The sequence below is a fragment of the Crotalus tigris genome, unplaced genomic scaffold, assembly GCF_016545835.1.
Source record: "Crotalus tigris isolate CLP2741 ecotype Arizona unplaced genomic scaffold, ASM1654583v1 scf7180000019415.609845, whole genome shotgun sequence".
NCBI classification, from domain to species: Eukaryota; Metazoa; Chordata; class Lepidosauria; order Squamata; family Viperidae; genus Crotalus; species Crotalus tigris.
In genome coordinates this window covers 149,344-284,546 of record NW_024097526.1, presented here as the reverse complement: position 1 = coordinate 284,546, position 135,203 = coordinate 149,344, and the positions used below count along the sequence as shown (strand labels likewise).

Below are 135,203 nucleotides of genomic sequence, written 5' to 3'. Positions count from 1 at the left end.
CCTCCTTTACATGGATGATCTGAAGCTGTATGGAAAAACATTATCTGAAATAGAATCGCTGCTCAACACTGTCCGTATATATAGCCAAGATATTGTAATGGAGTTTGGCTTGGACAAATGTGCCACACTTACTATCAAACAAGGAAAAATAGTGAAAACTGAAGGAATCAAGATGCCCCACGAAAATAACATTAAGAGTCTGGATGAGGAAGATTACTACAAATACTTGGGTATCCTTCAAGCTGACAACATCAAGCACACTGAAGTCAAGAAAAAGATTAGAGGTGAATACATCAAGAGAGTGAAGAAGATCTTAAAGTCCAAACTCAATGGAGGAAATACCATAAAGGCAATCAACACCTGGGCAATCCCAGTCATTAGGTACACAGCTGGAATAGTGGACTGGACTCAAGCAGAACTAAAAGCAATGGATAGGCAGACCAGAAAAATAATGACAATGAATCATGCCCTTCATCCACGCAGTGACATTGATAGACTTTATCTACCAAGGCAAATAGGTGGGCGTGGAATGCTACAAGTACATCAGATGGTTGAAGAAGAAAAAATGGCTTTGGAAGAATATCTGAAGAACAATGATGAAGATGCACTGAAATTAGTATATCAGGAAGGCTTACTGACTACTGGAGAGACCAAACTGGCCTACAAGAAAGACCAAATGAAGAACAGAATAGAGGCATGGGAAGACAAAGCACTACATGGCCAATACATTAAAAAAATAGCTGGGAAAGCAGATAATAACAAGACCTGGCAATGGTAAGAGCAGGAAAATTGAAGAAAGAGACCGAGGGACTAATTCTGGCTGCACAAGACCAAGCCTTAAGGACAAATGCATACAAAGTCAAAATTGAGAAGACAGCAACAGACAGTAAGTGCCGCCTATGCAAAGAAGCTGAAGAAACAGTGGACCACTTGGTAAGCTGTTGCAAGAAGATTGCACAGACTGATTACAAGCAGCGGCATGACAAAGTAGCAACAATGGTGCATTGGAAGATCTGCAAAAAATATCATTTGCCTGTAAGCAAAAACTGGTGGGATCATAAAATAGAGAAAGTCATAGAAAATGATAAAATTAAACTGCTCTGGGACTTCAGAATTCAAACAGACAAGCACCTGCAACATAACACCCCAGACTTAACAATTGTCGATAAGAAAGACAAAAAAGTCTGGATAGTGGACGTGGCAGTGCCTGGAGATAGCAGAATAGAAGAGAAAGAACTGGAGAAGATAACAAAATACAAAGACCTACAAATAGAAATAGAAAGACTGTGGCAAAAGCAAGCAAGGGTAGTACCAATAGTCATAGGCGCTTTGGGTGCAATCCCAAAACAACTGGAGCACCACTTGAACACCATTGGCACTGACAAATTTGCCATTAGTCAATTGCAAAAGGCGGCCTTACTAGGAACTGCTTCCATCCTGCGACGATACCTGTAATACCATCAAACATCCACATCTGCCTATCCCAGGTCCTGGGTAAGGACTCGATAGGTAGACAAAATGCCAAATCCAGTCTGAACATCTAGCTGACTGTGCGATGATCCATAATAATAATAATAATAAACAAGATTTGTTCTTTATTTAATGTAATTTGCAGTTTGCCTTTTCATGCTGCCCATGTCAACTTTTTTTGCGGGAGCAGGAAAATTCAAGTTTATTCACTGATGAATGGCTCTATTAATTGATGAATGGCTTCTGAATAGTTTGCTAGAAATCTTATACAGAAGCAGCGAACTTCAGTTATATTTTGGCATACAGATAGTCCTCAACTTATGACCACAATTGAATTCAAACTTTCTGTTGCTAAGTGAAACATTTGTTAAGTGAGTTTGCCCCATCTTAAGTGAATCATTGTAGTTATTAAATTAGTGGCACGGTTGTTAAGTGAACTTAGCTTCCCCATTGACTTTGCTTGTCAGAAGGTTGCAAAAGATGATCATAGGACCCTGGGATACTGCAACCATCATAGATACATGTCAGTTGCCAACTGTCTGAATTTTCATCATATGACCATGGGGATGCTGCAAGGTTGTAAGTATGAAAAACGGTCATAAGTCAGGTTTTTTCAGTAATATTGTAACTTCAAACAGTCACTAAATGAACTGTTGTAAGTCAAGGACTACCTGTATTTAAGTATGCCTTTATTACACTCACACTATAGATTTTTAAATGAATATAGATGTTATAATACCTATAATCTTCTAACAACATTTTTTCAAATTACACTCAGGTAGATGTTGTTCTTAATGCTATTAAGAAAATAGAAAAAAATTATACACCGATCTCACATTTTGATGTGGTGGTATATTTTGAGAAATTACTTCGTAACTTCATGAACATGTATGGATTTCAACTCTTAAAATCCCCAGCAACACTGGCCATTGTTAAAAATTCTCTGTAAAGTTCACCTACTATGATGGTACCAATAAGATAAGCCGGAGTTAAGAGAATCTATAGTTCATTGTACCTGCACCTTTTGGTCTAAATGGGAGTATTGAGTAATGGCTCAGAATAGATAAACAATATGTTCCAGCTTCCCTAGTAGCAATTTCTAAGAAATAGGAGGCACCATTTATAAAATCAATGCTCACATTGTCCCAAGCATTTAGCATAGTGACATTAAGACTGAAATCCTGTTTATACAAAAGTAAGCTCCGAGGGTACAATGGATGTTACTGCAGAGTAAATATTCTTAGGATTTTATTATACTGTTGATTTTCTTCTCCAAATTTATCAGGTTCTTTCTTTGCTTAGCAATAATATATGTGGGCAAATTTTTTTCAGCTTCATTCTATGTGCAGTTAAGTCTTATTCTGCTTGGATGAGTTTTTCAAATTGTAGAACAGAATGCAAAATTAGAAAAATTAATGAAAGTACACATAGAGTGCCAGCTGTCATCCTAACTAGCATTTTGGAATCCTAACATATGTTTGACAGATGCAATCATCTTACTTTCCTTTATTCATTGGCAGCTGTTGAACAGCAATGTTGTTCCCTATTCAATATTTGAGCTTAACTTACTGTTTTACAAAGTAAATACATTTCTAGATCTTCTTTCAGTCCCCTAGACAAAATGGGATGACGGGGTTTCAGACCACAAGGAACACACAGAAGTAAGTTACTGGGAAACATAACTAGACTTTGAAGCTTGCTTTGAGTCTTCATCCATTACTGTGCTCATCTTATACTGAAACCTTAAAATAGTAATCTGCCTAATGACACATTGGAAGAAAGATGTTGGAAAGCATAAGGTTAGGAAAAAATCAAAAAGAAGGACTAGGGGTGACATATTAGCAGGGTTCCAATATCTAAAGGGCTATCACAAAAAAGAGGGGGTCAATCTATTCTCCAAAACACCAGAAAGCAAGACAAGAAGCAATGGATGGAAACTAATCAAGGAGAGAAGCAATCTAGAACTGGGATCCCCAAACCCCAGTCCATGGACCAATACCTGGCCACGGCATGCCAGCAACCGGGCCGCACAAACAAGCAAAGCCCCTTCCGCGGGATACAGGCAGCACACAAAACTACACCACCTCCGGTCTACAGAAAAACATCTCTCCACGAAACCTGGCGCTCAAAAGGTTGGGAATCACTGGCCTAGAACAAAACAGAAATTTCCTGACAATTAGAATAATTAATCAGTGGAACAATTTGGCTCCAGAAGTTGTAGGTCCTCCAAGGTCCCTTCCAATTATATTAGTCTGTAAATTCAACATAACAGTGATTATGACATTATATGCTAGGATGAGCCCCCTTGCTCTGGCCAGGAAAAGAAACTTTGTTAACAGAACCTAGAGCTACCAAATCTGGGTTACAAAACACAAACTGTAGTTCAGAACCTTTATAGTCACAGGGTTTACATACTTTCTTAGTCACTTCGAAAAATGGCTTGTTAAAAGCTTTTTGGATATTAAGAATCTCCTTCAATCCTTAGCAAAAGATGTTTTATGCAAGTTTAAGGACTTAAAAAAAATATTTTGTAATAAACAGGAAAGGGTGATTGGGAAGTTGGTTTGGGGAAGTTACAAATGGACTAAGAGGCCAGATTGGTTTTAAAGAAGTTTTTGAAATTGAGTATAAGAAAATCTCCTATGGGTTTTTAAATATTCTATTAAAAATATATGAGGATATTGAAATTAAGTATAAGAAATCTTCCCATGGGAAAAGGTTTTCAGTTAGAGACAAATATGATAAGAATGGAGGTTGGACACTAGAGGGAACCCAAAAGAATTAAAGATTACAACTAAAAGAGAAAATGTCCACTAATGCAGGCTGGAGCAGCATATTTTAACTCTGGAAGAACTCAAGATTATTGGGGAACCATGCACACAAAAGTTTCTCTTAAGTTTATCGGTTATTATAAAAATGGATTTAAAAGAGATAATAGAAGCAGATAAGACTGAGATGAAATGTTTTGAATGTGAATTTAAAAATGACAAGTTAGAAGAATGATATAAAAAGATATTACACTAGATTCACAAATGAGACTGGCTGATAACTTAATAATTAAAAGGAATACACAAATATGAAGAATGGTTTGGATATTTTTCTTATCTTGGACTTAGAAAAGAGACATGTTAAACTTACGAAGGAGCTCCTGAGAAAAGACAAAAAGAAAATAAAAAGAAATCAAATTTTGGACATTATTTTAAGGGATTAAAGATCAAGATTTTAAAAAGCAGATGGAAAACATTTAAAGAGCTTATTTTATTGCAAGGTCCCAATCCCTTACTTGAACTTGAGATATCATATCAATCTAATCAGATAACCCAAGCGGAGACTTCTTGATCAAGCAGCACTTTATTTGATCAAATCAAGCAGCTGGGTAGCCAACAATCTGGAACGCTGGCAGAGTTATGTCCAGAACTGCCGCACCTTAGAAAGTTGGTAGCATTGCTTTATAAACTTTGTTAGTCAATGAAAATCAGACAACAGAGCCATTACATCATAAAGAAGACATCAATCATTCCTGTACACTCCCTTATTCTCTCCTTCAGTACATCGCATCCATGTACATGATTCTCATGCCTGCATGAGATTTCCCTGGTGTAAAAGCCGATTACAAAAAGCAAGAAAGCAACAGTTAGACTAAACAATTTTCCTTTGTTCCAGAACCCTTCATTCCCCCCTTTAATTTTGTAACAGAATGCTTTCTTTTACTTGGTGACCAATGATGTATATTCCTTTGTTTTTGCAGTGATAATCAGGACCTTGGCTGGCTTACGGGGTTTATCACTACTTACAGAGGATGCTATGACCTTCATCCCCAGAAGAAGTAACTGTTCTTTGGCTACCAGGAATCAAAGATGGCAAAACCAAAAGACCTCCAAAAGCTAACACAACCCAGAAAAATTTCCCTTTGCCAATCACCAAAGATCTCTCCAAACCAGCTTGTGTCCATGGCAGCTATCCAGATTTCCGAAGAAGCTGGGTGTATTTCCTTCACACGCAGGCAGCAATATATAAAAGGAAATTCATACCCCCCCTTGTTTTTACAAAACTTTCTTTTGTGGTATTATTTTAACCAATTAATTTTCTTTATCTTTCTGTACCTGTACTTCTCACCTCGGGCTAATGGAGGTTCCTGCGCAAGCATAGTATAGAGAAGCAAAATAGCATTATGTTATTCTAAATGCCATTCATTTGTGATTATTTCTAATACAACTTGCAACCTAATAATTCTATTAAGAATATAAAGAAGAGTCCTATAACTTATACATTCCATCTTCTTGCCACATAGTAGGCCCATCTGGGACAGTCCAGTTGAGGGTGGCATCTGTTAGATTGGTCCATGTTTGCCATGGGAGTTTGGGGTTAGGCCGAATCGGTGGTAATCCACCAAAAGGATACTGAGGTGCTCACCTACAAGAGATGTTCACACCTAAGTTTCCCCAAGGTTTTTACCAGAACCTTCTGTTTTTAAAACAGAGGCTTCCCATTATGGAAGTGGTCAGACTCCACATATTAGGTCTATTGGTGGCTTTTCAAGTGAGATTTTGACTAGTCAGGGCAATAAAATTTATTTCATGTGATTCCCAAGGCCGTTGTTCACCCATGTTAGTACCCACACACATATAACAATTAGTCACATTTAGAGATGAAGCAATTCTTTTGGACCAGATCAATAAAAAGATTCTTTGATACTGAGGGAATTTCAATTGCGGTTTCCAGTTCATTGTAAAAAGAATGAAAAACTTGAAAATATTTCTGTGATGTAGTATAAATTCTGCATATTTCTTTTTTTCCACTGCCTTCTAGCAATGAATGAATGAATGAATTTATGAATGATAGATCTTAGTCTAAGTCTTCTCTGTTGAAGGCAGCTATTTGCTTCCATTCTCTGCATTCCAAACAATGCTCTCCTACTCAGTCACAGTTCCCCTGGCATTAAATAATTAGCTGGGAGTTGAAGTCCACAGGTCATAAAAGGGCCATAGTTCTCCACCCTTGCTCCAATACTTAATCAGTTATTCTTTGACTGAGAAATATTCATATATCTAGGGCAGTGTTTCCCAAACTTGACAATTTTAAGGCATGAGGACTTCAACTCCCAGAATTCCACAGCCAGCGTTGCTGGCTGTGGAATTCTGGGAGTTGAAGTCCACATGCCTTAAAATTGTCAAGTTTGGGAAACACTGATCTAGGGAATCATGGTGTCAGTGTTAATAATACTCCAGACAGAACATTTATTTGTTTTACTTGAATGTTCTTATAATCATGCAAGAAGATAATAGAATATAATACCTATTTTTGTTTTTTGTGTGCAAATATTAGCTAAAATATCACTAATTTAATGTTTAACTCAAAGAAATACTTTATGACTATTCAGATCCTTCTATAATGCTATTGCTGATATTTTCTCCCAAGGTTATTATTTATTTATACTATTTATATAAATGTGGATTGTTTTTCTAACAAACTCAAATTCCAAACTAGATTGATGCTTCAAGGATATGTAAGTATTATTATAGCATATTTTAATTAATTGGTTAAAGTGCTTATATGCCACTTCAGCCACTATGAATACTTTACAGCAAAACTTGAAGAATGACAACAGTACAAAATGTAAATTTATGCTAAATAAAAATATAAATTAACATGTAAAAATAAATCTCCAATGTAAATTCCACTTCTTTATTATACTGTATTATTCTGTATAACCATATGTCACTCACTTCAGATACAGTCACTCCTCTCTCTATAGTCCCAAATTCTTTGGAAAATCCATTTTTTTATATTTTCCTAAATATTATGCTGTCCTACAAGAGGGGATTCCACAGAATGCCCCTTTCTGAATTCTCTTCACATATCTCATGGCATGGAAATTCTCAACAAACATTATTTACAGCGATCTCTTCTCCACCCAGGAGATGTGCCCCTCCTCTCTTAACTTTCCAAAAAGGAGTCAAAACTTGCTTTGTGGCTTCACATGGGGAGCCCAGAGGAGCACTCAGCTATGGGTCTGGCTAATGCCTTGACAGCCCCCCCCCCCCCATTGCCTTTTAATCAATTTTAACAGTGTTTAATCATCCTTGCCTCCTTCAAAATGTGTAACTTTTATGTACTGTTTTTATCTTTTAATATTTTATTGTACACTGCCCAGAGTCCCTCCCTGAGGAAGATGGAAAATTCAAAATTGTGATAGATAGATAGATAGATAGATAGATAGATAGATAGATAGATAGATAGATTCCATTTAGATTAAGCAGTTCCTCAAATAACCATATTCTATGTCATGAAGGGCTTTAAAGGTGACAACTACCATGTTTCCCTGAAAATAAGACCTACCCAAAAATAAGCCCTAGCTTGATGTTTGGGGGTGGGCCTAATATAAGCTCTACCCCCAAAATAAGCCCTAGTTTGGGGGCAAGGCATACACCTAAAAATCAAGCTAGGGTAGGGTGGAGGGGTGGAGCTGCCCCACATGCCCCGCACCTACTTACCTTGCAACCAGGCCTCTTCTAGCCAGCCCACTTCTTCTGCTAATTCCCCAGGCCTGCATTTCACAATCAGGCCATTCTGGAAGACCACTGAAGCTGATAACCAAGCTATGGATTCAATCCATAGTTTGGTTCTGCAAAGCCAAATCCATTGCTCAGTTATCAGCTACAGAGGCCTTCCAGAAAGGCCTGATTGCAAAATACAGGCCCAAGCTGCATTCTGAGCTGCAGAATGAAGCTGCTCCTTCGGCCGCAGAAGAAGTCAGCCAGCTGGGCGGGGTTGTCGGTGCCAGACATGAGTGGGAAAGACCCTCTGCCCTGAAAATAAGAGCTGATGCTTCTTTTGGAGGCAAAAAAAAGAAACAAAAACTGGGTCTTATCTTCGGGAAAACACGGTAGCATCTTCAAATACCTGTATACCCAGAAACAGACTGGCAGTCAATACAATTTACATTGTATTTGTATTATGTAGCTAAGTGGCAGTCCCATTAGAGTACATTAATGTAGATCAGCTCTGAGATGGCAAGGACATATGAATGTTTTTAGCTAACTTCTATTTTATTGAGGTGAATATTTTAATTATGCGGAACACATGGATGGACCAGACCAAGTCCATTATCCAGATAAGAACTGCTGGCAACTACATAGCATAATTATAGTATGGATGGAATAATTAACAGGAAAAAGATCCCATAAGAGACATCAAATCAAATCAAATCAAATCAACCTTTATTGTCAAAGTACAACATGTGTACAATGAGATTGGCTAAGCCTTCCTTCGTGCACCCCCCCCTGACACAATACACAGTGACAACAACACACAATCTTGTTATACCACATGAACTTATTGCTCAATGTGCCAGTCCTGCAAGTTAATCATACATGGAGTTATTTCTCATTCAGGAGTCTGACAGCCCATAAAGATAAAGACAGAGATAGACATAGAGATAGAGATAGAGAAATAGATGGAGATGGAAATGGAAATGGAGATGGAGACAGAAATGATAGAGACAGAGACAGTGAGAAGGCTGGTTTAACTGCAGTAATATGACTAGTTAAACTCCAGTAGTATAATTAATAATACTGGCTCCATGCCATTGCTGATGCTGGCCCAAAGAGGTGGGTTGCCTCTTGAGTCTAGTCTTCAAGCAACAATTGAATAGCCATTAGTGAATTGAGGAAATAGCTAGACTAGATTGATTTTAAATCATGGTCTGAAAATGCAAACTTAAAGGGAGCAACAAAATGCAAGTTTTGGTTTTGCTAATTGCAAGAGTTTTGAAAATTGGTAATACAGCTATCCCTGTGTACCAGTACTGTTTGTTCCTGTAAGTCTGCAATACAATCATTTCCAGTTATGCTAATAGTGTAGTGGTTGTATGCTTTCATATAAAGAAAGGTTAGGATAAGCAAACATTAGATAAAATAAAGGGTAATCTGAGTTCCACCCAAAAGCACAACTTGTTCGTGTGAGATCCTGTTGACATTCTACTAAAGTTGGATCAGCTTTGAAACGAAGCCTAAATCAATTTACTGAGACACCTTGTTTCTATGATAAAAGCATATTTAGACAAAATTAAATTCATTAGTTATATTATATTTCATAGCTAAGGATTGTAAATGCACAATCATAAAAATATCTTAGTGGGCTGAGCAGTTACAATAGCATGAACTGAGATTTCAAAATGCAATTCATATGTTACATGTATAGCACATTTACATGTAGAAAAGAGAGGGTTGCATTAATGATTCCACCCCAGACATTCTTCTTCTCCCAACTACTCAGATGTTGAGGTCAGATGTCAAAAGAAGCATAATAGGGAAGCTATCCTGAAAAGGATTAGGACTGAGATTCCATGTTATTAGGATCTCCCTCAATTGTCCATGCTCAACATGCAATTTTTGGATGCAAAAGCCTAACCTAACCATACTATATGGAAAGTAGATGTCAGCAGTAGTGGCTCCATTTTTGAATGAAAGTTTAGCACATGAATGAATTATAGGATCCAATCTGCGTCAGTCACTGGGACCAGAGGTTTGCCTTCATTTGTGAATGAACTATAGAATGGGAATCCAGTGAATTTTAGAATTTTAGAATAATCCAGTTTGGCAATCTGAAAATTGAGATATTAAAATGAAAATTTCTATGGATCAGATGCTGGGAGCAAAGCACAGGGAATGATCATATCTTTTGAATACTAACTGGTAGGCTTTGAATGATTCTCTTTTTGGCCACAATGCCATAAAAAGATTGTAAGACTCAACCAAATCTAACTCTGTAATTCCTTTCCATTCACTGGTGCTGAAAAGTTATACACATAATGTTCTACTAAACTTCTCTGCCCAATTTTCAATGCCAACCTTTATAATAGCTTTATAAAATTGTACTGTAAATGAAGGGTCCTTAGTGCTCTCTGATTTGATGATGTTACCTAGTTTGGGCAATGAAACATCTCAAGAAAACAACCAAGCTCAGAGAGGACAAAGGACTCCTCATTTCAACCCCGAGCTTCAAATATTTTCCTTTACTGTACTGTAAATGTACTTATGTAAGCACAAGTATCTTTCACAAAACTTGAATTTTTAGTATCAACTTGAGAACATATTTCATTTTTCAGAAATTAACCATATCCTAATTTTGCAGTATTTTAAACTGTGAGAAAATTATGTTTTCCCTAAGTATCTATTTTAAATTGCACAATGCAATGCATTAGGATATTTCTCCCCCAAATTACCTGTAAATTGGGGGTTGTCTTACATTTGCAGATAAAAATAGAAGAAATTGTTGAAAACAAAAGAATGAAAAGAGATGCATATAGCTTCAAACATATAGAAATGCAAATAGTTGTAATGGAATTTTCTGAGCCTTGGAATAAAAATGGAAGTCTGCAAAACAAGAACAGATGGAAATTACTTTTATATCTCATAAATGGACAACCAACTCCTCCTTCAATCAAAGAAGAGATAGAAAGGCATCAAGGAGGACCTGTCTCAACATATACACACAGACACAGACACAGACACACACACACACGTGTAAAATGTGTATGTATGCATGCAAGCATGTAAATATTTCCAGTTTCCAAGATTCTGTAATTCAATCCTTTTTTTCCCTTGTAATGCATCTAACTAATGAGACTTACTGAGAATCTAGTTTTCTTGATTTCTGTCAAGGCACGGTAAGAGTTGCCGAAAAGTATGTTGTCTTTGGTAGTTAGCCTTAAAGTCCAATTCAGCTCCTCTCTCCTCTAATTTCACCTCCCCTCCCTTTTGTTCTTTCCATCTCTTTGATATTTCTATTGGAAAAAAGAGAAGGAAATGTTTGTATTAGTATGAAAGAGAACAAGAGAATGATTGGTGTAAGCAGATGGGATTAAAGTTTAAAAGGGGTATCTTGCTTTATTTATTGCCTAGTTATCAATAACTATGTAGGTCAAAGCTAAGGAGGCTGCTCACATTTCCTTTTCTTGGTTGCTATCAGAAATTCTTGAGCTCACTCTATAGAAAAAAAACTATTTCCATAACAGAATTATATATACCTTTTAGCTTTTCCCCCACCATTGTAATCTGTTGTGAATCAGCTATAACATCATTTACTACATAAAATTTCTATAGTCTGATAAGAGTTTGGCTTCAAGCAAAATCTATGAAACTAAAATTAACGTAATTTAGGCCACTATAGAAATTTCCAATAAAAAAACATATAACTAAGAGAAACATCTTTGGAAAAGACTTCAAATAACATCTTACTGAAAAATAGCTGGACAGAAATGTTACAAATTGCAAAAACACAGGTGAAAGGGATGCAGTATTTCAGTATTTATTTTATTTACTTATTCAATAAATTTGCATGCTGCCCATCTCATTAATGCAGTGAGTCCGGGCATCTTACAAAATGATAAATAGTAAAAAAAAATACTTCAAGACAATTAAAATTAGAAGAATTAAATGGAAAAGCTAAAAACTAAGATAATGGGAAGTCTTCTCTACCTGGTCAGCCACTCCCAATGCAGTAGACCCCGGTCAGTCAGGGCCTCAGGCCAAGCAGCCGAGCCAAGTTTTCAGAAGGCCAGGAGCATGGAAACAGACCTCACCTTCAACAGGAGAATATTCCAGAGGTTGGGGCCACAGCAAAAAAGGCTCTTCTGGAGCCCGCCAGCAGAAATTCTTTGGCAGACAGGATCCTAAGTAGACCCTTTCCACTAGAACAAGTGGGGCAGGCTGGTCCCATCAGAGTGATATGACTCTTTAATGTTCATGTAGTATCCCCTGGTTTGGACAATGGACCACAAATGCACAGTGGGAGAAAAATAGAAGCTTTGTCATTTACTTTTGCCTATAGGGAACCACTACTGTTATTAAAGAGATAGCTATTTTGCATATTTGTTTTCTCTGATCAGATTTATTAAGGGGGCCCATTTAATTCGTGCTGCCTTACTTGAGCCATGTGATGCAATTCGCTGCAATTATTAAGGGATTATTTTTCAGGTTCTGACATACGCTTGTCTGGATTGTCTGAACTGATCATAGCAGTGCATGATCTAAATTAGATGGCTATGCAAATGCATGTTCCTAGTTCAGAAATCTACAGGTGGATATGTAACTGAGTAAACTTTTCTCTCCTAATTATATTTATTTATTCTACAAATTTCATTACTGCACATTTACTGCCTCAACTGTTAGTGCAGTCCATGTGAATGTAACAACATTTGCAAAAAAACCCTCAGGAAGCATAACTAATTTATGAAAATAAATGCATGGAAAACCCTTGCTTTCTATTTTTTCCACTTCTGTTTATTGGTCTTCATCCAAATAACAAGCCATTATTTTCATAGCTGATTGTGACAACAAAAACAAATATTATTATTTCTCATCAGTCTACTAATGACAAGAAGCTTCAGATCCCTAAAAGATTTTCTCTCCAAAAGAATCATATAAGATTCTACTTTGGATATGTATCTGAAACTATATCAATGATTGTAAGAATCAACATGAATTAAATCCTTTATAAGAGGTTTTGGGGCCATCACTGAACATTTCTTCTTCTTCTTCTTCTTCTTCTTCTTCTTCTTCTTCTTCTTCTTCTTCTTCTTCTTCTTCTTCTTCTTCTTCTTCTTCTTCTTCTTCTTCTTCTTCTGCCATATCCGTTATCAGATGTTGGCGATTACGCTGGCGATCCTGTTTTTATCAGCAGCCGCACGAAAAAGTGCTGCTGAACTTTGTCCAAACTGAATATATATATATATATATATATATATATATATATATATATATATATATATATGTGTGTGTGTGTGTGTGTGTGTGTGTGTGTGTGTGTGTGTGTGTGTGTTCTGAGGTTTTCGCGGGTGTTTGTATGTAGGTCTTTGGTTATTCGGGTTTTCTCCTGCGTAAAATTGGAAGTGTCTTGGCGACGTTTCGACGAAGTCCCATTCATCATCTTCAGGCTGGTGTTTTCAGCTTCGTGCTATATATCAGTTCCCCAACTCCTGAAAACCTTGAATATTGTTGTTGTTGTTGTTAATTGCGAAGTTGTGTCCGACCCATCACGACCCCATGGACAACGTTCCTCCAGGTCTTCCTGTCCTCTACCATCTTCTGGAGTCCATTTAAGTTCACACCTACTGCTTCAGTGACTCCATCCAGCCATCTCATTCTCTGTCGTCCCCTTCTTCTATTGCCCTCAATCTTTCCCAGCATTAGACCCTTTTCCAGTGAGTCCTTCCTTCTCATTAGGTGGCCAAAGTATTTGAGTTTCAACTTCAGGATCTGGCCTTCTAAAGAGCAGTCAGGGTTGATCTCTTCTAGGACTGACCGGTTTGAACGCCTTGCAGTCCAAGGGACTCGCAGGAGTCTTCTCCAGCACCATAGTTCAAAGGCCTCAATTCTTTTGCACTCAGCCTTTCTTATGGTCCAACTTTCACAGCCATACATTGCAACTAGGAAAACCATGGCCTGGACTATATGCACTTTTGTTGGCAGGGTGATGTCTCTGCTTTTTAGTATGCTGTCTAGATTTGCCATAGCTTTCCTCCCCAGGAGCAAGCGTCTTTTAATTTCTTGGCTGCAGTCCCCATCTGAGGTGATCTTGGAGCCCAGAAAAATAAAATCTGTCACTACCTCCATTTCTTCCCCATCTATTTCCCAGGAATTGAGAGGGCCGGATGCCATGATTTTGGTTTTCTTAATGTTGAGTTTCAAGCCAGCTTTTGCACTCTCCTTCTTCACCCGCATCAAGAGGCTCTTTAGTTCCTCTTCACTTTCTGCCATTAGAGTGGTATCATCTGCATATCTTAGGTTGTTGATATTTCTCCCGGCAATCTTAATTCCAACTTTTGATTCATCTAGCCCTGCCTTTCTCATGATGTGCTCTGCATGTAAGTTAAATAGGCAGGGCGACAGTATACAGCCTTGCCGGACTCCTTTTCCAATTTTGAACCAATCAGTGGTTCCGTGTCCAGTTCTCACTGTTGCTTCTTGACCTGCATATAAGTTTCTCAAGAGACAAATGAGATGGTCTGGTACTCCCATCTCTTTAAAAACTTGCCACAATTTGTTGTGATCCACACAATCAAAGGCTTTAGCATAGTCAATGAAGCAGAAGTAGATGTTTTTCTGGAACTCCCTAGCTTTCTCCATGATCCAGCGTATGTTGGCAATTTGATCTCTAGTTCCTCTGCCTCTTCGAAATCCTGCCTGTACTTCTGGTAGTTCTCGATCCACATACTGCTGGAGTCTAGCTTGTAGGATTTTAAGCATAACTTTACTAGCATGTGAAATGAGTGCAATGGTGCGATAGTTTGAACATTCTTTGGCATTGCCTTTCTTTGGAATTGGAATGTAAACTGACCTTTTCCAATCCTGTGGCCACTGTTGAGTTTTCCAAATTTGCTGGCAAATTGAGTGTAGCACTTTTACTGCATCGTCTTTTAAGATTTTGAATAGCTCAGCTGGAATACTGTCACCTCCACTAGCTTTGTTGTTGCTCAGATTTTCTAAGGCCCATTTCACTTCACATTCTAGGATGTCTGGTTCGAGGTCAGTGACCATCTCATTGTGGTTATCTGGGATGTTAAGCTCATTCTTGTATAGTTCTTCTGTGTAGTTTTGCCATCTCTTCTTAATCTCTTCTGCCTCTGTTAGGTCCCTGCCATTTTGGTCCTTTATCATGCCCATCTTTGCATGAAACGTTCCCTTCATATCTCCAATTTTCTTGAAGAGATCTCTGGTCCTCCCTATTCTGTTGTTTTCTTCTATTTCTTTGCACTGTTCATTTAAGAAGGCATTCTTATCTCTTCTAGCTACTCTCTGGAATTCTGCATTCAATTGGGTGTATCTTTCTCCTCTTGCCTTTCGCTTCCCTTCTTTCCTCAGCTATTTGCAAAGCTTCCTCAGACAGCCATTTTGCTTTCTTGCATTTCTTTTTCTTTGGGATGGTTTTAGTTGCTACCTCTTGTACAATGTTGCAAACTTCCTAATTCAAAGTTTTCAGGAGTTGGGGAACTGATGCACTGGATGCCTTTTCATGTGCACCGATATTTGTATGTATGTGTATATATGTATGTCCCCAACGAAAGCTTGGTTCATTATTTTTTTTGCTATTTATTCTCTTGGTGATCAGTATTTATTGAATCTTACCATGGACATACCCAAGAGTCAAATTTTTAATTATATAGCTTACTATATATATAGTTTAATTTTGGTATTGTTACATTAAAAAAAGCCTATAGTCAAGAAATCCAGTTCTTTTACTTTTCCTCATTCTATTGTTCATTTTTTCTGAACCATGAAGATATTGTCTTAGGATTTGTAAATAGTTAACCATTCATTCAAAGGTACCTAATAAACATCCTGCACTGCTTGGCAAGGGTCATATAACACTGTATAATAAGAATGAAAATGTGTTGACCAACTGATTAAGTCTTTAACCATCCTAAGTCCAGCAAGCTTCTAAAAGGAACACAAGTCAACAATGTCAATAGAAGAAGGCAGGAACAGGGTTACCTTAGGTCAGAGAAGATACATTGGTCCCAAATCATATTACCTTTCTAGTCCCCACTGGGCCTTCACTAGGTAAATCTATAAAGTGTGTGTATGGGGTACATTTTAAGGAACATGGCTTATCAATTAAATTATTAGCAATGATGAGTTTTCAGGCTATATGTTTTGTTCCAACTGTTATGCTGTGACTGTCATTTTCAGAGTCAGCTTCTTTGTAGGGTACCTCTTAGCTGCAACTCTTTTGATGCCAGCTGTGACAGCCTACACCACCATATTAATATTATTATTATTGATAATAATAAAAATGCTAATTTAAAAGAAAAACAAAAGCAAGACAAACAACAGAAGGTAACTACTGTACAAAAGCAAGAAAATAACTTATGCAAGTTAATTTTCTAGAAGTGCCTTAATTCCACAAATGTCCCTTAGAAAAAGCACTAGCCTGGCATATTTAATCGGGGAGCTCTATGTTTTAATTTTGTTCTATCTCTTACTCCGTACATCCTGCCTCTTTCAAGGTTGAAGCAGAAAGAAGGGCCTTAACCAGACTTTAGGAAAGGGGCATCATTACAACTAATATTAGCTATAGATCAACTTAAGTATAATTTAGACCACAAGGTATTTAACATTACTATGAATTTCTTAAGCAGTTTACTGTTTTTGAGGTCTTTGAGGGGGAAGGAAGTCACATTTGACTAAAAATGTATACAACAATTTAGCAAAAACAATAGGTCAAATGGATAGAAAAATTAATCGACAAGAGGATCAATGCCTAGTTTAGAGGGAGTTAAGGGTTAAGTATGAATTTGTTTATTGTATAATTTTTTGTTTTAAAAGTTATAGATTGTGTTTGTTTTGTTTACAATAACCCTGTATTCTGCTCCGGGAAGTGGGGGGGATAGGGGGTGGGGATGGGTGGGATTAAGTGGGTTAGATAAACAGAAATATTAATGTATAAAATAGGTAGAGTAATTTAGAGAGAGGTGCCGCTCGGGTATTTCCCCTGAACTGTATCCGAAGAGGGATGAGAGGGGAGGAGGAAGGGATGGAAGGAAGTTAGATGGGAGGAAGGGATGAGGGGAGAGAGGTGAAGAGAGGAGAGAGGGAGGAGGGAAGTAAGAAAGGAAGGTAGAGAGGGTGGATGTAGTTCGGGGGGAGATGGACGAGCGACACCTAAGGTTATATGTATGAATTTATTTCAAAGGTATTTTTTTATAATGTATTGAAAGTATTAAATGAAAAATAAAAATTATTTTAAAAAAAAGAGGATCAATGCCTGTCTGTGTAAATGAAATAAAAAGTCTAGATACACAGAAGAGTCAAACAGGGCATGCTTCTCAACTGAACTTGAAAGACTGAGATTTACAGTGGATTAAGTGATCAGCTGAGATTTCGTTCAAAGCTATGCACCTTGGCCAAATAGATACACCTTTGGCAAATGGAGAAGATATTTTGATGTGGCTGATTGTAAAGCAATAAGGAAATTTGGTATGGAGCTTTTCATTGGGAGCCATCAATTACAAGGTTACCAGTGCTCTTGTAAAAAAAAAAAAAAAAAGAGAGAGAGAGAGAGAGAGAGAGAGAGAGAGAGAGAGAGAGAGAGAGAGAATGGTATTTAATGGTGTGTAAAATGGAGACAAGATTCAATGTAATAGCTTAAGGCTTTATGCAACAGAAAACATTATGATCCGGGGGAAAAAAGGTCTCAATTTACTGTCTCAGGCTGGAGGAGAAATCGGGGAACAAAGGAATTTAATTGAAATCTAGTGATGAAACCTGACTGCTGTTGCAAGTCCTGTTTATTGACGGAGTATTAAGGCAATTTACATATTCAGCAGATTCAAATGGAAGTATTTTTTTTCCCTTTCAAATTGTCCCTTTGGAGATAATGGGGGAGAGTGTGATTAAACACTTCTTAAAAGAAAACAACCAATTCTCATAATAGAGGAAAAAAGTGATGACTCCTTTCTGAAACATTAAATTAGCCTCTTTTTTTTTGTTTTAATCCTGATACCCTCATAGGTGTTCCTGTGGAAGAAATATGTGACCTCTAATCCCATAGGTTTCTCTTACATTGCAATGTGTACAATTTTGATAAATATACACAAAAGTTCTAAGAACTTATTCTGCATCCCGATTTTCTTGTTACATATATTTCTGTGATGTAAGGTTTTCAAATCTAAACTTCCCAACTTTAAGATCTTTTTTGAAAAGTAACTACTTTTCTTTTTTAAAATGAAATGGATGGTGAATTCTGAACAGAGTTGCTAAAAATGAGTGGACCTTGTGAATCTGTTTCCAGAGACATTAATGCAGATTTTTTTTTTTGAAACTACAGTTCTGGAAACATTTCTTTTTATGTAATGTCACGTAATTGATTTGCCTTTCAAGACACTAACATAGGATTCTGGATAAATCTAGAAGAAAGTATTGACTGAAATCCTGAAGCAATACAATAGCCAACATCTTTATAATAACCTAGAACTATCTTTCTTATCCTTGCCAACTTTAAAATGTGCGGACTTCAACTTCCAGAATCTCCTGTTGAAGTCACCATATATTAAAAGTTGCCAAGGCTGAAAAACATTACTTTACCAGAGTCTCCTGGCTACTGCTGTCACTGCTTTTCCAAGAAGACCCCTAACCTACACATCTGTTAGGTCTCCTGCATGTGCAGGGGTTGGATTAGAACAGGGGTCCCCAACTCTCAGTCTGTAGACCACTACTGGGCCGCGGCATGCCAGCAACTGGTCCGCACAAACAAGCAAAGCCCCATCTGCAGGATGCAGGCAGCACACAAAACCACGCACCCTCTGGTCTGTGGAAAAACCTGTCTCCACCGAACAGGTCCCTGGTGCCCAAAAGGTTGGGGAACTCTGGACTATAAGATTCCAAGGTCCCTTCCAACACTGTTATTCTGTCATAACTTGAGGTAGATTTCCTCAGACAATTTCTGTTTCTTGTATGAAATGAATATTTAGGTTTTAAGTCACAAATAATCTAGGAGGTATCTTTTCCTAATAAACTTGATTTAATATTATGCTTTTTAATGAAAGTTCAATGGCTTCCTGTATCAACTGAAACAAACAATATAACCTCCAAACACTTTTAGTACTATATAGTTAAAATTTTCTATACCACTTGGGAGAGCTTCTTTGAATGCTTCCCTTACTCTTTGCCTTCTGTAGCTTATTGTCTAATGAAATGTTGTGGGGAAATCTTTTTTTTTTTAATACTCTCTTTTGTAGCATTTTAGATGGTGTTAATTTATTATCCAGTGAGGGAGTGAGGGTTTCGATAGACCATCATGACTATCATGTGTTTTATATGTTCAGAAGGTTGCATATCCAAAATGCAATAAAAAGTTTTATTTAATAAAATAGTTTCCTACAATTATCCTAATCAACATTAGGTTTTGTAACCAAGGGGTCTCAAATTATTTAAGGAACTAATGGGATAGATTTCAGCTTTGCTATAAAAGAATTGTCATTGTCCTTCTGTGTCTCCATACAGTCCTTCTTAAAGATCTACAATTACAATTATTTATTCTAAGTAAAGTATACACTGTTGATAAAAGCTTTGTGCTCAGTAGGAGAAAAACAGGTGTTCAAGCAACTTTTATTTATTTCCCTACGAGATTGTCCTACAAAATCATTTTTAATCATAGGATTAGGAAAGTATGAAGGGGAATTTTGCCATTCACCAGTTCCTTGCAAATAATTAGCATTTCCTCCTTCTTTCTGTCGGCAACATTCTTTTGGATATTTATTGTTTAAATATCCATGTTGACAGAACAAAAAATATTCAACAACAAAGGATAAAAACACTGTGGCAGCTGATTATTGTGTTCATTTAATCCTTTTGACAAATATGTGGAGCAGTATGGCTATAATTGACCTTCTCCAATTTCATTATTAATAGGATCTAGAACACACAGGACTTTTTACTGGGATCTGTTAAGATCTCTTGTTGATTTTACAGTGTTTCCTTCCTTCCACTGTTTGCTTTTATTTTATTTTTATTTTTCTATCTTCCTTTTTCTTAGCCAGAAATGTTACCCAACCCAAAATTGGACTTGTAAACATCATAAATTAACTTTAAACAATATCCTAACTAACAACACTGAAATCATGGACAATATGATAAATGACCCAATACAATTGCATTTGAATGGTTGTTGGGAACTTTTACTCCCCTTAAAAAGATTTGTAAAAGATATTATTTCAAAAAATAAAAACATCAGATTAAGAGGTCCCCATGAAATGATGATAAGAATAATCTATCTAGGAAATGTGACAAAAAAAACTATCTCAATTCATTTTTTAAATAAAAGGCATATAATTTTTGTTGCACATGTGTTTAGTAAATGTTTTCATCATTATTACAATTTATTGAATATCAACAGCAAAAATACACATATAACCAAAATTACATAAGCTGTACCCTGAAGAAAGTGTCCAAAATACATTTTAAGGCATCTCAATCTGATTGATTGTCATACTTCAGGTTTTGCCAATCCTGAGTCTTTCATATATATATATTGAACCAAGACTCCTATTGTGTAGCCATTATGCTAGATCCTAATTGGGATTATTGGAATCCATACTTCTTCCATCCTCTGTAAAGAAGTCTAGATTGAAAAAGACATCATATAAGCAATGTTATATGTTTTACTGGATTTCATAGCCAATATCTTTGGGTTATGTTGAGCTTCTGGTTTAGTGGCTGTGGTTTATACAACAGATTTCTTGACATTTCTTGAAGGTGCCATCCACAATCACTGGTGAAAGATCGAGAAATCTGATATATAGATCACAGTCACTAGATCCTGAAGCTCAACACTGCCCAATGTACATGTTGTTTCCAAAAGCAACATGTTAAGAAAAAAAATAAGTATTTAAAAGATGGGAAGAGAAGTGTAGGGTAGGGAAGGGAAAACCATTCTAGAAATGAATTTCCAGATAAGGACATAATTTTACAGACAGTTGAAAATAAATCATTTCAAAACAAGTCAATAAATAATACCAGAAAAACAACTCTGCAGACGTTTTAGACAGTAACTGTGTGCTTGTCTATTTAATCAAATACATTTATCCTTAAACAACTTTATTCTCAGATTATGGGTATTCTTCCTGCTTGTTAGCTTTGCTTTGGTATTAGCATGTAGAATATGTAGCAGAAGTTCTCACATTTACCATATCTCATTATAGTGAATCTCATAGTGAATCTCTCTTTTTTTTTCTTTCAGTTAAAAAAAACCAAATAACTAAAACTATAAATCAAGGCAATATGGAAAGCTGTTTTTATTTGCTACTATAGTGCAACAATAAATGTTTGTTAATCAGAAACATGTATACAAAGCTAGTAAGTATAATCACTCTCTTCTTGGTTTCTATGGCATTTCTCTCTGCCAGGCATTGCACAGTTTATCTCCACTGTCATTTGGATTAATTTGTTTTAAGTACTTAGAATATAAATGAACATTCATGACAACACAGCAGCTTAGGTAGCAACTATGGTGCCAACAAATAGAAGCAAATCAACCTCTTGAAGAGGGAAGTATCAAAACAGCAGGGAGTTTAGCTTTTCTATCAGTCATGCTGAAAAACTGTGTGCTCTACATCATTAATCCACCAATGGATTTATTTTAGACACTGTCTTCTAGTCCAGAGCTTCACATCAAGCCTCAAATTATATTTTTCATTTCAAGACTGAGCATAACCATTTGTCATCTTTATTTGCTATTTGTTTAGTCAATTTGTACAGCTGTTCATCTCATTTAGTGACTCTGGGTGACTTACAACAGCTAAAACAATAATCCAGTAAAAAAAAAGTTAAAAACCAATATACATACATATAATCTGATACATACATATAAAACATTGATAATCTCAAATAACCATGGTCAGTAGCCAAAGTCCACTCTGAAAAGTCCACTTTTACAAAGCCATTATAAAAACTCCCAACCATTGTCAGACTCTCAAGCATGGTGGCAGAGCTATGTCTGTTTCCTCTCATTTTTCATGACTTGCAGTAGAAATGTATTTCACCATTAATTTAGAGCAGTCTACTATGGTGTGCACAGAGCAAGTTATGAAGCAGGCCTGTTACCCATCAACTCTCTGATCCTTACTTGTTAGGTTCCCACTATCCAATCAAATATTTTTTTTCATTATCCAATCAAACTTTTTTTTCAGATAGTGATACCAGTCTGAATCTGATGAGCAGAAAAGCTACTGAACATGAAGTTTCTGTCGTGACCCTTACTCAGTGCCTCTATCTCTGACGTATTAGGAGAAATCGTAAGAGTTGGATCATTCAAATCTCAAGTCTCATTAGTCCTGAGTACTGTACAAGCAAGCATCCCCAGTGCTGAGATATTGGCTCAAGATAATAGAAATCTTACTTCTTTTCTATATTCCCATGTAATCAATGCTTAACAACAATACTTAGCAATATCCAGAACTTTAAATAATAGTTTGTCTGTTATCCACAAAATCATGTTCTGACTCAAAGGATCCTTGAGCTTATTTTTTTTCCAGGATCTTCAATTTTTATTTTGCCAAATAAGAATTCTTATTTGTTGGTTATTCATTTCTGGTTTCCCTTACTAGATGGAACTTTGACAAAAAACAATACACCTCACCAAAAGCAAACATTCTTAGCTAACCATCAAGGAAACGGAAGAGCATCCTCTATTTACCTCTGACAGCTCCACCTTGTTAGTCGGATGGAAAAATAGCCCAAATGTCCCACTATATAAGAGTTTAAGAGTTCAGATGATGTTGTCCTACTGGTCAGAGGCTGGCTGCACATATTGATACCAAGCTCCATTCAAGATGGGGTTTGGTAGAGGACCCAGGATACCATTATGGGTTGTAATTCTAGTGATCTGCTGTATCCAACAGAAAGGTAAAAACTCTATTTTTTTAATGGTACATTTGTAAAAAAAAAAAAAACCAGCAATTAAATATATAATAAATTGATTTTGAAAATAACAATTCATTTGATTTGAAAATTAAATGGATTTTTCAATTTCAACAAGTTCCTTTCCCCAACAGTTAGTACTGTTTAAACTAAATATTTAATGTATCTTCATTGAAGAAAACCTTTTAATTTGATGTAGCCTGAAATAAAAAAAATGCTTAACAACATATCTATGAAGAAGGCTTTGAAGATTAAATCTAATCTTATAAAATATAACTCTCTCCAAAAGTTATTTCATCCTGAACACAAGTTTCTTATCAAAATAATGAGCTTGTATTGATGAGGTTTACTCTATGTGTTTAGAATCCTTTCAGAAGAAAGACTTTTTAAGTTATTCCAACGCCTTCTTTAATTTGTAAAGCCTATATAGAACTTGGAAATTTAATATTCAGAGAAAAATAACAATATCCTTTTTGAACTATACTACTTATTTGAAGAGATTGAAATGAGTGAGGCATTTTTGGCCTAAGAAGAATATTTTGAACTATTTCATTTTTAAATAAAATATTAAATCTTTCAGTCTATAACTAACCTTCAAAAGAACAATAACAGTTAAGAGCTTTCCTTTATAGACAATAAGCTTGTGCAGTTTAGTAGACATGAGTGTATATTCTGTATATGTTGGTTGCTGTTTTTAAGTAGATTAAGTCTCCTACCAAAACTTGAATATTGTTGAGACAGAAAAGGTTATTCATTCTTCTTAACTATATAAATGAAGAGATGGAATGAGACTCAGTTGTTCAGACATCCATGTCTTTGCATCTGACTTCATTTTTTTTCTGGATTACAAAATCTGGATAGCCACCAGATAGGAAGAGTCAGTTTTCTGTATTTTTTTGCACTCATATGAATGCAAATGAATGGGAATCCAATTTTTTATTTGAATTTAGACTAAATGTTTTCCATTTGGCTGTTTTTCAAAGACCAATATGGTTTCATCTCATTGAAGAACCATTAAGGATATCTGTTCTACTGCATCCTGTAATGCATCTGATAGTTACTGCCCCTCTCCTGAATTGAAACACATATCCTGTTATATCATACTATCAATTTATAAGCCCTTTGACTATGTAGGATAGAAATGAAGAAATTATTCATTTCAATCAACTCCACTGATTGTAATTAATCTCTAACTTTAATCCCTGATTCTACCAGTTGCGGTGCTCAAAAATATCATTTTTTCCCATTCAGACAAACAAGATTATTACGGATATAACTCTTGTTACATTATGTCCATATAAAATATTTCTTCATTTTAATTAGATGTTATACTGTATCAATTGTTGGTGGATCTCAAGAATCTCTGCAATCTTTTCAAATGTCCTATTTTTCTACATTTTATGTGGAACTTTCTCCCGCAGATAGTTTCCACATAACTATATGGGGAGTCACTAAAATTGGGTCTAGAAAGTCAATATGTCTTGAGGGTACATGATGAAGGAATGGGGCAAAGACGAGCAAATTGGAGGTGGGTCTTGACATCCCTTTGTGTGAATATCTAACCACCTGTATCAAAACTAATGAAATTTATCATTAAATCCTCAATAAAAGAGATGCATACAATTTTATCAGGAAAACAAAAGAGGCACAGACTGAATTTATTTATGGAACTAAAAAAGGGGAGAAAATAATGAAAAATTCAAGCTCTGCTCATTTGTATCACATAATTTTATCATTGTTTCACCCATTGAGGCCCTTGTTTGACTGCTTCTGCTGTGTATATGTGCACAAATAAGCAAATGTTCTTCTTTTCTCTCCAGTTTCAAGTGCAGAAGATGTACCTGAAAGAGTCACCATCCTCCCACCATTGCAAACAGTGCCTGTTATATCATGTAAGCGACTAAAATGAAATCTTCTTGTATTTATGAGATTTAGTCATGAAGCCAACAATATTAATAAAACATCTGATACAGATAGTCCTTGTCTTATGGCCACAACTGAACCTAAAATTCATGTTGCTAAGTGAGAAATTTGTTAAGTCAGTTTTGCCCAATTTTACAACCTTTCTTGTCACGCTTGTTAAGTGAATCACTGTGGTTGTTAAATTAATAACACGATTGTTAAATGAATCTGGTTTTCCCATTGACTTTGCTTATCAAAAGATTGAAAATGGAGATCACATGACCCTTGGATACTGCAACCGTCATAAACGTGAGTCAGTTGCCAAGCATCCGAATTTTGATCATGTGGCCATGGGGTCCTAAGTGTGAAAAATGGTCATAAGTCACTTTCTTTCAGTGCCATTGTAACTGTTCAAACAGTCTCTAAATGAACTGTTGTAAGTCAAGGACTACCTGTACACAGATTGGTGGATAATTCAGCAGATATGTAACATCAAATATCTCAACAGATTTGGAAAGAATTCCATAAATCATCATGTCTGGTAGCTATTCTTAGAAATTTTAGTAAGAGTTTAAATTATTTTATTTGTTCAAGGATTTTATTTTTGTTGTATTGCTGTTGATTTTACATTCTGAATTTTACCATATCCATATTATTCCATTTGCTGCTAGGCTTTTTTATTCTGCTTTTTATCTAACTGGATTTGGGCTTGGGGATTATTTTGGTATACTTTCGTGTACTTTAAGGCAATAGGCTAAAAACCAGAAGACTTCTTCTAGTTCTGCCTTAGACATGAAGCCAGTTGGATGACCTTAGGCCTGTCACTCTCTCTCAGCCCTAGGAATAAGGCAAGGGTAAACTGCTTTTCAGATCTTGCAAGAAAACTGCAGGAACTTGTCAAAAATGTCATCCCAAAATGAGGGTACAACCCGTGTTTTTCTTCAAACAATTTTTTAAAGAAAAAGATAAACTGTGGTAAATGGATAATGCTATAAGAAAAGAGGACATAGACCATTAGTCAATACTGAATACATAAACTAGTGATTAAAAACTATAAAGCAATCCTGAGTACAGTGAATGTACTCGGAAAATCTTTCAAGAAATATATCACCACTATGTAGACAATTCCCAGCATGGCCAGTATGTTTTTTTTTCTCTACTGTAAGTTTCTTTCACTGGGTACTGGGAAACTAGCTTTAATGCCCTTATCTCTTATCTATCTATCACGACTGGATCTGAAACAAACCATCTGGCTCCCTCCTGTTTGCTGTATACTGTTTTCAAGGATCCTATTTCCCCTATTTCCCATAGAATCAAAATCACATGAAGTATCAGTACCACTTTATAAATCCTTAGTAAGACCACATCTGGAATACAGCATCCAGTTTTGGTCACCACATTATAGACATTTTGGGAAAGGTGCAAAGAAGAGCAACTAAGATGATTAAAGGCCTGGAGGCAAAAACATATGAAGAATGGTTGCAGCATTTGGGAATGGCTAGTCTGGAGAAGAGAAAGACTAGGGGTGATATGATAGCAGGATTTCAGTATTTGAGGGGCTGCCACAAAGAATAGGGGCTCAACTTATTTACCAAAGCTCCAGAAGGAAAGACAAGAAACAATGGATGGAAACTAATCAAGGAGAGAAGCAACCTAGAATTAAGGAGAAACTTAACAATTAACCAGTGGAACAGCTGGCTTTCAGAAGTTGTAGGTGCTTCATCACTGGAGGTTTTTTTTAATAATATTGTATTAATATTCCAATTTTACATTTAAATATTTAAAAAGCAATGTGGTGACTGGTTTAAGCAATAGTTCAATAACAAAATCTTAGTGCAAATCTCAGGTTACAACATCAAATATTTCTTCTCTTTTTCCCTTAACATTTACTGTCTCATATTCAGGTTAGTACATTTCTAATTATATCAACTCAATAAAAACATCATTATTATATTTATCAATAAATTTTTAGCTTATATATATCTTAATTACATTCAATCTTCATAAACAACCCATATCCTGTTATTGATTTTTACTCAATTTTTAATTTCTTATCAATATTCCAATTTAACCTTTGATATTTATAATTTTCAGACTTTGGGTAACCAAAATTTCCCTTATCTCACTTCATAACAAACTATAATATCCAAAGTATATATTTTATCTATTTGAATATAATATTGTTCTATTTCCTAAAAGTTATCTGGAGGTTTTTAAGAAAAGACTGGACAGCCACCTGTCTGAAAGGGTATAGAGTCTCCTGCTTGAGCAGCGGGTTGGATGAGAAGACCTCCAAGGTCCCTTCCAGCTCTATTCTGCTCTTATTTCCACAACAATAGTAATCTGCTGAGCTGTATTTACAGACCTTTGCAACCAGTTTTAAATCTGTCATGATGCAGAGAAATCTGTCCCCTCTTGTAGTCTGCTAAAGGCACAAGACTTCTTTTACTAATGCTGAGCTTATTTCTTTGCACTGCTGTTGTTGTTGTGAGTTGTGAAGTCATGTCCGACCCATCGCGACCCCATGGACAACGTTTCTCCAGGCCTTCCTGTCCTCTACCATCTTCTGGAGTCCATTTAAGCCAGTGGTTCTCAACCTGTGGGTCGGGACCCCATTTGGGGTCGAACGACCATTTCACGGGGGTCGCCAAACAACGCAGTCCGCCATTTTTTCCCCCTTTTCCTTAGCTGTGCTACTCCCTTTTATTCTATTGGCTTTTGAAAGCCAATAGAATAGACTCTCTTGAATAGAGTCTAATTCTATTGGCTTTCAAAAGCCAATAGGAATTGTCCAGCCTGTCTCTGCCCTGCTGAGCCCGCCAAAAGTCCCATTCTGCAAACGGGGCTGCACCAGTTGAGTAGTCCTCGACTTACGACCGGTTGAGTAGCCCTCGACTACTTGCAATGTAGTTGGGGGTCGTGGCATTAAAAAGGTTGAGAACCACTGATTTAAGCTCATGCCTACTGCTTCAGTGACTCCATCCAACTACCTTATTCTCTGTCATCCCTTTCTTCTATTGCCCTCAATCTTTCTCAGCATTAGGCTCTTCTCCAGTGAGTCCTTACTTCTCATTAGGTGGCCAAAGTATTTGAGTTTCAACTTCAGGATCTGGCCTTCTAAAGAGCAGTCGGGGTTGGTCTCTTCTAGGACTGACCAGTTTGAACATCTTGCAGTCCAAAGGACTCGCAGGAGTCTTCTCCAGCACCATAGTTCAAAGGCCTCAATTCTTTGGCGCTCAGCCTTTCTTGTGGTCCAACTTTCACAGTCATACATTGCAACTGGGAAAACCATGGCCTTGACTATACGCACTTTTGTTGGCAGGGTGATGTCTCTGCTTTTTAGTATGCTAGATTTGCCATAGCTTTCCTCCCTAGGAGTAAGCGTCTTTTAATTTCTTGGCTGCAGTCCCCATCTGCAGTGATCTAGGAGCCAAGGAAGATAAAATCTGTCACTACCTCCATTTCTTCCTCATCTATTTGCCAGGAATTGAGAGGGCCGGATGCCATGATTTTGTAACTCATGTTACTAAGTGTCTGATTATGGTTTACTACAGTTGATACACAGGAATGAGGCAGTAATTCTAATCTTGTGGATTTGATTCGTGATTGTCCCACAATTACTCAGCTTTCTCCTCTAGCTTTTTCCTCTAGAAGAGCTTTCTCCACCATGATAACAAATATGTTGGTCTTCATCACACTTGGGAGGACATTAGAGTAGGGGACCGTGGCCTAGGGAAAATCCAGAACTGTTATTATTCCATTTCTAAGTCAAGAACATTAAAAAAAGGAATCAGCTGAGAAAAAGTGGAGAAGGATCCAAATGTTGCAAAGTTCTTCCCTGTCTAAATGTTTGTGTTCTGTGCCTCCCTAGCTATCTATTGATCCACCCCAAACAAAATGTAATAGTGGTGGAAGGTATATGTATTAATTCTTTACATCCTCTTGGGATTTTACAGCCTTCCACTCAGCTCATAATGGACGGGTCTGCAGCACATGGGGTACTTTTCACTACAAGACATTTGATGGTGACATCTATAATTTTCCTGGGGTCTGCAAATACGTATTTGCTTCCCATTGCAATGCACCATTTGAGGACTTCAACATACAACTTAGACACCAAAGAGTTGGGAACACCTCTACTATTAGCTATGTCACCGTGAAGCTGGATGGAACAGATTTTAAAATAGAAAAGGATCAAATTTTGGTAAATGGCAAACGGTAAGTCCTTAGTTCTGCCTGCTGAATAATTTTATTTTGTAGACCTTCTCATCTAGAATTCACAACATACTCTGAATTTTGTATTTCTCAAAATTTTCATGTAGAAGTATAGACTACAGACATAGGCATCCACAAGAAACGGATAAGAGAGGGGAAATCATGCATTGTGACATAAACTCAGCCTTTACATATTTGCATATAACACTAGACCATAAATACAAAAGGGCAGAGAATGGATTGTGATAACACATACACACATTCTGTCACCATTAGGTTAGTATTGAGTACTGTGACCAAACGTGCCTGAAGATGCAGATGTTTGTAATGTCAAAACACTTGCAAATGAGTGTAAGGTTTGAGAACTTCCTAGAAGGCATTATCTCAAACATGTATGATGAAGATAAGTTAGATTTTTTTGGATCAGGTTCTATTACTTCTAACTTTTGGAACATGAGGAAAGAAACAAGCAGAATACCATGATAAGAAGTTATGTACAGTACTTATGTACATAACTTATGTACCAAATACTTATGCCATCTCATTAGATTACCTTTTTGTCTGTTGTAGGTTTAAATATAGGAAGGGTTGCACTGAGGCAATCCTTAAGTGAGTTGATAGCTATGTCACCAAAAAATATGAAGAAGCTATATAATGGTTAGAATAAATTATCCATCTGAAACTGCTCTTTTAGCCAATAGGAGAGGGCAAGAACAAATTACTGTACTTTTGGATTTGGAAAGGAATAGGAAGTTTCATTTAGGTTTTATATATTTGTTATCTCTTTAAATTCACCTTCACCAATATAGATCCCTGCTCATTGGTCATGCTGATTGAAAATGATGGTTGGAACATTCAAAGAACCCTATACTGAGAGTAGCTTGCCTATAGGCATATCTGCATTTACAATTTAAGATGCTTGTGTCCAGTAAGATGTGTCCAGTGTCTAATGGTCATACAGACTTGGCTTTAAGCCAGTTTATCCAGACTGAGACACCTGGGCAATAGATTGCAAGATATTCATGCTAGATTGCAAACTCTATGACCTTCCACTGGACAGTTCCCCACCACTACCTTTCTTTTCTGAGAAAACAATTGTCAATCACCTTCTTTCATGTGGATAGCCTTACAAGAGGTATATACAGTAAGTGTAGTGGTGGGATTCAAATATGTGAACAACCGGCTCTCTGTGTGGATGCTGCTTCTGGAAGTCCATTCTGGGCCTCTGCAACAAAAAATTAGCTACCAGTTCTGCCGACGTGATGTGAACTGGCTGAATCCCACCACTATGTGTGTGTGTGTGTGTGTGTGTGTGTGTGTGTGTGTGTGTGTAGACAAAGTTGAATTTAAATATACAAAGATGAAGTATGAAAATATGCAGGCATAAGAAGCAATTCTTTTACAGAATAATCCTTTCTTACTGCCTTATGGATTTTAGAGCTATCTGTATAATGAATATTGTGATAGTGTAATTGTTAATGTACAAATAGACCTCAACTTAGGACCACAGTTGATCCAAAAATTTCTATTGCTAAGCAAGGTAGTTGTTAAGTGAGGTTTTGCCCCTTTTTATGACCTTTCTTGCCACAGTTGTTAAGGGAATCACTGCAGTTGTTAAGTGACTCATGCAGTCATTAAAGCAAATCTGGCTTCCCCATTGACTTTGCTTGTCAGAAGGTCGCAAAAGGGATCACATGACCTTGGGACACAACGACGGTCATAAATATGAACCAGGTGCCAAGCATCTGAATTTTGATTCAAATGGCCATGGGGGTGCTGCAATGATTGTAAGTGTGAAAAATGGCTACTTGCTGTAACTTTGAATGGTCAATAAATGAATGGCTGTTTAAGTCCAGGATTAGCTGTACTCGCTTTATAAAGAGAGAGAGCTGTGGTTTGAATGAGGCCAGAAAGTTTTTTAATTAATATTTTTTCTTCCTTGAATTTGTTAGATTTCTCCACGAATTTATTATTATTACTATTAAGTCTGTCCGTGCATTGTTTTATTTTTTTTCTAATCATTCATAATTGAGTATTATCAATTAGCACTCACATTAACCATAGTTCTAAAGATATTATAAGTCAAAATAAGTAGTGACTCAGTTGAAGGGGCATTTCTGCCTCTGCCAAAATAGCTGGTGATCTTTTGCATTTAGCCTTCAACTCGAGTAGACTGTTGGAAATAGTCAGGAGCACTCAATGTAATATGGAAAAATATACTTAGAAAGTGGAGAAGAAATTGCCCCCATTTAGGACTAGTGCAGGGGTAGGCAACCTTGGGTCTTTTATGACTCGTGGGATTCAACTCCCAGAATTCCTGAGCCAGCCATGCCCACGAGTCATAAAAGAGCCAAGGTTGCCTACCCCTGGCCTAGTGGATAAGTCTAAAGACAATGGTGGCTCTTTAAGCTACTATTTGCCTATGTTCTGCCCATATCTTTTATATTAACAATAATACAAAACATCACCAAGAATTGAGTACCTCTCTTCAAAAAAATGAAACAGACTTAAGTGAATACTGCCTCCCTAAATTTCCATAAAAATGAGGCAAGTAGAAATATTGTGACATAAATGACACTCTGTATTTCTAATGCATTCTTATCAGGATTCACTTACCTTACAATGGACCTGGATTTGAAATAGAGCATTTTTTCAACTATATTAAAGTGGATAGTAAGATGGGCTTAACCCTAATGTGGAATAAAGATGACAGTGTAATGGTAAGTATATGATGACATAAAGAACTGATAAATGTGAGCTGTAACAAAATACGGATGGATGGAATGGTCTTGTTTCAGATGCCAGCTTCTTTCAAGATACTCTGTTCCATTCTCAGTTTTTTGTTTTTGTCTCCAGCACACTTCCTGAATTCTGTGATTTCTGATCATTCTCACTTTTAGAGCTCACTTCCAACATAAAGAGACAACTGAAGTTAAGCTATCTTTGTGCTTGATTCAGAGGTCCTGATAACAGCACTAGTTGCTTATTGGGGCAAGGCTTTGCTTATATATATATAAAGCCACACATGACTTGCAACTATATACATCCCAGATCATCCCTCTCAATACAGATATAATCATTAAAATTCAAAAGTCAGGTTTACTTGCAAGGGGACCATCTCAGAAGTGGCAGATACATACTGAAATGTTCTCCCTCAGTGCTTGAGGGAGCCTCATTTTATCATCCAAAACGGGTAATAATGAAAAGAGATGGCTAAGCTGGAATCATAACTCTACATCTAAGTTCAAGTTTAATATATCAAGCAAAGAGATGGCTCAAATTAAGCATTAATCAATTGGCAAACCAGGGTAATATAACAATTAAATTGGGGACTTTACTGTAATTGGGGAGTCCTAGGTTTAATCTCCACTGAAACATGGCTGAGGTAATAATTCTGTCTCTGGTCAATCTATCTTAAAAAATGTTGTTATGCGATAAGTCTAAGGAATGATCCTCTGTATAACAGCTTGAGTTCTCAGAGAAAAAATAGGATATAATAAATGAAATAAAATAAGACATTGAGTAGAAATGCAAATACCAAAGTAATATTTGTTCCTCCTTTAAACTTCTCAGACTAGCTATAAAAACAAGGAATGTTCTTTTTAACATTAACGTCCTTAAATATCTTATTTAAAAAACCTTTGTCACAGAAGTAAGCTACCAAGTATGTTTCCATACTTGACATTTGATTATTGTTTTTAAAGATGAAAGCACATTTGGATTATATACAGTTAGTTGCCAAGCATCCAAATTTTGATTATGTGACTATGGGGATACTACAATGGTCATAATCACTTTTTTCACTGCCATTGTAATTTTGAAGGGTCACTAAATGCACTGTTGTAAGTCAATGACTACCTGTACATGTTATCAACTTTCTCATATGTAATTTCAGCTGGAACTTGATATAAAATATGCCAATCACACCTGTGGACTTTGTGGAGATTTTAACGGCATTCCCAAGTACAAAGAATTTTATTTCGACAGTAAGTATTAAAAAAGGGGCTTAATGAATTTAATTATTACAGTTTATGGCTCTTTATTCAATGGGTGCTACAGAAACATACTGTAATTTTTCATAATCCTGACTTTTCAATATGTTGGAATAGCAGAAAACACTGTTTTTTTTCTGAATATTTTGATCTTTGTATTAACTACCTGGTAATTTTGCATCATATCTGTCATTCTTCAGTTTTAACATCTTTAGACGTTGGATGAATATTAGGTTCTATATTCATCAAAACTATGTTCTCAAACTTTAAGTGTTCTCAGATTTAATACTTTAGTCTCTTTGTTCTCTGACTTAAGAATATCGAATCATTTGTGATTTTAAAATGAATATGTAGATATTTTATTATATTAAGTTTGTAAGAAGAGAATGTATGACATTTGAAACCAAAACAAAATGTTTTTTTCCTCTTTAACACAATATCAGGGTCATAAATTGTACTGAAAAGTTAAACAACAATAATAAAAATCTTTCCTGCAGAATCCAGTGGCAAAGTACTTTCAGAGTGTCATCAAGAATAGGGGTCCCCAACTTATGGGCCATGGCCGGTCCCGGGCCTCGGGCTCTTGGTCAGCCGGCTGCAGAAATGGTTGGCCAGTGCATGCACACATGGGTGCACATTCCCCACACTTGTGCTAGCATCAGCGGCCCCGTTTGCGCATGCATGCAGGCATGTGTGAATGGGGCTGCTAATGCTGCGCCACTGCACGCGGGCCCATTTGCGTTTGCATGCGAGCACCAATTTGAAAACTGCTCTTCTTCCCTCCGGACTGTGAGCCTTGCAAGGTTGGAGATCTCTAGTCAAGAACAACTGCATGGCATCTATATAATTGCCAGGAATTAACCTTAACTCAAGAGTGTCTTTTCATTTTTCCCATCTCCTTATTAAATCACCTCATATTTTATGCAGAGATAGATTCTGAGATGTCTACATCAATATAATTTCATATGAAAAACATATATTCTCTCTCATGTATGAAAGTTGAGGTGCTACAAACAGGAAAGAGCTCTTTAATGTATTGGGGATTGGATTTAGATTAATTGGGCTACTCTGCTTTTCTTGAAACCACACAGACTTTTAGATCTCTAACAGCTTTCATAGCTAATTTGACATGGCTTTCCTGAAAGGGAATCTTAGCCAGAGGTACCATTAGCATGCAAATCTCTATTATGACTTTATTTTTTGAAGATACCCCCATAACAGACTTCCAGTTTGGGAATCAATGGAAGAAGAATGATCCAACAGAAGATTGTGAGGATCCCATACCTCCTTCTCAGAAGAACTGCATTGATGAATATGTGAGAATTTTCTTTCTTGTCTGATTTGCATAAGGATTCTATAATCTTGAGTTTAAAATGTATTAGTTGCCATTTCGCTGAAAATAATTGATTCTCCCTCAATCCTCTCCACAGCTATATTATAATATTTTGTGTGATGGAGGGTAGTGAGGAAGTGAAATTTCAGGAAGGAGGGGAATGCATTCCAGAAGAATAAGAAGGAAACTCAGTCCAGATGTTATGTATGAGAAGAGAGTAAAGACAGCCCCACCTTAATATTCACAGACTATATTGTAGATGCAGATAGCAGAGTGCTCAGTCTGGCAAGATTTTTTCCTATGTGTGAAACAATAAAGAACTCAGCTTGGAAGAATTACCACGTATCAATCTTGGTTTGGGGTCTGACATCTTAGGTTCGAATCTAACTTTGGAGAAAGGGCTTATGTTACTGTGTAAAATATAGTGATCTAATCTATGATATAAGCATGAAAAATGAGGGGCTTTTTTTTAAGGGAAGGGCCCCATTTTAGAAGGAAATCGTTTCATAAAATCTTTTGCCTTTTGTTTTTCCACTTAGGATATTTGTCGGAAAACACTAACTGGTTCTGCATTTTCTGAATGTAATGATATTGTGGGGGTGAAAAGCTACATTGATGCTTGTGTACATGACCTGTGTCTCTGTGATGAAGTTGAAAAATCCTCCTGTCTCTGTGACACTTTCTCTGAATATTCTCGACAATGTGCTCACGCCGGTGGCCGACCTCAACAATGGAGAAGCGCAGAACTATGCCGTAAGTGTAAATTTCTGTCAAACAGTGACAAAAGTGATTTGAGTGTAATTTCTCCCCCTAGACTTCATCAGGATTTTTTATTCAGATTCACTTTTTAGTTGAAAATATGGAAATTAAAATGTGCTGCCAAAACAAGAAACTATAAAATTGGAAGGTTGAAAATATATGAGTGCAACAGAAAACAATAAATAAACATTACATTATAAATAAAACATTACATTTCACAGATCTCTGTACTGGTTATAGATTTATGAACAGCTTGAAGGATCAGAGAAGATGCAAGTCTTACCTTCTCAGACAATAGACAGCTCAGACTACGAACTTAATCATTCTTCAAAACTACTAAAACAAATTAGCACTATTCTTTCAGCAATTACATGAAGAAAGCAACTGGATGAACAACTGGATATGTGCTTGTGTGTGGCAAGCTCTGTTTTTCTGCTCACCTATTCAGCTAAGATGAGAAACAGCTGAACTGGGTTATAAATCACTGAGGAATCATGTTCTTGCTTATATTGTTTCTGCTTTCAAGAAGTCTTGAGCAATCAAGGAACAAAGGAAAAGGAGAGAAAAATCTCAGAACAGATAGCTTAAAATGTAGTGGCCCACTTGTTACCTGGCACATGTCCCCAAGAAGCATTATACCTATGCTGTGACCCCTGCTTTGGCTTCAAGTAGGCTTCCAAGTGCAAATTAAAATGCTAATTTTGCTGTATTAAGACTTATATTCTTGGCATCTAGATATTCTTAGTACTGAATTCTTCAACCTGGATTGATTGTACCAAGAGAAACTATACTGGTTCTTCCTATAAAGTAAGGAGAACTGAAGCACTGAGGTGCTACTTCTCCATGATAGCATGCAATCTCAAACAGTCTTCTGGCAGAGATCAGGCCAAATCCCTGTTTTCAAATGATGCTGAAAACCAAGCTCTTCCACAGAGCTTTCTTAGTATGAGCGACCGCTATATGGATTTTTGTTGTTTGTTGGTTTTAATTTTGATTTTCATTGGGATATTATGATGATGTTGATTATTAAGATGCAATTGTCCTGCTATCTTTGTTAATTGCTGAGAATTCTTTAAATTTATGGCATGTTGCAAGTCTAATGAATGACGTGATACATATTAGCTATGATGATTCTCTGTCAAGCTTTTTTATGCACAATATGCTGTATAGAGAACTGACCTGGTCTTACTGTTCTTATTTCAGCAATAACATGCCAGTTGGATATGCAGTATCAAGAATGTGGATCACCTTGTGCAAATACTTGTACTAATTCTGAAAGATCTCATGTCTGTGAAGATCACTGCATAGATGGCTGCTTTTGTCCACCTGGTAAGATGCCATCTTCAGCTTAAATCATTCTGTTATGAGAGGATATAGTGCTATGTATACTGTACTAGTGTGCCATAAACACAATAATAAAATAGTATTGTCTAGTATATATACTCTCTTCAATACTTTCTGAACAAAATTTGATATAGAAGAATTTCAACAAAATGAAACTGTTCTGGCACATATTGAAGATCCATTATAATTTATTTTCTCCCCTAGGAACTGTTTTTGATGACATCAACGGCAAAAGCTGCATCCCCTTTGATCAATGTTCCTGCATTTACAATGGAGAATCCTATGCTCCGGGGATGACATATTTAGCTCCGTGCCGTTCTTGGTAATTAATATCTTTTGCTAAATTCAATTAATGTTTTGTGCAGGAATCTAGCTTTCATCTGTGATGTCAATATTTTTGATTTGTACTCCCTGATTTTAGGCTCTGATCTAAAGTCCATACTTCCATTTATCCTCTCAGATTGCATATATTACATCTGGCTATTAATCTATCCTTTAGATTCATTCAAAAGCAAGATTCTGATGGATTTTTAAAACTAGCTGGGTAACTAAAGAACAGCAATTAACTAAAGAACATACTGTTAATCTAAGACTCTTTAAGAGAAAGAAGAAAATAGAATGCTATCTTTTGCAGGTCATCTAATCCAGTACTGTTCACTATGACTGACAAAAGCTTTACAAGATAAGAGACAAAGGTTTTTGCATAGTTGCAGCGATTACCTCTTCCAAACGTACAGTGGAAGACAACACATCTTTTTTATTGGCTGATAAACATTCAGAAATCTCAAAAAGTATTGCAAAATATTGCTCAATCATGGTTGCAATAAGGATACATTGGGCATAATTAAGCACTGTCATATCTTTCATGCTGGAAGATAATAAGCTATATATTTTTCTCTTTAATATTTTAGTGCACAGTTTCATATTGATGTTTGATACTACATTTGGTCTAGCAGCATAAATAAATAAATCTACATGGAAACACTTCTATTAGTTTCCAGGAAATAAGGCTATGATCATGTAGTAGATCATGCCTGCCCTAGATGATGATGATGGAGGCAGGTTGTTTCACTGATTAATTGTTCTGTCAGGAAATTTCTCTTTAGTTCTTTTGAATTACAAGATAACATTGATTGACTCAATCAAACAAAGTGTCTATATTTATGTATTCAAAGTGGAGGTTTAATTGATATTATAGCAAAATAATACAAGTTAAATAAAGTACTTTTTCTTCAAAGTTACATTCCTAACTTTAGATTCTCTTTCCTCCAGTGTCTGCAGTGGTGGCGAGTGGAATTGCACAGAGCTTCCTTGTCCTGGTATTTGCTCAATAGAAGGAGGATCACATATCTCCACCTATGATGAAGTGTGGTATAATTTCCATGGAAAGTGTAATTATATTTTTACCAAGGCAAGTCATCTTTCATATTAGCAAAAATGTCTTTGTCCCATACATAGGTACATACTTAAACTTGAGCTTCTATTTCTGGAATTATAAAATTCCAGATGTTCCTGATGTTAATCCATTGCTATAAATATTATATCACATGATTTATCCAGTTTCTATTTCTAGATTTTATTTATATCTTGCATCTTTCCCTATAAAATGGTATAGGTTTTTTTTTTACATTTGTATGTTAAAAAGAGGAACTTTGGTGATGGAGAAGAACTTCACCAAGCCAGGAAATGTAAATGATAACCATTTTAATCTGATTAAATCAATTATTATATTAGTGTGGTCTAAAAAGCAGTTAGAACTCTGTATGCTGCCCAATAAAGTGGTTTGATAATGAAAACAAAATTAAGGTGGCTAGGAAGAGACTGAACAATTCGAAAAATGCCCTAAATTAATCTGGCTCTTCACTTCTGGTTCGATGTTTAATATTATGAAAAAGAAAATAAATGAGAATTTCCTGTTTTTCCAACCAAACTGGACTCATATTATTCCCTTTCTTTGCAAAGTCAATCAAATTACTTTACATGACTAACATTATTTCTATAGAAGTTATCCCAAAATATTTTTGAAGTAGCATCCTTGAAATCTGTCTGTTGTGTCAATATCTTCTTCCTGGTCTCTCTCCTCCAGATTTGTGATGAAGAAACCTTTACTGTTCTTGGAGATCTTGGGCCATGTGGCCTCACAGAATTTGAGAGCTGCTTAAAAATGGTGGCTCTTACCATCAATGGAGGAGAAACTGTAAGAACCGCAATGAGTCCAAATGGCCCAGGTGCCATTCAGTTCATAATCTACTTGTAATCATTGGGCTTGCCTAGCAGCCTAAAAACTACCTTTTGCTGACAAAATAATGTCATGTCTAATAAGCAGAATTGACTTCTTTTTCTATATTTAAGCAAGAATTTTATTGCTAGAAGTAAAATGGGGGAGCTGTAGAGCTTTGGTATACAGCGGTTTAATTTCATTTTCCTCTTAAGTAACAGTTCTGTTAAATTCCTATCGACAACTAATGTACTCGTGAGGAAAAACAAAATAAAACACTGTGAGAAATTAGACAAGGGGGGACATGATAGCAGTATTCCAATATCTCAGGGGCTGCCATAAAGAAGAGGGAATTAAGCTATTTTCCAAAGCACCTGAAGGCAGGACAAGAAGCAACGGGTGGAAACTAATCAAGGAGAGAAGCAACCTAGAACTAAGGAGAAACTTCCTGACAGTGAGAACAATTAATCAGTGGAACAGCTTGCCTCCAGAAGCAGTAAATGCTCCAACACTGGAAGTTTTTAAGAAGAGACTGGACAGCCATTTGTCCGAAATGGTGTAGGGTTTCCTGCCCGAGCAGGGGGTTGGACTAGATGACCTCCAAGGTCCCTTCCAACTTTACTACTATTATTATTACTATTATTATTATTATTAAAGGGGACAATCGACTTTCAATCATTTCTGCAGCTCTCTGAAAACCTACCTAGAGAGTTGAAAGATACTTCAGAAGAGCATAGAAAATATCACAGTAGATGACCAAAAGTATTGTTCATGTGAGGATAAATTTGCATCTGATAGGATGGATGATAGCTGTTTTATAAATCCTGCCCTATATGCTTTTCCAAAAGCCATAGGCTGTATCTTCTCTCTATTGTAATGAAAGGATAAGAGAGAGTTAGATATTCAAAGATAGTGCTTTGAATCAAACACACACACACACACACACACACACACACAGAGAGAGAGAGAGAGAGAGAGAGAGAGAGAGAGAGAAACAAACCCACACACATGGTTAATATAGCTCAGAGAGGCTTGTTTCTTTAGATGTTCATCTCCAGATTAGTTTGTTGTTACAGAGTTTTGACATCTTTTATCCTTTCTGTGTATGAGTGCCTATCCACACAAAGGGTGAGTTTTTCATGATAGATAGATAGATAGATAGATAGATAGATAGATAGATAGATAGATAGATAGACAGACAGATTTCATATTTCTATTTATCAGTTTCTAAAATCATGAAATCCATTGATTATTTTTTCTTTATTTTTACTCACCAGTTTGCTGCAATCAACCGCAAAGGCAAAGTAATTGTTAATGGGATGTCTGCTCAGCTGCCTATCTCAGTAGGTATGTAGTTCATTAGAAATGTCTGGTTGTGCAGAAGGAAAAGTTGTAAATCTTAAATGTACTCCGCATATAAAATTTGGTTTGATATCTGATTGACAACTGAGTTGACAATCTGGAAAAGGAATTCCTTTTGGAAAGTAAAGCTCACTATCCCTGCTTCAATCTTAGTTTCTGAAAATATACAGCTTTTAAAAGACTTTAGAAACCTCAGCTGTACAGATTAGTACAATCAATTGATTAAGAGACCTGCCTCAATAAGCATTTTTTTTACTTTATTTCATCGGATTCCAAGTTTGTTTCCAATTAAAGTTCAAATTCTTGATAATATTTTGCCAAGATTTTGATGAAATGTTATTTGTCAGATTGATGAATATCTGCTGAAGAATTCACATTATTTTTCTGTTAGTATCACTACAAATTCCTCAAAAATTGGTTAAGCAACAGTATAGGCAATCTGACCTACATCTTTAACAATTTCAGTCCACCAATAAACTAGTGAAAAAATTGATTTTTTTAAACCACCCTACCAGATAAATACAGTGGTAATTCCTGTGCAGCCTTTATCCTTTTGAGTGGTTTGGGAACTGGGGTGAAATCCTTCTACTTTAAGTAGACCTCATGTTACACTGGTGAATAAAGTCACTGTGGGCGGCCATATAAATTTGCTTATTAAATAAATAAAATAGATAATAAATAAAACTGATTAAAATCATAAAGTGGGTAAGAAAAAGTTAATAATTTTTAAAAAGTTGTTGCTGACCAGCTTTTACCTGATGACTTGTAGAATGTGAGTCAAAAGTAACAGCTACTATTCTACTATAGCTTTATTATAGCAGTAACTGCAGCAGAAAACCAAACTTTAGAAAGCTGAGGAAATGAAGTTTTGTTTTAGACTGGCTGCTGTGCCTGTATATATATGTGAATTTTGATGCTTTAACTTTGTAAATTGCATTAAGGTTTTCAAAAGGTCTATATGCCCTATATGTCCTGCCCATGGGGAGATGGGGTGAAGGAAAGAAACGGGCTAGTTAGACAGTAAAATGCTTTATTAACTGTGGGTCCAAATAGAATAGCTAATTGTTACCATAGCCAAAGTTGAAAAAAAGAACTGATAACCAGAAAATGGATTTTTAATACTGCTTCATTTCTGGCCAGTTTATAATGGGAGACAAAGAGCTGAAAGCAACCATGTAAAACAACATGCTACACTCTTAACTAATTCAGTGAAATACACTGTGCACACCATATCATTGGAATGACAATTGAACACATGGTAAAAGTAATTGTACTGGCTTTTTTTTAATCAAGCCCTGTACCATATTCCCAATTCACTAATATGTTGGCAGCAACTGACTACCCAAACTTTAGCTCCTCTTCTCCTGAAGAACTGCAAATGCTGGTTTATTCAGAATGACATTTATTCTTTCCCCGTAGCTAATGTAACGATCTTACAGCCTTCAAATTCCTTCATCGTTCTGGAAACAAATTTCGGGCTTCAGATAGTGATCCAGATTATTCCCTTGCTACAGATAAACATTTATCTGGATCCATCTTTCCAAGGGAGAATGTGTGGTAAGGAATATTTCAAAATTATATGCCTTTCCTAGGTTCAAAAAGTTATTTTGCCATCTTTCAAATTATAAATTTCTTTTAAAGGTCTCTGTGGCAACTTTAACCATAACCAGAGAGATGACTTCAAAACCCTAAATGGATTGATAGAAGGAACAGCAACTGCATTTGCTAATACCTGGAAAACTCAAGCTGCCTGTGACAACATTAAACAGGATTTTAATGACCCTTGCACCCAGAGCATTGAAAATGGTGGGCAGAATTACTCCAAAATAGCTGTTCTTTAAAACAGTCCATCTCAATTTCTTCTACATAGTTATTAAGGGAAAACTCAATAGAAATCTTACAAGGGAGGGGGGAGGACTAAAAGCAATGCATTAACAGTGAGAGTGAAAAATCAGAAAATGTGCAGATTAAGATCTAGTAAGCAGAGTTTGAGAAAGAATTAGTTGTATGAGATAAATGGACTCAAGCTTATATTACTCTTTTTCAGATGTAAGTATAGTCGTCTGTATTGTCAGGCTATTAATGTGAACATTGAAACTAGACATATAATCTGTGATGAAACTTGCCATGTATCTCTGTAGAAGTGGTCCAAATATGGATGTATTGCTTCTCTTTTTAGAAAAATATGCCCGTCATTGGTGTGGACTCCTGACTGATCCTGAAGGACCTTTTGCTAAATGCCACCTCATAGTGAATCCAAAGGCTTATCATACGGTACTATGATCACCCATTTTAATTAAGAACGTTGACAAGGAAAGACATTAACAATGGTGGGAAGTAAGGGTTAGATGCAATCATCCTTTAGGGGAGGAGTGGACAGGGGTTATTTGTGGCCAGATTTCAATAGGCTGATTTTGCAGAAAGTTCTGTAAACATTTTTCCCTCCAGTGGATCTTTCTAAAGAAAAACAGACTGAATTTCACCCACAGAGCTGGATTTTCAATATCATGTGTTACATTGCCAAAATGATGTGAAAGCACATTCAGTCATTCTACTAACAAAGCCTGACATATCCAGATCAATGGGTAGAATATACCTCAGGAGTTTGACAGACTAAAAGGATTGCTGCTGAAATCTGATTGGATATAAAATTTCAATTTGGTGGCAGGATAGCAATAGCACTTAGACTTATATACCACTCCATAGTGCTTTACAGCACTTTCTGAGAGGTTTACAGAGTCAACATGTTGTCCCCCAGTAATCTGGATCCTCATTTTACTGACTTTGGAAGTATGGACGGCTGAGTCAACCTCGTAACAAGAAATGACTTCGATTAATTTGATTAAAAATTAATTGATTATTTGATTAAAAATATGCTTCCCTTTTCTAGAACTGTATGTTTGATGCCTGCGCTTGTGAGAAAAGTGAGAATTGCATGTGTGCTGCCCTCTCTTCCTATGTCAGAGCATGCAGAACCAAAGGAATTGAACTTGCAGGATGGAGAACCAGTGCTTGCTGTAAGTAATCTGATAAAACAATTCAGCAAGGAATTATAGACTATGATTTTAAAAAATTTAGTGTGGTGCTGCAAAGGAATGGACTTTTGAATGTAATTTTAATGCTAATCTCCAGCTCTTTTGCTGGCATTTTAGGAAATGATGAATTTCTGATGGACCTGTATATCTTCCTTACATCCATCCCAGATGTTTGGGATGTGATCCATACAAAGATGATTTTTAAAAGCATCTAGAAATTACTATTAATTTGCAGCAGCCAAACTACAAGGCTACATCCTTGGAAAACATACATAAGATGGTTTTCTATTTTCACTGGTTGTCTGTTTGTTGCTGAGCTTTAAGGTCCTCTCCCTCTGAATTAATTTATCTGGAACCTGGATATATGAAGAATTATGTATGTATTTGGAGTAGTAGACAAAACTGTGCTTGATAGACTTTTTAAAAAGGGATTTTTTTTATATTGTGGCACTAAACTATGAAAGGTTTTCTGATAATTGGTGCTCTGAGATCTATTTGCCATTAAGTATACAATCGGCTCTTTAACAATACATGCAATACACATGCCAGCTCCATTTGGAACATACACAAGTGTAATTCTCATAAGGGAGGTTTATATACCTGTTTCCACCTTAATGGATAACACATTGATTGAGGACAAGAACAAAAACCTTCTCTATGGTGTAGATTAAAAAAAATTATAGGGATAGTTAAGAGCAGGGGGTTGTGTTGTAATCAAAGAGGGAAATTCTGGCTTTATCAGTTTCAGTGCCTTGGTCCTCAGTCAGATCTTCTGCTTAAATTCAGCCTAGCTATTTTCAAAGCTAAAATTGTGTATTGCTAGAAGAGAAAGACCACACCAGGACAAATCATCATTAATTTTCTTCTTAGAGAAGAGTTTGGCATTGTATGGTAAGAGGATTCAAGTTACAAACTCAGAATATACAGAGTATGTCAGTCTCGTGAATGCTTTCATTTGGTCCCAATTTTTTTCAACCCTCCCAACAAGGTAAGGTTGCTGCTTTCCCTTTACATTACTAATTTCGAGATATTTTCAAGAAGGCTGCAGTGTTGTTGCACTTAGTTGTTTTTGTGTAGATGTTTTATTATTCAACTAGATAACATGATCAGGGCTAGAAGGGAGTTAAGTTTGCAAATAGCTATGGCTTAAAGATCTTTTTGGTGCATTTCATACAGTATACATTGTTTCAGGCTTTTCTCATAACTTTTCATTATTATCTATTTAAATCTGCAGTATGTAATATATATATATATATATATATATATATATATATATATATATATATATATATATATAATGCCTAGTCTTGGAACTGTAAATAAATAAATTCTAAACACTCGATGTTGTTCTAAATGGGGTGTGCTTAGTTCCTTTCTTCTGCTTTCAGCACAGATGTGGCGGTGTGTATGTTATTATTCACCTTCTCTGTGTTGTATTCTTGTTTTCTTCTTTTAGCTTTATCAGCTTTATTAGCAAATTTGGGAAACTTGGGATCAACAGAGAGTCAATATACCATAAAAATAACAATTATTTCTTTTTCTTCCTTCAAGCCAAATACACTACTTCATGTGCCAGATCCCTGAATTATAGCTATGAAATTAGCTCTTGTGAACCTACTTGCCGATCACTGAGTGAACCTGATATTACATGCCACATCAAATTTGTCCCAGTTGATGGCTGTACATGTGAAAATGGAACTTACATGGATGATTCTGGAATATGTGTGCCCGCTAACAAATGCCCCTGTTATTACAAAGGCATAGCCATGCTCCCTGGTGAAGTTTACCATGAGTTTGGCGTTGCATGGTAAGGAGATACAAGTTACAAACTAAGTTGGGCTATCAGAATAATATAAAATAGTGTCAGTCTAGAATGTTTTCATTTGGTCCCAAGTATTTTTACTATAAAGGTACAATGGCACTGCTTAAAAGCATAAAGTGCAGAGTGTGGAAGAACTAAGATTTATTACATGTACAAGTCTATTTGTGAATGCTAAATACTTAATGTTATACCCAGATTATGTTAGATACTCTGCCTTTGAAGTGTTTTTTAGAGTAAAATAATAATTTGCAGCTTCTCAACTCAAAAAAGAAGTTTTTTGAATTCCCAGATAATCTGGACACAATAATCATTCCCGTTTCTTTTACTCAGTACTTGTAATCAAGGAAAATTAAACTGCTACGGTGACGGAGACTCCAAGCAAGGTAAGGAATACACATTATCCTCATGGACATTTCTTGGTACATCTCTCCAGTTAAATTAAACCAGCTTAGTTAAAATAGCAGTATGTAATAAAAATAATCCAGAAACAAACCAGCAATTTAATATTGTCTATGGTCCTGAGCATGATAACTGGAAGTAAGTTCCATTGCACAAAATGAACCTTACACCTAGGTAAATAGACACAGGTTAAACTGCAAATTAATATGTTAGTGAGAACCATTTATCTTGTAGATGGATTGACAAAGAATGTAATTATTACCTGGACCTAATTTGTGTCTAATGCCTAAACTATATTAGCGATTTCCACATATTTAAAAATTATTTAAATAGTAAGAAAATAGAAAAAAATCTTTTTTTCATCAAAAAAGTTGGGTATGGAAAAAATATAATGTTTGAGAGATGAGAAGATGTATAATTCAAAGGCTGATAGTATCCTTTTTAGAAATATTTCTTGGCTGTAAATTGCATACAAAACTAAATGCTGGTTTTCTTGCACATTTTTGGAAACAGAGGCAGAATAGATTCATTTTGGGATATATTTTGATAATGACCTGAACTGGACTCTTTTCTTTCTTTCTTTCTTTCTTTCTTTCTTTCTTTCTTTCTTTCTTTCTTTCTTTCTTTCTTTCTTTCTTTCTTTCTACCTCCCTCCCTCCCTTCCTTCCTTCCTTCCTTCCTTCCTCAATAACTTAATTAAAGGCTCAATAACAACTGAAAGTTGGTAAGACTTTATTCATGCAAATGAATAAAGTTAGTTCCAAAGACTTTGCACATCTTTTGCCCAATTCTTTTGACCCATGATATCTATACCAACTTTTTCTCTCTTCTGGATAGATTGTACCGCTCCAATGGTTTACTTTGACTGCAGAAATGCCACCACTGACAGCAAAGGGGCTGGATGTCAGAAGAGCTGTCAGACTCTTGATACACATTGTGTAAGTATTCAGGTCCTATCTGAGAGACTGTATTACAAATCAGAAAACAATTCCATATACCTTGAAGGCATGAACTAATCTTAGACAAGTCACCCTTCCCCAGTCTCACCTTGCCCAGTTCCTTCTGGATCCTATTATTCCATCTTCTTCAGTGTCTTGGAACCAGTGGTGAGATTCAAATATCTGAACAACCGGTTCTCTGTGTGGATGCCCCTTCCAGAAGTCCATTCTGGGCCTGGACAACAAAAAATTAGCTACCGGTTCTGCTGGTACTGGTATGAACTGGTGCAAACTGGCTGAATCCCACCAGTGCTTGGAACACAGAGCTCATTCATTCAGAAACCTACTATCATCCCCTCAAATACACATATACAGATAGAAGAACTTCTGGGTATGGACTGGAGTTATTAATTCAGGTGGTCATTCCCTATTGACAATTCTAGCTGAATTGACACCACTATTGTATTTAAATTGAGCCACCCTTATTTAACCCTGACTGGAAAAGCAAATTATATGACTGCTTATTTGCTCTTTCCTGAGTCATATTTTCTTCTTGATGCTTACAGTACAGTCCACAGTGTGTTTCTGGTTGCATATGTCCACACGGACTAGTATCAGATGGGAAAGGCAGCTGTATTCCTGTAGAAGAATGCCCATGTATTCACAATGATGCTACATATCAGCCTGGAGAAAAGATCAAAGTTGATTGTAACACTTGGTAAGCATTTGCTAGTGAACACAGTGCTTCTTGTTAGATATATATTCCTAAAGTAAAATGCCCATATTGTCCTTGGGGGGAACACCCCATCAACAACATGCCAGACTGAAAGCAAAGTGGCAAGAGCTGTGGTACATACTTCACCTAAGTACCTAATACTAAAATATAAATGTGCCATGAGCCAATTTATGTATGTATTTATCAGTTCCAAATGTATTTTCTATTTTCAAATCATTTTCTTTCTTGATTATTTTGCATAACAATCACATCAGATAAGTACAAATTCAGTGACAAAGAAAGAACCACATCTCCCACAAAAGATAAATCTGCATCTGCCATATGGTTAGATTGGCCTATCCTGCTTGCTTTCCAAAGACATGGCTGGGTCAATATGCCAGGGATCCAGCTATGACTTGGAGCCCACTAGCTGTCTATACTGATTCATCCATGACTTGCAGAATAATAGTATTGGAAGGGACTTTGGAGGTCTTCTAGTCCAACCTCCTATACTGTTTTTTTTCCTGTTTTCTATTTTAGTTTTAGTTTTGTTTTAGTTTTGATTTTTAATGGGATTTTTAATTTGATTTTAAAGGGGATTACTGAAACCAGGTTTTAAACTTATTTTAAATCCCTGTATTTGTTATTGGTTACGTTTTTTTGTTGTTTGTAATCTAGTTGTAAGGGCCAGGAAAAATGGAGCTACGATTAATCATAGCTGGAGTTGCCAAAATAATTATGATGTTAAACTCAGTTAGTGGATACCTAGATACAAATCCACCTTCAGCCATGGAAGCTCACAGGGTCGCTTTGCTGCAGGCATTCCATTGCAATCTAGCTTGTTTCACAAGGTTATTATGCTCTGTATACTGCTTTGAAAAGGCAGGCTATGGAAGGAAGGAAGGAAGGAAGGAAGGAAGGAAGGAAGGAAGGAAGGGAGGGAGGGAGGGAGGGAGGGAGGGAGGGAGGGAGGGAGGGAGGAATTCAATACTTCCCATTTGCACCAGCCCTCATTGAAAAGTACATGGAAATATGCCTTTGGATGTGAAAATATTTTTAATGGATATATATCTTATCTTCTTTATAAGCATATGTGCAAAGCAGTTTTCCTTGGAAAAATACCATTTTTGGTATGCCACTTCTTGGCAGGTCTCCAGGCTTCCCAACTATTGAGACGAGAGTTGAAATAGATTTCAGGAGGATACTGAGTTAGAGAAGAATGAGTGTAACTTCATAATCAGTCACTCTGTCACCTTTATTATGGAACACGGACCTTTCTAACGGAATGGGACAATTCCCTGTGGCCACCTCGCCATGGCTATCTCACCATGGGACAATTCACTGCAGGAAAATTTAACAAATACAAAAGTTAAATTAATTTCAACAGAACCGTGGCTGATAATAATAAAATAAAGTCAATCCGGAAATATACAGTAAGAGTTACCATAATTTCAACAAAAACGTGGTCAGCAATAATAAAAGTGACTGAATGAAATTAGTAATGCAACCCTGAATTGTCCCAAGGTGAGTTGTCCTGCAACAAGTTGGCCATGATGAGTTGTCCTAGACCCCCTTCATAAATAACAAGGAAAACCTATTCAAAACAAATCTGAAAATGTACTTCCATTCTTTTTCTATGGTACAGAATAGCACCTTTCAATTATAATTCAATTTTCTTCAAAAAATACTTGACATTAAAATGCAATACCTTGCATTTTACTTTTATAGTTTCTTAATTTCTTTCATGAAATTATGCCATTTATAGTACTGTTTCAATTTCTTTTCTTTCCTACCCCATATCCTTGCCTCTTCCCACTTAGTCTATGATTAGTTCGTGAGATAATTATTTAGCTGAACTCTACACAACTAAAACATATTGTAATACATGAACACTATACATAAAATTGCTTTTATGGATGCAAATAGGAGAATTATTCTTGAAATACTTTTTCCCTTTTCTTATTTTAGTATATGTCAGAACAGGATGTGGAAATGTACCATGGAGACATGCCTATCAACCTGTGCTATTTATGGAGATGGACATTATATCACCTTTGATGACAAGCGTTATATTTTCAATGGGCAATGTGAATATACACTCTTGCAGGTATCAAGTATTGCTTTCTTGTTTTCGCTGGAGAAACTGTCTGGATATAACACAGAAGGCAATTTTTTTTTCTAATTCTATCCCCTTCCTTCTTAGGATTATTGTGGCCAGAACAGTTCCACCCAGGGGTCATTCCGAATCATCAGTGAAAATATTCCTTGTGGCACCACTGGCACCACTTGTTCTAAATCTATTAAAGTGTTCTTCAAAGTGAGTAACATTGCTGCAGCATTGATGGTTCTACCATTAACTGCCTGGTCTCCCCCAAAAAATCTTCCAAAATAACTTTTTTAAAAAAATTAAAGAGGGAGGCATAGATTATTCCTTCATGCAACTACTTTGGTTGAGCACATGGAGTACTACATTTCGGATATTGATATGGTCATTCCCTCTGTTTCATGCCAAATTGTATTGGAAATTTAGGCAAATAAAGAGAGAAGTGTAAACTGCTTTAATTTTTGTGCAAAATTAAAAACAATATGTTAAATATCCTACTGAATATGTACAATACCTAGAGTTTTCTAAAAATCCCCTTTGCTTTCCAACAGTTTTAAAGACACTGAAGATATAGTTAGAAAATTAGATAGAGCAAATAGGAATTCATTTAAGGCACTAGATCAGACATGTCAAACACAAGGCCTGGGGGCCGAGTGCGGACCATGAAGTGGTTTCATGTGGCCCACGAAGCCATCCTGGAAACAGTGAGGGAATGGCCCCCGCTGCTTGGCCCTGGCCCAGGCTGACCGGGAGCCAATGTACAATTTTGTAGTGGCCATCTATGCTGAAATGCATTCAGTCTTAGCTCCACAAGGCTGTCTGGAAACAGTGAGGAACCAGCCCCTGCCCCGTCGGCCCTGCCCCCTGGGTGCATGGTGGGGAGATGTCACCCTTTGTGAGGAATGAAGAAATGCACCATCACCTGGAAGTGGCCAGCAAATGGCCCTCACCTACTTCACATATCCGGCTTGATAGGCTCTGCCCTGGTCCCACACCTTTCTGCCAGAGACCCTCAGATCTGTCCCACTCCTGCCCAGGCCCCCATAGGCACCCTTAATGAGAATGATGTAGAGCTGGCCATGCCTACCCAGTAAGCCACACCCACCCTGGCCACACCCACCAGCCCCCCCCCAAAGGCAACCACAATGCTGATGTGGCCCTCAATAAAATTGAGTTTGACACCCCTGCACTAGATTCATAGATAGAAGGAATCACCTTCAGGAACCAAAGGAAGAGCTGCTATAAGACAATGCTCAGATAAAAGAAACCTTTGTCCTGGATAGGACCATAACTTGAGAAAGTGACTCATACAAGACCCTCCTTGTTTTCATGAACTTGAAGGGTGGGGAAAAGTGGATTCAGACTTACACTATTTTGTTTCTGCAACCTTATAATAAAAATAGGTTTAACCTGCATGAGTTGGCTTTCCTAGTCTGGTCTAGCTCAAACAACTGACGCTACTATGCAGTATACACTATTGCTGTACCTATCCCCACAGAAACAATTTCTGAAAATCCCATGCTGTTCATCCCTATTCTATATATTGCTTGTATTAACTGGACAATGAGTCATGCAGATGATATTTATTTAAGGAAATATTCAGCTTTTGTCTACCATGTTGGCTAATAAAATTACTGTTGTACATATTTTTAATAAATAAATCAAACAGTGGTTTTGGAAAACTGTCATTGTTCCCTATTATTTGCTCAACTCTTCCAGAACTATGAACTGATACTTACCGAAGAGCAGTATAAAGTAGTAAAAAGAGAGAGTGGAGGTCACATACCATATAGAATTCACCAAATGGGCATCTACCTGATGATTGAGATTCAGAAAGGACTAATTGTCTTATGGGACAAGAGAACAACCGTATTTATCAAGCTCAGTGCAGAATTCAAGGTGAGGTCCTATTAGAAATGAACTTTAGAGTTGGTGGTATGTGAATTAAACAGAAAAATCAAGCATTAAGTCAGCTGCACATTCTCTAGAATTCAAGTAATTTGTATGCGTCTCTCTTCAGGGTGAGGTCTGTGGATTGTGTGGGAACTATGATGGAAATGGAGTTAATGACTTTACAACTCGGAGTCGATCTGTAGTAGGTGATGTATTGGAGTTTGGAAACAGTTGGAAGGTATCACCCACATGTCCCGATGCCAAATGTGTCAAGGATCCTTGCTCCAAGAATCCTTATAGGAAAGGTTGGTCACAGAAGAAGTGCAGCATCATCAACAGCGAAGTCTTTGCCGCCTGCCATTCTCAGGTACACCAAACCCTCAGGGCAGATTTTTTACAGGAAAAATCATTATTTCAGGTGACAATCATGCCTGCCTGCCTGTCTATCTGCCTGCCTGCCTACCTACCTACCTACCTACCTACCTACTTACTGGTTAGCCCGAATTACAATTTTTCATTTAATGATAATTCGAAGTTATGATGGCCTCAGAAAAAATTACTTACTTGTTCTGAAAGCTACAACTTGTTGCACCACCCCAGATGTCAAGTTATCACAATTTGGGCATTTGGCAAGTAGTTCACTTTTATGATGGTTGCAGCATTTTGCGGTCATCTTTCCAGCCAGCTTCCACGACGCAAAGTCAATTGGAGAAGCCAGATTCACTTAATGACCACATGATTCATTAATAGCCACATCATTTGCTTAAAACAACTGGAAAAATGATAATAAAATTGGGTTGGATCACATGATGACTCAGTTAATGACCACATCACTTAGCAAGCAAATTTTAGTCACATTTAGTCAATGTTTTCCACAAACGTTTGAAAGAATTGTCACTAGGAGATCAAAAGATGTAGCATCTGTTTTATTTCTTCCTAGGTGGAACCAACTAAATACTATGAAGCCTGTGTGACCGATGCCTGTGCTTGTGATACTGGGGGAGACTGTGAATGTTTCTGTACAGCTGTTGCTGCATATGCTAAAATATGTAGTGATCATGGAGTATGTGTATCATGGAGGACGCCATCAATTTGTCGTGAGTATCATATATGATTGCATGGACAATGACAATCCAAAGCTGGAAAGTGAAGTATCAACTTGAAGACTATATCATCCCTTGAGTGTATGACGATGTTCTCATACCATCTCATACCATCATACATCTAGATATTTGTGCTCTTATTAATATTTATTAAATCAACAACTGGCAAGCCTGATGCTGGCTCAGGAATTCTGGGAGTTGAAGTCCACAAATCGTAAAGGGGCCATCATTCCCCACCTCTGTGCTAGATAGACAATTATTTCAAGGGTTTGAATCAAGTTAGTGCACCATCTCATCTCATGCCTGAGTGCTTATCTTCCAATCATTAAAATGCAAACATTAAAATCTGATTATTTTTATAATGACATAATTAGTAGCATTTATTCAGGATTGATATATTTGATTCTTAATGGTTGTCATTTTGTTCCCTTAGCTATGTTTTGTGATTACTACAACAATGAAGGTGAATGTGAATGGCACTACAAACCTTGTGGAGCCCCATGCATGAAGACCTGTAGGAATCCAAGTGGGAGGTGTGCTTATCATTTACCTGGCTTGGAAGGTGAGAAGGTCTTTCTTATCATATGTATGCCAGCTAGTGCTATATAATATGCTATTTAATAGCTGGCTAATATCTTATATGAGCATAATGATTATTTATAGCATAGTAGGTCAAAGTTATCACTTTATGAAGAATGTCACCTTGTTTAATGTCTATTACATTTCTGTCTTTGGCTTCAAATAATTTGTAGTTTATCTTTCTGAGACCCTCCCAAGGCATGGAGCTAAAAATCAACCATCAGATTTAATGATTCATCTATTTTAATATCTGTGAGTTTGAACTGAATGGGTGTACAGAGCTGAATAGAGCGTTTGCCTTTTCTTTCTGCATCTTTTATTTCAATATCAATTTTCTTCTACCCCAAGTTGCAGATTGAGAGGATTGATAAAAAGGCAAGACACTGCTATTTCATCTATCTTTTTAATTCTCAATCCTGATCAGGAACATTGGGGAATATTGAAGAGGAGAATTTTGGAAGAGGAATTGGCAAAAAAAAAAAAAAAAAGCAAAAGGGGGCCTCCATATATCATTTGGAAGAATTTGATCATTAAACTAATCAAAGCTATAAAATACATATACCAGAGGAATCAATGAGGGAGAGGACAAATTCTAAATTGGAACTGTTGTGGAGAGCCAAACCAATAGGGCTATGAAGGTGCGTGCACACGCACACACGAACACGTAAATTGGAAAAAAAACAATAGCAATAGTCTTCAAAGTAAAAGCAATGCAGTTATATTGCATGCATGGCATACACTTATTTACATTTGATTTCTAATTTCCAATTGACCTCATGCAGGCCAGACGGAGACAGCTAAAAGGCCAGATGTGGACCAGGGACTATAAAATGCCCAGGTCTATATTAAGTAATATTATTCAGTTTACCTTTTACAACAGTCTGGAATATTAAAAGGCTAGTTTGTGGAATCTTGGTTTTAGAATTGATCCAAAGCAGCTTAAATGCTGCTGATTATAAATCATTAGGTTTGTCTGAATTCAATATCATCCAAGTAATTGTGGGGTGTTTTTTTTCCCCTTATCCTTTTCCTCCTCTTAGGCTGCTATCCACATTGCCCAGCAGATAAGCCTTATTTCAGCGAGGATGAGATGCAATGTGTTAGCATTTGTGGCTGTTATGATAATAAGGGTAACTATCATCAGTTAGGAAAAACCTTTACTACTGGAGAGATGTGTCAGTCATGGTGAGTAATAATACAATCCTTGGTACAATAGATATATTCAGAATACATGTTGCAGTGACTCCAAAATGACCCTGTTCATTTTCATACACTTACAATAATGTATTAATTCCTTGTATGATTGATTGACTATGTGCTATCAAAGCATTGTTGATCCTTAGTGACCACACAGATTTTTTTCAATGATAATCCATCCCTAACCTGGGCTTTCAAGTTTTCCAGTGCTGTACCCATTGCTATTGTAACTGAATCCATCCAACTTGCTGGTGGTTATTCTCTTTTTAGAGGAATCTAATTGGTAGAAACAAAAGTTTCGGTTTAATTTTAGACACACAATAAAGCAAGATATGTGTGTGTGTGTTATTATATATAATAATGTTATATATGTTATTATATATATATAAGAATTAGTGTTCTAATTCAACATTAGAGGGGCAAATAAGATCCCACTTATTTTATTCTACCATGTATAAGTTAGAATAAAGAAGCTCAGAAACAAGGAGCTTGAAACTTTCAACCTAAATCTAAATTACTAAAAGAATTATCCATGGAGTATCATCAAAATAGTCAAGATGGCAACCACAATGGAGCAGGTGAAGCTCTGCCCATTTTGTATATGCAACATACCTAAAACATACCTTAAAAAGACAAGATGGCAGCCACGGTAGTGTGTTGAAAGTTTCATCACATTACCATCCTACCACCTTGACCTTTTTGACCATGTCATGTAGACGCACGTGGCTAGTATAGTTGCAATGCACAGGTGTCACCTGCTTGTCCTGCTGAGAAACAAACATCCCTGAGTCCATGATGAAACATATTGAGGGGAAATGACACCTAGATGTTGCAGTTTGGGTCTATTGGATGGTGTGAGTCTTACCATTTGCAGTGGATGGTTTTCTTTATCTTAATGGTGTCTTTAGTAACTATAATAAAACTGTTTTCTCAAGGCCTGTGGCTTTGAATCTCTACCATCTTTTTGTTCCTTCCAGTAGTCTGGTCAAAGTCTGACACAGCATATTCTTTACTGACAAGAAAGGTTCATGAATTCTTTATAACCATATGTACAATTTTATTAGCCAAGATGATAGACAAAAGCTTGTTATTTCCTTAAATAAATATCAAGATATCATCTGCATGACTGATCATCCAGTTAATAAAAACAATATATAGAATAGGAATGAACAGCATGGGAGTTTACATAAATTGTATCTATGGGGATAGGTATAGCAATGGGAGTGTATAGTAGTGTCAGCTCTTCGACATAGACCACACTAGGAAATCAATTCACATAGATTAAATCTACATTTATTAGAAGGATACAAGAAACAAAATACTGTAAGTCTGAATCTGCTTTTTTCCTCCCTCCCTTCCTCTCTTCATATTCATGAAAACAAGGAGGGTCTTACATGAGTCACTTTCTCAAGTTACAGTCGTATCCAGAACTCAAGTTTCTTTTATCTGAGCATTATCTTTTAGCAGCTCTTCCTCCTGTTTCTTAAAGTAATTTCTTCTATATATTAATCTAGTGTGTACACACACACACACACATACACACACACAAACGTGTACACATACACATACCCATAGAGAGAGGGAGGGAGAGGAAGGAAGAAATCATACACACTCTATATATTAATATCTATTCTATACCATATGTATGCTTAATAATATTTCCTAAAGTAATTTACATACATTTCAATTCTTCCAAAAAGAAACTGTAGTGATTGATGCTTGTTCTTTAAGCTAATAGCTGCATAAAAGGTAAAGGTTTCCCTGATCATTCATGTCTGACTTTAGGGCATAGTGCTCATCTCTGTTTCTTGGCCAAGGGAGCCAGCATTGTCCATAGATATTTTCTGTGGTCATGTGGCCAGCATGGCTACGCCAAAGAATCACAGAAAGCTGTTACTTTCCCATTGAAGTGGTACCTATTAATCTACTTGCATTTGCATACTTTCAAACTGCTAAGGTGGGCAGGAGCTGGGAGAAGTAATGGGAACTCACCCCTTTGCATAGCACTCGGGTCTCAAACCTGGGCACTTTTTAGAGAACCCAAATGTTAAAGTTATTATTATACCCTTTCTTTTAATTGCTAGAAAACTATATTTCAGAATAACACTTTTTATGATATTCATTGTAAATCAGAGGTATTTAAACGAATGTTCCTATTTGAGACACATGCAAACAAAGCTATTCAGTGGAATTTTGTAGGAAATAAATTGGAACATGTCTTTAATGAATCCTATGTCATTGTTGTTTCTTACAGTAAATGTACCAGCGAAGGCATTATTAGCTGTGAATATGATACTAAAGGTAACTTGAAAAGATTTATTAATAGTATTACAAAATAGTTTGAAATGACTTTGTCTAGCCACGCATTCTTATTTTTTAAATGCAGCTTGCTACTGCTACTACGAAGGAAAGAGGTATAACTACAAGGAAGTCATTTACAACACCACGGATGGCTTAGGTTCGTGTATCACTGCAATTTGTGACATCAATGGAACAATCAATAGAGAAGTCTACAAATGTGCTGGAATTACCACAAAACCACCATTTCAATTCACAACATCAAGTGCAACAGGTATTTCACTCCATAGTCTGGATTTAACACTAGTTTTTCTGACATTGATCCCTTTCAATGTAGTAGTAGTAGTAGTAGTAGTAGTAGTAGTAGTAAAGTTGGAAGGGACCTTGGAGGTCATCTAGTCCAGTGGTTCTCAACCTTTTTAATGCCATGACCCCCAACCAGTGGTAAGTCGAGGACTACCCAACCGATCGTAAGTCAAGAACTACCCAACCGGTCGTAAGTCGAGGACTTTCCCTGCCCGAGAGCACCGCGCATGCATGGTGCCACCCCCTACGCCGACCGAGGCATAGCTGGCAAGTGGCAGAGACGGCGCAGGCCAACCACTGACTGGGCCACCAGCTGGCCCAGCCCAAGGGAGTTAAAGCACCCGCCGGGCCCCATGTGCGCCAGCAACCTTCCCTGCACCCGCCGGCCTCCCACCTTCCATCCCTGGCCCTCTTTTACTTACATTTTTAGTAGTTGCTCAGCAGGGAGGGGTGGAAACTTCCAGACAGCTCGCCTTCACTGCAGACAACTTGCAGCACCATTTACAGAATGGGACTTTTGGCGGGCTCAGCAGGGCAGAGACAGCCCGGACAATTCCTATTGGCTTTTGAAAGCCAATAGAATTAGACTCTATTCAAGAGAGTCTATTCTATTAGCTTTCAAAAGCCAATAGAATAAAAGGGAGTAGCACAGCTAAGGAAAAGGGGGAAAAATGGCAGACTGCGTTGTTTGGCGACCCCCGTGAAATGGTCATTCGACCCCAAATGGGGTCCGGACCCACAGGTTGAGAACCACTGATCTAGTCCAACCCCCTGCTCAGGCAGGAAACCCTATACCATTTTGGACAAATGGCTGTCCAGTCTCTTCTTAAAAACTTCCAATGTTGGAGCATTCACTGCTTCTGGTGGTAGGTTATTCCACTGGTTAATTGTTCTAACTGTCAGGAAGTTTCTCCTTAGTTCTAGGTTGCTTCTCTCTTTGATTAGTTTCCATCCGTTGTTTCTTGTCCTGCCTTCAGGCACTTTGGAAAATAGCTTGACTTCCTCTTCTTTGTGGCAGCCGTTAAGATATTGGAACACTGCTATCATGTCCCCCCTCGTCCTTCTTTTCTTTAAATCGTTACTTGCCCAATACTTCTAGAGGACATGAGAAACTGGCAAAGACTATAAATGAATTGAAATGGGAATCAGCCCCACTAGATCTACATGAATAACTTCAAAGAGAATACAACTATTAGTTATTTGCAAAACCCTAAAGGCCCCAAATAAACTACACTGCAAGTATCTTGAGAGTTGGAGGAACCTTCTTCCTCCAATGATGGGAATACTGAATTTTGCAGAAATTAATCAACATCTTTCTATATAATATGTTCCGACCTCTGAAAACAGAAAGTATCAGGCTGAATGTAAAAGAGAACAGAAATTTGCAGAGAAGACCAAAGCCTGTTGAGATTATACCCTTCCATGCAGAGGGAGGAAGAGATGAATAGTGCTTATATCCTGAATAACACAGGCCCCATTTGTGAAGTACAAGAAATCATGGTACTGATCTCATAGTCTGCAGCAGGTAGCATTCCTGCTATAGGTCATTTATTATGTACCTGCAAACAAACAACTATTGGTTAATGTCACAATGTGACATTATAGATAGGCTGGGTCAATTCTCACTAGAGACATATTAAATTTGATATTTTGAATGTATTGACTGAAAAAGATTTTCAAATCTTAACAAAATTGATATATTAATTTCTTTCCATTTATTTATAAGGAAATATTTTTTTAAAAAAAAAAAAGATGTAAAAAATAGCATCAGCTATTTTTTTAAAAAGGAGAAAAGCTAATGATGGAACAATCCAACAATTGTATACACAGTTCATTCAGTCTGCTATCTGAATCAGGACAGGAAAGAATAAATTGACAAGAGGAATTTGCATAACAAATTTGCCATTAGTCAATTGCAAAAGGCGGTCTTACTAGGAACTGCTTCCATCCTGCGACGATATCTGTAATACCATCAAAGATCCACATCTGCCTATCCTAGGTCCTTGGTAAGGACTTTATAGGTAGACAGAAATGCCAAATCCAGTCTGAACATCTGGCTGACTGTGCGATGATCAATAATAATAATAATAATAGTAATAGTAATAATAATAGTAATAAAAGTAATAAAAGTAATAATAATAATAGTAATAGTAATAATAGTAATAAAAGTAATAATAATAATAATAATAAAAGTTAAAAGTACAATACATATTTCCCAAAACAAAGGAAAATATGACTATGAGAACTACAGTATAAGAGTTGCTTGGCTTTGTTACATGACTCTATATCTAAAATAAAAAAGATATACAGGTAGTCCTAAACATACGACTTATGTATGCTGCTAAGTGAGAAATTTGTTAAGTGAGTTTTGCCTCATCTTAGAATTTTTATCGCCACATTTGTTAAGTGAATCACTGCAGTTCTTAAATGAGTAAACATGATTGTTAAGTGATTCTGGTTTCCTCACTGATTTTGCTTGTCAAAAGTTTGCAAAAGGGGATCACATGATTCTGGGACACTGCCACCGTCATAAATGTGAGTCAGTTGTCAAGCATTCAAATGTAAATCATGTGACCATGGGGATGCTGCAGCAAACATAAGTGTGAAAAATGGTCATAAGTCTCTTTTTTCAGTACCATCATACTGAAAACAGTCACCAAATGAACTGTTGTAAGTTAAGGACTACCTGTACATAAACATATTTTTTTATTTTCTTTCCTTAAAGTTACAAGCATCACAAAGAGTACTGCTTTTTTTAAAAAAAAGTATCTACATTTAGATAATAAATTGTACAATAGGCAAAAGAAGTCTGCTCCTTAAAAGCATGGGTTTTCGATAAACATTGAAACAATTATGTTTTATGTTACAGAATCAATTCCAACAAGAACAACAATGTGTGTGCACAAAGTTTGTAGATGGATGGGTTGGTATGATCTTAGCTATCCATCATATGAAATTACCAATGGAGAGTATGAAACACCAGAAATCATAAGAGCCAAAGGACATAATCTTTGCAAACTTCCAGATAAAGTGGAATGCAGAGCAAAAGAACTTCCCAATGAAACATTGCATTCTCTCAATCAAAATGTAACATGCACACCAACTGATGGTTTGATCTGCAATAACAAGGATCAGACTCCACCAATGTGCTACAATTTTGAGGTCAGATTCTCCTGCTGCAATTTTGAACCATGTGGTCCATTGACATCAACATCTGCTACTAAGACTACTGCAGAAACAACACCAGTTACTGAAACAAAAACATCACCCCCTTACATACCTCAATCTAGCACTCCACTTGTCATTGGGACTACTTCCCAGCCTTCTACACTAAGTTTAATTCAGCCCACATCCACATCTTGCCATCCTAAATGCCAATGGACCCAATGGTTTGATGACCACAATCCAAACACTAGCCCTGATGGTGATTTTGAGCGCTTTGAAGACATACGAGCACGTGGACTGGTTTGTGAGCATCCCAAAGACATTAAATGCCAAGCAAAGGACTATGTGCACACTAGGAATCCTGCCCCTGCGCAGAATTTCCAGTGCAACCTAGAGGTTGGACTAGTGTGTGAACATGAAAAACAAAAACAGAAACCATATAAATGTGTCAACTACCAGGTACAATTCCTGTGTTGTGATTATAGCCATTGCCAAACAGTCACAACAGCAGTAACAACAGGAAAGCAAACAACCACAACCCTTCCTACTCCACCATCAACACGACCAGTCACCTCTGGCATTATCTCCACTGCATTGACTACCAGTCCAAGCACACCCCTAGTATCCACAAGTACAGCAGTAACAACAGGAAAGCAAACAACCACTACCACTTCTACTCCACTGTCAAAACTTGTCTCCACCAGTGCTGAAGTAACAACAGGAAAACAAACAACCACAGCTCTTCCTACTCCACCATCAACACGACTAGTCACCTCTGGAATTATCTCCACTGTTCCGATCATCACCCAAAGGACCACCTCGTTGTCCACAAATGCAGAAGTAACAACAAGAAAGCAGATAACCACAACTCTTTCTACTCCATTGTCAACTCTTGTGTCCACAACATCAATGCCTATTACTACTACCACTGCAGAGACAATGCCATCTACCGAAACAAAAACATCACCCTCTCAATCTAGCACTCCACTTGTTATTGTGACCACTCATCCTACTTCCCAGCCTTCTACACCAAGTTCAATTCAATCCACATCCAAATCTTGCCAACCTAAATGCCAATGGACCCAATGGTTTGATGACCACAATCCAAACACTAGCCCTGATGGTGATTTTGAGCGCTTTGAAGACATACGAGCACGTGGACTGGTTTGTGAGCATCCCAAAGACATTAAATGCCAAGCAAAGGACTATGCACACACTAAGAATCCTGCCCCGATGCAGAATTTCCAATGCAATCTAGAGGTTGGACTAGTGTGTGAACATAAAAAACAAAAACAGAAACCATATAAATGTGTCAACTACCAGGTGCAATTCCTTTGTTGTGATTATAGCCATTGCCAAACAGTCACAACAGCAGTAACTGCCAAACCTACATCAGCCAAAATTCTATACTCTTCCACAACATCCAGTGCATCCACGCTACCACATACAATATTAACCACCAGTCCAAGCACACCCCCGGTAAGCACAAGTACAGCAGTAACAACAGGAAAGCCAACAACCACAACCCTTCCTACTCCACCATCAACAAGACTAGTCACCTCTGGAATTATCTCCACTGCATCGATCACCAGTCCAAGTACACCCCTAGTATCCACAAGTACAGCAGTAACAACAGGAAAGCAAACAACCACTACCATTTCTACTCCACTGTCAACACTTGTCTCCACCAGTGCAGAAGTAACAACAGGAAAACAAACAACCACAACTCTTCCTACTCCACAATCAACACGACTAGTCACCTCTGGAATTATTTCCACTGCATCAACCACCAGTCCAAGCACACCCCTAGTAACCACAAGTACAGCAGTAACAACAGGAAAGGAAACAACCACTACCCTTCCTACTCCACCATCAACACGACCAATCACCTCTGGAATTATCTCCACTGCATTGACCACCAGTCCAAGCACACCCCTAGTATCCACAAGTACAGCAGTAATAACAGGAAAGCAAACAACCACAGCCCTTCCTACTCCATCATCAACACGACCAGTCACCTCTGGAATTATCTCCACTGCTCCAATCGTCACCCAAAGTACCACCTCGTTGTCCACAAATGCAGAAGTAACAACAAGAAAGCAGATAACCACAACTCTTTCTACTCCATTGTCAACTCTTGTGTCCACAACATCAATGCCTATTACTACTACCACTGCAGAGACAATGCCATCTACCGAAACAAAAACATCACCCCCTCAATCTAACACTCCACTTGTTATTGTGATGACTCGTCCTACTTCCCAGCCTTCTACACAAAGTTCAGTTCAATCCACATTCAAATCTTGCCAACCTAAATGCCAATGGACCCAATGGTTTGATGACCACAATCCAAACACTAGCCCTGATGGTGATTTTGAGCGCTTTGAAGACATACGAGCACGTGGACTGGTTTGTGAGCATCCCAAAGACATTAAATGCCAGGCAAAGGACTATGCACACACTAGGAATCCTGCCCCGGCACAGAATTTCCAGTGCAATCTAGAGGTTGGACTAGTGTGTGAACATGAAAAACAGAAACAGAAACCATATAAATGTGTCAACTACCAGGTGCAATTCCTGTGTTGTGATTATAGCCATTGCCAAACAGTCACAACAGCAGTAACTGCCAAACCTACATCAGCCAAAATTCTATACTCTTCCACAACATCCAGTGCATCCATGCTACCACATACAATATTAACCACCAGTCCAAGCACACCCCCGGTAAGTACAAGTACAGCAGTAACAACAGGAAAGCAAACAACCACAACCCTTCCTGCTCCACCATCAACACGACCAGTCACCTCTGGAATTATCTCCACTGCATCGACCACCAGTCCAAGTACACCCCTAGTATCCACAAGTACAGCAGTAACAACAGGAAAGCAAAAAACCACTACCCTTCCTGCTCCACCATCAACACGAACAGTCACCTCTGGAATTATCTCCACTGCATCGACCACCAGTCCAAGTACACCCCTAGTATCCACAAGTACAGCAGTAACAACAGGAAAGCAAACAACCACAACCCTTCCTATTCCACCATCAACACGACCAGTCACCTCTGGAATTATCTCCACTGCATCGACCACCAGTCCAAGTACACCCCTAGTATCCACAAGTACAGCAGTAACAACAGGAAAGCAAACAACCACAACCCTTCCTATTCCACCATCAACACGACCAGTCACCTCTGGAATTATCTCCACTGTATCGACCACCAGTCCAAGCACACCCCTAGTATCCACAAGTACAGCAGTAACAACAGGAAAGCAAACAACCACTATCATTTCTACTCCACTGTCAACACTTGTCTCCACCAGTGCAGAAGTAACAACAGGAAAGCAAACAACCACAACCCTTCCTGCTCCACCATCAACACGACCAATCACCTCTGGCATTATCTCCACTGCATCGACCACCAGTCCAAGCACACCCCTAGTACCCACAAGTACAGCAGTAACAACAGGAAAACAAACAACTACTACTTTTTCTACTCCATTGTCAACACTTGTCTCGACCACTGCCAGAATAACAACAGGAAAGCAAAGAACCACAGCCCTTCCCACTCCACCATCAACACGACTAGTCACATCTGGAATTATCTCCACTGCATCGACCACCAGTCCAAGCACACCTGTAGTATCCATAAGTACAACAGTAACAAAAGGAAAGCAAACAACTATAACCCTTCCTGCTCCACCATCAACACGACCAATCACCTCTGGAATTATGTCCACTCTATCGACCACCAGTCCAAGCATACACCTAGTATCCACAAGTACAGCAATAACAACAGGAAAGCAAACAACAACTATCCTTTCTCCTCCACTGTCAACACTTGTCTCCACCAGTGCAGGCCTATCAACTGGTAAGCAAACAACTGCAACTCTTTTTATTGCACTGTCAACAGTCACCAAAAAAAGCAGTATATCATGTAATCTCTATTATTATCTTACATGTCCTCAACAAGATATTTCAATACACATTTATCAAAATGTTTACCTGTGGTAGCAAGTTATCTATTTTAATTGGAAATTTCTTTCTCCCTCATGTTTTAAGGAAACAACTTCATCATTCTAGTTTGTTTAATTCATACTACAATATGTGCCCTGCACCTGGATGTTTCCTGACAGTATTTTAGTAAACATGGTTCTCAGGTAGTCTGTGGTGAATCATTCTCCTAAGCATAATGCTGTGGTCCTGAATGTAATTGCAGAATTTTTGAGTTAACTGTGATTTTTGTAGGGGTAGGGAGTTTTTTCTTGCCATAATTTATGAAGAACAGTATTAAAGTTTGGTAGTACAATTTCAGTTAGTATCAATCTCATATCATTTGGTTATTTCTATGTTATATTTTGTGTCTTTCTCAGTATCAGGCTCCACACTAGCAACTACCTTAAGCAGAGTAACTCCATGTTTCTGCCATGTATCTGGAACTCCTGATTCTTTATTTTCTCCTGGTGAGTTTCATTCAAAAATTGCTTTGACTGTACATGTAATTGGAGCTCATCTTTCCACATAAGTACTCTATAGTTTCTGACTATTTAATCTGGGGATGCTAGTGAAAATGTTTTCATGTATTCAGGCATTTAACTTTTTTTTTTCATGATGAATCTGAAAGCATCAGTTCCTAGTCTGAATGTTTTATTTAAGGATATTGGTCCTTAGAGACTTACCATATTCCAGCTATTATTTTTATGGGGAGAGCAACATATACTATGCTACTCTGCTCCCAAACACTTGAATCATGAGTCCAGTGCCTTTCCGGGGTCCTCAGGCTTGAGATGGACAAGAGTTAAAATTCTGTTTTCAGATATTTTTCTTATTCTACCAGTTTGTATAATTTTTCTGAACATTTTTGTTAATCTGTGCATTTTGATGTGTATTTTTCCTATAGACTGCATTGTTTTTATCCTGATGAGGAACCTACCTTTTTTCTTAATAGTTAATATTATTAATAATATTAATTATTAATATTTTTGCTTAATATTTTAAAACTATAGATTTTGGCTATTATATAGTCTCTTATTTTCCTTTAGTTTCAGGAAATTTTGCAATGGGATGGAATAAATTATTATTGGGAATAGACAATGAAAATAAATGGTTATTGATCCTCATGCCAGTCTCTCTCTCTCTCTTTCTCTCTCTCTCCCTCTCTTTTCCTGGGAATTGACACTTGCTCATTATAAATCGCAAAGGCCGTAATATCATCCACAGTTTTTTTCGGTGTAACATACTCTAAAATCAATGAGCTTATGTTCAAAGAACATATCCTGAATCACATTTAATGATAACTTCTTTGATGCTTATACAGTATACCAGATTTACTTCTGCATAAACTTGATTAGAATGGCATGTTGCAATCAAAAATATAATGTTTGACTTACACATGCATTTAACATTTAATTATGTGTTCTGATTTATAGCATTTGTGCATACTGCTTTTTAATTTATTGATTCTTTTAAACAGGGGAAGTAATATATAATACAACTGATCATTCTGGATGCCGTTTTATTGCAATCTGTGATGCAAATTGTGAAATTAAGAGGAATCCGGTATTGTGCCCTACAACAACTCCCCGCCCATCAGTTACAACCTCAGGAAGATTACCTATTCCCACTTCCACAACTTTTACTCCAGCAACTGAACTACACACTTCCCCAACTCCAAGAACTGAGGAAAAAATTTTCTCAACTCCTGTACCAGATTGCCCTGATGCGGATCCACCTAGAAAGGTAATGTGGGGTTTTTTTTAATGCACTCCTGATACAATTTTCCATTAATTGGGATTAAGCATTATATTTACATGACTTGCATAGGCAATTTAACCTAATAGAGCACAACTCTCTAAAAGTTTGCCTTCAGTAAAACAAACACTGGAGGTTTAAATCTGGGGTGATAGTTGCCAATCACCTTCCTTGTAGTTCCCAAAGCCCTCTCTGACCATGTCTACTGTTTGCCTGGAAGACAAAATGTAAATTGTCATATAAGCTCTATAAATAATTTGAACAAAAGAAAGGACCTCCTGCAAGTCTCTTTGAAAAGTAAAACAACAAATGTTGGCCATAGGATGTGAAGGCCCATGTTCAAATTCCCAGTTGTAATTTTTTGTTTGTTTGTTATTGTGAGTGTGGATCCATAAAATGAAATCTTGTGTTCTCAAGATTCCTGTTGGTCTCGCTTTCTGAAAGGGTGATCTGCTTTAGAACCAGTATTCCCATTCATCTGTTTTAGTATTTGCAGTAAGCAGCATTCCATTCACTGACAGACATTGACAGAGATGTCAGCATTCCAAAGAGTGCACTGCCAACAACTATATCATCGAGAAAGAGAAAGAAGGATGAGGTTATTGGCACAGCACTCAATGCTCTTCTCTATGTGCTACATCCTTGGGTGGATACAACTAGCAACAGTGGCTCTTCCTTTACACTCAAGCCTTTATTTTAGCCCCGTCTTCATTAGCATAGCTCTCAAGGGTCTTTCACAGTCCTTGAAGCAGAAGATTGAATAGAGATCTGTATATGCAGAGCATGTCTTCTTTCACTCTACTCATAGTGTCTTCCTGGACACCTTCGTGTAATTTTTCTGGCAACAATATGGAAATAATTTGCCATTGCATTTTTGTAGTGATTTCTTTTTATTCTTTTTCCAGTCTAGTTTAAAGACCTAGGATTTCTTAGTAGTTACTCATACAGGTACTAAGCAAACCTATACCTGATTACCTTATGAGGCCAAACAAAATCAATAACTGCTCCTGGGTGGCACTCTTTGTTTCCCAAATGGTATTATTGCTCCACATTGGAAAGATCCCCATTTGTCCCCAAACTGGATTACTCCACATTGATTCCTAGCTGACTGTAACTTTTTCTTTCATTGTTTTTAATGAGGTCAATAATTTTAGAATAATTTTCTCTTGTTTGCCCCCCAGTTTAACGAAACATGGATGTTTAATAATTGCACTAAAGCAACATGTGAAGGGAGCAACCGAATTGTTGTGGTGCCACTCCGTCAAGCTGAGAAGATAGTCTGTGCAAGTGGACTCGAACCAAAGAAAATAGTGGATAAAGATGGTTGCATAGAACGCTATGAGTGTGAATGTAAGCAAAATAGATTACAGTATAATATTCATATTTACAAAGGAGTAAGCTCTGTTAGGTTTAACTCCACCTCCTTTATGGAATTATTTGTAGCATTCCAGCTTTGATTTCTGAAGAAAAAATATGTATATTTTAATTTTATGTAATATGCAATTATCTCATATATACATGCATTTATATATCACCTCCTATAACATTATCCAAGTTATGACATTCACTCTTTTTAATGGTTACAAGACAGCTCTATAGTCCTTCAAATATCATGGTTACTAATTCTTTCAGTGGTGAATTAAGTATCCTCTGTTAAGATTTTTAAAGATTGCACATCTAAATGTGCACCTTTTTAATTTTTTTAAAAAATATGTTTTCTTATAGGTATCTGTAAGGGCTGGGACCATTACAACTTTATGACTTTTGACGGCACTTCTTATACTTTCCATGGCAATTGCACTTATATCTTGGTGAAAGAGATTGTGAATAAATATGGAAACCTCCGTATTTTGCTTGACAATGCCTTCTGTGATATAGCTGTTAATCAATCCTGTTCCAGATCCCTAATTATATATTACAACTCTATGGAAGTCCGACTAACTAGTGAAATGCATGAAGGAGTGAGAGTTAACAAGGTAATGTGTCATAGGTTTTAAAAATAATAGTGTTTCAACCAAATAGAGAAAGCTATAGTTATGGTAGGACAATACTGCAAAATACTTCTTGAATCATATAGTTATCATGAGAAAAATATTTGGTTTTTTTTTTTAATGTTGTACTATTTTTAGGACAGACCAACTACTCTAACTTTATTCTTGAACTAATGTTTATTTATGGTGTGATGTTTCCCCTTATAGATAAATGTCATAAAGTTCAGATAAATATCTTCCTAGAAACAATGCCATTAGGCCAGACCTTGGGAGAATAGAAGCTTCCACATGGCTCACAGAGCCATGTAGTGATGGAGGGGTGGAAACAGAAAGTGTTGTAATAGCTAAGTCCAGGCTACAACTACCGTATATGTAGGCATATAAGACGACTTCCGCAAGCGCTAAACTCGGTGCCAAAGACGGGGGTCGTCTTATACGCCGAGTCGTCTTATACGCCGGAAATACTGGTAGTTTCCGACGTATAAGACAACATTAAAGGAATGCGGCTCGGTGACAAAGACGGGGGTCGTCATACGCCGGGTGGCCTAATATGCCGGCATATACGGTAAGCACCTTTTTAAATTGAAACCATTTCCCATGTAAAAGAAAATCTACCAAATCACAACACTGCCCTTTGGAAAATATGTTTGATAGGGATAGAAGAGCATTCATACATCCAGCCCTTCACATTCTAGTTACCCATTGATTATATGGCCTCAGAAGCTGCAAGCCTGAACAGTTCAGCTAGCTGCATTTATATTCGGGGAATTTTTTGTTATTGCCAATTATGTATTGTTGCAGCTTCAAGCAGCTGGACATCATTGTACCATACAGGTGGAGAAACACACATATGGGAAACATGTATATATACACATACATATACATGTGTGTGTATAGATACACACAGTGCTTTTTTTGTCATAGAAGGCACCGGAACGGAGTTCTGGCACTTTTTTTTGACGGATTTTTCAAGTTTTAAAAGTAACTTTTGAAAATTTGATATTTGGTCCATGTTGCCCTGTCGAGCATAGCAGGTCGGTGGCAAAATCATTAAAATGGTGCATGCAGGCTGCTTGTGTGTCGAGTCTGATACATGCGTACATCATCCGCACTGGTTGTGATGGTGCTGCTCGGCTTGTTGCACTGCTCGGCTTGTGATTGGTCGTGTGGTCACGCGCTGAGTGCTTACTGCAGGCGGTGGCCGTTATGTTTCATTACACAACTGACATGTGTGGGTGTGTGTACAATGATTGACTATGTGCGAAAGGTAAATAATTTCTTTATTTTAAAAAATCGTTGGTGGATTGAAAATCTTTTTTTAATTTTTAGTGTAAAAGTGTGACCCCAAATTTAAAAATGAAAAAAAAATACTAATTACTTCTCAACCACCAATCCTAAGAACTGAATATATATATATTTTAAATAAAAGATTAACAAGATGTGAGTTCTGGCACCTTTTTTCTTACAAAGAAGCACTGGACACACAAATACAGCTATAGCTTATTGTTGTGGTGGTGGTTGTTAATCTTCAATTCAATTCACAGTCTGGGACTGATAAAAACGTAATAATTCAAGTCCTAACCAAGGACCTAAGAGCTGTTAAGGTAACATCTGAGTATATACACAGTTCCGAGTAAAGTGGTTTTTTGCAGTTGGAATATTATTATTGCTATTATCTGAACGTTAGCTTGAACAGTACTTTGGGGAAAAGGCAGGTTACAACAAACAAATTATTTTTTAAAAAAAAATTCTAAAAAGGCAGCAGAACATAAGTATTATAGAAGTGACTGAACTAAAATGCATTAAAATGGCGTAAGGTAAATTGTTCAGCTTTACATTACAGTTTGCTCTTCAATGTTCTTTATCCTGCTGTTTCTAGATTTTTTTCGGCAATGACTCTGTCCCGGAGGGCTTTGTCAAAGATGGCATTGTGGCTACTAGTAATGGTGTTACTATGACAATTGAAATGCCTGCCATCAGTGGTTTTGTTTCCTTCAATGGTTTCACCTTCTTTATTATGCTTTCACATGAACTCTTTCAACACAACACAGAGGGACAGTGTGGTAAGTAATAAGATTAAACAAAAGATTTCAGCACTTTCTCTCCAAAGTGATACCTTCAAAAGAAATGAATTCATATGTGAGCATGCCCATTATTGTAAAAAATCAATAACAAAATAAAGTTTAGCAGTAAGATAAAGGGTCAGAATATTTGTCTTTCAAACTCCTTGTACAGTATTTCCATTTATAAAAGAATTCAAAGTTGCTGCTACCTAGATCTAGCTAGCTTGATTCAGTTTCAGAAATAAAGATGTCTTCAAGATGAACTTGGCTTTTCATTCATGCAGACTGGTTAAACAGTATTATGCAAATGGTTTCTCACAAGTTTTTCCTGGGTATTTCTCACTTTTCCAGTAACAAATAGGGTTGGAATCCCCAGGTGTTCTGCCATCCAGTGTCTAATCAAATCTGATCCAGTTTAGGTGTCGGACAAGCCATGTAGGCTCAATGCTGACACTTTCTAAGTGACTTGATGTAAAACAGATTCACACACAAACACACAGACACAAATACTCAGAGCCATCATTCACATTGGATACATGTGTGTGTGTTATATCATTGTTTCTTATTATTGAAACAGGAAATCCATTCCACCATCCAAATGTTATCCCAAGTGGGCATGCTGAATGTTCATAGAACTTGCATTTTTAGCCTGCTTATGATTTGCCTCTTTTTATTCCTAGGGAGTTGTTCAAATGACCAGTCAGATGATTGTCGCAAGCCCAATGGACAGAAAGCTGACTCCTGCTCAGAAATGGCTATCTACTGGCAAGTGCCTGATATCAATAAGCCCGACTGTCAGGTGGAGCCAACAATACCTCCTATAGTGAGCACAATTGTGCCAACTACACCAGTGGAGACTACACCAACACCAACACCCTGCAGCTTTCCATCACCTTTGTGCCAGCTGATTATAAGCGAGTAAGTGAAACTCAGCTTTTGCAAACATGGCCTCTTTTGTCTCCGGCATAACAAATAATATGAGACCTTCCCAGAAAACATCTGAGTCCCATCAGATATAAAGTTACTTGGAATAGCAGTGGCAGGACCTGAAAATGCATCATCAGAAAGATTGTGAGGTGCACACACAAGCACACATCTATACTCATTTATATGCAGACACATTTACTAGCATGTGCAACAGAATCGCTTGAGAGTCAGGTTCCCTGCTTCACTATAATTCTGTCACAATGAAGACTAACCCCAACCCTAACCCCCCCTGCAGTGGGGCTATATTGCTATTATCCTTCTCTTTTTCTCATCTTTCTCATCTTTCCTACTGCCTTCCTTTGCAGTGATGGCGAACCTTTTAGATGAGTGCCCAAAAACTGTCCTGCCCCTCACTCCCACCCCTGCTGTACCACCATCCCATCCACCTCCACTACCCCTGCTTCACCCCACCCACCCACAGGGCCACCTACTGCCTCCAAGCCCCACCACAACAGATCACCCAGGCAGCCCTGCAGCACCATGGCAGCCATGCCCAAGGACATGGCAGCCAGTATCATTGTCCTTGCTCCCTGGCTGCCATGTCCTTGGCTGCGCTGCTCCGCATGGGATGTGCCCGGGGGCTACTTTCCTCTGGGGGGGGCTGCTGGTGAGCAGATGGCTGCGGGGGGGAGGCAGGACTGGGGTGATGGCATGCGTGCCCACAGAGAAGGCTCTGTGTGCCAGCTCTGGATGCTTGCTATAGGTTTGCCACCACTGTCCTATTGGTATCTTATGATTTATCACTTGCTGTTTGTATCTTGTGATTTATGATTGTATCTATCACTTACCACTTTGTTGTTTGTATGTACACTGAGAGCTTATGGACCAGAGACAAATTCTTTGTGTGGCTAATCACACTTGGCCAGTAAAGAATATTCCAACCTGTGTCAGTGCATTAAATAAATGTCTACAAACTACTCCTATTCCCCAGTTCTGTTCACTCACCAAGCTTCTCTCTTCTCTTTCCCTTGCTTCTCAGCAGCCTATCGCTTACCAGGCACAATGTTAGGAAAGGGAGCTCACCAGCAGACTAGCAGCTCTTGGCAAACTGGTCATTATCTGATTGAGCTAGGAAGCAGCAGTTGTAACAGCAATCCAAATGGGAGGGTCTGCAACTGGTCTGCAGACCAGTCTTGGACCATAAATGGTCTCCCCAACTATATATATACCTTGTATGGTGATGTTATGATATTTCACAGAATTAGGTATTGCCCTGTATTATTTACCAGGTACTCAAATGATCTTCAGATTTCTTATATATCATACAGAATAGTAGTCTAGGAATGTGACCTAGCAGTGCAGAGAATTTCTACAAGCTTCGGTATCATGTCTTTGCCACAAGGCTTATTCTTTCAGTTGTACTTTCACCATGAAGAAAAAAAAAGCTTGTTTAATTGATATAATTTTAATTTCATCACCTGGTTTTAAAGTATTTTTGCAGAGTGCCATAAAGTTCTGTCTCCAAGACAATTCTATGACGACTGCCTCACTGAAACATGTCAGGCTTCCAACGATTCCTCGAGTTGCATCTACATTGACATGTATGCCTCTCTTTGTACTGCGAATGGGGCTTGTGCCGACTGGAGGAGCAAGACCCATGGGAAATGTCGTAAGTAGAGGATGAAGCATCTGTGTTTGTGTCAAAAGACCACTAGACAGCCATGCAAACTGAACAGCAACATGACATGGGCAAACATTATTTGCATCTTGTATCTCAATTCTTTTTCAGACTTTATTATTGTTTTTGAAGATTGAAAGGCAGAATGCAAGGTAGCAGAAAATATGTAAAGTACTGGGAAGAAGAGGGGGGATTCCAATCCTTGGAAGTTGCACTTAGAACATAAACTTTAGCTAATTCTTCACTGTATTCCAGTCTTTAGAAATATTTGCTGTTTCATATCAGTGTTTCTAGAATATGATTTTTTAAATTGTATTTATATCCCATATTATTTTTACAAATAATTCATGTTTGTGAACATATCCAACACACCCTCCTCCTCCTATTTTCCCCACAACAACAATTCTGTGAGGTGAGATGGGCTGAGAGAGAGTGACTGGACCAAGATCACTCAATTGGCTTTCACAGTTAAGGCAGGACTAGAACTCACAGTCTCCCACTTTTTGTATTGCTGATTTAACCACTAGATCAGACATGTCAAACACAAGGCCCATGGGCTGGATCTGGCCCGATATGTGGTTCTGTGCATCCCGGGGACCTGCTCTGGAAAGAGCAAATGACTGGCCCGCCGCACCTCGGACCAGCCCAGGCCGACCGGGCCCTGATCTACAACCTGGTTGCATCCATCAAAGCCAGAACACGCTCAGCCTTAATTCCACGGGGAAGTCCCATCCTGATCTTTAGGTGTGCACACAAGTGGAGTCTAGCATCCCAGCTGGTTGTCCTGTCCTGCAGGCTGACTTCACCCAGGATGCCGGCGCTGGACGTCTCCTGTGTGCACACCTGGAGGGCAGGACAGAGGCGGTGAGGCAGCTCCTTGCTGGTCGAGTTGATCTTAGGCTGAGCATGTTCTGGCTTTGATGGACACAACCAGGTTGTAGATCAGCATGACCCCCCCCCCACCAGCACTTCCAGCTTCGCAGCCACAAGGCATCCCTTTCAATGGGACTGCCCTCTCAGGCCAACATGATATAGTAATGGATGGCAGCAGCATGTTAGTGCTGGCAATCTCTCCCCCTCCCATCACCCCTTCCTGAGCGTGGGGGAAGGAAAGAGATGAGAAGCTGAAGGAAGAAATGGAGGGAGGAAGGAAGGAATGGAGGGAGAAAGGAAAGAAGGAATGGAGCAACAGAGGATGGGAGAAATGGAGGGAGAAACAGAAGGAAAAAGGCAGAGGAAGGAAGGAATAGAGGAAGGAAGGAACAGGGAGGAAGGAATGGAGGTTGGGAGGGAGGAAGGGAGGAAGGAAGGGAAGAAGGAAGGAACAGAGGGAGGAAGGAATGGAGGGTGGGAGGGAAAAAGGGAGGAAGGAACGGAGGAAGGAAGGAACGGAGGAATGAACAGAGGGTGTGAGGGAGGGAGGAAGGAACAATAGAAGGGAGGGTGGGAAGGAGGCAGAGAGGGAGGGAGGGAGGGAAAAGGGAGGAAGGAACAGGAAGGAAGGAATGGAGGGTGGGAGGGAGGAAGGAAGGAACAAAGGAAGAAAGGAAGGGAGGAAGGAAGGAAAGAAGAGGAAGGAAGAAAGGGAGGGTGGGAGGGAGGAAAAAAGGAAGGAACAGAGGAAAGAAGGAAGGGAGGGTGGGAGGGACCATGTCCCAGCACTCGCCCCAGTCCCACCCTCCTCCTCTGGAGACCTTCAGATTTTCCCCAGTTCTGCCCAGGCACCCCTGAAGTGAGTGATGTCGAGATGACCATGCCCACCCAGTAGACCACGTCCACCCCAGCTACACCCACCCAGTAGGCTGTGCCCATCCCGGCCACACCCACCTGGCTCCCCAAGGACAACCACAATGCTGATGTGGCCCACAATGAAATTAAGTTTTTGGTAGGGTGGAGATCCTAAAAACTGCAAAGGTTCTGAAAATATCCTAAGTATAACTCTTTCAAGGTCTATTTTAAACAGCTCAGAAACAAATCCAAAAATGTTGTTTCTGTTACAATGTTATTTTTTTATTTTGCAATTAAAAATAATTAACAATTGCAAGTTCATTAGGACATAAATGTTTTCCAAAAGGAAGAAGTTGCCCTTTGCCCCATGAACTTATAAATACTTAAGGTTCAGTCCTCAAAATTTAATAGAAAGCACTCTTGGTGGAATAATGTGGAGATTTATTTTCTTCAAGGGAAAAATAGAGGAAGAAAGATAAATAACAAGAAAGAAAAGTTAAAAGGTCTCTTTCCTCTCCTTGATTCTCCAAACAGTTTGAAGTAACTTGTAGCTGTTTTATTGGTTTTGTTGTCCTACAAAATCTCTGGAGAAAGAGGTTGTGTATTTATAGTGCCATATAGTTTTTTTTCCTCTATTGGAATATAAACCTTTGTCTGTTCATAATATGTTTTATTCTCTCATTTACAGCCTATTATTGCGCAAAAGACAAAGTGTATGCTCCTTGTGCTCCTATTCATCCAGAAACCTGTGAAAATGGGTAAGAAGAAAAAGGGGGGGATTAAATTACACTACTAATTCTTTTAACAGGTGTATTTTTTATTTCTTTCAATAGGAAATGGGACTTGATGGAATATTACGAATTTATACCCAAGTGTGACATAATGACAGTTTATCTATTAATTAGGGGAAAAGGTTATTTTAAACATTCTTATCTATGTAATGATATATGAGCAAAATTAAAGGTTATATGAACTAACATGGCATTTAGCTCATACAATGAGATTACGTCTTGCTCCCGTTTTGCACTAATGCATACCTGTCACTGTACTATGTAACTATATTCTGGAACTGTATTTTTAGTTATTTTTATTATTTATTAATTTATTTAATTTCTGGGGGGTCACCAATTCTAATATAACCCTGATTTTTTCATATTTCTGCTTGAGTCTGAATAAAACCTCTGCTTTTTAAAGACTTGCCTGAAATCTAATATTTGGATACCTTAAAGCAGTTGCATCTTTTGTTTGGGTTCACCAGAAATCCTGAAAAATATTGGACTCTTTTAAGGAATTCCAGAAAAGTCTCAAGGTTGTGTGAGGTGCACACTTTATTTCAGTGGTTCTCAACCTGTGGGTCGGGACCCCATTTGGGGTCGAATGACCATTTCACTGGGGTCGCCATTTTTTTCCCCTTTTGCTTAGCTGTGCTACTCCCTTTTATTCTATTGGCTTTCAATAGAGACCTATCATTAAAGCAAAAAAATTAAGTCAACCCAAAGTACATAGGGAATATGCATGGCCTTGAAGTTTGAAGATGCCCAAAGATCCCTGCATCAAAATATTAGATCCTTGTGGAGGTGACTTTTTCAGAAGACACATACAGGTAGTCCTCAACTTATAATAGTTCATTTAGTGCCCATTTAAAGTTATAACAGCACCGAAAAAAGTGACTTTTGGCCGTTTTTCACACTTACAACCATTGTAGTATCCCCATGATCACATTATGCAAATGGCAACTGGCTTGTGTTTATCATGGTTGTAGTGTCCCGGGGTCATGTGATCACTTTTTGTGACCTTCTGATGAGCAAAATCAATGGGAAAGCCAGATTCACTTAACAACCATATTATCAACTGAACAACTACAGTGATTCACTTAAACAACTGTGACAACTAAGACTCCACCCAGAAATGGCATCCTGAACCAGTCAAGCATTTCCCTGCTCTGGCTGGACAAGTGGCTGCTTTGACTGCTAGATGCTGGAAAAGGAGTGACATAGAATTACCCCTCAAAGTGCCAATTTTCTTTTATCCCTGAAGAACTCTTATCAAAAACATGATTTTTGTGGGAATGCATGTTGTGCTCCTGAAACATTTAATCACAAAATGGAAGACCCCATATTAATCTGTCTGGCAACAACTTTATCACTGAAAAGATAGCAGGAATATTTATATATAGTGCTAAAAACATTTCAGTAATATACAATTTTCTCCATTTCTTGCAGATTAACGCATGAGAATAACGACCATGTTGCTGAACGATGCGTTTGCCCAGAGGGCACAATCTTGTTCAATTCTTACACTGGCCTCTGTGTTCCAGAATGTGGTAAGTTTCTCTTTTCATTATGAATAGTGATGACCCACTAGTTACTGAAGCAAAAAGCATACTGATGATAAATAGAATCATTTTCATATTTGGCAGTTGGGAAAAACAATCGTATGGTTTGGGAGGGAAAGATGGCCTTTACAAATTTGCTTTTTCAAGGAAATTAAGTACACCAGCTCTTGTGGCCACAGTTTTTTTGTAACTGTTTGCAGTGTTTGTAGTTCAGGGTTGAAATGAGGGGTCCTTGGTGCTCTCTGAGTTCTTGCATATCTTTCATTACCAAACTAGGTAACATCATCATTGCAATGTTCAGAATTCCAAGCTAGCTGTGGTCTTAATGCATCTTGATACTTCCATGTTGAAGGAGACTGTACTATATTATCTGAGTAAAGGACAGCTGTGTGAATTGTTAACCTTTTTTCTTTTAATAGGTTGTGTGGGACCAGATGGATTACCAAAACTGGTAAGTAGTTCACACAGAATGTTATGTCATCATGAACTCAGAGTACATCACTAGCAAAGGACATCACGTCACTTTTGACTGAAGATGGAAGACCATTTCACTTAAAAGCATAAAATGGAAAGATCAGTCCGTGGAGTACAGGCAGAGTCAAAACACATGCCCAAAAGTTGTTCTTAGAAAAGCAAGATTAAACTAAATGAAATTAAAGAAAGATTCAGACTATACTTGGAAAGCATCTTATAAAAAATACTAAACAAAATATCAATTTTAGGGAATCGGTTAAGGTTCTGGCCTAGAAACCAGGAGACTGTGAATTCTAGTCCCATCTTAGGCATGCAAAACCAAAAGGGTGATTTTGGACTAGTCACTTTCTCTCAGCCCAATTCCCCTAGTTGTTATTTTGGGGAAAATATGAGGAAGAAGGAGTATTGGTATGTTTGCCATCTTCATTTTTATATGAAAAAAATCAGGATTAAAAAAAAACACATTAACCTCCAGTCCTAACTAAAATTCTCAACTTCATGTCCACTAGTATTAAGTTTATATTTATCAGACAGAACTCTTGAAAAGATGCATACCTAATTTATAATAGTTTCCTGTGGTTTGTAATTTTAAAGCCTTCTTGGCCATTCAATAAAACCAACATGAAGAAAATCTCTCCCAAATGTTAAGGCACAATTCAGCAGGCATATCTGACACAATGAAAAGTTTAAAGCCAAGTAATTGCTCCTTCTTAAGTCCACGGATGGTCCAAATGATAAGTTAGAAAATTATAGTTATCATTGGCTCCTCATTAATCTGATTTTTCTTAACAACAGCCTGGTAGCAAATGGAAGAGCAACTGTCAAGAGTGTTTGTGTGATCCTTTGTCTATAAGCGTACAGTGCAAGCCACAGAGCTGCTCAAAAACGACCCAGAGTTGTGAGGAGGAAGGATACATGCCCATCTCTGTGCTAAATTCAGAAGATCCATGCTGCCCCCAAATAAAATGCGGTATGCATTATTTGTTTACTTATCTCTGATACCAAAGGGGTTGTGAAGCTCTGTTGTGCTCTCCTCACACACACCTGTATCCATATACAGCTTTAATATATTACAGGCGCCACAAACACCACCACAACCTCTGTTGCCCTCTGACACTGATTGCTTGGAATGACAAGAGCTATGGCCCAATGAACCTTCAAACCCCCAAAGTCTGAGAAAATAATCTAAAGAAATGACATCAGGGTGCTGCACAGCCAAGGTCTAAAAAGGAAAAAGAAATAAAAAATGATCAGTGAAAATGTCTGGCTTGCTTGAAAGTGGAATTCATGCACACACGCACATGCAGAGAGGGGGGGGGGGAATACATGGAATGATGTTGGGAGACAGGGCAGCCAAGGGAAGGATCTGTTAAAAGGCAGCTTAGCCTGAAGCAAAAACGTGAACAGGGCAAGAGACTCTCCCTAGTTTTGGAGGCCATAAAGGGAATGAGAGAGAGAAATAGTTTCAGACTTGCAAGATTCTGTTCTTGTAATTTTACAATAAAGTAAAATTAGCTCTTCTTATGTCTTCTGTCTGGCTGACACGCACGGCCCCCTTCACCAGCACTTTTGAGACTAAACAAGTTTATCTGGTTGTGGTTGATGAGTCTTCCGCATAGCAAGCACTCTTTGTCTTTGAAAGAAGAGAGGGGAAGCGTTGTTATGCCTAGAAAACACAGGTATTTCAACTTTATACCACCACTTATCTTTGTGGTATTGTGATGAACAATGATGCAAAGCTATTCCGATTCCTGAAAACAGAAACAAGAGAAATAATAATTGGATCTTAAACTATTAATATTAAATATGTTTCCATTAGAGAAAAAGTTAACCGCCTGTCACTTTTTTAGAGAGAAAAGGTTGAGAGAGAGAGCATCTAACAGGGATAGTAAATGAACACTCAAAAGAGAACTGAATTACCAATCCACATATTTGATATCTAGGAAAGATAGCAATCTTTGGAGATTCAGACAGCTGTATTTTTCACATGCTAGCACCATATGCTTCAGATAGAGATTTTAGACAGAAAGCTAGAAATCTGAGATTTCTAGGATCAAGGTTACATGCACTCAATACACCAGGATGTCCTTGGTGTATCTATAATTCTAATGACATATAATTGATATGTCATTAGAATTATAGATGACATGGGCAACATCACAAGAAGCCAGGCATGTCCAATTTCTTGGGGCTTCATTCGGTTCTTTCTTTTTGTTGATGTATTCCACAGTATGCAACACCAGTCTGTGCTCCAAGGAAAAGAAGATTTGTAAACCTGGATATCACGTAGCCTCAATCTCTTATGATGACTGCTGTGGCACCATTAAATGTGGTAAGTTCAAACTTGCTGAGATATAATATGTGCTTCAGCTGCCAAAAAGGCCAACACAGTACTGGACTGCATTAACAGAGGGATAGAATCAGGATCACGTGAAGTATTAATACTACTTTACAATGCCTTGGTAAGGCCTCACTTGGAATACTGCATCCAGTTTTGGTTACCACGATGTAAAAAAGATGTTGAGACTCTAGAAAGAGTACAGAGAAGAGCAGCAAAGATGATTAGGGGACTGGAGGCTAAAGCATATAAGGAAAGGCTGCTGGAATTGGGTATATTTAGTTTAACGAAGAGAAGGACGTGGGGGGACATGATAGCAGTGTTCCAATATCTCAGAGGCTGGCACAGAGAAGAGGGAGTCAAGCTATTTTCCAAAGCGCCTGAAGGCAGGACAAGAAGCAATGGATGGAAACTAATCAAGGAGAGAAGCAACCTAGAAGTAAGGAGAAACTTCCTGACAGTTAGAACAATTAACCAGTAGAACAACCTGCCTCCAGAAGCGGTGAATGCTCCAATACTGGAAGTTTTTAAGAAGAGACTGGACAGCCATTTGTCTGAAATGGTATAGGGTTTCCTGCCTGAGCAGGGGGTTGGACTAGGTGACCTCCAATGTCCCTTCCAACTTTATTATTATTATTATTATTATTATTATTATTATTATTATTATATAAATAGATTATATATTCTAAGGGGAAAACAGCCATCACCAGAGGAATTGTAGATGAGATGAAACAGCATGAATGTAGGATGGATATATTCCTAATTTTGGTTTCTATTTGTATTTTATCACATAACAAACTTTAATTTAAAAATGGAAAATTTGGGTAGCTATAGAAGTCATTATATAAGCATAAGAGAAGCTGTTTTCTGCTGTAGATTTGAAGTTGTATTGAAATAGCATCCCCTACTTTAATATTTTATCCAATTTATTAATAACAAGTCTGATAAAAAACCCTGAAATCCCCATTCAAACCTTCATTCTGCAATAAAGCTCAGTGAAAGTGACATTTCATATTCACATATTCACTGAATTTGGTGGATCAGAGAAGATACACCCAGATTTCCACCATGAGAGGTTTAGACTTGTCCCTTATCTATCCCAAAGGGTTGTTGGCTGCCATAAGCTTCTTGGAGGAAAGCAATATAAAAGTCACAAATAAAATGAAATAAAAGTAACTTTGTGTATAAAGTATTCAGCGATCTTCTTACAATTAGTTATAACTGGTTATTTAAATAGTATTAAATAATCAGTATTAAATAGTCAACTTAGAAAGTTCAGACTGCCTCAGGAGCTGTTGATAGAATTCTACAGAGGAATTATTGAGTCTGTCATTTGTACTTCTATAACTGTCTGGTTTGGTTCAGCAACCAAACAGGACAGGTACAGACTTCAATGGATACTTAGGACTACAGAAAAAACAATTGCAACTAGCCTGCTTTCCATTGAGGAACTGAATACTGCACAAGCCAAAAAGAGGGCTGAGAAAATATCTACAGACCCCTCATATCCTGGACATAAACTGTTTCAACTTCTTCCCTCAAGACAATGTTATATAGGGCATTGCGTGCCAAAACAACTAGACACAGGAACAATTTTTTTCCCTTGTGTCATCACGCTGCTGAACACCTAATCCTCACAGTATTGTCTGATGTCTATTTACCCATGTTGTATGGCTGTATTATTATTATTATTATCCTTTTCATCTTCTCTACTACCCCCTCTTATTGGTATCATTATTATGATTATTATTACTCTGTGGCTTGGCATGTACACTGAGAGCTTCTGCACTGGAGACAAATTCCTTGTGTCACCCTTGGCCAAATAAAATATTCTAATTCTACTATTTTATTCTACTTCTATTAAATTCTTATCATTTTTTTAAAAAAAATTAAATCTGAATTTCGTTTCCCATTATACTTTAAATAATTGGTTCTTTCTGTTTGCAGAAATAAGAGAACATATCTGTTTGGTTAATGGATCTGTTTATGAGGTAAAGAAGTTAGTATTTATTATACACGTATGTGAATAAACCTATTTTCTACATTTTCAATTATAAATCAAGTTTAGCATGAAGATCCATACTGTACTCTGGATCTCACCATCCCTGCCAGGGAAAGGGTTAATTGACTTGAGTTCTAGAGAATGCACACAAGGAATGACATCTGTGAGGGGGACCCCAAATATCAAGATGGTACTTACAATGGTACAGTCAAAGCCTTTTAAGTCTATAAAGGAGAATATCTGTAGTTCAGGGTTGAAATGAGGAGTCCTCATTTCTGAGCTTGGTTGTTTTCTTCCAGATATTAATATATAGTATATGTAACAATAATAATTAAAAGTAAAAACAAAAAGAGACTAGGACCCTAGCTTCAGAGCTGCTCACCCACTGACATTCTTATACAGATTCCTATTAAATATGCACCATCTTTCCTTGTCACTTACATGTTTAATGAAAGAAATATACAGGCTTAGTTACAGTAAACACTTAATGCTGCCTTTTCCTTTATGAGAATTATATAGAATTATATTCTATATTTTTTTTCCCAGCCTGGGATGATTGTTCCTGGTAAATCCTGTGAAACGTGCATCTGTAGTTCTGTTAGGGACCTTGCTACCAAGAGAAATGTTGTGGAATGTAAGCCGGTTACCTGCAACACGGATTGTCCCATGGTAAGAACAAGTCTTTCCTGCCTAAATGTAGCTTAACAGGATTTTTACCGGAGGCTCTCTCTCCCATAGATTGGTAGCCACCAGTATTAATTCTTATTGTCTGCTAACAGGGTCATGAGTATCAAGTAAAACCTGGTGAATGTTGTGGAAACTGCATCCAAGTGGCTTGCATCGTCACCATTAATGGTACTGCTGAGATACTGGAGGTAATATCTTCTCATTCATACTGTAAACAAGTGAAATAATATGATATTCCTGTGCTTTTGCTAACTAATCTGAACTTCTTTCCAAACTTGTAACACTGTATTTTAATACTTACTTTCTTCATAGCAATGGCAGATGAGAAATACTGTGAGCTATTAAAATATGAATAGGACTCAGCATGCTTCCCTCCTAATATATTGGACTATACTTCATCATTCCCAATCTATAACTCTGGTAGCAACTGGTAGGATAGGAAAGCTGGACTGAACTGAATATAGGTAGTCCTCAACATATGATCACAATTGGGAATGGAATTTCCATTGCTAAGCGATGTGGGCATTAGGCAAAACATCATGTGACTGCACCACTTAGCAACAGCAGTTCCAATAGTCCCGGTTATGATCATCAGGCCAGGCCGGTACTATTGATATTGTAGGCAAGGATTTCACATTTCTCCTGCTCTGCAGTACTTGCCTTCACTTCATCTGCCTCCATCTGCCTTATCTCCTCTTTGTTTCTGCTTTTTTGGGTGCCCTGCACTGCGCCTACTGCTTCCCAGTGTCACTGCCCACAGGTGACTTTTGCTGTCTTTTTTCCTCCTGCTGGTGGCCCTGAATCCAAGCACTGGACAAGGGTGCAGTTCTGAGATGCTTGCAGTGAGAACAGCAGAGCCTCATCTACCAACGGGAATTTGCCAGACCCAATCAGGACAGAGGCAGCATGATGCAAACAGTGATTCAGATATGTGAACAACCGGTTCTCTGTGTGGATGCCGCTTCTGGAAGTCCATTCTGGGCCTGGGCAACAAAAAATTAGCTACTGGTTCTGCCGAAGTGGTGCGAACCAGCTGAATCCCACCACTGGATGCAAGGCAAAGAGCAAGTGGTGGCTCCCTGAGAGAAAGTGCAGGGCTATGTGGAAGGTGCTCTTTGGGATGGTGGCAGAACTGGAGAAAGAGGAGGGAGGTGCAGTGCACACTCTGCAGCTCATCGCAATAGCAATAGCACTTAGACTTATATACCGCTTCACAGTGTTTTATAGCCCTCTCTAAGTAGTTTACAGACTGAGCATATTGCCCCCAACAATCTGGGTCCTCTTTTTACCTATCTCGGAAGAATGGAAGGCTGAATCAACCTTGAGCTGATGAGGACCGAACGCCTGATAGTGAATTGAATTAGTCTGCAATACACCACCACGACTGTTTATGTTGCTAGTACTGCTAGAAAATCAGCCACTCACGAAAACACCCAGGCACTGTCAGATGTGCTGCCAGTGCTAGAATATCTAAACAGCCAAGCTCCTCTTGCACAGCATCTGAGGCTATGCTGGGTGGGGAATTCTAGAAGTTGAAGTTCATACATTTCAAAGTTCCTGAGGTTGAGAAACACTGATCTAGACATATTAAGAACTTTGGTTTATATTTTCTATTATAGTTTATAATATAGTTTACAATTAAAATAACAGTCTTCTCTCATACTCTCTTTCTCCTAATTTATAAAAAACAGCCTGGGCAGACAAAAGCGAGTAATTGTAAACAGTACAGATGTGAACCAAGGAGCAATATACTAGTTTTGGTTGAGACTGAAGAAAAGTGCCCTTCCTTTGATCCAGGATGTAGTCCTGTAAGTTTTATATCACTTTTTATTTATTCTTTTTTCATTACATTGAATGTAATGAAACATGGTTTCTAAAAACTATACCAAAGGTCCATATCAAATAGTCATGATCACCATCTGTCATTCAAGGTTGAGGTTAATGTTATTTATTATTAATAATATTTCTAATGATTCTTATTCATATGCCCTGAATAACTAGCAGTTGCCTCCTACACCATAAAGTTGTTTATTTGTTCAGCAAGAAGAAATGGTGATGGCTAAAGCTAAAGCTTAAAACCCAGTACTAGAAAGTATCTACTTTTACTGTATATCCAGATGTAATAATGATTAAAATAATAAGACAAACTTTCTTTGTTGTCAAAGGATCAAATTGAATTGACTCCAGATGGCTGTTGCAAGATATGCAAAGAGAGTAAGTAAACAAAAATTTTAAAAAATCCATAATTCATAGGGTCCTTATTAAGTAAATTTGATGAGCATTATCCCTACCTCTTCATTTAAATTTATGAATCAAAATGTTGAAAAGGGCATGCCTAGGACTGAATCTTCTGCTATATAGTTTGATAGAGATAAATTGTCTCCTGAGATCACTAAACAGTTTTTTCTTCAGTTTTTTTTTGTTTATATCTTACATGTCATGGACTCTTCTCCACCAGGTCAGCAAAACCTAGTCTGTTTATTATGCACATCTTGAACATTTCCCTTAATTAATACTCCAGTGGTATCTATTACTGAATTCCTGAGAGTGAAAAATGAAGGCTTTGTGGGCTTGTGTAACATTCATCATTATTTGTAGGGAGTTAAGCAGATGGCAACATCTGGCATATCTTACCTTAAAAAGCTAAGTGGAGTCATAGATGGTTAATAAACGAATGGGCAGCTACTGGGGAATTCCAAAGTTGTAGGAGAGATTGAGAAGATCAAAAAATAACTTGGAAGAAAACAAATGGTAGATTATTTCCTTAGTCAGCAACCACAGCAGTGAATGTGAAGACCAAATGAAAAGTTTAATATTTCCTTTTTCCCTTTCATTTTTAAGCACCAAATTGCAAGCCATACAAGAATCAAACTCTAATTCGTGAAAATGAGTGTGTATCTTCTGAAACTGTGGAACTGACCCACTGTGAAGGAACTTGTCCAAGCTCTTCAGTGTAAGTGACAAGGAGGCCTATCCTACTCTTACCTATTCATTCCTCTGCTGGGTAATGTGATATTCATAAAATATCAGCCTAGAAACTAAACTCAAGGTTACCTTGATCCACCTGGACATCTTGGAGACAAGAGCCCCTTCCAATTTGCCAGTTGATTCTATTGGATTGTTTTGATGATTGAGTGGTTATGTGCATTTTTAACCACTCCGACAAACTATGTGTTGGAGTTTTAAAACTCTATAGTAACCCCAAAAGACGTATTTGAGATGGACAGTGTAAAAATGCATGTAATAAGTTACATTTTACAAAAAGTATCTAACTTTTTTTTTCCCCCATCTGGACAGATATTCCCGAAAGGAAAAGGCATTTCATCATAATTGTGCATGCTGCCAAGAGCAAAAGAGCCATAGAAAAGAAGTAACCTTAACATGTCCAAACGGCACAACCATCATTTATGACTATTTATATGTGGATGAGTGTAAGTGCTTAACAGACGTATGCCCCTCTGAAGCCCCACCCAGCTAGAAGAAGGATAAGAATTTTCATTTTTCTTTGTTCAAGATAAATCCAACAATCACACTGAAGAAATCAGTCATCATCCAGTGCTATTTTGGATCTCTCCCTGTGTCCTTGATTCTGATATTTTTCTGTTGGCCAGGTGCTTAATCAAATTAATGTCCTCTTTCATGTAAAAAAAAAATTATATTCATCCTGGTGAAGTGTTTTCAAAATGAGAGCATTCTCATTGGACGTTTTTTCTCATTGGAAAACCTTCCAAGTATTCCTAACATAATGATAGTAATGTATAACATTTTAATGTAGAAAACTAAATTCCTATACACTATGTCCATGCTTTTCTTGCTTTGCTGATTTTGGGGGGGAGGGCAGGCACAAACTTCTGTATAGCACCAATGCACGTGCTAAACTTGCTTTCCTATTCTGCTTTTTTGAGATTAATAAACTATACTTAAATAAGTTCAGCTTGTATAACTGCTGTTTTCATTCATCCAACTTTAATGTCATCCATTAAAGCAGTGGTTCTCAACCTTTCTAATGTTATGACCCCATAATACAGTTCCCCATGTTGTGGTGACCCCCAAATGGGTGTGGCCACCAATAAGAGGGAGTAGGACAGCTAGGGAAAAGGGAAAAAAATGGCGGACAGCGTGGTTTGGCGACCCCCGTGAAATGGTCGTTTGACCCCAAATGGGGTCCCGACCCACAGGTTGAGAACCACTGCATTAAAGTCAAACTTTCACATTGCAATAATTAACTGTTTCATTATATGGAAAGAGTAGGGCAGTCCTTCCCAACTAGTAACTTCCTCCAGAAGGGATTACATAATTTATTTAATTATGATCAATAACCTGCAAAGTATAAACACAAAACAAACAACCCAATGCAACATGAACAATGTAATGGTCATATAAAATGTAAATATTTAAGATTTTAAAAACTGAGAAAGAGAAAAATTGAACATAATACAATCAACAAGATAAAACCTAAGATAAATAGAAATACAATTACATAAAAATACAATAACATCAAAGAGTAAATAAAGATTTCTTAATGTCATCATGACAAAATAGGGAAATGTTACGTCTTTGTATGAAAATGACAGCAAATAGAACTCCATGGGTGATGATAGTATTTCAGGTTCCTTCTTATCACAAACACAGGGTCCATCAGTCAATGGTAATCATATAGTACCAATAGAATATTTGTAGCTGAGTGTTGAACTAGTTACTATGGGATCTCTGATGTTCTCTGAGCTGTGGGGCACCAAAGGCAGCACTTAACACTTTAGACTTATATACTGCTTCACAGTACTTTACAGCACTCTCTGAGCTGTTTACAAATGCCAGAACATTGCCCCCAATTATCTGGGTCCTCATTTTAACAACTTCAGAAGGATGAAAGGCTGAGTCAACCTTGAGCTGGTCAGGATCGAACTCCTGGCACTAGGCAGAGTTAGCCTGCAATACTATATTCCAACCAATGCACCACTGCACAAGGAATACTAGTATTGCCAAGAATGAGGCACTAAAATGAGACAAAGAAACAGGATTGAATACTTTGTAGGTACAGGTAGTCCTTGACTTATGACCACAACTGAGCCCAACATTTATGTTGCTAAGTGAGACATTTATTGAGTTTTGCCCCATATTGTGACCTTTCTTGCCACAGTTGTTAAGTGAATCACTGCAATTGTTATTTTACTAACATGGTTGTTAAGTGAATCTGGCGTCCCCATTGACTTTGTTTGTCAACAGTTCGCAAAACGGGAATCATATGACCCCAGGACACTGCAACTGTCATAAATATGAGTCAGTTGCCATGCGTCTGAATTTTGATCACATGACCATGGGAAAGATGCAACAGTCATAAGTGTGAAAAACAGTCTTAAGTCACTTTTTCAAGTGCAGTTGTAACTTTCCAGGTTGCAACCACTACTGAAGGATGGCTATAGCACCCAAATATATTTACTGTGTAGCGTCAAAAATTATTTTATAGATTTCAGCTTTATTTCTCTTTAAATCTAGGAATAGCAGAGAGTAGATGGAAAGGCCACAATAATCACTGATTTGAATGAATAATCAGCTAAGGTTTTCTTTCTTTCTGCCTTGATTAAAAGCCATGAAAAACTATTAATAAGACCAGGGGGACTTTGAAAAAGAGGAATTTAAGCCAACAAGATAGTTGGCTGGTGTGAACTTTTTCTCCCAATGGAATCATGTCATTTTTCATGTTGATTATAGCATTTGAAACACAGGTGAGTGCAGAAGAGCCATGTAACAACCCATCTTGAACAATTTCAAGGATTCTGAATCATTGTAGGAACATAACTCTGCATGATACAGCATTTGGGGTATAGATATGGCAAATTAAATCTGTTTAAAAAGTTTGATGGTGGCAGATAGACATCTCCTCCTTTAGAAATGAAAATAAAACAAAAAAAAAGTATTACTTTGACACTATTATTAACTTTGGCAGAAATACATTTGTTCGTGCCAAGCTCCAGAGGCCTGAAAAAGTATACCAACATATTTAAAAGCTGGAGCTTGTTCAAATTTTGATATTTTCAATTTGCCTTTGATGTTTGTGATAATTTGGTCTTCTGAAGAAAACCACAACGTTGATCTTAGAGCGACTGACTGTAAGCCCTTTCTTCTTACAGAGTTCTGCTAAAGCCAGCCAACTTCTCTTGAGGCCCACTAAAAAAGTGACTATATCAGCAGCAAATAGCAGCTTTGCTGGATGCCCAACACCAAGTTTAATGGGTGGGGTCCCTTTTTGGTTAAAGTAAATACCACTGAATTCACAGTCACATTAAACAATAGGAGAGCTAGAAAAATATTTCAATTTTATTGCTTGATGGATTGGAAGCAAAGTAGGCCTTCCCCCACTCCAAGGATTACACCAAACCTTAAAATCCCTGACAAACTGTTTGGAAATCCATAGATTCTTTTTGCCCCCTAAAACCTAAAATCTTTTCCTTCCATTCTTGAATGCGGACATGTCAAACGCAAGGCCTGCTGGCCAGATCTGGCCCATGATGGGCCCAGTTTTGGCCCATAGGGCCACCCTGGAGACAGTGAGGGATAATCCCCCATTGCCCTGGCCCACCCCAGCCAGCACAGGAGGTGGTGAGCACACAGGGGCAGGAGGTGGCTGGCAGCAGCCACAGCCCACTACACCTTTGGCCACCCATTGGCCGGAGCACCCTGGAATCCCACAACTTGCACAGCACAGGTGGATCTGAGTGCTGCGGCCAGCAGGTCAGGCCACCAAGCAGCAGGTGGCAGTTGAGGTGCAAGGGGGGAGGCTCATGATCCAGCCCACTGGACGTGACAGGCAGCTGACTGTTCACCCACTTTGTCCAACTGCAGTGGGTGCAGGCAAGCAAAGATGGACAGTCTGAGCACCCTGGCTGCTGGGCCAGCCCGCCAAGCAGCAGGCAGAAGCAGAGGCAGAGGGGAAGATACACAATCTGGCCCACCAGATGCACAGGTAGTCACCCACCTGCTTGCCCAGCTGCAGTGGGTGTGGGCAAGCAAAGACCAATGGTGGGTCCAAGTGCTGTGGTCTCCAGGCCGGCATTCAGATGCAGGTCAAGCCTCCCACCCGCTGCCATACCCCTGATGGCCCCAGCAAATGGGAAGGTGGGGAGCCCCCCCATCCCCAGGAAGCCACCAAGACTTCCCTCCCTGCTCTGCCGAAGCCCAGCCCAAGAGTTGCCCGATGTGTAGCCGGGCATCCCCTGGGAAGCAGTTCCGGGTAATGTGGCCCAAGAGGGATGGTGAGACTCCTCCTGTGGAACAGGTCCTGGTGCCCCCCCCCAGTCCCACCCACCCCTCTGCCGGAGACCTCTGGATCCCTGGCATAGTCCTACCCAGCCCCCCACAGGCACCTCCCGACACAAGCAACATAGAGCTGACCACACCACCTGGCCATGCCCACCCAGTCAGCCATGCCCACTCAACCATATCCACTCGGCCCGCTGAGACAACCAAAATGCTGATGCAGCCCTCAATGAAATCAAGTTTATTGTTGCCACTGTGTCTCTATCTTGTTAAAAGTAGTGACATCTATTTTATTAGAACTTACTATATAGCATCTGCCTCTTTCCAGTGTGGCCATAATTAATACATTTGGTTATATTTTCAAGCAAATCGTGTAATTGTTATCCAGTTTTGATCAAATGTTAAGGTCATATATACGGTTCATAATAGATGAAGCAGTGAACAAAACTTCTGATTTGAAACTGAATGACCAATACGATAAAGCTGTTTTCCAAACTGCTGTTCATATTAAACTTGGTGATTGGCACACACTTCTTCCTGAAAACATTCTGAAACAGCCACAAACAAAATTGAAATCACCCATTATCCGATGTGTATGGGAACATTTTCTCATCTGTCTGTCCCTGCAATCCCTTTCACAAGGTTACAAAATGCCCATGATTTTGTAAAGACCATAACAACAAAAGATGCTGTGTTCTAAATCCATGCTGAAAGGCTTTTTTTTCATAGAAATACAAGCACAATGCAACACTTGCAATCCAGATGTTTGCTCACAACTCATTCATTTGTTACACTGCATTAATTAAGCTCCCCTGATTTTCCATCTGGTCTAATGATTGTGTTTGCTGAGACGTGGCCACAGTATTACAAGCCTTCAATTTAAGAATTCTTCCATCTTAAACTGAGCTAGTCAGTTCCTTTGTTCCTTCAACAGAACATATGCAGAGTTAGGTTTGCTTGCTGACCTAACTGATAATATATACGGTTCTTCCTTGCTTCAAAAAGCCATCCCTCCATATCATATAGTGCTGTGTCCTGAAGTCTATAAGAAGAAAATTGCTTGCATTTTTTTTTTTTTTGCCATCATAATTTAGTCAGCCAACCTGACTAAAATCTGAGCACAATATAACTGGTACTCTGTTTTTATTTCAGTAAAGCACAGCTTATAGAGAACAGGTAGCTAGGACATTTTGACTCATTTTGAACACATTCCTACATTTCAGACTCTTTTCAGCAAACAGTTCTAAAAGTCATTAACAAAAACAGACTTGGGGAAAAATAAAACAAAAACATTATATAAGAATTCCAATGTGGTTATCCCCAACAGAAGCTCTGAAATACCCAAACCTACTGGATATAAATAAGATAATTAGATACAAGGAATTAGTAAATGAACAGGGAAATCTGAAAACAAAACAAGAATTGAAACAAGATATTGGCAGAAAAGTTGACTGGTGGACATTTACACAAATTCAATTTAAATATACAGAGGACAAAAAATTATATGAAATACAAAAAGAGCTGCAAGAATTGGAAAAAATTATACATGGAACAGAAATAAAATTAATTAGCAATTTATACAAATACCTATTGAGATATAAAATGGAAGACGAGGTTGTCAAAGACACAATGATTAGATGGGCAAAAAATTTTGGATATAATATAGAATTGGAGAAATGGGAAAAAATATGGGAAATAAATATAAAATTGACTATGTCGGCAGCATTCAAGGAAAACCAGTTGAAGATGTTTTACAGATGGCATCTTCCACCAGCAAAGCTTGCCAAGATGTTCCAGAACAATTCGCCAACATGCTGGAAATGTAAAAAAGTACATGGAACATATTATCATTTATGGTGGACATGCCCAGTTGCAAAAAAATACTGGACTACAATAAGAAGATGGATCGAAGAAATAATAGACCAACCCGTAGACTGGAAACCAGAGATCTTTTTGCTGGGTATTTTAAACAGAAAATATAGTAAAGAAATATGGTACTTAATTTTACATATAATAACGGTGGCAAGAATAGCATATGCACAATGCTGGAAAAATGAGAATATACCATCAGAAGAAGAAGTGATAAGAAAAATTCTGGACTGTGCTGAGATGGACAAATTAACAAAAGAGATAAAAGAAAAGGAAGACACAGAATAGTATATAACATGGAACAAGTGGTATGACTGGTTGGAGACTAGAAATAATAGAAGAGAATAAATATGGAAAGGTCAAAAGTGAAAATATGTATATAATAATGTATAGTAATAATAATTTGAATTATTCTTAGTAAGAAGTAGAGTATGAAGGAAGAAAAATGTAAATAAGAAACAACGGGGCAATAAGGACAAATATTCTAAAGAAGAATAAGGAGGGAAATGTAAATAATAGAAGATTACCGTTATGTAATCGCTGTTAAAAAAAAAGGGAAGGAGTATATACTGTGTGTGTATGTGTGTTATGTTTTGTTTTGTTTTGTTTTGTTGGTTCAAAAATAAAAAAAATTAAAAAAAATTTCAGGCATAACTCAAGCTGCCTCCCAGAGGCTTGGGTTTTGGGCAAAAGGTTTTATGAGAATCATTTAGATACCAAGGATGCTGAATTTCTTGACAGCAGAAAATCTGATCATCTGTGGATGAACGGTATAAATGAACTACTGTAGATATGATAAATAGGGTAACCTAAGTACCAAGGTTACTAAATCTCCTTCAAGGTCTAAGTTCTCTTCAACAGGCAATGATTCACTCTGCAAAATGCACTGTTGTCCTTATTTGACTTCAGTCTTAAATTGCAAACATTTTGTTTAAAGTTTTAAAACCATGCTTCTCAAACTGCTGCTGTACTAATGGCATCAACTTTCATAACCCCCAAAGATGCTACTTTAAAAAGCCTGCCTTAGGAATGAAGTTTGGCAAATTTCAGCAATGTCAAAATTCATACATTTGAAAGGAATTAGTACAACTCCAAATCATTGACATATTTCATTTCTTGAGCTTGCACATGTTGAAGGAAAAATCTTCATCAGGGTCCAGTCCAAACCGGGAATAAATAAAATGGAGGCTGCTTAAGGAAGAAGGTTCAGTTTATTGAGTTGCCAGAAACTTCAGTGACATGGCATGTTCCTGGGATAGCTGACAAAATGGAGTTGGGATAGGTGGGCTTTTATACCTTCTTTGGGCTTTGTATTTGAGATTCTTCCTGTTCCTGTGGCTTTGTATTTCCTGTTCCTGTGCAATGAACTTTGACCTGAGCCTGAGTGTACCCTTTTGGTATTCTAATGGTGGTGGGTTAATCCTATTATGTCCTAAAGGTCATCTTCCTGTCCTTAGGAGTCTTTGTTTTTCTAATCCCATCAGCTCAAACCTTCTCTGGGGTTGTGGCTGAAGTAATTTTGCTTATGAATAGGTGGCCCAGTCTTTCTGAATAGGATTATCAAATCTGCATTTCTACAGAGCTGGTCTGCTCAGTTTCTGCCTGGGGAAACTTGGGCAGAAAAGCCTTTTAAGAATTTTTCCTCCATTATTCCTTTGGGGAAATATAATATTTTGGCTTTTTTAATATCCCCAAAATATTTCCTTCTCTAAGAGGGTGAGTGGGTGCTGACTTCCAACACACAATATTTATGTGGCATATGAATGTCGTTTACAACTGCTTACTGCAATTGGTCATTTACTTAAAGTAAATTTTACTCATTTAGAACAGTGTCTTAAACAATGAAAAAGAAACAAGAATATTACCAGTAGAGTGTAGGCAGATGGCTTTAGCAAAACTGTAGAAGGGTTTAAAAGTCTATTTCCTGTTTCTAAGGTTAATTGGAATAGAATTCAAAAGCATGTTCAATCTAACTCATTAATGACTGTTAGTTTCGGGAGGGGGAACACCTAGAAGCACTATACCTGCTGGCAGATTGAAAGTTCTTTTGCAAGTCATTTCTCCCTAAAATGTAGAACTGCTTATCTGGAACAAGATCCATCTTTGGGAGCATAGAGGTCGGGAAGAAAGGCAATTGTCATTTCTCACTCCACTCCAATTTCTGTTGAATCTAGTGGCTGAAATTGGTTGTTTAAAGTAAATAGCTCATCCACTCTTCCTAAAGTAGAGCCTGTACAGGAGGAAGATGTTCAATTTTCAGTTGTTTGCAAAGCTCATCCGTCCAGTTGCTGTTCAGAGCTGCTCTATCTTCTTCCCTGTCAGGCTGTTTAATCTAGCCAGCACAGAATATAATTCTGCTGCCTGCTCACAATAGAGAAGCGGCTGGAGCAAATAAAAAAAATGGAAACACAAGAGTTTGCATCATCAAACAGAGTGATTGCCCACTGATCAAATAAGAAAAAAATGGCAAATGAAAAAAAAAAATGCAGAACAGGAGGGACCACGTCCAAGATGGTTTTGTTTGCCATAAGCAAACAAGCCAAATAAAGCCCAGTTTTAAAGCCATTCTGTCACTTTTTCCAAGATCCTTGAAACAAGATCGAGATGGGTAATCCTTGACTTACAACCACAGTTGGGTCCAGAATTTCTGAACCTAAGCAAGGCAGTTGTTAATGTGAGCTTTATGGGGGGGGGGATGGTTGGCTATAATTGTTAAGTGAATCACTGTGATTATTAGGTGAAACATGCAGTCATAAAGTAAATCTGGCTTTCCCCATTAACTTTGCTTGTCAGAAGCCAGCTGGGAAGGTTATAAATTCTAATCACATGGCCCCAGGACACTACCACCATCCTAAATGGCTTCCGATGGTGAGATGGGCAGCACGTACATTTAATAATTTAAATAAAAACATGCCAGTTGCAAGGTGCCTGAATTTCAATCATGTGACCATGGGAAGGTTGCAACAGTCAAAGGTGTGTAAACCACTTTTTCAGTGCAGTTATAATTTCAAATGGTCAGTAAACAAATGGTTGTAAGCTGAGGATGACCTGTACCAGGGTTTTTAAATGCAAATCATTATTAAGTACTGCACAATGACTAGTTCATTAACTCCAAAGTCCTTTGATAAGAATCCCAGGCTGGCTTGTTGCATGCCAGTCTTTCTGCCTTTCTAGCCCCAGTAGTGGTCCCAAAGAGGACCAGTTAGGGACAGATCATGGAGAAAGTCTATCTAGGCAGCTGCTAAGAGTGGACACCATCTCAATGGCATCTAATCATCATAGTTATCACTGGCTACAGGAAATGTTTGGAAGGTCTTTCTGCCATAAGAGGTGTTTCATAGTAGTGATTGGAAAGACATGAAAGCTTCTGCACCTGCAATGTTCAGTTTTCTTATTTTGAATCTATAGACAACAACACAAAAACGGAAAGCGTCCCGAGTTTCAGAAAGAGTCATTTCACTTTGTAGCATGCAATGGTTGTGTCAGCTTTTATTCACCCGGGGATCCATTGAAACACACAATTTGACTAGGAGTGCTGAAACTTTGCACAGAACTGTGAATGGAGTTCCTCCTCTATGAAAAGTTGCACTTGCATAGTTTTTATCCTCAATATTTTTAGAATCTAAAATGGTCTTTGAAATATCCTCTCCTCTAAGTCCTTACTCATCACTGTGCTTGTGCCTTTTCTCCATTGAAGAAAACATTTACTGTAAAATTAGTAATTATGACTAACAGATGGCTTCTTATCTTGGCCAGGGAAGGTAACAAAGCCATTTGCATTTTATTGCAATTAATCAGCGCTGACATGCTATCATGTTTCCTACTGGATACACTTCAGGCTTGATTAGAGCAAAACATACTGCTTGGGGAGATGAGCACTGATGGAAAAAGAATGTTCTATCTCCACCCGGAGCTTCAAATCACCATGGAAGCTCTCAAGGGTTCTTAGCGTTATAATGTGGCATGGAAGATTTCATTGATATTTCACCCATTCAGCTAAGTTGTTGAATTACCAACTGTAATTAGTGCCATCAAATACATATATTCCTATAGAAATATAGCAACAACTGGAGCTATTTAACTCAGTGCAATCTAATTCATAATTTCCTTTACAGCCGCTTACGTTGATTTTTTTTTTAAATAGTATTTTGAATGTGAACTATTCACAACTGGATATTTGAGAGGCTAATTTACCCCTAAAAATGTGCTGCTTTCTATATTATATATTTTTAAATGCAGTTATTAGTAGCACTTTTACTGGATAGCGTTGCATATTAGCTTTGAAAGTATTCTTGTTATCATTTCATATCCTCCAAAACTTCTAAATTAAACAGCATTAAAATGAAAACGAACAAGACTCCAGCAACCTCATGAAAATTGTCGTTCTAGATTGCTTTAAAAAGAAAGGCTAGTAATCAAACCAACACAGGCATAGGAAGAGTCTTTATGCTGACCTGCTTAAAGTGGTTTCATCCTTACATACAATATCCTTATCTAGTTGTGATGCAATCAGTAGTTCCTGCTAAGATTGAGCTGCAGAACCCGACACCCATCAAGGTCCTGAGTGGCATAACATACAGCAACTATTAGACTTTATGTGATATAAAGAGCTAACGCCTTCACACATCTAAAATGTACAGTAGTCCTCGATTTAAAACAGTTCATTCAGTGACCATTCAAAGTTAAAATAGCATTGACAAAAGTGACTTATGACCATTTTTCACAGCTATGACCTTTGCAGCATCCCCAGGATCATGTGATCAAAATTCAGACGCTTGGCAACTGGTTTATATTTATGACCGTTGCTGTGTCCCAAGGTCATGTGATCGCCTTTTGCAACCTTCTGGCAAGCAACTTCAATGGGGAACCAGATTCACTTAACCACTGGGTTAATTTATCAACTGCAGGGATTCACTTAACTATGGCAAGGAAAGTCGTAAAATGGGGCAAAACTCACTTAACAAATGTCTCACTTAACAATAGAAATGTTGGGCTCAGTTGTGGCTGTTAAGTCGAGGACTACCCATCGAAGGATTGCTCCAGCCACATGAAAGGAGCTGTGAAACTGCCACCAGCAGACCAATGGATTTATTAAGGTGGAAGTTCAAACCCAGCTCTGAAATAAAAATTGACATCTGATCATAAGGATGCCTTCTTAATGTAAAAGCATATGTAGTTTTTTTTTTTTTTTTTTTTTTGGTATCTGGTTATTAGTGGAATGGAGATAAGAGCATAACAGGGGGACTTCACTCCCGTCCATTCGCTTGGGATCCCCGATTAGCTTCCTTTGTTGTATTGAAGAAATTGTGTATCGCCACGAGTCACAAACAGAACGACATTTTACTGACTTCATTTGTTGAGGCAGCAGTAGATGACTATGATGCATCTTTCGTTCATGTCGTATTTCTATCGTCCTGAGATTTAGGTACATGGACTGGTGTGATAAAATTATTGCACATGATACATGTTTCCCAAGGGGGCATTATGCAGTTAAACAATTTTGGGTTATGTGTTCCACCTTGCTTGTGAATTATTGCATCACCAAAATGTTGTTGACGACTATTTTGTTCACTTGGTTTTGAAAGAATGGTTCAAAAGACTGGATCAGTTCCTTGACGTGAACTGATTTGAGAAGATTTCCTCAATCGTCGAGATATCCATTTAACTATGTACACAGGAAAAGATGGCTGCAATTTAATCCTTCAATTAGATCTTTATGATTTATCCACCTTGATAAAGAATCTTTGTGGCAAGATTATTTTCTTGAGATTGCAATCAAATAAAAGCTGGGGGGGTGTATTTTCCTTTTTGCATCTAACCAATGACCAAACCAGGATATGCTCAAGTTAACAAATGGCAAGTTGTTTGGTAGTCAAGGTAGACTGTGGTGAGGGGGGATGACAGCTGAGGCATAGCATTTGGATCATCCTGGAAACTGTGCCAGGATTAAACTAAATTGAAATTGTTGGTCCTGCTGCCAAAAGTGCTTTCTTCCAAAGTAATGCCTGCAAATGGGACTGTAAGTTCCAAAGGACCACCTTTATAAAACATTGACAATGTAGACTTATCTTGATCTTTATAGCACCTTCAGGAATCAGAGGGAGTGGCCATCAGTGGCATACTTAAGTCATATATTTGCAGAACAGTGTTTTTGTTATCACATGCTTATAAACCTGTAGGAAGCATATAACTCATTAAATATCTAAAACTATCTCCTCTGCCTTTTCCTACTTCTGCTTTTTTTAAATCCCCTTACAAAAACAACAAAAATGAGTAGAAAAATAATAAAATGACCCCTTTCTCAGCCCTCTCCAACCAGACACAGTCTCTGCTGCTACTGCAGTGACTGAAAATGAGATGAGGAGATTGTGCAACCACCCCTTATAGGATGTGCACAAATGGCTTGCTTCTTGCAAAATTTTACAAAGCATTAAGACAACTTCCAAATGAAGTTCTGTGCCTGGGTATCTCTGTGGTGGAGAAAGTGTTGTCAAACACTCAAGCGTACCAGGAGTCTAAAGCAATACAATTTAACAAGGCAAGGGAATGGAATGGAATGGGAGAGGAGAGGAGAGGAGAGGAGAGGAGAGGAAAGGAGAGGAGAGGAGGGGAGGGGAGAGGAAAGGAGAGGAGAGGAGAGGAGGGGAGAGGAATTAGAATATTCTTTATTGGCCAAGTGTGATTGGACACACAAGGAATTTGTCTCCGGTGCATAAACTCTGTGTAGATATAAGCAACAAAATGATAAATCATAAGATACAACCAACAAAGTGATAGTCATAAGATACTAACAGGAGCAGGTAATAGGAAAGATGAGACGGATAATAGTAATATAGCCCTATTACATGGTTAGATATCCTTAGGCATAAATTAGTGCTGTGGGAATTATGTGTTTAGCAGAGTGATGGCATGGGAGGAAAACTGTCTTTGTGTCTACTTGTTTTGGCATGCAATGCAGCTCTGCAAGGGAAGGTTGCACAATCCCCTCATCTCCTTTTCAGTCACTTCTCTGTGCTTGGTTGGAGAGGATTAAGAAAGAGGCCATTTTATTATATTTCCACTCATCTCTGTTCTTTTTGTAAGGGTGAAAAAAGTGTACAACAAAGATATACAACTGAGTAATCTTAGTTGGCAACATTTTTTAAAAAAAATGTTAAAATTTGCTGAAGTAAAAGGTTTTCAGTAAAGTTTGCACTTGCTTTTACAGCTATAGTGAAACAGCTACTATTCCTGCCAGACTGCTTGCAAAGAACTGCAATATGAATTAACAGAATCAACTCAAATCTAGATTTCTTTGACTCGAGGGCACCACTCCAGTTCTTGAAGGTTACTGATTTTAAATGGATTTGTTCCATCCTTCATGAATGCATCCCTCCGTGGTTGGAGATATTCCATTACACACAAACAAATGAATAATTAGTCAAGGAAGCTATAGGACTTTAGATATTCTGTATTTGAATACTAACTGCTAAGGCTTCATGAAGACTGTCTATATCTTACTGAATACTGATAGCCTCAGCAGCTGTCATGGTTTGAAGCAACACGCCTCCTATAAAAAGACCATGGCCATAAATGATCTGGTATACATTTATTAAATTAGACAGAATGAGAAATAAGTTGTATAATGCAAACAGCTGAATGTCAATAAGAGTAATAAAGAAATGTTTTCAGAATTACAGCAAAACACCCTCAGTACAGCATTACAAGTCAGCCAACATAGGCAATAATATCTAAAAAGGGAAACGCTTAGAATCATCAGCACATAGTCAGACAGAATTGGATAAAAGGTGGCAAGCATCTAGCTAGGCAAAACGTTCCTGAATTTCACTAGTCTTGGATTCTTGGTGGGTTTAAAGCTACTGTGGGCTGTGTAACAAACTGCTGTCACAAAAAACATAATGAAAAATGCAAGGAAGAGTTTTGTGCTGCCTAGCATTTATTTTAAGTGGCAGATAACTGGTGCATTTCAGTTCTACACCTCAGAAATCTGTATCCCAACTTTACTCACAATGGACTGTGAATTTCACTGAAATCCATGAGAAGCATTTCCATCTTTGTTTATAGAATCAAAGTACATCCAGGAATGATCACAAAAACATGGATGTAACTGTAACAATGCTTGCATCCTACCCTTTTGAACATGGGTGTCAAACTTGCCACGTCACATAACTTTTTTTTTTGCACTGACGCAGCTTGGGTGAGCGTGGCTTCCATATCATGCAACCGGCCTGCATGCCGGCAGTTTGACACCTCTGCTTTTGAGAATGGACTACTCTATCATTGGAAAGCTCTTCATCCAGCAGAGCTTTCCAACTGGCTAAATGGCAAAATGAAAGCCAAGGTCTTTGCCAGTTTCCTTCCCCTCAGCCTCCAGATTTACCCCTTTACCCCTTCCAAGTACCCTGGAAAAAAAACAATGATAAGGATTCTTCTAAAACACCCTTCTAAAAATATCCTTGTCAGTGGAAAAATGCTGATCAGATTTCTGTGAATAGCTCTATTAGCAGGAAAACCAAACAAATCATTAGATCTACCTGAAAGTGGATTTATTTAACTTCAAAAAGAGCAAGAATACAATTCATTGATATGCTCTTTAAAACCTTCCTCACTGTCCATCTCTGAGTAAACTTAAGCATCTAGAAGTGGGTCTAAATTTTCTTTAAATTTTGCAGCAGATTTATGAAGAATCTTCAGAAGTCTATCCGGATGTGCACCGTGCATACATAAAAAAGCAGCAGAGGTTTGGAGGCTCAATAAATATCCAGAACTCAGTCAATGTGCCAACTATCCGTGCAGAAATGCATCTCAAAACACAAACACAAGACTTTAAAAGGTACATGAAGTAGCTGTGCCAAAGCTTCAGCTGAAACTACTTCATAGCTTGCCACCTCCTGATCCAAAAAGACACTTCATTCACAAGTGAAGCATCACTGAAAAATCTGCATAGCCATATTATACAGCTCACGTTATTCCACTAGGATAGTACTATGGTGTATTCCAGATTTTTGGCTCATTGCTTCTAATTAATGAAATATCTTAAGGGTCTTAGCTAAACAAATTCACAAGAATTCACCAATGTATTACTGATATATGACTGACATTAACTGTAACATTAATCTGAACGTACTGCAAAGTATGGAGAAAGGAACACAGTTGATTTTCAGATGGACACACACCTCTTCTGGAGCTTCTGAAAAGCACTTATTTCATGTAAAAAGCAACAGAAGGGGAAAGGAATGATTTAGCATTCACAAATACTAATCTATTAAACTTATGGGAGTAAAATAGCTACAATTTAAACAAAGCAATAAGTGGATCTGATATTGTATTTAAAATTATTTTCTCAATATATTTTAACAATTAAAAAAATAAATATTTTAACTATAGCTAGCTCTGCCAGGAGTTTTCATGATGATACTATAAAGCAATTCTAATAGACCTTTTCTATTAGAGAAAAAAAAAGCGTGAAATAATGAGGTTTTTCTTCTTTCAAAGCAATAAATTTCATGATCACCTTGATGCCTTATTGTCTTCAAACACTTTAGGAAATACAAAGTATGTCTGGCAATTATAGACAGCATTTAAAAATGTTTAAAACAATAAAAAACTCAAATAGCATGTAAAGTGTGTCTATTAAAGTGCATTGTTTCACTTTTCCCAACTTTAAACAAATATAAACTTTGTTACCTCCAACAGATCTACAACTCTAATAGAAAATTATTATGTACAGCTTCTGTATATTGGGATTGTACTCTAAATGTGGCAGGTCTTTGTTTGTGGCAATGAATTGTTTTTATATGCTTCGCCTTCAATAGAATTAAGATTAATTGGACCTTAGGAAATTACAATAGTGAATATTCCATTGAAATGCTTTTTAAAGCATCATTGTTTATAACAACTGACCACAAGGAAGTATATTACATTGGTAATGCTGAATTTCTATGGTATAACATTCCACTGCTTTAATGTTATGAGTTTCTCACAATTATAGGAGCAAACAAGCATAAAAACACATCAGGAAGATTTCTGTCCCCTTCTGGCATACAAGTAGTCCTCGGGTTATGATAGCAATTGTGACATTAAGCAATATGGTCATAAAATGTGACACATGTGACTGCGTCACTTAGCAACAGCCATTCCAGTTGGTAAGCAAGGACCTCACACGACCATGATGTGGAAAGAGGCACTGAAATGGCATCCCAAGCAAGCAGGGAAAGGGTAAAAGCTATGGGCAGGCTGGTGGTGTGGTTGGGCACTACAGAGCTCAGGTAGGCAGGTGCTATGGGTAGGTTCTACGGAATGCAGGTGGGCAAGTGCCATGGGAGACAGAGTGTAAGATCTTCATGCATCCGGGGGCTCCTCGGGAGAAAAAGTGGTGGCGGCAGAAGCGACTTACAATAGTAACTTGTGATCTCCTGCCAGTTTCCCCAGACTTTGCTTGTGGGAAGCTGGTGACTGCAGAATGCTGCGACGGCCACAATTTCAAGGACCCCATTATAAGTCCCCCTCATTCAACACTGTCATAATTTTGAATGGTTGCTGAATAAGTGTTTGTAGCCCAAGAACTACCTGTATGTTTCTGTGTCTTACAAAAGGAGAGTTTGTAATTTCAGAAGCACAGCAGCACTTCATTAAACAAATAAAAAAACCATAAATACATTGCATTGGTGCCCAATTAGTAGGTTGAAAAGTGATTTCTCATTAGTAAAACTGTGAAAGTTGCAATAAAGCTAGTATTCCATAGAAATTGTCTTAATGTTCAAATATCACTAAACATTACAAACTATGTAATCTTTTTTTGTCTCACATAAAGGGACTGCTTAAGAGAGAGTTTGCTCTTTAATAGCACTTTATGGAACATCAGTCTCCCTCATCCCTCAACTGATACTCTCCCCACTCCCTGATTTCAAATGTATAATGAATAACAAGTGGAGGAGAAACTTGGTTGGTTTTGGAACGCAAACTAAAAAAGGGGGGAGAGGAATTGGCAGAGGTATTTCAACACTACCTTTCATCAAAAATGTGGACAGAATAGAAGTGATAGCTATAAAATGGCTGAGATTTCTGTAACGTTATTTGTAAAAACCAATATTCCAGTGAACACCCATGCCAAAAATGGATCACAGCCTCTCAGATAGGTTGCTGGCTTGGAAATTTTTTTTCTAACTAAATTCCTGGCTTGGCAAATCAAAATTAAAAGTAACAACGATGAAGGGTAGTATGAGAATGATCTAAGCCTCTTCTGCAATTTGAAGCAAGGAATTGATAGCAGCATCCTTGTTCCCTCTCTGAGCTTCTAGTACTGAACGGATTACTTCTCTGTCCATGTTGGGGAACATGTCCTGGATAGATTTTAGATCCTCTTCATTACATACATGTTGGGGGTTGATTGCAGGTGGTGGAACTGCCACAGGAACCATGCCTGGGTTACAAACAGCAGGCATCCCTGGAAAAAGACAAAGAATGGAGACTGATTGGAAAATACAAAATTCTAATAAATTTAAATGTACTGCAGTGTGTAAAATCTTCCCTTTAAAAAATTCAGTTAATTCCAGACAGATAGATAAAAAGCATTTAAGCAGGTACAATAAAACACCAGATACAATTCTAGATCATTAAGGTTATATGAAAGATGTTGGTGAACATTAAACTGGAGGCGATAGGAGTTACAGAATATAATAGTCGATGAAAGCTGTTCTCCTAGTACATCATGAAACAAATAACTTCCCATCAACCACAACAATTAACCAAAATCAAATTGGTTTAACTCCTAGTAACTTTATAATAATATATCTTCTTGCTGATATCCAAATCATCATTCTGTTTGTTGATCATCGGTAATCTGAAACTTCATTGATTTACATAGTACATAAATATTTAAAAGATACCTTCTAAAAATGAAGTATTATAGAATGTTTATTCAGATTATGTTAAACAAAATAATGACTTTTACTAGAAACCCTGATTTTGTGAATCTTATTGACTAATAGTTTTAATAATTAAATTTAGTTTTCTTAACTAATGATTTAAATGATGATGCCTAACCTTAAAACTTTGTTGTCCATGGGGTCGCTATGGGTTGGACACGACTTCACAACTAACAACAACAAAACCCTAAACCTTTGCAAGTCAGGCAGATGTAGGAGATTGGACTCCTCCTCTGCTTTTAACTAACTGGAATTCATTCTGGGACATTTAAAAGAGTGGAAATTTCCATGAATTTAAAAATTAGCTGTTTGTGCTACAAACCTAAAATAACTATTTAGCTCTGTGATATGCTCACATTTATAATGTGAAACCACCTCTGAAACTAAAATATTTTTCCTAAAGTCTATGAAGAGTTGGCTCAGTGATATTTGTAATCAATGCAAGCAAGATGAACAATATAGCAAATTATACACTAGAAGAGAGTACTGATTTTCAAGAACTATCAGAGTAAGAAAAGAAGGAGTGCATTCAAACAGCTCAAGAGATCATACTATACCTTGTCAGACAAGGTTTACACTCTTCTGTTTTAAACAGTATGGTTCTTTAAGATGGTTGACCATTTAAGATGGTTGCCAACTTCTCAAGGAAATTAGCCAGGACTTCCATGAGCCCCTGTATCCTGCATTGATACTTCCTGCATATCAGTCCTGCTTTGCAGTAATGAAAAGATTAAAAAAAATGACTATTTTCCAATTATCTTCAGAATGAATCAAAGAAACTGGCAAAGGAAACAAAAGTTTGACAAGGATAGGGGAAAAATGGAAAATATATAATTTAAAGAGACTGATACACAATTAGTAAGAATTGTTATTTTATCCTTGGAAATATAGTGAATAAACCAAATTTGGCTATTAAGAAAAACCCTTAGCACAGTTGGTTTCTCACTACTGAAAAATTAATAATGTCAATAGAAACAGTATAATAATTATTTCAACTTCTGAGTTGAAGTTGAAATTATTATTTTAATTCAGGCACCTCTTGATAACGGTGAGTGGCTCCCAATGTTAAAAAAAGAAGTTAAAATAAAGAATAAGATTGTATTACAAAATTGTATTGTGCACTTAAATCTTGTTTTTATATTTGAGGGAAACCTCTAATACTGATAGTTATTAGATTTGCTGATAAGCTTCAAATTGATGGAGTGGGAGAAAAAAAAATTAACTTAGTCCACAAAACCTTACTTACAGAAGCTGTTCCCTTAATATTTGGATTAGCAATATAGGTAGTAATCCAGATTTTTACAGACCATAATCCAATGTTATTCTGCATACAGTTTTCTGTAGTGCATACAGTATACTGCTATGTATATAGTTTTACGGCATATACCAAGATTCTTAAAGAAAAATCCCAAATAGATGCACAATTATAAATCACCCGTATAAGAGCAACCTCCCATTAGACACATTCTCTTTTAGAAAACCATAACTAGGTATTTTCAGATTTACTCTACCGCTAACATTAATTGCACCAGGCTTTACAAAAATGCCAACTCCTCTTGTGCCTCTTTTCAGTTCAAGTAACTTCATTCTGAAAATCAATATAGCCAATTAATGCAAACTAACATTAAAATGTGTTTACATCAAAAGACACTTCGATCATTTACCAAATTGGTTTTTTAATTTAAACAAGCAAAGCAGTACAGAATAATCAATAAATTGGAAACAGAATGGCCCATAGTCCACTACTTTCCATTTAAAAAGTGCTCTTCAAAGTTTATAAAATTAATTTGGCTTTGAGTGCATCAGGGTGGCTATAGTGAGAAGCATACAGATATAAGCAAGGGCACTTAAATGAAATGAAAAAGTAAAAAATGGCAATGGATTTGATGATACATGATATTTTTACAAGGCAACACTCAGTACAAAAAATTAATCAATTTATATTGTGCAGAAAAAAATATAGACCTTAAAGACAATATTCTAATACAGTCAAGTGCCCTGATATCCTGATTATCTTGTTTCACCACTTTTTATCCCATAGGGGAAATATAATATTTGTGAAATATTTTCAAATGTATTGAAGAGGGAGAGAACGTTCCAAGTTTGATTATTAGCTTTGTATCTGATTCAAATGCTGCATTATTTTATTTTCTTGGGGAAGGGGTCCCCTGCCCAAACTCAAATTTATGATGAATACTAAACATATATTATAACCAGACAAGGAGATTGTTGTAGTACTTTGCAATTTCTTTTACATTTCTTCTTTAGCCTGACTGTTCTCAAATCCTGAAGACTAAGCATTTTATTAATCAAGGGCATTTTGTCAAGACACTTGACTGAACATTTTATACTGTAGTAAGGATGTCACAATACTGACTTTTTAATGATGAATTTAATACTATGTTGCAAGAGAGACAGTGGAAATGCAGCTCATTTTTATTCCTTCCTATTTTTATAATAGGCCAAACGAAACTTGTAAAACATGCGAGCTGCAAAAACTAGATGGTTACCAGAACTTTTCGGGGGGTTTTGCAGAGGAATCTAACAACATCCAGATTCCCATAGTAGTGTCTGGGAGTAAACAGGCTTCAATGTAAGCATATTTAAGGTAAAATAAAGCAAATATTACTGTTTGAAATCATTTTTCCCAATTGGACGCTATTTATTTAAATTTAAAGGCTGCCCAACTCCAAACAACTGACAAAGACAAAATGGAAAAAAATCATTCAATTCTGAATATCTGCAAAGGCCAACATAACATCCACAAATCCAAAACCCACATCAAATAAAAGTGTCAAGGGTTCATCAGCTACTCTGCCCCAAGGCCTGGGAGCAGAACCAAATTTTGAAGAATTTTCAGAATACCATCACAATGGGAACCGTGTGGACCTTTGTGGGATACTATTCGAGAGGACAGGTGGCTTAGCAGACAAGGTACACTTCCTAGGTCCTGACAGATGACATTGTTAAGATGAAGGACCTGGAGTATGTCCACTCTGTCCATTCTTATTCAGTGGGCAGAAACCTTTAAAGATAACCAGACCACCTACCATGAAGAGCTTTACAGGTTAAAATCAGCACTGAGAGTTACACCTACAGTATAAGACAACTGACAAGTAGTAGAGTTCACATAACACATGGTACTGGAAAATGAGCATTTTGTAATATGCCCATCACTGCCCATGCACCATCTAGCAATGGCTTCACATTTGCAAATATCTCTAGATGACATGAAAAAGTGAGTAACACTAAACTAATCACTCTGTCTCTCTCTGTCTGTCTGTCTCTCTCTCTCTCTCTCTCTCTCTCTCTCTCTCTCTCTCTCTCTCTCTCTCTCTCTCTCCAAACACACACACTAAAAACAAACTTTGACTTTGAAGAGTACAGCTCAACAGAAAACAACATAATGGAACTATTTGTTAAGGTGATAATACAGAACCTAACAAAACAGAAACTTGCTTCAAGTTAAGTCTACCTCCAAGTATTAGGATGCTCTCTGGATAACACAATGTTACTTCACCACATTCAAAAATCCCGAACAAGTGCTTCCTATATACCAGGCGTCCCCAAACCCCAGGCCTCACAAGCAACAGATGAGCACGCAAAGCTGCATTTGCACAAGCGGTGCATACACATGCTAAACCATCACCTCCCCCCCAACCTACTGCCACCGCCGGTCCGAGGAGCTGGAAAGGTTAGGGACCGCTGCTACATACAACACAAACTTATTTATACTTCAATTCTCACTTTGCTATAGGTATCAACTTTGGAAGAACAGGACCAACCCTATTCATAAAATGTGCACTAAAATGCAGAGTCACTTTTTGCGGAGTAAAGAGTATTGGAAAAAAGACAATGCACATTATTTCCAAATATTTTAAAATGTTTAATAAAATATATAACTGACCAAATTTCTTCCTCTGAAAGTATGACAAGGAAAATTCAATAACTAACTTCCAGAATATTTGCCCTGTAAAAGAAATGTGCAAAAACATTTTAGATGCGTATTTTTTTTTTCTAAAGTTTAGCAACTGTTCTAAATGCTGGGCTTTTTCCAGGCTCCAAATAAAACAGATCCATTTTTAACATTGCTTACTTGCAATGATTCAAGAGTCCAGAGTCCTTTAATTAGGTTGGTTTTTAATGTATATTGTCCAGCTTTGCCAGTCAAGTAGCAAAGACAGTTCCATCCTCATTGCCAGAGAAGGAAGAGGAAAGGCCAGGCAAAAACAACAGTGACTTAATCATCTCCTGAAACACAGGCAATGGAAGGTCCTAACCACCAAATACCGTTTCCCCCAAAATAAGAGCTAACCGGAAAATAAGCCCTAGTGTGATTTTTCAGGATGCCTGTAATATAAGCCCTACCCCCAAAATAAGCCCTAGTTATGATTGTCAGCCAGACGGACATATTTAGTACCGCATTTCCCCGAAAATAAGACCTAACCGGAAATTAAGTCCTAAGGCGTCTTTTGAAACAAAAAAATGATATAAGACCCAGTCTTTATTTTCAGGGAAACACGGGTACCCTTGATCAGACTGTATTGAGCATCTACATTCAGAGGCAATTCCGAATGGCTGATATCAAATCTAAGAACTAGTGAAAATTCTGAAATATCTGCTTATTTGGTTGATAGAGATAATGTACTGCTTTTTATAAAAACACCATGTGCTGGGGACACATTAAAATTCATAGTCTGTGCTCTGTGTGTTGTTTTGGGGGTTCTATTTTATTCTGCGCATCTTTGCTGTTGATCATGGACTATATTGAAATGAAATCATGCTGCATGCTGGAGGTTTGTTCAGCTTTGCAGCTGTTTGTATAAAAAGCCTTTAAAAAGTATTGTTTCCATTCTTATCTATGACTATTTTTTTAAAAAAATATGTGTTTTAGAAAATTCACATCTTGGCCATTTTTCTGTAGATTTGGTGACAGGATAACAATGGTCTTAAATTAAAATCATAATTTATGGTCTTAAAGTCATAATTAACGGAGTTTGAGGCTTTTTTCAAATTCTTGTTGTTCCCTAGAACTAAACACTGGAAATGCTTCAAGCGCCTCAATACATTCCATGTTTTGTTTTGCTGAAACACAGCCAACTTCACTGGAATGTTCTAGCTAAGGCTTATTTTTCTCAAATTTGAAACAGAACATTTTTTTTTGCTTGTTTCATCCTCCCTATATTGTTATCTGATAGCCACCTTATGTTCTTCTAAGAAAAAAATAATTATGATTATACTCTTATTGCAGCTGTAAGGCATATACTTCCAATGAAGATACAGAAGGTACTACATCTTCTGATCTGATAATAATGATTATTAAGTATGTTTATTTAAATCAATTAGATGTATTCATTTAAATAATAAAGTATGTATATTAAAGTATGTATATTGAAGATGAACACATTGAAATTAAATTAAGATTTGTAATTGTTAGATATTTTTTCTTGAGTAACCCACTAGTTTATTTCCATATAGCTATGTTTCTATTACCTACTGAAAATGGAATAAGTTAACTCAGCGGCTCCCAACATTTTCAATATCCCGCACCCCTAGTACGTTTCTGATATATTCTCACACCCCTTACAAAAGTTTGAAATAACGGCCAGAAATTATGCATATACACTATAATTTTGAAAACCCAAGTTTTTGCACCCCCTGGAATATCGTCTCGCATCCCCAGGGGGTGCAAGCACCCCCGGTTGGGAACCCCTGGGTTAACTAATGAGATTATGTATTGTGACATCCTCCTGAAACATTCTGCATTCCAACATAATGCATACCATACAAATAAAAATCAACTTATACAATATCATGCAGAATTCTTGTCTGATGGAAATGGAATGCAAAAAGAATTAAGACAACTTACCCAGAGCAAAATACTCAAGCCCTAAGGACGGATGAAAGTGAGGGAAAAGAATAAGACATGGAAAACAGATATTACTCTGTGTTATATGAGATATACCCTTGTAGGAAGAAAAGTGGAAAAAAATCCAACAATTGCCCTTTAGATCTTAGCACGCTGGCTAAGGAACTCTGGGAGTTGACGTCCACAAGTCATAAAAGGGCCAAGTTTGAAGACCCCTGTCCTAGAGGTTTCATGTAGATGTAAAAAACTAAGAAGGAGCCTTGAAGTACACCCCAAAGCATAGGCCTAGGATTAGACTGCTTACCACTTACCAACGCACATGGAGCTGATCCCAGAGAAAGAGGGGAACTACAATGATATCCCACTCCCAACTCTCAGCTTGTCCAGAAAAATACCAAGATTGATGATACTGAAAGCTTGTAAAATATCCAGGAAGACCAGGATGGATCCACTACTTCCAATATATGCTATCCAATCATCAACAAGTACAACCAGTGCTGACTCAAGTATTATGATTTGGCCTGAAGCCAGATTTAAAAAGATCTAGATATCAAGTTTCTTGATAACCTTCCTTAAAAAGAGAAAGTTGGAAACTGGATGACACAAACATCCAGTTCTGTTGAATTCAGGGATAGTTTTTTCATGGAAGAGGCTAAAGAATATTTTTATATCATTCTAGTCTGTTCTCTTCATTTTGTTGATTCCTCCCTTCCAACTTTCTTTTTCTAACTCAAAAATGTTTTATCAATAAGTTTCTATTTTCAAGAACTACAGAAGACTTATCCATTAAAAAAAACTTGAAGAAATAAGCCAAATATATTAATGATATGATTATATAAAGCTCACTGAAGCATTTATCTGAACATGGGTAGGCTAATGCTGAGTGGTGGACAAAAGCATGGATTTGATTCCTATCTGTATTCATCTACAAATCTTCATGTATCCTGCATGAAATTCTAAAACACATTCAGCTGTTGGATACAGTACTGTAAATGTAAATTAGCTGCTATTTGTATATCAAAGGGAACATTTCATTTATCTGACAAAAGTGAGCACATATCCTAATAACTTATGCCACAAGAAATTTGCTTTTTTACACTACAAGATTTGCTAATTTTTTTATTCAGGTAACTAACATACATTATTCTATTTATTAATTCAATTTCTCTAATGCCCTCTTACAAGACTCAGAAGAGCATACAAATAATAAAACACAGTATCACTTCATCATCATAATCACATAAAATCTGTTAATTCTTCCAGATTTTTCTCCATTTGCCTCAGATGGCTCTACCCAATTACCAACCCTATTTAAAACTTGCATGCTCATCTTGCTGGCCTCTGAAATAATATGCCATCCTTCCTTCCCTAAAAATATCTAGGTTATTTTAAATAGGGCTTCCAAGCAAGAATCCCCAGCTAAAATCAATCTAGAGAAGTATGTGTTCTTCACCACTTTTTTTAACACTTGGTAGGGTAGAACCTGTGCTTGTACCAGCACTTAGTCAAATTCAGTTTTGGTCTTGGGTCATTGCCACTCTATATCTTTTCATACTCTTAATCTTATGAAACCCCTTAAATAAATCATAAAATAATTTGGAATCAGTAAAAAAAAGGGGGGGACCTCAAAAGAGCAATTCTGTTCAATGCCTTGGTCATTTCTTTTTTCCAATTAGTCATGTCACAGAATTGCCTACTAAATCAGTGGGAAAATCCTAATGCCACTCAGAAAATCTGCAGGATCCAATAAGTGCCTGGAGTGGACCATCCTACCTGGATCCTCATTTTATTCATTGGAAAGTTAAAACATAACATCACTCTGTAGAATACATTTTCAAATGAATCCGTGCTTGTAACAAAACAAAAAACAAAAAAAAATCCAGTTCAAAGGAAAAGTCATGTGAGAAGTTCAACATATGGGTAGTCCGCATTTAGCAACTGTCTCATTTAGTGACCATTTGCAATTAGTGATGGAAAAGTAATCTTAGGGCCAATCTTATGACTTTTGAAGGGCTATAGAGCAAAGGAAAGCTGAAGTAATATCATTAGCAGTTACAATTTCACTTAGCGACTGCTTCACGTAATGGCCATATTGCCAGTCTCAACTCTGTCTGCTAAACAAGGAGTACCTATTTTCCATGCATGAACAATTCCACTATGGAACAATTGGATTTCAAGTAGTTCATGCCTAAAGTGAAACACATTTGTTTGGGTCCATAGAATGGAGGAAGAGAGTTGTTTATTCCAGGCAACAGTGGGTTTGGCGGCGGTGGTGGTGGTGGTGGGAAAAGAATGGGAAAAAAACAACCCCATTGGAACCAGCATCTAATGGGGGGAGGGAAAAAGAGAGAAGGGAAGCTGCTGAGAAGACTGAGAGGGTAGACAGACCAGTGAGATATGCTAACTGGGGCATTAGCTAAACAAAAGCAGTGGGAAAAGACAGCTGTTACTATTAGTATGAAAATACATAAATCTCATTTTTTTTAACATTAAACATCCCAAATTAACAGGAATATGTAGAAAAAGGGATGGCAGAATGTGGATGCAGAATGAAAAGGGAGATCAGCCATAAGAGAATTAAGTCCAACCTCCCTTGAGTGCAGTTGACTCTTATTTAATTCTAAGCAGGTGCCAACTATTAGTTGAGAAAATTCCTATGTGCAAGTTTTTAGCAATAAATCATTTCAATTGAACCTTCATCTGTGGACATGGTCTTTCACACCTGACACAACACTTCTTCGTCTCTATATGCCTAGTCAAAAGTTAGTAGGATTACATTTGTGAAACATGCAATAAAATTTCAATCTTTTAAAGTATTCATTCTCAGAAGAACATATTGATGCTCATATATAGTAGCACTAGAAAAAGCAACATTTGGGGGAAAACATCTCCTTGGGAGAAAGTCCCAAGATTACCTATAATAATGTTCCTGACACAGAAAAAGTCAGCATGTAGAATAAAGTAAATACGCAACGTGGTAAGTTTCATCAACAGACAGACATCTATTACATCAACTTAATGTAGCAGCAGCAATATTAAAAAGTAGTTTTATTATTACAAGACACTGAAATGCTACAGAGCCTGTGGAACCATGTGAATGTAGAAGAACAAGACAGGAAAATGCAGTGCACTCTGCCTACCATAACTGTGTTATTTGGAACATATTATTATTAATATTATTAAAAACCAAACCTCAGGCCTTTTATATGCCTATCCTCAATGGGGGAAAAAAAGGAATTCTGAACTGTAGGCTGTCACTATAACATGTGGTAGTTAGTGATATCACAATTACGTTTTTACACAGCCATAATCATAACTTAAACTGGTTTATTTTATCTTGTCCAAAGCTCTGCAGTACATTTAAGAGGAGGGGCCGGTACTGAACTTCTTCTGGTCTCCAAACTTAGAATATTTGGCAGGAGCTTTCAAACAACTGTATCTGAACTGCTGCGGCTTCTTTTTATATTTAAAAAGGGCATACTGGGTTGGGATGGAGGGAAAGATGGTGAAGAGTTTCATGTCCCTAACACAGGGGTGTCAAACTGCTGGCCCGCCGGCCGGATGTGTCATGGCGAAACTGTGCCCATCCATTGCCGACAATGGGAAAAAAAGTCGCGACATGTCACGTGATATTGCGAGTTTGACGCCCCTGCCCTAACATATATTGGCCTTGTTTCTGACCAGCCTGTTTCCTGACAACCAGTCAGACACTCAAGAAATCTTGAGTTCCTAGGAGTCAAAACATCTCATCAGCAGTTCTATACAACATTTGGGACAAACCAAGCAAATCACTTAATCACTAATCAACTTGATGATACCTAACCCTTTGCTTAGCATTATGTGTGAATACACTCTACAGTTTGTGGAAATGAAGTTATTTTGCTTCCAATATTCATAATTAAATAAATAATAATTTGATCAAGTTGAGATAACTTAGCAAGCTGCAGCTAATGTAAACTGGAATTAAAACTTTCTGTCTCCTCTTTCTAGCTGCACTAGCAGGATACAATAGTCCAAAGACAGCCCAAAAATCGTTGAAGCTCATTCTCATAATATGACATTCAGTTCAGAATTATATCAAAACTAAAGTAATAGTATATAAATATTATGTTGGTCTCACTGAAGCTTTGTAGACCACTTGAACAACAAATATGCTTATTACCATCAAATTGTTTCCTCATTCAATATTTCAGTTACTTCAGAGAACACAACTTCTCCCATCCTCTCTTTATGTTTAAATTTTTTCATAAAATTGTTTTTTTTTTAAAGTATGCATTAAAAATGGAAAAATGTATCATACCTGTAATAGGTACATATCCAACTCCTTGCTGATATACCGTTGGCATCAGGACCACTGGCTGGGGCTGCATCATCATAGCAGCTGGTAAAGACTGGATTTCAAACAAGAATAGAAAAAAGGATATTTTAAAACATATGCTACAAAAAAAGGCAGGCAGCAAGAAAAGTTGTTGCATAAACTCTTCAATTGAATCAGTTATTTACATTACAATTAGTAACAATTTGAATCAATAAATTCTGTAACAAGAATTTAGTGGCACAAGAAAATTCAGGGAAATGCTCCTGAGCCTATATTTTAAAGGAAAGTATTATAATTTTTACACAGAGTTCAAATTAGTTTAATCAGTTTTGGCAAACTTAAAACAGCTTTAAGTATTATTTTAGGTGCCTTAACCATTAGACCCAACTGGCTCTATTAAAGCTTCCACAATAAAAATACATATTTTTATTTAGTTAGCAATTTTATAAATTTGATGTTTTAAAGAAAGCATCTATGTTCAAGAATACAAACAATACAGAAAACTACATAACTTTACTATCCCCTATCAACATCCACCCCGTATTATTCATGAAGGTTAATTCGAATTTTAGAAATTATTCTAAGAAGAGTACAATAATATAACTTAAAAACTACTTAAGTGTGTGAATGAAGTAATGTGCAACATTTGTGCATATGCAATTGAGAGCAGTCTTTATTAAAAATTCTAAAATTTTACTCATTTCTTAAGTTTTCCATGATTTGTTTTGAAGAAAAACTGTCACCGTTCCATTGGTATATCTTAATATATGAATACTCTATAAATTTAAGAAAATAAAAGTTTGGTGATTCAGTGAAAATTTGGAATGGAAACCTTATCACGATCACATCTGAATAAGTCATCACTAGCTAGTAACAGTTTCTTCCTCCCTTGTTTTCAATTTAACATTATTTTATGATCCATCTATTCAACTGCTAACTAAAACAGCTAGCTTAAGTTGCCTAGCTTACCGTGTAGGACATGACCAGATTAATCATTCCTTCTTTGTCATCTCCCTGCCTTCCACTCAGGCTATACCATTCATCTTCTACTTTTCCTTGTTTCAGTGACTCAGGAATAGTAATATGGGTCCAAGCAATGCGATCATCTATTGAAAAAGCTCTCTGAAAAACAGGAGAAAACTAAATAGATGAAGAAGTATATTCCAAAAGATGGTTCTCCTAAATGCTAGATCAGATGAGGTTACATAAAATTGAAATCCTTTTTTTCAAAAGCAGATTAATTTCTTCACAGGTAAGTAATTACATCAATTTATAGGGGGAAATATTATATATACACTAGCACAGTTGCACGCGTGCCAGAGGTGGCATTCAGAGCCCTCTCTGTGGGCACACAGGCCATGCCCTGGAGATGGCAACCGTCCCTCTTCAACCAGCCACCCACTAACTCGCCAAGGTCCCACATGGCCAGATGCATCCCAGCACCCATGCGCTCGCTGGCCTCTGTGTGCAGAGGTCAATGGTGTCAGGCAGCAGCCGCCCCTGCCACACCTTGCCCTGTGACAATGGCACCCTCGCCCTGCCTCGCCTCACCCCGCAGGACGAGCTTCCTGCCCACCATCCTACCTGGCAGAGCCCCCCTGGATCTCCCCCAACCCTGCCCGGCCCCCATAGGTGTCCCTCCCCACAAGCAACATCGAGGTGATCACACCCACCTTGGCCACTCCCACCCAATCTGCCATGACCACCACAGCCACGCCCACCCAGTGGACCACGCCCATCTGGCACCCAGCGATAAATAAGTGGGTTTTGGGTTGCAGTTTGGGCACTCGGTCTCTAAAAGGTTCGCCATCACTGCACTAGCAGATAAGCCCATAATTTTAGGTGACAAAATACACCAAAATAATTGAGTTCAGCTTACCGCTGATGGACTTATCCATATGGTAATACTTTTAAAGCAGTCATATATCTCGTCTATACCTGCATATAAGTCTACCTGCTGCTAAGAAGAGCCTTGAATTTTTAATCAAAATGCCATGAAATTATCTGTAGATGGCTCATCTTCTTGCGATATTTTTGTGGCATTTTGGTTACAAATTTGAGGGTGAGCTTACTTGCAGACAAAAAATTAAACCAAGACCACATGAATCACATTGGTTGAATTCCTGCTTTAATATGCCCAGCTATATCTACTTTCCAGACAACGTCAAGTATTAGTATGATTATATGAAAAATATTCCATTGCTCAACACACGAGAAAGGTTAGATGTATTTGAGAAGCAAGCTTCAAAATAGATAAAAAAAATCTCTACTTTTGCTCATATATGTGCAGCTAAGCATACAAATAAGGCTTTTGTTATTTTTTTTTAATCTCTACGGAAGACAAGCATATTTTAAATGAAGTTGCTGAGAATTTTAGTCTCTATGGATAAGATCGGTAGCAACCTTCACTTAGTCCTTCAGGAGAAGTAAGAGGAAATTTGAGACACTTCCAATCTCTAAATTGCCATTTAGTTTTCTATAGCCAGATAAATATACATTATTCTTCATTTTTTCAAAGGGGACTGACATAGAAGACAATGACTGACAGAGGAAAAATAGTCAATCTTAAAAAGAGAATATTTTTTTTTACTATAATAAGTCACCTAGTTTCACAAGTCGTCCTACTATTGCACATTTTTTTTCTTCCCTTCAATCGTGTCCGATTCTTGGAGACTCTCTGGAAAAGTCCCTGCCATTTTCTTGGAAAAGTTTTTCAGAAGTGGTTTGCTTACACTTCTGTGGAGTGACTGGCCCACGGTTACCCAGCTTGCTTTGTGCCTAAGGTAGAAATATGGTCTCTTGGTTTCTAGCTTGATGTCTTAACTATCACACAAAACTGATTCTCTAGGAGAGCAGTGTCAAACTGCCGGCCCAGGGGCCAGGCGCATCACGAGGAAACCGCGCCCACCCAGCAATGGGAAAAAAATTCCGATATATCACGTGATGTCATGTGACGTTGCAAGTTTGACATATCTGCTCTAGGACATGTTTTGGCATCTTATTTTCCTTCAGATAAAGCAAAGCAGTGATGTATATTTTACAGTACAGATTTGAGTGAAGAAAAAGTAAAATGGAAGTTATCACAAACCACACAGAATAGGGTTCTTTTTTTAAATTTGTGTAGTAATATTAGATATATCTGCAGAAAATTGTTTTTTTTTAAGTCAGTTACTCAAATAAAATACAATTATCATTGCTCATATTTTAATTCCTGTTGATTTGGAATTATAGGCTTTGGAAATTCAACTGTATGCAATTACATAACATTATCATTTTATACCATCACAAGAATTCAAGAGTATGGTTGGTTTTAGAGAAGCTTCTTTCTGAATTAAGGAGCATATGAAATAATTACAAACTCAGAAATGAAAATGAGAAAAACTGGAATATAGTTGTATAGATAATAGGAAGCTGCATTTACTATAGCTACTCAAGGAAAAAGGGAGAGAAATAAAAGGAATAAGTTTTATAGTAAGTTGTACCATAACAATATCTACTTCAGTTATCATGATAGGATAATAGAAATAATTTATTTATCAGACTTGAACTAATCCTATACGAAACAGTAGGACCTGAACACACAGTGAGAGAAATATATTAAAACAACATTTGTAGGATAAGATCCCAAGAAAATTATAATAGTAATTTCTCTAGGTTTCCCCCAAATCATCAACTACATTCTGCTTTGTGGTATCCTGCTGATACACTTACAGCAGGGAGTATGTGGGAGTTTCTATTAACTGTTGTCCAATTATGGAAGCAACACAAGTGGGAGGGCTGCATGTATGGATATGAAAAGCAATATAGTTGAGAGAAACTGGTGTAGAGAGGCTACGGAGAACTTATCTGTCCAGGCCATGTTAAAAACAATACAAATTCATTCATTCATTCATTCATTCATTCATTCATTCATTCATTCATTCATTCATCAACCTTAAGCTTTTATTCTTCTTGAACAAATGGATTGTTGACACCTGCTGATCAAAATCCTGCATTTCAAATCAGCTGAACCAACAGCGATTTACTTCAAAAAATATGATTATTTCACAAATGACTTGAAAAATATCAGAAATTAATTTGATAAATGTACACATGTACTCTGATCCAATCTGGAATGGTAAGGCATTGTGAAAGTAGTTAAAATATCACCACCACCCTTTTCAATCTTACCTCATCAAATATCTCAAGATAGAAAGAATCTACCCCAGGAGGGACAGTGCACTGAATAACTTTGTTCCATCGAGGATTTTTGGCTCCATTATGAGCAGTGGGAGTTTCATAGACAGCATAACCAAGTCGTATTCTGCAGTATGGGTCCATGCGCGTCATGCCATAGTTTTTTGCCAATTTTGCCTATAGGAAAAACAAAAATCCACACCCATAAGAGGAATGAATTTTTAAGGTATTCTATTATACAAATTCCCAGGCTAAAACATCTACATAAGTCCAACTCAACGTATAATGATTCTCTCAACCATGTAAAAGTTCAATTACATAAATACTGCAATATTGATCAGAACAATAAAAAAAAGTTGTTTTCTACAAAGCTTAAATAAAATCAAGGCCATCCTTCCATAGTGCTCTGGATTGCATACAATGTCTTCAAAGGGGAATATGTTTACATATGGTATATGGGAATTACCAATGACAAAATTCAGAGCAACATAAACAAACATTACAGAGAAATTACCTGGTTGAACAAAATGGCCAGCAGAAAATTATACCCCAAATGATTCCAAAAGACTTGTCTTGTCAGAAAAGTTCAACATCAAATGATAAAACTACTTTCTCCTAGAAAATATTCACTATTTTTTCTTAAAATTAGATTGAAGTATCATAAGTCACAAGCAGAGCTCATTTACTATTCATCCTTTAAAAAACCTGAATTTAAAATAATCCTTCCAAAAACATAGAAAAGAGGCATTTGGTTAATATAGAACCAAGCCCTAAAGTAAAAACCAGAAAGTTTGAATTGGAATTAGAAATGAAGTGGGAGCTAGTAAAGAAAGCTGCGGTATGTTTGTATCACTCAGTTCCAGTTTTGCCATTGTACTATTTTGTATTAACTGAATTTTGCAAACCTTCACAGAAAACTTCATGTATAATATACTGCTGTAATCTAAACAAAATGTATCAGACTACTGAACAAGGCTACCTTCATCCAAGCAGAGGTACAACTATGCTGGAGAACGATGGTTTATGTCACAAAGACCCTGAGTCTCTACTATCAAACATGAATTCAGGAACTCTGCCCCCCATCTCAAGTTATAGCCTTGATCTTTTAAGAGGTAAGCTTAAAGCTGTTTGCTATTTACATAAATAGATGAGGTATTTTCTCTTGTCTAGACTGAAATTCAGTTTTTTGGCCTTGATTACTGCAGCCAGGCATTTAGTCAGCACTTTTACTGCTTCTCCTCAATCTGATATAAAGTACAAATGGAGCTGACTGCCATTAGCCTAGAGATGGCATTTATTCTTAATCTCTCAATATTCTTATCCAGCTGTTCATGTAGGCCACGGGTGTCAAACTCGCTGCCTCACGTGACGTGTCGTATTGTGACTTTTTTTGCATTGCCAGAGCTGGGGTGGGCACAGCCTCCATATGATGCAACCACAGCAGTTTGACACCCCTGATGTAGGCAATCAATATGAGGGACCTTGCAAAACCCCATGGAATAAATATGATGGGGTCAAACAGAAATGTCTCATCACCATCTTTTGGAGATACCTATCTAAGTATGGGCAGAAGCACTTCAAGTCTGGTCTATCAACACTTAACTTGGACAACTCCTGTAGAAGGATGTCACGGTTGACAATACCAAAAGCTACTAAAAGATCAAAAGAATCAATAGGGTTGTACCCATAGGTTTCAGTAAAGATCATCTAACAGCAAGTAAGGGACTTTAGCGTTTAAATACAAATTGAAAGAGCCCTGCAAAAATCTTCTTCATCCAAGAATGTCTGAATCTAAGCAGCTACCAAGTGTTTAGATACTTTGCCGAGGAAACTGATGTTGACAACTGGACTGTATTTAGATCTTCTGGTTCCATTTTTTTTCCCAGAAGTAGTCTCTGTTAATGAAACTGAGACCAGTCCTTTGTATAGGAAGGAATCCGTAACCTCCTGGACCACATTTAGATATTTTATATACCTGATGTTAGATGATTAAAAACCTAATAAAAACCACACTAGCTAAATGCATATGTTCATAACAGAGACTGATTAATGATTTTAGAGATAGTTTGCACTACTGCAACTTTATACAATTCTAAAAATAATTTATGCTTACTACTGCATATAATTTGTGTTCCCTGTAAGAGCATTACATAATGATTATTAATCAGGAGCCAGTGATGCTCTTTTAATTTTATCAGTTGGCATAGAAACTTATATTTTAAAGTATACTTTTTAAAATACCTGCACTACAGTGATACTTAGTCTCCCAACAGTACCCATTGCTCCTCCATATTGTAATTGTTGAGCTGCTTGAGCATCTAATTGGATTTGCTGTTGCTGCTGTGTTGGGGTAATACGAAGGAAATCTTGAGGAAGTTCACCAATATATACCTACAGAGGAAAACACATATACCAATTAGATAATACTCTCTGCACTCTCATCCATTCTACTGCCTTTTTATAATGTACCTATTTCCGATATTCCATTTTTTTCTGATTCTAACCATTCTTTGTATTTCACATATACTATATGGGTCAGATCTTTAAAATGATTCCTACAAGGCTGTATGATTTCACTTCATTTTATTTTAGAATAATTTAACATAAAAGTAAACATACTGCACAACCCAGAACGCTAACTGCCATCTTAATCAATACATATAGTCTTTGTTTAGCAATTGCTTCAATAGAGGCCGACTCACAATTATGACTGCGAGGAAAAAGTAACTTGCAACGAATGCATACATTTACAACATTTGCATTATCTCTTTCTTAACACGTGTTTGCACTGCCCTGTTGCTGACCTGCTTTCCCCTCCTCACCTCATACAGTGGGAAGGTTGCTTAAACAAGCCATCTCTTCCTGAGCTGCTTTTCTCTGCAGCACAGCTCATCCCTAAAAAGTACTCACTGCAAGTTAACAAGCTCAGCTCTATGATCTTAATTACTTGATTAGAGTCCTTTGACTGGCAGCTCAAAAGTGCTAGCAGCTAAGCAGATAGCCTGTGTTCATGAATTTCTTGTGCATATTTCCAACCATGTACCTGTTCATCCTCTTGTAGTCCCTTCCTCTCCAATGAATGCAAATACAAACATTAATTTCCTTCTTGCTACTTATCCCAGCACCAGGGTGAGCATTTCAAATAGTGGAAGAGAGTGGGCAAAAGGGGCTATAAGATTTCCCCTTCTACCCGACTTCCTCACAAGTCTGATACACTTGTGAGGTGTATCAGACAATTTTTTAATAAATCATTTTCAAGATTTAGTATCATCCTAGTGTCTCTCTCTGTGTTCTTGTTCTTTGGTATCCATCCTGCAAATTCTAAACTAAGCATTGACACACAGGTTAATGGCAAAACAAATATAACCTGCTCTTATTTTCATTTGCTTACCCCATACCAAAATGTCCTCAAAGACAAAGGAGAAAGAACTTCAGTTCAGGTGAAGTAAGTAGCAAGAAGCAAAGGAAAGATGAAGTAATTCATTTTATTTTTTAAATAACAGAAAAAGAAAGCAAGAACAAAACACAGAATACATACATTGCCAAAACAATACATTAACGGGTAGTTTTAAAAAGTGAAAAATACAACAGAAAAATACAAAGTATAACATATAAAGTATATGTTGTGTCAACAGTAAGCAGTTAGAATGTAAATATCCAAGTGTATGTATGTGTGCGTGTGTAGTTTTCTAATATATGTATATATAGCTATTGTGCTTTTTTTAACTTATTGTATAAATGAGTTCATTATACTTGTCCATACAAAGTTTACATCTGTAGGCATTCTGCTCATAGTGGCAAGTGTAATTAGTTCAGGACTGAATGAGGCCATGTATTTATCTTTCCAGTGCTTTAATATTAGCCTTTTAGCCATAGTAATGGCATAAAGAATCCATTTACATCCTCTAATTGTCAAATTCCAAGTTAGCATGTATGTAATTCAAAAGAATATTATCCTTTGAAAATGTGAGCTTAGCTGCCCTTCCTGGCACTATATTAACCGTCACTACAAAATTTGGAGCTAAGTCTCAGAATACTCCATAGGCTACAAGCTGCATACATACGTGCTAAAATATTTTTTGGGGGGAAAACTATTGTATCCATTTCTATATTCGATTTATTAATTCTTTATGATTCTTACTATACCCATCATTTTCATGTGCTAATACTCATTCCCAGCACAGCCCCTATTATCATTACCCATATTCCTCATACTCTTTCACGAAGCCTGAATGAAGATAATTGGAACAAGTAAAATATTCTAATACTCTCTTAGATTATAGTATGCATTTATCTATGATTATTAAAAGAAAAACATCTATTGTCATTTAAAGTTAATATCTAGACTTTAGAGGTATTATATCTGAGAGTATAAATACTGAAATTATTTTCACAGCTGCTACTATAAAGTAAAAATAGTTTAAGTCTTTCTTCCATGACAGATCTTTCCTTTTCTTTTGAATTAAAATTGGGAAACTACATTGCATTATCTGTAATGAATATTTTATAATATATATGTTGTCTTTGATTATCAATGAAGCCACAAACCTCAACAGCTGTTCATTTAAAAAAACAGATAAAATACATCTTTAAATTATCTTCAAGTCAGATTAGTATGTTATTTAGAGGGATTATATGGAGTTGCAACGCTTGATTATTTATTCGCTTGCCAAAACAATGTTTTAAATGCTAATGGTGAAGAAAAACATGAAAAGGAAGTTATGAATACTGTTGAAAATAGTCAGTGGTAGGTATGGGTGTTTTAACTGAGAAAATGTTAAAATATGGATGTGGTGATTATGGAACGACTGGGCAAGTAACATTCCTCTAGAAAAAAAATGCACCTTTGACTGACAAGTGGAACAATGCAGTTATTTTCTTGTTCCTCCATATAGGTAGTCCTTGACTTGTGTCTGGCCCCTTAGACCAGGGGTCCCCAATCCTTGGGCTGTGGCCCACTACTGGGCCCTGAGATATTCGGAAGTGGGCTGGGGAAACAGTGGGCAAACATGTGCCCACTTGTGCAAGCGGCAGGCGAGCACGAGTGCACACGTTCCATTTACATGAGCGCCAGGCACGCATGCCCACCGCTCATGCAAATGGAGCTGTGCGCACTTGCCAGCCATTCATGTGAAAGCATCTCCCCCCCCCCCACCCGCCGGTTCACAAAGCCAGAAAGGTTGGGGAACTCTGGCTTTGACAATGACAATAACCAAAAATTGAAAAAAAAAACAAAAAACAGTGAGGGCTATACCAAGCAAGGGGCTGTAGTTATAGATTTTTGTTATTCAATAATCAATAAGAAAAGTATGAATATAAGGAAGAAAATGTATATTTCTTTTTTTGATTTAGCAAAAACAACTAATTAAGTAAATACTGAATTACAGAATGACTTCTTCAGAGGTAAGATTGAAGGTTATTGTGGGAAGTGATAAGAGCATTCTACTATAGAAGTAACATCTATGTGAGAATGGAATCCTTAACAAGTGGTTCAATATTAAGCCTGGAGTAAGACAAGGTTAAGTGATACCACTCAGCTGATTAACACGTTCATGGATAAATATTCATGTAAGGAATGCTCCTGGTAGCATTAAAACTATGGTGGTTAAGAATGTAGATGTGTGTGTTCTATTGCATGACAATTATGTCATGTTGTTAGCTAAATGTCATGTTCTTTAACAGCTGCCCAAATAGAAAGCAGTTCTTTTCCAAGCACAATTCTTAGAGTTCCCTTTACAAAATACATCAAGATGAAAAGAGTATGGGCATAAGAATTTTAGCAATTGTACTATTTTCAGTTTAGGCCCAACATACCCCTATCTAAATTAGGCAAATACTTCCCTATTCTCTTTTCCAGTTTTTTCTATAAACCAATGAGGAGGCCAGTGTCTTTATCAATAACAGAAAAGTTTGTAGTTGGTTGTTCACATAAGTCTGTTTGAATCTTCTGGGAACCAACTCAGATATTGAGAATGATGTGCAGTGATTATTAAGTAGATTTTATTGCACAAGAGGAGTAGCTGCAGAAAAGTATAAAAACCAAAAGTAGTTCTGTTTTATAAATAAAATGGAACGAGCGTCTACAAGTTAAATATAGTACTGGCAAAAAAGTGCAAAAGACATTTATGTGCCTCAGAAGAACGTTCAAATGGGGAAAATGGGAAATGGATTAGAAAAAAAATTAAGCTGCACAAATGTTAGGAAAAAGATAATGAATAGTATATAGACCGTGCTGAAGAATGAATGTCAAACTGAGAAAAAATTTGTGTATATCAGCATGCTTAGTTCTACTGAAGTAAGAGCTGGATGTGTCACGCAAAATATAAAAATTGTATGTAGAAATATATGTGGTAAACTAAGAAGAGAGGGGAGTCAATGGATGGTTAATTGCTGCCCAGAGTTTCTTGGGTACAGGAGCAGTTGTATATGCTGGCTTAATTTAAAATATATAAAGAAAAAGAATAGGTTAAAAAAATGGGATGGATCGCACTGATGAGGCCAATGCATACAATGTGTCGATGTGTAGAAGCCAGAAAAGAACGATATGGAGAAGTTTAATGAATTGTTTATATATAAACTAGATTTAATAGCTATTTCTTATCTCATGCCTTTAATTTATTTCGTCCACTATTTCTTAGAAAATATAAATCACAAGCTGATACATGAACCATACAAATACAAAAGTTTTCTATCTGCACTGTTAGGACTTCTTATATATCTTCAAACAAAGAAACAAAAGCATTAACTTTTATATATTTTAAATATTCATATATATTTTCCCAATCAAATGAAAATGTTTGTATTTGCCTAAATACTATTAGTGTGTGTGTGTGTGTGTGTGTGTGTGTGCGTGCGTGCGTGTGCACATGCGCCTTCAAATCACTGTTGACTCCTGGCAATTGTCTGGACTTGGTCCTATAATTTCTTGGCAAGAATTCCAGAAATGGTTCATCACTGTCTTCTTCCTAGGCATAAGAGAAAGTGACTAGCCGAATTGCAAAACCAAAAACCCAGAAGCAGAAGTATAGATACAGGAAATAAAAATGTGAGTCAATATGCTATTCTGCACTATTCATTTATTACATACCTCTACATCTAATTATTTGAGAAGCCTAAGATAGTACCAAAAGGCAGAGTTCCCCAACCTTTCTGGCTTTGCGAACGGGGGGGAGGGGGAGAGAGGATGGTCCCCTGCAAATGGCTGGCAAGTGCTCACACAAGTGGGGATGAGAGTGTGGATGCACACAATCGCCTGCTGTTCCATGGCCCGATTGCAAACAGCTCACAGTTCACTAGAGGGCCGAGGCCCAGAGGTTGGGACCTCTGCCATAAGGAATGCAGGATACCACAATAAATTTTCTTCTTGAATATATTAAATAGAAATAAAAATGCAGTCAGACATGAGCATCCATCAAGGACCAGAAGGCATAAAGGTGGAATGAAGGTCAATTTTGTATCAACATTTTATTAAAATACAGAAGACCAAATTCATTTATCCTACTTTCTCCCAAATAAGAAATATATTTTATTTGTTTACAGTACTGATATCTGGAATCCTGGTATCTGATACAGGGTTAGGCTGTTTGGTGTTTGTGAGTTTACCTTCGACTATGATTTGCTAAATTTAATCCATTTTGGTTCTCTTTGAAACCAAACTGAAGTCAAAGGTTGAAATAACTACCAGCAAATTGGCTTTCATTATTAGTTTAAATGGTGACAGGGCAGAAGATTAAAAAATCCTAACTTTTCAAAGTTTAAAATACTTCAAATCCTTTTTTTAAAAAAAATAATAATCAAGGAATGTGAATGTTCTGAGATCCTAACCTCTATTTTTATGAAATAAACTTTATATATTAATATATGATTAGAAAGATGTCAGTTCAGTTTCTGCTTAAACACATTCAATGAAGAGAAAGCCACCATGGTTCTAGTTAATTGGTGCCAACGTCAAGACTGCTCTTACTATTTGATTTTTTTTAAAACATTTAACTGCAATATATCTTCTTGTAATTTACAATCATTATTTTGTCTCCAGCTGTGTAAGAGAATAAGGTTTTGATCTTTTTCAAAGTGACACATCTCTTCGAGATGGCTGGAATACTATAATATTGTCTTTCGGTTATCTTTTTTCAAGACTAAACATGCTGAGTTTGCTCTCTCTCTCTTCTCATAAGTTTCTGGTCCTCTGATTATCATTCTGGTTGTTCTTTAAATTGTTCCAGTTTGTGTGAATCCTTTCTAAAATGTAGTAGATAAAACTGGACCCAAGACCTAAGGAAGGGTCCGGACAATACTTCTTGTGATTGTAATATTCCTTGAGATTTGGAAACTGTACATTTGTTGATGCAGCCAAAATTTGCATTTGTTTTTTCTAATACACTATTGCCAAGCAGGTATCCCCTTTAGCTTGATGAGAGCACATTGAAAAAAAAGCAAATACAAGCAGAAGAAATATTACGCTATTTACATTTGTCTCTATTAAAATTAATTCTGCCATTAAGTCATTCTCCACCAGCAATATCATCTTCACTTTTATATCTGTCCTCTAGAACTGTGTTTCTCAACCTTAATAAATTTAAGACATGTAGACTTCAACTCCCAGCATATTGGCTGAGGAATCCTGGGAATTAAGTCCACACATCCTAGTTATCAAGCATGAGAAATATTGCTCTAGAGCAGTGGTTCCCAACCTTTTCTATACCCCGCACCCCTAGAACGTTTCTGGTATATTCTCGCACCCCTTACAAAAATTAGAAATAATGGCAATGAATTATGCATATACACTATAATTTTGAAAACCCAAGTTTTCACACACCCTGGAATGCAAGCACCCCTGGTTGGGACCCCAGCTCTAGAGTATTAGCTAACTTACTTAGGTATGGATCATTTACAAACCTATTAAGTATTGTCACCATTTTTTCAGCCCAAGTAAAATCCTAAAACTTGAGTTCATACTTCATTGGAGTCTGATGAAAACATGTTTGAATATTATTTATGACATTCAATGGATGCACCTACATACTATGGATGCACCTACTGACATATCACTACAAAGTCATATCGCTAAACGTCTAATGGGCAATTTTATCAAGCATTTTGTTCAAAATAAGTAACATTCCCACAATCTAAAAAGTTATATATATATATATATATATAATTTCCCATTTGTTAACAAATCCATGCTGACTTTTAATAATCACTGCCATTTCATTTAAATGGGTTGCTTTATCTATTCTACAATCTTCCAGTACATCCTTTTAAAGAAACATTCAGTCGGTAGAGCAATTCAGTCTCAGAATAAAGGCTACATATAAATTAATCATTAATGAAGAGTGAAGATATAAAATTATATGTCCAATTCTTGGACAAAAAAAAATCCCTTCCCACCCCAAATGTTTGAAAAGGTACTCTGTCCCGGAGATCTGACTATTGTCTTAGATGAAACAGACATGCTTCTGACTAAGCAGAAATAACTGAAACAAGATACTTTATTAGCAAAGTCAAAAAATAAGATAGCCATATCTTGTAATAATAAAAAAAATGTCATTACAGCTAAACTCTATAAAGATGCTTAGCAAGTGAGGGAAATAGAAACGCAACAATATTATCCTTCTTTAAGTCAAGGATTTTTTTTCTCTCTTTTAGAATATTTTCTCTTTTAGAAAATTCTAGATTCATGATGGCACGATCGTTTACTACTGAGAAAAAAAAATAATCTAAACCTGAAAAACTCAAAAGTTAGACGGACCATCAGGCTGGTTTAACTTGAGGAGCTTTTAATGTTACGAAGGCCCCACTCAAGCTCTTGAGTTCTTCCTCGCCCTCCGGGCCAGATGAGTTTGCCTCTGGAAGTGACTCTAGCCCTCTGTGTGACCTCTGACTCCACCTACCGTTCACAAGACCACCGTGGCCCTAAAGCTGCCGGTCCCCACCCTACCCGCCCTTTATGGACACCAGGCTGTCAGCCCGCGCCATGAGCTACGCCAATGTGCCAGGAAAGAAGAGAGGACGGAAGAGGCCACTGCGCAACCCCGAGGCATCCCCTAGAACCCTCCGTATCCTCCCCGTCCCCTTCTGAGGATTAAAAATGGGCGAGGAAATGGGAAAGTCCCCGGCTCTCCAAACAAACACGACTCACCGGGCCCCGCTGTGTACTAACAGTGGTCGCCATGGCGCCACTCGCAGACTCCTTTCTTCTCTCGCTGATCGGCCGAGGCTCCGACAGGAAAACTCGACTGATTTCCCCTCCGTTTCTCTCTCGCCACGCCCCCAAATCCACCGCTATTTAGCACTGCGCTTGCGCCCGAGGCTCCCTTGGCAGCCGGCGCCGCCGGACGAACCGCTATGTAGCCAGGCGCATGCGTCAAAAAGAGGAAATTCCGGCCTTAGAACGTCGTTTTTTCTCCGTCATTTGCCACCGGCCTTTGTGGCTGGTGACGTCGAGATCCCTTGATCGTTCTTCGGAGGGAGCGCGGTACTAGGCGAGGATTCCCACTGAGGGCGGGAGGTATGGAGGGCCTTACTCGGGATCGGCCGAATGTTATGTACGCAACACTGCCGTAGAGATAATTGAAATTATTTGAACGTTTCAGCTACTCGACTTTCTTCTTCGCCGTTATGACGTCACTAGCGCCAGGCACTTCCTCAGAATCAGACCTCGCGAGTAGAAGACTAGGGTCCCGTTGCCTTGACGCCAGGAGTCATCCGATTGGTTGACAGAACCGGGTGGGCGGGGCAAGATAGTGTAACGCTGACTGAGAAGTTGACGCGAACGCGATGCTTTTTGTTGGGGTTTGTTTTTTTTGTCATTGGTATTGACCCTCCTTTTGGGGGGGGGGATTGACGGACTTTGCGACTACTTTAGAATCCCTCTTCGTCTTTCCAGTCACTCCCGGGAGGCAAAAAGGAAGATGTATGCCGAAATAAACAGTACAAAACCCGAGCTATCGTGTTTGAGCATTGTAGCTTTGTCTCCGTGCAACACAAAATAAGAATTAAGTTGATGGAAAGAATCCCACAGACTGCAGAGGGATTCCCTTTGGGGATGTTTAAGAAGGGATTTTTTCCGAAGTAAACACCAAGGGAAAGGGTTTTAGCTGCAGATAAATGTTTACTTTAAAAGAATCGCATGGATCAAAAATATCCTTTTCTAGCTTGCTGCAGTTTGAAATAAAATTCTGTCATTTTTCCTACATGCCTAATTTTGGGCTTGGGAAGGCTGTTCGGCATATAGAAGTAAATGCTAATGTAGAGTGCAGTTCTTGTGTCTGGGTCAGTAGACAGGGTTGCAGTCTAAAATAATGGGAAGGATGTGGCATATATCCTTTTCAACTACTGCAGGGTTCTTCAAACTTGGCCCTTTTATGACTTGTGGAGTTGAAATCCACAAGTCATAAAAGGGCCAAGTTTAAAACCCCTGAACTACTGTATCAATAGACAGCCATGAATTAGAATATCAGCTGTAGTTACCAAATCAGAATATCAGCTATGGGTTACTAAGTCAGTCTGTTGGCTGACTGCTTAGTACCAAACATGTTCATTTCCTTTGTTATCTTGTGCGCTATATGATGAAAACTTAAGGCAAAAGAGAAAAAACAAATGTAAACAGAGCCAAAAGTGGCAAAGGCAGCTGGGAATGGGTGGTTCTGAGGCATCTGTATTTCTATGCCCTGCTTTGCATTAAGCCTAAATACTAGAATGCAAATTGGTGTAGAACTAACTCAGAACATTGATTTCTCCCTTAAAGTATGAATGAAATGACTGCTGCTTCAAAATCACTTTTTGTTTACCTTCTGAAGTGTTCATCTTTTCTGCAACTCCTGTTTTCAGCAGAACAAAGGCATTGTAATCTAAGTGATGTATTGGGAAATCTAGTCTGATGATTTCAAAGTTACTTAAATAATATAACTTTCATGTTGCCAAGATTGGCAATCATTTAATTAAAGTTCATATTTCAAATCCCATCAACCAGAAAGAGAATAGGGCAATTAGAGGTTTTGACATTTGTAATGGATAATTTATGTGACGTACAATAAAAACACGTTGCAGGTACCTGTGTTGTTATGCTGGCTTGAGTAAATTGATTACGATGTAGTGCAATTGAACAAAGATAACATAAAATTTTAGCTGACGGGGATTTTATCATTTAGTCTGCTATATATAAAAGTAAAGGTTTCCCTATCCAGTTGTGTGCAACTCTAGGGAGGGGTGTTTATCTCCATTTCCTAGCCGAGGTAACCAGTGATGTGCAAAAATGCTTCTGTGGTCATGTGACCAGCATGACTACGCACCAAGGCGCACAGAACACTGTTATCTTCCCATTGGTGGTACTTATTTATCCACTTGCACTTACATGTTTTAGAATATTAGATCTTAAAGTATCAGATGGGGGGGATGAAAATTTAAAGGGAAAAACATTTTTTCCAAAAGTTGTCTTTCTGAAAAAAAATTGTATGTAATTTTATTTTAAATGATATATAAATTAATGAAATTGAAAAATAAATTGGTCTATGTTTGAAATACACTAAATCAAGGAGCAAATTAATATAAGAGCTAGAAAAGATAATATAAGAGCTTGTATTAGTCTAGGAGAAAAGTCAGTTTTCAGAAGACAACCAGCAATCCTTAGATTGTAGATTCTAATTCCACTTGTAACAAAAATTACAAATATTACAAACTTCAATTGATGAAGTTTAATATGAGACAAGTTATAAATTTAACATTATATCACAAATAGTTTTTAAACAATCCAATTTTATGTATTAAATTTATTTCCCATCCATGTCACTGTCACCTGATTCTGAGCAGCTTATAAACAAATGTATATATCATTTTGAATAAAATAGATAAATTGGCATAACCAAGTGACAATACATATGTAAAATACATTTAAAATGCATATTTTAGAAAGAAAAAAAAGTAAAGTTTCTGTAAAAAACTAATGACGATTATCCAAGAATCTTTTATGATACTTCTGCAAGGCTTAAACTTGACTTAGAGGGCATTTTCCAGTTTATTTCAACCTAGGATTTTCTTCCAGAAAGGCAGAATTTAAGGAATAGTTAAAGTCATGGTTGTCCATGGCTAAATTGGATAACAGCGTGAGGAATTGCCAGAATGCAGACATGCTGAGAGGGTGCAAGTTACAAATTCTCTATAAACATAGTATCTTAACATCAAAGCTGAAGTTGTCCCTAGGCACAAAATTTTCAGACACATTGATCCAAAATTAATTAGCCTATAAATTTAATTTCCATCATTTAATCAGCTGAAAAAATTAACTATGCAAGTGTGGTTACAGTTCGTTAGTATAGCATAACAGGCAGAAATTTTGAATAATTTTGCTTTGGGTTGCAGGCTTCAGAGTTAATTTTATAGCACGATCATTTAGGCACTGACTCTTGAAAAAATGCTACACATTTACTCAAGGCTCTAGTGTGGTTAAAATAAAACAAAACACACCATGCTGAAAAACACAAAAAACAAGTAGCCAAATTATTTTGAGAACATTAAATATACTATCAGATCTTGAGTTGGTTTTTAGTTGCTTGTCATTCTTTGTTACCTGAGGAGCCGAGGTGGCGCAGCAGTTAGATTGCAGTACTGCAGGCCACTTCAGCTGACTGTGTTCAGCAGGTCAGCGGTTCAAATCTCACCGGCTCAGGGTTGACTCAGCCTTCCATCCTTCCGGGGTAGGTAAAATGAGGACCCAGATTGTTGGGGGCAATGTAAATATACATTGCTTACTGGTGTACACCGCTTAGAGAGTGCTTGCACTTAAAGCGGTATATAAGTCTCATAAATAAATGGAAATAGTTGCATCAGGATTGATTATCACTGATTGCTTCTTTGACTCCTTGAAGCCCATGCGTGTATCACCAGTAATAGTATCCAGCCACTTTGTTAGGTTCCTATTCCATTGCCTTTGATTTTTCCATGCATTGAAGTCTTCTCTAGGGAGTCTTGTCTTTGCATTATTAAATATTAAAGCTGTAAGCTTCCTTATTCCACAGAGCAAGCTAATTTTACTTCATCCAATAATGAATGTTTTGTTCCTTGAGACCAAGGTATTTCTGGCATTTCTCCTGGGATTGCAATTCAAAGCCTCAGTTTTCCCTTTTTTTATCCTTTCTGAAGATCCAGCTTTTTCATAGATATATATTATAACTGGGAAAATTATGACACTTAAAATATTTCATTGTTAGTATATCTCTGCATTTTAGTTTGGCTCTTATAGTCCCGCCGAAAGAGCAGGCCTCTCTCTTTCTTTCACAACTACAGTCGTTACTCCTGTAATGTAAATAGCTCAAGCCAGAGTAAAACATAAAACAATAAAGTTGCTGGAAAATGCCTCAGTCCTACATGCCACGTTACAAGTATAATAAAAGGAACCAATTTGGTGTAGTGGTTAAGGTGCTAGTCCAGAAATTAGGAGACTGTGAGTTCTAATCCAGTCTAAGGGGTTGTAGGAGGACAGCACAAATACCACCCAGAGAAAAAAATATTTTGGGAATATTAAAAGGCAGAATATTATATTTCTCCAAAGGATCTTAAAGGCAGAAAAGCAAGCCCAGCTTGTCTTAATAGCCCCAAGCAGAAACTAGGCAGCAGCCAGCTTTTAGAAATGCAGATGTGATAATCCTATTCAGAAAGATTGGAGCCAGGAAGCTAGAAGCTGATGAGATTAGAAAGACAAAGACCCCTAAAATCTACATCCCCCACCCAAACCCTAACGAAACATGACCTTTAGGACATAATAGGATTAATCCACCAATACCAAAAAGGACACACTCAGAAGAATCTCAGGTCAAAGTTCATGCCACAGGAACAAGAACTCCAAACACAAAAGCCCCAGAAGGTAAAAAAAAAAAAAAACCACCACTCCCAGCTACGTGTGGTCAGCTGCTCCAGAGCCTCCTGTCTTGGTTCTGTTGTTCAATAAACTACAACCTTCTTTCTAAAGCAGTCTCCATTTTGTTTATTCCCGGCTTGGACTGGACCCTGATGAAGATTTTTCTTTCAACGGGGTGAAAGCCAGCTGGGTGACTTTGGGTCAGTCATTCCCTCTCAGCGCAGCCCAGCCCAGCCCACCTCACAGGGCTAGTGTGGGGAAAATAGGAGGAGAAAGGAGTTTTGTGTATGTTCCCTGCCTTGAGCTACTTATAAAGTAATAAAGGTGGGACAAAAATCAAATAAATAAATGAGCATTGTACTGGTCCAGCAGACATATTACGAGGGGTATATCATTATTTTTCACACACAAAGAGATTTAAGAAATCTACTGAGTATTTTTTGAAGTTAGTAGGAAGAGTGGAAATCACCATTGCCACCTGCTGAGAGGTTCAGGAAACTGTTAGTATTATGAATAGTTGTGACAGGTGTTACTATATTTTCCAATTGGAATTCCAGGAGAAGCAGAAACTAGTGGTGCAGAAAAGAATCTGATGAATTCATAATAACTTTGGTGATTAAATTGAAAATTGAAGCCATGGGAAAGATGAGATAATAGAAGTCTTAATGGCATTGGCAACATATTGGTGTAATTTTAAAGAACAATTTGGAGAAGTAATTCACATAAAAGAAAAGGCTATACATTTATATTATTTGCACTAAAAATATAAGATGTAGTAATGTTCCCATTTTTTACTTTCTTACCTTTTTAATGCATAATTTTACCTGTCTTTGTATTTTAATTTGCATTGCCCCAAAATGGATAGCTGTATATGTAATAAAATACGTCAATGCAAGACAGTGATATGGTAATAAAAACACATCCTTACCTTAATGCAAGACACTGAGTACATAATTTCCTGATCACAAATGTTATATAAATATATTTATAGGAACTTAGTCCTTCAACACTTATATTTGGGGGGAGCATCAAGTCAAAATAAACCTGCTAATAAAACCTTTATAAAAAGTAATCTATACAAATAATTTAAATGGTTCTCTCTTCAAAACCATGCTGAACTATAAATAAATATTATTTACAGAATGATTTTTGCATGAAAATGTAGAGGTAATGTAGCTCTTCCTTGTACCAATTTCTTTGTATCTAGTGATCTAAATTATACTTCATTTATATTGTATAATTAATTTTTGTTGGCCACACTTAAATATGTGTACAGCTTTCTGTAGTGGCAGTAGCAACAGCAGTAAAGAATACAATATTTCCTTTTCAATATTCAATATTTTCACCATATGTACATACAGATGCTCCCTCAAAATATTAGTGCCCTGAAGGACTAAGATCATATTAACATATTTATACAACATTTGTGATCAGAAAATTATGCACTCGGTGTCTTGCATTAAGGTAAGGATGTGTTTTTATTACTATATCACTGTCTTTCATTGATGTATTTGATGGGGTATGAAGGAATATATTGCTGTCTACCCATGAGCAGGTTTTAACTGACAGCTCCTATATTTTCTCTGAAATATCTGTCTAGTACAACATTTACCATCAGCTGCAAATAGTTGCCACCACTCTTAATATGCCCACTGAAAGTAAAGTACAGCTTTTATTTGCCACAACAAAGGAGCCTTGGGGAGTCTCTCTGACTTCTGCAGCTTCTTAAAGTCGACTTACTGTTTCTGTGCAAATTAGACTATGTAAATGAAGCATCATAAATTGGCAACAGAGAGAGAAGTATAAAATACCTAGCCATCCAAATGGATCTCATGCTGAGATTTACTCTGCTCATGTAGAGCACAGAAAAGCAAATCATGGAAGGGTATTATTTCACCATGTTCTTGAAATCTTTGCATGTTCTTCCCCTTCCTGCACAGTCATAAAATACTGGCTCAGTATCAAATGTTTACAACAGACATGTCAAACACAAGGCCCGGGGGCCAAATGCAGCCCGCAACGTGGTTTCATGTGGCCCACGAAGCCATCCTGGAAACAGTGAGGAAACGGCCCCCCTGGCTTGGCCTTGGCCCAGGCCGGCCAAGAGCTAATGTACAATTTTGTGATGGCCATCTATGCTGAAACGCATTCAGTCTTAGCTCCACAAGGCTGTCTAGAAACAGCGAGGAACCAGCCCCTGCTGCTTCGCCTCCGCCCCCTGGGTGCATGCAGGGGAGGTCTCACTCTTTGTGAGGAATGAAGAAATGGACCATGCCTTGGCGCATGCCCCAGTCCCACCCCCTTCTGCCAGAGACCCTCAGATCTGCCCCACTCCTGCCCGGGTCCCCACAGGCACCCTTGACGTGAACGATATAGAGCTGGCCACACCCATCTGCCCCCCCAAGGGCAACCGCAATGCTGATGCAGCCCTCAATGAAATTGAGTTTTACAGCCCTGGTTTACAAGAATGAAAAGTACTATCTATTTCGATCCCTCCATAAAAGAGTAAGCCTTCTTAAAAATGGTTGAGCAGGATTCATGGACTTTTTGTTTGCTGTAGATTATCCAAGCAAACTCCTAGGGAACATATAGAAGACAAACAAAAGTCCTTTGCTGCACTTTGTAATGGATGGAAAAAGAAATACACACCCAGATGAATAACAATTCATTCCTTCAGTTTTATATAATTATGGAAGGACAGGATTAAACAAAAATTTCCCCATGGAAATCTTTATCCTGTAGGCAAGGTTTCACTGACCGTGCAAATGTTCATTTTGATTATTGGACAATGAAAGGAGAAAATCTGAATTATTTGGTTTTATGCAACCAATGAACATTGTGGGACTGTAGGACAATTTAGGCAAAGATGGTATTACCCATGTAACTAGTATAAGAAATTATATATTCTATATTTACATTGTAGTAATGCATTATGATTTACACCCTAATACCATATGGATGTAAATACTATATTTACATCTATATTATATTTTTCAATACTTCAGCAAGTATTATGGGCCTAATTCGCAAAAGAAAGCTCAGGACTGTATTCATTGGAAACATGCAGAAGAGGTCTTCATCCTGCAGTGGATAGACAATGGATAGACATTTTAGACAAACTAAAATGAGGAAGATGATGGTCAAATAGATAAGACTATCAGATCTGGGCTGCAAAAATCCTGATAATCACTAGATGGAAGTAAAGAAATCCCTACGCTGCTACAAATCATCTAATGATCTGGTACTCATAGACATGAAGGAATCTGGTTGCACACATGAAAGCAAGTAACAAGAAGAGCTCTTCTGGTTGAACCCATTTTGTCCAACATTCAGGAAAGCTGGATGTGGGTGGGTGAGATGCTTTTTCTACTACCGTATTTTCCGGTGTATAAGA

The 135,203-nt window shown here is 37.5% G+C and overlaps 2 protein-coding genes across 3 annotated transcripts; one reads left to right on the top strand and one right to left on the bottom strand.

Annotated features, from left to right (window-relative positions):
• Positions 1-22,718: 22,718 nt before the first annotated feature.
• On the top strand, positions 22,719-85,471 carry LOC120316557 (mucin-5B-like). The gene is made up of 49 exons (XM_039362290.1): positions 22,719-22,874; positions 24,710-24,781; positions 28,748-29,009; positions 31,612-31,726; positions 32,902-32,992; positions 34,205-34,314; positions 34,871-35,084; positions 36,294-36,419; positions 36,639-36,756; positions 37,707-37,845; positions 38,521-38,631; positions 39,930-39,999; positions 41,434-41,571; positions 41,656-41,820; positions 42,194-42,288; positions 42,905-43,031; positions 44,601-44,856; positions 45,202-45,254; positions 46,108-46,208; positions 46,775-46,926; positions 48,892-49,030; positions 49,127-49,240; positions 50,747-50,926; positions 51,048-51,287; positions 51,861-52,017; positions 52,457-52,585; positions 53,643-53,787; positions 56,054-56,100; positions 56,186-56,371; positions 59,273-63,439; positions 63,942-64,031; positions 65,042-65,307; positions 66,501-66,669; positions 67,045-67,295; positions 69,190-69,373; positions 70,054-70,291; positions 71,791-71,969; positions 74,395-74,464; positions 75,929-76,029; positions 76,461-76,492; positions 77,311-77,485; positions 78,746-78,847; positions 80,801-80,844; positions 81,402-81,524; positions 81,635-81,730; positions 83,234-83,350; positions 83,708-83,756; positions 84,384-84,495; positions 84,840-85,471. The coding sequence occupies exons 1-49, from the start codon at positions 22,802-22,804 to the stop codon at positions 85,018-85,020; spliced, it is 10,671 nt and encodes a 3,556-aa protein (XP_039218224.1). The 5' UTR covers positions 22,719-22,801; the 3' UTR covers positions 85,021-85,471.
• Positions 85,472-98,239: 12,768 nt separating this feature from the next.
• LOC120316555 (toll interacting protein) lies at positions 98,240-127,258 on the bottom strand. Of its 2 annotated transcripts, XM_039362286.1 has the most exons (7): positions 127,097-127,258; positions 119,200-119,349; positions 116,953-117,135; positions 113,752-113,904; positions 112,765-112,855; positions 108,465-108,485; positions 98,240-102,114 (listed from the first exon to the last, which is right to left on the bottom strand). In XM_039362286.1, exons 1-7 carry the CDS (start codon positions 127,127-127,129, stop codon positions 101,900-101,902), a joined length of 846 nt encoding a protein of 281 aa, XP_039218220.1. In that variant the 5' UTR covers positions 127,130-127,258; the 3' UTR covers positions 98,240-101,899. The 2 variants fall into 2 exon arrangements, with proteins under 2 accessions (XP_039218220.1, XP_039218221.1); XM_039362287.1 differs by lacking the exon at positions 108,465-108,485 and having other exon boundaries at positions 101,900-102,114.
• Positions 127,259-135,203: the final 7,945 nt, after the last annotated feature.

Excerpts from the sequence above, each read along its gene's own strand:
- LOC120316557 (XM_039362290.1), top strand. The coding sequence starts at position 22,802 with ATGGGGTTTGGTAGAGGACCCAGGATACCATTATGGGTTGTAATTCTA. Across the intron at positions 66,670-67,044 it reads AGAACGCTATGAGTGTGAAT|GTATCTGTAAGGGCTGGGAC; the intron begins GTAAGCAAAATA and ends GTTTTCTTATAG. Across the intron at positions 81,525-81,634 it reads GCAACACGGATTGTCCCATG|GGTCATGAGTATCAAGTAAA; the intron begins GTAAGAACAAGT and ends GTCTGCTAACAG.
- LOC120316555 (XM_039362286.1), bottom strand. The coding sequence starts at position 127,129 with ATGGCGACCACTGTTAGTACACAGCGGGGCCCG. Across the intron at positions 119,350-127,096 it reads TTAGTACACAGCGGGGCCCG|GTATATATTGGTGAACTTCC; the intron begins GTGAGTCGTGTT and ends TTTCCTCTGTAG. Across the intron at positions 108,486-112,764 it reads TGGATATGTACCTATTACAG|GGCTTGAGTATTTTGCTCTG; the intron begins GTATGATACATT and ends ATCCGTCCTTAG.